This window comes from Hyperolius riggenbachi, chromosome 1 (assembly GCF_040937935.1).
Source record: "Hyperolius riggenbachi isolate aHypRig1 chromosome 1, aHypRig1.pri, whole genome shotgun sequence".
In the NCBI taxonomy this organism is placed as follows: domain Eukaryota; kingdom Metazoa; phylum Chordata; class Amphibia; order Anura; family Hyperoliidae; genus Hyperolius; species Hyperolius riggenbachi.
Genome location: NC_090646.1, coordinates 445636774 through 445763449, shown reverse-complemented (window position 1 = coordinate 445763449; position 126676 = coordinate 445636774). Strand labels below are relative to the sequence as shown.

The window sequence follows — 126676 nt, the reverse complement described above, 5'->3', positions numbered from 1 at the left end:
GGGCCAAGGTGTGGTGTTGGGGTTCATATGCTTTGGCAAGCACTTTGTATCAAAAAAAGAACTCAAGCAATGATTTCTCCATTCACATCGATCAATGTGGATGAATAAATCAGGATTGCCTGGGCATACGAGCTGGTGGGTTTGGATTTTTGGGGTGGCAGCTCCTATGTCCCTCTTTCTTTTCTTTTTGTTTCACATTTTTTGGCAGATATTTGTTCATCCACATTGATTGATGTGAATGAAGGGATGTTTGCCGTTCATTTTTCCTTTCAGCCCAGAACGCACTACCTGTATGCCCAATATAAGGAGTATAGCAGAAATACTGGCCATACATGTAATGATTGCAGAGGCCCTAAAATGCCAGGACAGACCCCACGAATGACCCCATTTTTGGAAAGAGGAAACCCCAAAGTATTCCGTGAGGTGCATGGTGAGTTCATAGAAGATTTTGTTTTTTGTCACAAGTTAGCATAAATTGTTGTTTTTTGTTTTTTTCACAAAGTATCCTTTTCTGCTAACTTGTGACAAAAAATAATTTTGTTTATAAACTCACCATGCCCCTCATGGAATACTTTGTGGTGTCTTATTTTTAAAATGGGGTCATTTGTGGGGTTTGTTAACTGTCCTGTCGTGGGGGGGGGGGGGGGGGGGGGGCTAAATTGTGAGCACCCCTGTAAAGCCCAAAAAAGATTTTATTTTTTGTCACAAGTTAGCGGAAAATGATTTTTATTGTTTTTTTTTACCAAGTGTCATTTTCCACTAACTTGTGACAAAAAATAAAATCTTCTATGAACTCACCATACTCCTAACGGAATACCTTGGGATGTCCTCTTTGTAAAATGGGGTCATTTGTGGGGTTCCTATACTGCTCTGGCATTTTAGGGGCCCTAAACCGTGAGGAGTAGTCTTGAAACCAAATTTCTCAAAATGACCTGTGAAATCATAAAGGTACTCAGTGGACTCTGGGCCCCTTAGCGCAGTTAGGCTGCAAAAAAGTGCCACACATGTGGTATTGCCGTACTCGGGAGAAGTAGTATAATGTGTTTTGGGGTGTATTTTTACACATACCCATGCTGGGTGGGAGAAATACCTCTGTAAATGACAATCTTTTGATTTTTTTTTTTACACACAATTGTCCATTTACAGAGTTATTTCTCCCACCCAGCATGGGTATGTGTAAAAATACACCCCAAAATGCATTGTACTACTTCTCCCGAGTACAACGATACCACATGTGTGGCACTTTTTTGCACCCTAACTGCGCTAAAGGGCCCAAAGTCCAATGAGTACCTTTAGGATTTCACAGGTCATTTTGAGAAATTTCGTTTCCAGACTACTCCTCACGGTTTAGGGCCCCTAAAATGCCAGGACAGTATAGGAACCCCACAAATGACCCCATTTTAGAAAGAAGACACCCCAAGGTATTCCGTTAGGAGTATGGTGAGTTCATAGAAGATTTTATTTTTTGTCACAAGTTAGCGGAAAATGACACTTGGTAAAAAAAACCCAATAAAAATCTTTTTCCGCTAACTTGTGACAAAAAGTAAAATCTTCTATGAACTCACCATACTCCTAATTGAGTACCTTGGGGTGTCTTCTTTCTAAAATGGGGTCATTTGTGGGGTTCCTATACTGCCCTGGCATTTTAGGGGCCCTAAACCGTGAGGAGTAGTCTTGAAACCAAATTTCTCAAAATGACCTGTGAAATCCTAAAGGTACTCATTGGACTTTGGGCCCCTTAGCGCAGTTAGGGTGCAAAAAAGTGCCACACATGTGGTATCGCCGTACTCAGGAGAAGTAGTACAATGTGATTTGGGTGTATTTTTATACATACCCATGCTGAGTGGGAGAAATAACTCTGTAAATGTACAATTGTGTGTAAAAAAAATCAAAAAATTGTCATTTACAGAGATATTTCTCCCACCCAGCATGGGTATGTGTAAAAATACACCCCAAAACACATTGTACTACTTCTCCCGAGTATGGCGATACCATATGTGTGACACTTTTTTGCAGCCAAACTGCGCTAAGGGGCCCACAGTGCAATGACTACCTTTAGGCTTTACAGGGGTGCTTACAATTCCGCACCCCCCAAAATGCCAGGACAGTAAACACACCCCATAAATGACCCCATTTTGAAAAATAGACACTTCAAGGTATTCATTGAGGGGCATGTTGAGTCCATGGCAGATTTCATTTTTTTTTTTGTTACAAGTTAGCAGAAATGGAAACCTTTTTTTTTTTTTTTTTTTTGTGACAAACTGTCATTTTCCGCTAACTTGTGACAAAAAATAAAATCTTCTATGAACTCACCATGCCTCTTAGTGAGTACTTTGGGATGTCTTCTTTCCAAAATGGGGTTATTTGTGGGGTATTTATACTATCCTGGAATTTTAGCACCTCATGAAACATGACCGGTAGTCAGGAAAGTCAGAGATGCTTAAAAATGGGAAAATTCACTTTTGGCACCATAGATTGTAAACGCAATAACTTTTTCCCAAACCAATAAATATACACTGAATGGGTTTTTTTTAATCAAAAACATGTTTGTCCACATTTTTCGCGCTGCATGTATACAGAAATTTTACTTTATTTGAAAAATGTCAGCACAGAAAGTTAAAAAAAATCATTTTTTTGCCAAAATTCATGTCTTTTTTGATGAATATAATAAAAACTAAAACTCGCAGCAGCAATCAAATAGCATCAAAAGCAAGCTGTATTAGTGAGAAGAAAAGGAGCCAAAATTCATTTAGGTGGTAGGTTGTATGATCGAGCAATAAACCGTTAAAGCTGCAGTGGTCTGAATAGAAAAAACAGCGCTGGTCCTTAAGGGGGGGGTAAAGGCTGAGTCCTCAAGTGGTTAACGTAGTTGAGGATAAAGAATCCTGTATGGGCTGGGGCCAGAGGATCAGTAGGAAAGCTCCCCCTCACCTCCACATTCCAGGCAGTACACACCATTACAAACCTCCCAGAGGGCTTGTTTACACTGCAGGCATTTTCAACTTTTTTTCGCCCACCTGCGGTTTTACAAAACACCCACCCCACCACCACGTGGCCAATGAATGTCTACAAAAACGCGCATTAATGCAATTACGCTCGCGGTTTTAAGAATAAATACATTGTATTTATCCTTTTCCAGGTCAGAGATCACTTCCTGACTTGCAACAGGGAGTGAATTACAAAACCGCTCGGGAAAACGCTTAGAAACCCACTAAGCAAAAAAAAAATCACCCAACCAAGCTCCGAGAATCGGGAAAAAAAAAAAGCCTAAAAAAAAACACTACGCGGATGGACACACAAACAGAACGCAATGTGAACAAGGCCTTATTGGGGGAGGGGGGGGTGTGCACACCGATCGCCGCGCCGCCCCCCATGCACTGCCGACGTCATCCCGCCTGTCGCCATAGCGACTAGGGCAGCCCTAATGGAAATCCCGTTAAGAACGGGATTTCCGGACGGGCTTGATCGCCAGAGGCGATCGAAGAGGGTGGGGGGGATGCCGCTGCACAGCGGCTATCAACATGATTTAACCTTCCTGGCGGTAAAGTTCGGGGTAAGCCGCGCAGAAGAATTTCTCAGGCCCTGCTGGGCCGATTTGCATAATTTTTTTTTTTTGCTACGCGCAGCTAGCACTTTGCTAGCTGCGTGTGCATACCGATTCGCCACTACCCGCCACGCCGCTCCCCCCCCCCCCTGACCCCTTGCGCAGCCTGGCCTATCGGTGCCAGGCAGTGCTGAGGGGTGGATCGGGACTCCCAATGACGTCATCCCGCCGGTCGTCATGGCGACGGGGGAAGCCATCCAGGAAATCCCGTTCCTTGAATAGCATTTCCTGATAGCAGATCACCGGAGGCAATCGAAGCGGGTGGGGGGATGCCGCTGCACAGCGGCTATCATGTAGCGAGCACTGGGCTCGCTACAGGATTTAAAAAACGAACAAAACAAAAAAAACCTGCTGCGCTTCCCCCTGGCGGTTTTTAATAGACCGCCAGGAGGGTTAAGGAGGAGCTAGCACACAATTGTGCATGTCCAAGATCTTTCAATGTTTTTTGAATAGGACTAGTCCATGATATGCAAATTATTCCATGGGTAATGATACAAGTAGAGTTAAAGGGAACCTAAACTGAGAGGGATATGGATGTTTCCTTTTAAACCATACCAGTTGCCTGGCAGTCCTGCTGATCTCTTTGGCTGCAGTAGTGGTTGAATCACAGACCTGAAACAAGCATGCAGCTAATCCAGTTTGACTTCAGTCAGAGCACCTGATCTGCATGCTTGTTGAGGGGCTGTGGCTAAAGGTGTTAGAGAGGTGTTCCCTTTCAAAGGAACCAGAGATGAACGTTTCACACAAAATAAACATATCAGTCGATAGCGTGTAAAGAATAAATGCTCTACCTGATAATTTCGCCGCTCTGGTGTGCCTTTTTTTTATGCATTATTGCTCCAGGAAAAATCAAATATGGCCGCCGGCTCATATCCCTTCTCCTTCCGGGTTATGAGTTGTTCTGGATGTGCTGTCTAGGCTATATGAGACTATGCTGCTATCTAGGCTAAATGCAGCCTTTCATCTGTGTGCTTTCATTTTGGTATGATGTACAGCTGCCTGTAGGAAGTGTCTCTCATAGGAATGAAACTGCAGTCATCATCAGTATCTAGTGCACAGAGATCATATTGCTGCCACACTTGTCTGTTCAGAGCTTCGCTCTCAGCAGGAGCAGCCCCTCCCATGTCATCAAAGCGCTCAGTACGCAAAGCAGGAAATTTGAGCCAGGAGGTGGCAGGCTTGGGCTTGAAAAAAACTCCACAGAAGAGTGACTCAGCTATAATGATTCCAGGTCAAACCTAGACTGAGCCAGTCGGGGATTCTTATCACAGCTGCTAATAGACTAATTAAGCTGATAACAATGAAACTACAAGCAGGGTAGGTGTTTACTGTCATGTTCCCACTGATAAATGTAATAAAATACATGAGGGTGCTTCCTCTCTGGTTCTCTTCAAAGTGGATCCGAGATGAACTTTTATTCATTGCATAATTGTGTTTCTTACATATAGTTTATAGGGCATTCCTCAAGCCAAATATTTTTTTTTTGTTTTAACCACTTGAGGACCTAGGGCTTTCTACCCCTTAAGGACCGGCCACTTTTTTTCCATTCAGACCACTGCAGCTTTCACGGTTTATTGCTCGCTCATACAACCTACCACCTAAATGAATTTTGGCTCCTTTTCTTGTCACTAATAAAGCTTTCTTTTGGTGCTATTTGATTGCTCCTGCAATTTTTACTTTTTATTATATTCATCAAAAAAGACATGAATTTTGGCAAAAAAATGATTTTTTTACTTTCTGTGCTGACATTTTTCAAATAAAGTAAAATTTCTGTATACATGCAGCGCGAAAAATGTGGACAAACATGTTTTTGATAAAAAAAAAACCCATTCAGTGTATATTTATTGGTTTGGGTAAAAGTTATAGCGTTTACAAACTATGGTGCAAAAAGTGAATTTTCCCATTTTCAAGCATCTCTGACTTTTCTGACCCCCTGTCATGTTTCATGAGGGGCTAGAATTCCAGGATAGTATAAATAACCCCCAAATGACCCCATTTTGGAAAGAAGACATCCCAAAGTATTCACTGAGAGGCATAGTGAGTTCATAGAAGATATTATTTTTTGTCACAAGTAAGCAGAAAATGACACTTTGTGAGAAAAAAAAAAGTTTCCATTTCTTCTAACTTGCGACAAAAAAAAATGAAATCTGCCACGGACTCACCATGCCCCTTTCTGAATACCTTGAAGGGTCTACTTTCCAAAATGGGGTCATTTGTGGTGTGTGTTTACTGTCCTGACATTTTGGTGGGTGCTAAATTGTAAGCACCCCTGTAAAGCCTAAAGGTGCTCATTGGACTTTGGACCCCTTAGCGCAGTTAGGCTGCAAAAAAGTGCCACACATGTGGTATTACCGTACTCAGGAGAAGTAGTATAATGTGTTTTGGGGTGTATTTTTACACATACCCATGCTGGGTGGGAGAAATATCTCTGTAAATGACAATTTGTTAATTTTTATAACACACAATTGTCCATTTACAGATTCAAAAAGGAAAAGGTATACCATGCACAGGTAGGGCTATTCCGTACTGGGAGTGCAATCTTGCCAATGAGAGAGTAATTCCAGAATTGAAGGTAGAGCGGCCATGCACATCCCATATAAAACTTGGCTTTATTCAAAAATTGTTTAAAAAGGCATACGTTACATCACATCAGACACATGGAGAGAGGTGTACAAGCAGTGCAGGGAGGTCTACAGCCGTTTCGCGCCGTCTGTGCTGTGGCGCATCATCAGGACTACCCACCCCCTCAAAAGTTACCCCTTAAATAGGTTCTTACCACAAACAGACTCGTGTAGCCAGTTCCCTCCTCCAGTCATGGCCGCATCGCCGGCAAAGTGTATGAAACGCACGCCAGCGGTGAAGTGTGGATTACTTCCTCTATGCGGAACGCATGTCCGGGAACGTCGTCTGCGTCACATCCGGTCGACGCTGCGTAAAAACATAGATGTACCACGCTGCGCTTCACTTCAAAACGTGAAAAAACATTTAGCCGCGTTGCATCCCTAAACCAAAATGTTTAAAACCATCCCTAAACCATCTTGTGGCCAAAAAGGAGTATAGCGATCTACAAGCTCACTATAGCAATGGAGCCAGCTGGAGAGAGGGTACAGAACACTTAAAAATACATTCCTTATTCAATTAGACAATAGAGCATATATATTAACCTTGCTTCGAATGGCCCAAATTTCAAGAGGAGGGGAGGAATTTATGTATATTCCGTTAGGAGTATGGTGAGTTCATAGAAGATTTTATTTTTTGTCAAAAGTTAGCGGAAAAAGACACTTTGTGAAAAAACACAATTAAAATCAATTTCCGCTAACTTGTGACAAAAAATAAAATCTTCTATGAACTCGCCATACTACTAACGGAATACCTTGGGGTGTCTTCTTTCTAAAATGGGGTCATTTGTGGGGTTCCTATACTGCCCTGGCATTTTAGGGGCCCTAAACCGTGAGGAGTACTCTTGAAACGAAATTTCTCAAAATGACCTGTGAAATCCTAAAGGTACTCATTGGACTTTGGGCCCTTTAGCGCAGTTAGGGTGCAAAAAAGTGTCACACATGTGGTATCGCCATACTCGGGAGAAGTAGTACAATGTGTTTTGGGGTGTATTTTTACACATACCCATGCTGGGTGGGAGAAATACCTCTGTAAATGGACAATTGTGTGTAAAAAAATCAAAAGATTGTCATTTACAGAGGTATTTCTCCCACCCAGCATGGGTATGTGTAAAAATACACCCCAAAACACATTATACTACTTCTCCCGAGTACGGCGATACCACATGTGTGGCACTTTTTTGCACCCTAACTGCACTAAGGGGCCCAAAGTCCAATGAGTAACTTTAGGATTTCACAGGTCATTTTTGTTTCAAGACTACTCCTCGCGGTTTAGGGCCCCTAAAATGCCAGGGCAGTATAGGAACCCCACTAATGACCCCATTTTAAAAAGAAGACACCCCAAGGTATTCCGTTAGGAGTATGGTGAGTTCATAGAAGTTTTTATTTTTTTGTCACAAGTTAGCGGACATTGATTTTAATAGTTTTTTTTCACAAAGTGTCATTTTCCGCTAACTTGTGACAAAAAATAAAATCTTCTATGAACTCACCATACTCCGTACGGAATACCTTTGGGTGTCTTCTTTCTAGAATGGGGTCATTTGTGGGGTTCCTATACTGCCCTGGCATTTTAGGGGCCCTAAACCGTGAGGAGTAGTCTTGAAACCAAATGTCGCAAAATGACCTGTGAAATCCTAAAGGTACTCATTGGACTTTGGGCCCCTTAGCGTACTTAGGGGGTAAAAAAGTGCCACACATGTGGTACCGCCGTACTCAGGAGAAGTAGTATAATGCGTTTTGGGGTGTATTTTTACACATACCCATGCTAAGTGGGAGAAATATCTCTGTAAATGACAATTGTTTGATTTTTTTACACACAATTGTCCATTTACATAGAAATTTCTCCTACCCAGCATGGGTATGTGTAAAAATACACCCCAAAACACATTATACTACTTTTCCTGAGTACGGCGGTACCACATGTGTGACACTTTTTTGCAGCCTAGGTGCGCTAAGGGGCCCAACGTCCTATTCACAGATCATTTTGAAGCATTTGTTTTCTAGACTACTCCTCGCGGTTTAGGGGCCCTAAAATGCCAGGGCAGTATAGGAACCCCACAAGTGACCCCATTTTAGAAAGAAGACACTCCAAGGTATTCTGTTAGGTGTATGGCGAGTTCATAGAAGATTTTATTTTTTGTCACAAGTTAGTGAAAAATGACACTTTGTGAAAAAAAACCAATAAAAATTAATTTCCGCTAACTTGTGACAAAAAATAAAATCTTCTATGAACTCGTCATACACCTAACAAAATACCTTGGGGTGTCTTTTTTTCTAAAATGGGGTCACTTGTGGGGTTCCTATACCGCCCTGGCATTTTACAGGCCCAAAACCGTGAGTAGTCTGGAAACCAAATGTCTCAAAATGACTGTTCAGGGGTATAAGCATCTGCAAATTTTGATGACAGGTGGTCTATGAGGGGGCGAATTTTGTGGAACCGGTCATAAGCAGGGTGGCCTTTTAGATGACAGGTTGTATTGGGCCTGATCTGATGGATAGGAGTGCTAGGGGGGTGACAGGAGGTGATTGATGGGTGTCTCAGGGGGTGGTTAGAGGGGAAAATAGATGCAATCAATGCACTGGGGAGGTGATCGGAAGGGGGTCTGAGGGGGATCTGAGGGTTTGGCCGAGTGATCAGGAGCCCACACGGGGCAAATTGGGGCCTGATCTGATGGGTAGGTGTGCTAGGGGGTGACAGGAGGTGATTGATGGGTGTCTCAAGGTGTGATTAGAGGGGGGAATAGATGCAAGCAATGCACTGGCGAGGTGATCAGGGCTGGGGTCTGAGGGTGTGGGCGGGTGATTGAGTGCCCTAGAAGCAGATAGGGGTCTAATCTGATAGGTAGCAGTGACAGGGGGTGATTGATGGGTAATTAGTGGGTGTTTAGGGTAGAGAATAGATGGAAACACTGCGCTTGGGTGGTGATCTGATGTCGGATCTGCGGGCGATCTATTGGTGTGGGTGGGTGATCAGTTTGCCCGCAAGGGGCAGGTTAGGGGCTGATTGATGGGTGGCAGTGACAGCGGGTGATTGATGGGTGGCAGTGACAGGGGGTGATTGATGGGTGGCAGTGACAGGGGGTGATTGATGGGTGATAGGTGATTGGCAGGTGATCAGTGGGTTATTACAGGGAAGGACAGATGTAAATATTGCACTGGCGTATTGATAAGGGGGGGTCTGAGGGCAATCTGAGCGTGTAGGCGGGTGATTGGGTGCCCGCAAGGGGCAGATTAGGGTCTGATCTGATGAGTAACAGTGACAGGTGGTGATAGGGGGTGATTGATGGGTAATTAGTGGGTGTTTAGAGGAGAGAATAGATGTAAACGCTGCGCTTGGGTGGTGATCTGATGTCGGATCTGCGGGCGATCTATTTGTGTGGGTGGGTGATCAGATTGCCCGCAAGGGGCAGGTTAGGGGCTGATTGTTGGGTGGCAGTGACAGGGGGTGATTGATGGGTGACAGGTGATTGGCAGGTTATTGACAGGTGATCAGTGGGTTATTACAGGGAAGGACAGATGTAATGAATGCACTGGCGAATTGATAAGGGGGGGGGGGGGTGTCTGAGGGCAATCTGAGCGTGTGGGCGGGTGATTGGGTGCCCGCAAGGGGCAGATTAGGGTCTGATCTGATAGGTAAAAGTGACAGGTGGTGATAGGGGGTGATTGATGGGTAATTAGTGGGTGTTTAGAGAAGATAACAGATGTAAACGATACATTTGGGAGGTAATCTGACGGCGGGTTTGCGGGCGATCTAATGGTGTGGGTGGGTGATCAGATTGCCCGCAAAGGGCAGGTTAGGGGCTGATTGATGGGTGGCAGTGACAGGGGGTGATTGATGGGTGATAGGTGATTGGCAGGTGATTGACAGGTGATCAGTGGGTTATTACAGGGAAGAACCGATGTAATTAATGCACTGGTGAATTGATAAGGGGGGGTCAGAGGGCAATCTGAGCGTGTGGGCGGGTGATTGGGTGCCCGCAAGGGGCAGATTAGGGTCTGATCTGATAGGTAAAAGTGACAGGTGGTGATAGGGGGTGATTGATGGGTAATTAGTGGGTGTTTAGAGGAGAGACTAGATGTAAACAATGGATTTGGGAGGTGATCTGATGTCGGATCTGCGGGCGATCTATTGGTGTGGGGGGGGGGGTGATCAGATTGCCCGCAAGGGGCAGGTTAGGGGCTGATTGATGGGTGGCAGTGACAGGGGGTGATTGACAGGTGATCAGGGGGATAGATGCATACAGTAAACAGGGGGGGGGGGGTCTGGGGAGAATCTGAGGGGTGGGGGGTGATCAGGAGGGGGCAGGGAGCAGGGGGGGGGGGATAAAAAAAATAGCGTTGACAGATAGTGACAGGGAGTGATTGATGGGTGATTAGGGGGGTGATTGGGTGCAAACAGGGGTCTGGGGGGTGGGCAGGGGGGGGGGTCTGATGGGTGCTGTGGGCGATCTGGGGCAGGGGGGGTAAAAAATCAGTGTGCTTGGTGCAGACTAGGGTGGCTGCAGCCTGCCCTGGTGGTCCCTCGGACACTGGGACCACCAGGGCAGGAGGCAGCCTGTATAATACACTTTGTAAACATTACAAAGTGTATTATACACTTTGTATGCGGCGATCGTCGGGTTAACATCCCGCCGGCGCTTCCGTATGGCCGGCGGGATGTTGCGGCGGGTGAGCGGCGCCAGGCGGAGGATCGCGTCACGGATGACGCGATCGCTCCGCCCATGCCCCTACAAGGACCGCTGCCATTTGTCAATACGGCGGTCCTTGCGGGGTGCACTTCCCGGCCGCCAATTGTACATACGGCGGTCGGGAAGTGGTTAATACTCTAATTCCCTATAAACTAAACAGGCCTCGCCCACAGCTTCTTCAAAACACCAAGGCACTCAGACCCATGTAGCAAGGGCTTATGGGAGCTCAGTCTAGGCAGGAGGAGGAGGTTACTAGCCAGAGATTTTAGAGGGAGGGGGAAGTGAATTTTTCACAGGCTGAGGGGTGGAGATACAGTTGCAGATTATTTGTGTAATGATGACAGAACATAGCCACTCTCATTGTATCACAGGAATAAATCATCCTAAACTGTTGAAGCTGTATGCAGCCAGATTTGCTGTGTAAACTATCTAAACTTTAGATAAGATATATAGACAAGTTACTTGTTATAGTTTTTCATCTTGGATCCACTTTAAGGTGGCATACATTACTGGACAGCCAGCCAATTTAGCCAAAAGCTAGATCCCCTTTCTGTTTGAAATCTGATCAGAGAGGAATCTATTATTGCCACACACTGTAAATAGAGTTTAGAAAAAAATCTATTGAAAATCTAGAGAACTGCTTCTCTCTGTTCCTTCCAGGTCCTCAGAGCCAGCGACAGAGGCGATTTGTTTTCTTTAAGTTAGGAAAACCTACACAACTACATGAAGTTTGCATTATTGCTCAGTGGGCAGTGTAAAAATAGAGCTACAGATAGCAGTGTTACCACACAAATGTACTTGGTCATACAACTACATAGGCACGCTCATATCTCTGTATCTACAGGGGTTGGACAAAATAATGGAAACACCTTGAAAATCAACAACATATATTTTAATATGGTGTAGGGCCACCTTTTGCTGCAATTACAGCCTTAATTTTCCGAGATATTGATTCATACAAATTGTGAATTGTTTCCAAAGAAATTTTAGCCCATTCTTCAGTTAAAACACCCTCCAGTTCTTTTAGGGCCCATTCTCACTAGAAGCCTCACTTTTGCCGGCGATGTCAGCAAAACGCTAGCGATTTTGAAAGCACTAGTGTAATTAAACTGTATGGGCCCATTCTTACTTGGGCGATTTGCACAAATCACGAAACGCAAACACGTTGCCTGCACAATTTTCAGGCAATTTCCCGGCGATTGCGGTGATTTTTACGCAATCGCATTTAGCGCTTCTATAGCACTGAAACGCAATGTTCCGTGATTTTTCCGCTGAAAAATCACTTAGACAAAATGCCGGCGGTGAGGGCCTGCGTTTTGCCCTTTTATGTGTGAATGGGCCTTTAGAGACGATGGCGGCGGAAATAGACTTCTTACTTGACTCTCTAATAATGACCATAAATGCTCACAAATGTTGAGGTCTGGGGATTGTGGTGGCCAGATGAGCTGCTTAACTTCATTAGAATGTTCCTCATGGCTTTCTTTAACAATTTTAGCTGTATGGATTGGGGCATTATCTTGAAAGATGGCATTCCCATCCGGAAACCGTTCTTGAACCACAGGATGAATAGTCTAAGCTGTTAATTCTTCCATGAAGAAAAATCATTGGCCAGGCAGATTTTCAAGAAATACCACCCCAGAACATCACAGAACCCCCACTATGTTTTACGGTTGGGAGAAGGCAGTCTGGATGAAATGCTTCTTTCGGCTGTCTCCAAACGTGCATGCGGCCGGAAATAAGGTAAACAATGATTCGTCAGAGGAAAATCACATTGTTCCACTGCTCAAGGGACCAATTCTGGTGGTTTCTACGCCACTCTAAACGCTTTGAAACATTTGTCTTTGAGAGTAGACGTTTTCTAATTGCAATTCTTCCGTAGAATCCAGATTTGAGCAGCTCCCAACGAACAGTTTTTGTGGAAACTGTGTTCTGTAGGCGTTGGTTCAGCTCTGCAGTGATTTTAGGAGCCGTGGTCTTGCAAGCTTTTCTAATAATTCGATTTACAGTCCGACGGTCTCTCTCAGACAACTTTAACTTTCGGCCACAACTGCACTTTGCGAAGTACGTTTTTCCTTCTCTTTCAAAGGCAGTCATTACTTTTGAGACAGTACCTCTTGAAATGCCAAGCATTCGGGCAGTTTCTGTTACAATAACTCTTGCCATACAAGCACCAACAATTTAGCCTCTCTGAAAGTCTGAGATCTGCCATTTTTATACATTATAACCAACTTTTGTTTAAATATAAAAAAAAAAACAATTATTTTAATCAATCAAATAACAAAATAAACCCAAAAATTGACATGTCGAGTTTTGATTGCTTAAAACATGTTCAAAGATTAGGATGCCAAAATGTTAGGTATTTTCATTATTTTGTCCAACCCCTGTAATCTGTATTAACGTAGTTGAGGATAAAGAATCCTGTATGGGCTGGGGCCAGAGGACCAGCAGGAAAGCTCCCCCTCACCTCCACATCCCAGGCAGTACACACCATTACAAAACTCCCAGAGGGCTTGTTTACACTGCAGGCATTTTCAACTTTTTTTTTTCGCCCACCTGCGGTTTTGCAAAACACCCACCCCACCACCACGTGGCCAATGAATGTCTACAAAAACGCGCATTAAGGCAATTACGCTCACGGTTTTAAGAATAAATACATTGTATTTATCCTTTTCCAGGTCAGAGATCACTTCCTGACTTGCAACAGGGAGTGAATTACAAAACCACTCGGGAAAAACGCTTAGAAAACCGCTAAGCAAAAAAAAACAAAAATCACCCAACCAAGCTCCAAGAATCGGGGGGAAAAAAAAGCCTAAAAAAAACCACTACGCGGATGGACACACAAACAGAACGCAATGTGAACAAGGCCTTATTTGGGGGGAGAATCCGTTTTTAAAACAGACCTGAACTCAGAACGTCCACTATGCTTTAAATGATACACAACGGCATAACTTAACAGCTTACAGACCACAGCGCAGATTGAAATCTACACTCTCCATGTGGCTGTGCGGCTCTGACAGGATGCAGATTTCAACCATCGTCACCGCCAGCTGTGGAGTCGGAGTCGTGGAATCGGGCAATTTTGGGTGCCTAGAGTCAGAGTCGGGAAAAAATGCACCGACTCCGACTCCTAATGAATTTGTAACTGTAATTAAAATAGAGAATATGATAAAGTTTCTCACATAATAGTCATTAAAAATAATGTATATATACAGTAATAGCTGTGTTCAGTCCACAAAAATGAAATAAACCAATCAAAATTAGTTACTTGTGCTGCTTCAATAAAGCAGTCCCCATATTTTTAAGGTCAGATATACATATCTGATTGTGACTGTATATATGATGTGTACACAGGAATCTCTTATATATACTAAATAACATCTATACTGTAAGAATAAAGCCTGATGTGTAGCTGTGTCACTAATAGAGATGGTCAACGAGATGGAAATAATTCTGCATTGATGCTGATTTATGCAAATGTATACACTCCCTTTGATGAAATCAAATAATTTGATATGTTAAAATTTGGTTTGGTGACTACAAATTTAAGGGTAACAGACGGATAAAAAGTAAAGTTTTATACATACCTGGGGCTTCCTCCAGCCCCCTTCAGGCTAATCAGTCCCTCGCTGTCCTCCACCACCCGGATCTTCTGCTATGAGTCCTGGTAATTCAGCCAGTCAGCGCTGTCCAGCCGCATGCCACTCCCACAGCCAGGAACATTCTGCACCTGCGCAATAGTGCTGCACAGGTGTAGTATGCTCCTGGCGGCGGAGTGTGTGCATGCGCACTACGCCCGACTGGCTCAAGTACCTGGACTCATAGCAGAAGATCCAGGTGGTGGAGGAGGACAACGAGGGACTGATTATCCTGAAGGCGGCTGGAGGAAGCCCCAGGTATGTATAAAACTTTAATTTCATCTGTCTCAGGTTTACTTTGTTACACAGTAGTACTATACTCTACATATGCACTCCCCACAGAGCTGCAGGGAATCCACTGAGAATGCTGTGCACATTGAACACAGAGGTGTTGTCTGTTTACAATCTCCTCATTTCCCTGCAGAGCACCTGCACATCATTCTTACATGTACCCACACTTACATTGCCTAGGGCCTGATAGATTTCTTTGTTCCGGTTTGTACCTTTTACAAGTACTCTTACCAAGGACTAGTTTTAGTCTAAAGGAAATAAATATAGTAGTCTACATATCCTTCTCACTTCAGTTGTCTTGTAAAATTCCTAAGCATTGGCAGTTAAGAGACGAATTTCATGTTACATACTTTTAATCAACAAAATTGTAATATGCAAATTAGAGGAGTCGGAGTCGAGGTCGGTGGAATCCTAAACTGAGGAGTCGGAGTCGAACTCCACAGCCCTGGTCACCGCGAGGTCAAGCCGATCGCACCGTTCTGTCCCCGCCATAACCCACTTGCCCTGCCATCACTGTAAGCCAATCACATCTGCTCACATTGATGGACTGGGTCAGAAACCAATGACAGCAGCTCCTGTATATGCATATTTACAGTGGCAGTTTAGAAATACTTTAATTGTACTGTATGCTTCTCTGAATAGTCACACCACACGTCTAACATGTTGTGCAACATTTTAGCACCATTGCATCAGTAATGCATGATATACAATGTGAAAGCCAACTACACAACATCAAGTGCAGCTAGTCAAAGCTGCTGGGTCATTGTTGAAACATTCTATGGCAGAGTATGCGCAAGGAAGGCCATTTTAGAAGCATTATCATACCAAACATCTCACTTCCTTCTTCAGATACCATTGATGTTTTTCTGTAATTCCTGTTGTGAAGTAATTCTAATACTGTAGTCCCTAAAGAGACCTCAGGTTTCAGGGTTGATTAACCACTTGAGGACCACACTGCTATACCCCCATAAAGACCAGGCTGTTTTTTCTGTAATTGGCCACTGCAGCTTTAAGGCCAAGCTGCTTTAGGGTTTTTTTTTTATTATTAATTTTTTTTTAAACCCTCCCACCCCACAACTGGCCAATGCTGGCGATCGGCTATCATAGGCTTCTGCCTATAAGAGCCGATCGCTCTCTTGTCCCCCAAGGGGACAGCCGTGTCACACAGCTATCCCCAGTACAGCACTGCTGCCGATCGCAGCGCTGTACATGTAAATAGACTGCGATTACGCAGTCTAACAGTCTTCCGTGCGGCGATCGCCGCTCGGAGACTGAAGAGGGGGCAGAGCTCCACCCCCCCCAAGCAGGAGATGTGCGCGATCTCCTGCAAACTGCAGCCCCAGGACTTGACGCCAATCAGCGTTAAGCAGTCCTGGGGCTGCCGCCATGGCCGTGGAGCAGTCTCAAGGTAGTTTAAAAAAAAACAAAACTACATTTGCTGTAATGCTAGGCATACACGGCTTGTTTACCCCTTATCAATCGAGCCGCTGATGGCTCAATTGATAATTTCTGGCAGGTCCGATCAGTGAGGCGCTCGATTCCCCGCTCGATACCCACGGGCAGACAATAGAAAGAAAAGGAGCGGAAGATAAGGAGCACCCGCGGGGATCGAGCCAGCGGCTCGATCCAGCGCATAAATCTAACCGTGTATGCCCAGCATAACAGTTAAAGAGAGTCTGAAGTGAAATGTTAGTCTACATTCCATGGGTAGTTGGACTGGCTTCAGCAGTCTTTAAAAGCACTTGTGCTTCGGAAGACGGCCACTCCATACGCGTGAGCACCCTCTCTCACGCATGCACGCAGTACAGAGCCGCCCATCTTTGGTAGCCGAGTGCTTCCGACGACTTAACGAAATCTACCATGGAAGATTTAACCACTTCAGGACCACAGTGCTACACCCCAAATACCAGGCTATTTTGTTCAAAATAGGTCACTGCAGCTTTAAGGCCAAGCTGCAAGGCTGCACAACACAGCACAGTAGTGATCACCCCCCCCCCCCCCCCCCCCCCCCTTTCTCTCCACCAACAGAGCTCTGTGTTGGTGGGGTCTGATTGTCCCCATAGTGTTTATTTTTTTAAAAAAAAATTGACATTTTTTTATTTTTTTTACTGTTTATTTTTTCAAACCCCTCACTCCCCACAGCCAGCCAATCCTGGCGAGCAGCTGTCATAGGCTTCTGGCCATGAGAGCCGATCTCTCTCTAGTGACACAGCTGTCCCCAGTACAGCGCTGCTGCAGATCACAGCGCTGTGCACAGTTATTAGACGGTGGTTTCACCGTCTAACAGTCTCCCGAGCGGCGATCGCCGCTGGGAGACTGAAGGTGGAGCTCCGCCTTCCAAGCAGGTGATGTGAGGGCAGCTTGCGCACGATCTCCTGCAGTAGCCAGCCCCAGGACTTGACATCAATTGGCATTAAGCGGTCCTGGGGCTGCCACTGCAGTCACGCAGTCTTAAGGTAGTTATACAAAAAAAAAAAAAAAAAAAAAAAAAAAAAAAAAAAAAAAAAAAAGCTTGCAGGGGAGCCAGGAGACTGGAAAGGCTCTCTATAGGACCCAGAGCCTTCACTCTCCTTAGGTAATTTTTTTTTTTTTTAATATATTTCCCCTTCAGATTCACTTTAAAGCAGCGTACACACGCCGGACTTTAGGCAACGACGGGTCCGTCGTTGCCTCCCGCTGGGTGGGCGTGCCAGCGACAGTCCGGCGTATGTACGCTCTGTCGTCAGACTGATACGGCTGTTTCTGAGCGATCCGCCGGGCGGATCCCGTCGTTGCCTAAAGTCCGGCGTGTGTACGGACCTTAACAGTACCTTCCTTGGCTGCTGGATGAATTTGTGCAACAGAGTTACCCACACTTTTTGGAAAAATGTAATACAGAATCATTATTATGGCCTTTAGAACCATAACACAGTATTTGGGTAGCCATTGCCACTTACCCTCTCATGTAGCAATATAAGCCTTTGTCTCCTCTCATAACAGTATTGGAGCCCCCATGCATAACAGTACTTGAGCTGCCTTTGTCTCAGTCTTTATGAATTCATGTGTTCCAATTTGATTTTATTACTGACGTTTGCCCAGGTAATTACACCTCATTGTCACAGTGAAGCATAGTACATTCTTCTTTATTGCGATAGTGTAAATATACGGTTTGTCTGCTGCTGTATCTTATATGTTTGCATGCTGGACTGCTCACATTATATGTTGGGTGGAGATTTATTGTGGATCAAGTGCTGGGCGTGCCAAAGGCTGGCACCTAATAACCTTATTCAGTTATTAAAGGTGCCACTTTAAGAATGTGTTATGCCTATGTTAAAGAAAACCTGAAATAACCTTAGTAATCAGTGTGTTACTAGAAATCCATCATTTAGAGCCTCATTTTGCCTTGCAGTGGAAAAAATAAGAAAAGGAACACTGGCTACTTGTAAGAAGGCTTGGGGCTTTACACATTTGTATGTCATGTTACATATTGATTCAGGTACCAATTATAGTCTGAATAGATCTAGAACCTCACTGAGCACATTCCTGACAACTGTACTTAATGGACAAAGACATTGCATCAGGTCTTTTATAGGTTTGCACATCCCAGGGGTACTGTCTTAGAGTTCAGGAGGTGCTTTAACTTGTCAAGTATAGTAAGCTTTAAGATTAAAAAATGATAAATTATGCATAACAAAAAGTAATATTTAGTGTTAATTAAAAATCACCAAGGAATGTTTGAAAAGCATTTATAAACAGTTATGGAGCACTCCTAACATATGTCAAGGGGTACTTGGAATAAGTTTACTCACAGCAGGAGAGACTTCTCAGACAATAGCAAAGGGGTACATGCTACTATAATGTTAAGAAATGCTGCCCTTGTTTTGGGGAATAAAAAGTGCTTTCATTCTGCACTATGATTGGACACAAATGTGAAGGGTTAAAATGGCAGATTACAAGAAGGAGTATTTTACATTCTTATACCAAAATGTAATAGTTTTGTAACTGGACATAACAGAGCCAACTCAATGGCCACTAATTTTTTTTTTTAAACAGAGCTCAATTTTTTTTATACTTTACTTAAAATGAATTTCATTTTTGTTGACATAAAAGCAAGCCCTTCTTCAGATCTGTTTGCAGGTTCGGACTTCAAAAATGTTTACAAAATCCTTCAGCAAAGTTCTATCTGCAAAGACAGATACAGCCATTCCACAGGATCACCAACAGCAAAATGCTACAAAGGTGTGTCAGTTTCCAGACTACATACACCAGATGCTTACAGTAGGAATAGTTCCTGTTCTGCGCAGCTTGTTACTCATGCAGGGAGAGGGGACTGGGCAGTCTTATCTGCTTAAGATAGCTTACAGGAAAAGAAATTGAGCTTGTAAGCAATTTGCAACAAGCTGTGAGTGTTACAATCGGTAAATGTTGCAAAGATTTAACAAAAGTAAAGATTGAAATAACATTAAATCATAAAATTACTCACATTGCACTGATGCAAAATTAAAAAAAAAATTTGTAAACAAACTAGCAGTGGAGTATTGTGTTAGCCATCAGTAAAAGCAAGCTGTTTTTAATCAGGATAATACCATTTACTGGCTCACTTAGGAAAAAGGAGTAAGCTTTCGGCTATGAACCCTACATCAGATTGAGTCCAGTTTTGTCAGTATACAGGAATTAGTCGGACGAAGGCTTCATTGCCAAAGCTTACTCCTTTTCTTCTAAGGGAGCCAGTAAATGTTACCATCTTGATTCAAAACTTCCTGCTTAAACAAAGATGCAAGTCACATTTCCATGCTGGAAAACAGAAGGAAAGAGTCATTTATGACTTGACTGTTGGCACATAGGCCACTATACAAGTTGCTCTGCTGAAAAATTACACATGTAACTCGCTGCTTATACAATTGTATGGGTATGTTCACATCTTTGCATTGTAATGATTATTTTAACTCGCTGCATGCAGTAAGGTCTTGGGCAACATGTGTGAATATGTGCACTTTGCATAGACTGACCAGAATTTGCTATAACACTTGAAGTAGGCTTTTCAGTACACAAGCATTACAACAATACTATGCAAGGTGCACAGTGCGACAACAGCCTCCTAGCGATAGGTTATGCAGACTGACAGAAATGGTGCCAACCTGAGCAGTGGACAAGCTGGCCAATATTGATCACAAGGCCGTGAACACCAGAATACAGGCAGAATGCCCACTGTTTATATGGTGAGAGGGAAGGCCCAATCTAAAGGTCCCACTAATGATACAATCTTACCACTTCCATGTAATATGTGAGAATAGCTGAAGTGCCCAATTCAAAGTATATTCACTTAGCTTACCCTTAAATATTGATTTTACAAAATCTATGTAGTATATCAGTTTACACGGAATTCTACTAATATGACCACATACTTGTTAATTACAGGGTAGATCAGGTGCCACTTGATATTAGGACTAGATTTTAGCAGAAATCCTGTCTAAAGCAGACCATACACAGATAGATATGCATGCTAGAGTCCTGACAGATTCAGGCAGGGAACACACTTGACAATTTTCGTACACGTTTTCTGCACAGAAAAACTGAGAACTCATGTTAATCAAAGGGCTAGTTCACACTTGTTTTTTTCTGCGCGTGAAAAACACATTAACTGACATTCCGCAACATGATTTTACATTAGCTGCTGTGAAAAAATGCATGCATTTTTCTACATAGAAACACTTTCTGTGCAGAAAACATATGCAGAAAAATGCACGCAGAAAACTGAAAGACAAGTGTATTCCCTGCCTCAATCGGAGTGAAACCGTACATCACACCAATCATAACTGATAAATTTCAACACATTTTTATGCAGAAATTGATCGATCGGACGGGATTAAAAATCTCTAAGGCTTGGGGAGTAGCGGTGGTAAATCAACAGCCCATAGCATTGCATTGCTGCAATTCAATCAATCTGCAATAGTTTTTATCTTTAAAATCAGTGTGCAGTTTGTGGAAGGATTAGATTCCCCCCGATCAGAGAACAATCTGTTTGCCACATCAGGAGGCAATCTATGTATGTATGGCCACCTTGAAGGAGTACTGTAAGGAGGGGGGGGGGGGGGGGGGGGGTGGGGGAGGGAGGGGGAAGTTTAACTTACCCAGGGCTTCTAACGGTCCCCCCACAAACATCCTGTGTCCGCGCCGGTACTCTATGGCTCACTCGCTGGCTCACTTTCGAAATTTGCGAATTTAATGTCACAAACCGCCGCGTCCTCACTCCCGCTGAAGTCACCAGGAGCGTACTACGCTAGCGCAGTACGGTCTGCGCAGTATGCTCCCAGCGACGTCAGCAGGAGCAAGGACCTGGCCACACAGGCGCAGTGGTTTGCGACATTAAACATTAAAGTAGCAAATTCTGGAAGTGAGCCGGTGGCAGGGTCTGGAGGATCGTTTTGTCCCAGGGCACACGATGTGTGTATGTGTGTGAGAGTGAGTGTTAAGTTCAACTTTTTTTTACCCCTCCCCACTTACAGCACTCCTTTAACTTTGATCTTATTGCTGCAGCTGCAAGCTTTGCACTGCTCTATGAAGAACACATGTGCAGAGCATCAACTGTAAGTTGCTGGCACACACTCCTGGCAGTTCCCTGCAGGATCAATACAGTAAAAAGGCAACATTTCTGATCTATATGCAATAGATACTTGGATGAAACATGCAAAAGTTTAAACAGACTTTCATAGAAGATTTGGGCATTTCCCACAGTCTATAGCCCACACAGTGTCTGCAGGAAGTGGCCAGTGTCTGGGCTCCTGCCCAGGTATTTACCAGCGAGTTCACAACAGATATTAATGGAGCTCATAGATAAAATAAAGCTCTGTGATTGATAGCCTGCACAGATCTAGGAAATATTTGTCCATAAATGGGTCATTTAGCTCATTTCGTAGGGCACATTTCCATATTTTTTTTTAACATAGTATAGTTCTATTACCCAACATATAACCAGCAAATTACTTAGATAACATGGAACTTACCAAAACTATACCCTCATCCCCTGCATTTTGTTCAGTGCAGGCACTTACGGATTATTTTAGAAGTGTCCTCTAAACTCTGCATACTCATATGTAAATCAAGAATGAGCACACCCTACTCCCAACCCCATCAGCCAGGGAGAACAAACAAACATCAAAGACAGAACCGAGAATTCCAAAATGGGTGCTGGACAAAGGTAATATGTGACCGTCATTGTGACTTACATTTCAGAGACTGCAAGGATCTCATCTGAGACATTAAAATGTTTAAAACCATTCTGGGATGCCAGAACAGCAATATACTTTTGATAACTTTCAAGACAAAATAGTAAACATTGTAAAGTGCCTCCCAATACTCCACTCGCCAAGCAAGACATAAGGAGCAGATACGCAGGTATGTTATTTGAGCAATCGTGTTTTATGAATGTCTCCATGGATAGCACCCAAGTCTTTAGCTCAGTATTACCTCTTGGTACCACTCAGTGGATGTGGTGATAGGGAAGTATTGTTACAGCATTGCTGAACTCACTGTAGCAGTTAGACTTACCATGTACAGAAGAGATTCAGAAATACGACAGACAAAAATAAAATTACTACAATACCAAAATAGAAAAAAGAAAATATGTATTTACAGGAAGGTAACATTATTATGATGGAGGGAGCGAGGAGCGCAGCAAGTTTAACATGCAAGAGTCAAAGGGAACCGCTAAAAAGGCTGCGCACCAATGAAGACCGGGAGTTTGGAACAGTTCATCTGCCCTAGGTCACTACATTGATCAGAACCAAATACAGTCACTAAACAGGCCATGAGTACATCAGACGAGCACACAATACACTGAATCTGAACCGAGGCTTCACTTTGCTGGGATGGATTAGTCATATAAAGCCAAAGATGAAAGTGCAGGACATGCGACAGAATACAGCAGGCCTGATCTGTCCTTATTCTGTGAATATTTAAACTAGTATATATATATATATATATATATATATATATATATATATATATATATATATATATATATATATATATATATATATATATATATATATATATATATATATATATATATATATATATATATATATATATATATTCCCATATCTTAGACTTGCCCTCTGCAACATGGAACAGGTGAAATGGAATTAAATACGACAGACTATGTATATATAGCGGATAACTCACACACTGGCTTAGATCTAAAAAGTCACTTCACACCACAGAAGATATTGAACTAAAAAACAAGAACAGAAGGAGAGCTGGTAAGAGGGCTGCATTGCTCCCCATGGGGTCTGGTCCCACAGGTCCCCACAAGCTGTAATAGTCTGTAGTTCATGGGCCTTTACCATCACATGCTAATGTGAGATGTAAGCAGTCCAGTCTGAAGAATTCCAGATTTTAAATGCCTTATGATCCCATTGTCACCCAGTCTCTAGCCCGCTCTTCCCATAGGAAAGGAGTCCAATGTTGAGGGCTTATTTAAGGGATTAAGGGCTCACATGGACAACTCATCAGAAGTTTTATTTTCGTTTGATATTTTACAGAAAATCCATTCAGCTGAGGTCCTTCAAATGTAGCTGTGTCTGTTAAACACCAAGTTTATCCAAGGTACAGAAAGCCAAAGTGAAGAAATCTTGCCATATTTGGCCTCTTGTCCTCTCTTCCCATCATACCTCAAGGAAGCGGGAGCTGCTGGCCTTGGTATGGAACGGCTCTGACCACATTCGCCGGAGGTCACCCTACAAAACAACACAGAATTAGACGCAGTAAAAGTATGTCCTAGCAAACAATGATTGCATTATAGAAAGGGTACAAACAGATACAAAAAAGAAAAAGGAAACCACATTCCTGGTAGGGAAAGTTATATGTATACTAGATAATACTAGAGTGTCAGATAAGTAGTAGATTTGATTATGTCAAATGTGACTAAAATAAACATTATGGCAGAAATATTGATATTTTTAAGGCCATGTTTCTATTGTGTGCAAATTCCAAGTGAACACATCCAAAATCTGCAATAGATGTGACAGCCTATTGAGAAGTATTGTTTGTACATAATGTGGGAAATCACAGGTACATGGGCGGGAGAAAAAAAAATTGCTGCCTGTAATTTTCTGAACGATCAGTCCATTCCTCCATAGAGGGGCATAATGCCCCCCCAAACAATGCAGGCGCATCTCCAAGACATATGAGTCGCCTGAAATGCCACACTACACCTTGATCTGCTGGCCCCTACTGGAAAGGAGCCATAATATACCCCCCCCCCCCCCCCTCCTACTTCCCATACCTTTACTGCACCCACATCTGCCCACCCCTTCTGGTCACAGAAAATATAAGAGAGTAGCAACTGTTAAAGACGTTCTCTTCATCTTCGATAGTAAATCTAACCAGAAGGGGCAGGACATAGTAGCCATTTAGAACATGTCTGGGGAACCTTTCTCAGTAGAACCAAGTGAGACAACTTACAATGTAAGGATCAGAAAACCCAAAGGACCAGCTGGAGCTTTCATGGCACGGTTAATGTGTTTTTGTCCCAACAGTGGCCTCAATTCACGGAGCATTATCAAACGTTTATCAAACACTTTATCAAACGTTTGATAATTTACCTCATGGGTAAAATCTTACTAAGGTGTTATATATTTGTTGAACGTTTTATCGGTAAAACATTCGATAAATATATAACACCTTAGTGAATTTAAAATGAGATTTTACCCATGAGGTAGATTATCAAACGTTTGATAAAATGTTTGATAAACGTTTGATAATGCTCCGTGAATTGAGGCCACTGGTGTAAGTTTACAGTGAGGTGACTAGAGGGTGATATGAATACATCTATTGGTTATGGAGAGAGGGTGAATGATGGCAGAAAAAAGTTATATTAAAAAAAAAAAAATGATGTATGGATGCATTTCTGTAAACTGACTTGAACAAACTCCTGTTCGTCAACCTTAAAAATATATGCCACTTCAATTCTTTGCCAGCAAGCGTGGAGAACTGGAAAATGCAGCTGCAAGATTTTCATCCATAGACTACAACTCCTGCCATGCATTGTGGTGGGAGTGCTGGGAACTACAAAATGTGGCATTGTGTGGGCTCTTCGTGGGAAACATGGCACACTTCTTTCAGATGAGAGGTCACAGGAGCAGCCCCAATAGGCAAGTAATGTCACCTGCACTCCCCCCCCCCCCCTCCCTTTCATTGGCACACTCCATTCAAAACTTCCCTCATGCAGTTTCATTTTAAAGAAAAAAAAAATTCCTCCTGGCGCTCAGTCCACTTTAAAACGCTAAACAAAGACCAGATGAAAGATTGGTTCAAAAGCAAGCAGTGCTGTGGTACATGAATGGTGGTAAATGTGATTCATACCTTTAAATAGGCCATGGTGAGAAGCGGTAATAAAGTAAATGGTACCAAATACAACAACGCAGGCTGGGCAGCTCTGTGAATCCGGGAGGCCACCGTCGCTGTTAACAGTCCTATTAAGGAAGAAGAATTGTATTAAGGCTCACTAAAAGCTAAAGTGCCAGTAATAAAGCTGCCAAATGTGATCATCATCCAGATAACATTTAAAATGTTTTACACAACTGTAGATTTTTTTGCTCGTGACCAATAAAGGGGGAAAACAGCATCTTTATGTATGTGGACAGTGACCAAGACTGACTTTGGCAGCATGATAAAGAATATACTTCGAAACAGAGGGCTGTCGCTGCTGTCACTGACTGACAGCATGGTGTTTTAAATAAACATTAAAAGCTAATTTTTACGTCAGAGTAGTGCCAATCCTCTATGTTGCAAGAATACAAATGTGCATAAGAGCACAATAGAGACTGAACAAGAGCAAAAGAGACAGAGCAATAAAGATCAAAATATTCTGAGAAAGAAATCAAGCGCAAAAGTGTCAGTTAGTGTAATTGAAAGAGAAAGTGAAATTGAGCACACTTATGCTCAATTTCTGTTGCCCTAATGATTGTTAAAGAGACTCCGTAACAAAAATTTCATCCTGTTTTATACCATTCTACAAGTTCCAAAACCTATCCTAATGTGCTCTGGCTTACTGCAGCACTTTCTACTATCACCATCTCTGTAATAAATCAGCTTATCTTTCCCCTGTCGGACTTGTCACCCTGTGTCTGGAAGGCTGGCAAGTTCTTCAGTGTTGTGGTTCTGTAAAGCATCTCCCCCCCTCCAGGCCCCTCTCTGCACACTGCCTGTGTGTTATTTAGATTAGGGCAGCTTCTCTATGCTCTCTTATCTTTTACAAGCTGGAGAAATCGTCCTCTGAGCTGGCTGGGCTTTCACATACTGAGGAATTACAGACAGGCAGAGCTGTCTGCACTCTGCAGGAAGAAACAGCCTGTCACTTCAGTGGATGAAAGCTGCAGGGGGAAAGAAACACACAAATGATCTCTTGAGATTCAAAAGGAAGGCTGTATACAGCCTGCTTGTGTATGGATGTATTTTCTATGTGTGGACATACTGTACATCAACCTACTTCCTGTTTTGGTGGCCATTTTGTTTGTTTATAAACAAACTTTTTAAAACTGTTTTTAACCACTTTACTACTGCCCGTACGAATTTCTCCGTCCCTTTTTCCATTCTTTAACCCACAGGGACGGAGAAATCCGTACTTTCCACGCTCCCGCCGCTGCCCGCGCTCCCGCTCGTAAACACGCCGCCGGCCGCTCGTAAACACGCCGCCGCCCGCTCGGAGATCAAAGAATGGGAAAATCCATTCCCGTTCGTTGATCTAAGCCCCGCAATGATCCGCTGCTCTCCGATGAGCAGCGCGATCATTGTGAAAAAAAAAACAAAAACACATTACCAGCCTCCTTATACTTCCTCCAAGCCTCCGGAAGGACGCTTGGAGGTCGCATTAAACAAAAAGTTACTGTTGCCATCTTGTGGCCAAATAGTAAAACTACACCCTAAACATTTTTCACATACAAATGAATTACTTATACACAAAAAATTAACTCATTACCTCCCACACTCCCCTTTTTTTTTTTTTTTTTTTTTTTTTGTAATTAAATTTTTTTTTTTAAATTTACAATTAAAAAAAATACATAAATAGTTACCTTAGGGACTGAATTTTTTAAATATTTATGTCAGGAGGGTACAACACCGTTACTTTATAAACTATGGGCTTGTAATTAGGGATGGACGCAAAACTGAAAAAAATGCACCTTTATTTCCAAATAAAATATTGGCGCCAAACATTGTGATAGGGACATAATTTAAACGGTTTTATAACCGAGACAAAGGGGCAAATACATTTCATGGGTTTTAATTACAGTAGCATGCATTATTTAAAAACTATAATGGCCGAAAACTGAAAAATAATTTTTTCCCACATTTTTCCTATTTTCCCATTAAAACACATTTAGAATAAAATAATTCTTGGCATAATGTCCCACCTAAAGAAAGCCTAATTGGTGGCGGAAAAAACAAGATATAGTTCATTTCATTGTGATAAGTGATGATAAAGTTATAGACGAATGAATGGAAGGAGCGCTGAAAGGTGAAAATTGCTCTGGTGCTCAGGGGGTAAAACCCCTCAGTGGTGAAGTGCTTAACCACTTTTAACCACTTCCCGACCGCCTAACTAGTGTTGGGCGAACACCTAGATGTTCGGGTTCGAGAACGTTCGCCGAACATCGCCGCGATGTTCGGGTGTTCGCGCCGAACTCCGAACATAATGGAAGTCAATGGGGACCCGAACTTTCGTGCTTTGTAAAGCTTCCTTACATGCTACATACCCCAAATTAGCAGGGTATGTGCACCTTGGGAGTGGGTACAAGAGGGAAAAAAATATTTGAAAAAGAGCTTATAGTTTTTGAGAAAATTGATTGTAAAGTTTCAAAGGAAAAACTGTCTTTTAAATGCGGAAAATGTCATGTTTCTTTGCACAGGTAACATGCTTTTTACCGCCATGCAGTCATAAATGTAATAAAGAGAAGAGGTTCCATAAACAGGGACCGGTAACGCTAACCCAGCAGCAGCAGCAGCAGCAGCACACGTGATGGAACAGGAGGAGGCGCAGGAGGAGAAGGCCACGCTTTGAGACAAAACAACCCAAGCCTTGCATGAGGACAAAAAGCGTGCGGATATAGCAATGCTTTTTGCCGCCATGCAGTCATAAGTGTAATACAGATGAGAGGTTCCATAAACAGGGACCGGCAACGCTAACCCAGCAGCAGCAGCAGCACACGTGATGGAACAGGAGCAGGCGCAGGAGGAGAAGGCCATGCTTTTTGAGACACAACAATCCAGGCCTTGCATGAGGACAAAAAGCGTGCGGATATAGCAGCAATGCTTTTTGCCGCCATGCAGTCATAAATGTAATACAGATGAGAGGTTCAATAAACAGGGCCCGGAAACGCTAAACCATCCCAGACGTTCATTGGTCATGTTACTTGGTTGGGGTCCTAGAGTGTTGCGTAGTCGTTTCCAATCCAGGATTAATTCATTTTAATTTGAGTCAGACGGTCTGCATTTTCTGTGGAGAGGCGGATACGCCGATCTGTGACGATGCCTCCGGCAGCACTGAAACAGCGTTCCGACATAACGCTGGCTGCCGGGCAAGCCAGCACCTCTATTGCGTACATTGCCAGTTCGTGCCAGGTGTCTAGCTTCGATACCCAATAGTTGAAGGGTGCAGATGGATTGTTAGACACAGCTACGCCATCTGACATGTAGTCCTTGACCATCTTCTCCAGGCGATCGGTGTTGGAGGTGGATCTGCACGCTTGCTGTTCTGTGGGCTGCTGCTGCATGGGTGTCAGAACATTTTCCCACTCCAAGGACACTGCCGATACCATTCCCTCTTGGGCACTAGCTGCGGCTTGTGTTTGCTGCCCTCCTGGTCGTCCTGGATTTGTGGAAGTCAGTCTGTCGGCGTACAACTGGCTAGAGGAGGGGGAGGATGTCAATCTCCTCTCTAAAGTCTCCACAAGGCCCTGCTGGTATTCTTCCATTTTGACCTGTCTGACTCTTTCTTCAAGCAGTTTTGGAACATTGTGTTTGTACCGTGGATCCAGAAGGGTATAAACCCAGTAATTGGGGTTGTCCAGAATGCACACAATGCGTGGGTCGCATTCAATGCAGTCTAGCATGAATTGAGCCATGTGTGCCAGAGTCCTACCAGAATCCTCATTATCCTCTTGTGAGCATTGTGATAGTTGTGATGCATCATAGTCGTCACCTTCTTCCTGGTCTGCTTCTGCTGACCATTCGCGCTGAATTGTGGAAGTCCAACGTGCACCGCTCTGGCCCTCGTCAGTGGTGGCAGGAAATTCCTGCTCCAACTCCAGCTGTTCCTCCTCCTCCTCTTCGTCATAGCTGCTGGGGCCAGCGTTTCCTGAGGCGGATGGCCTGATGTTGGTACCATCACGCTGATCGTTTTCTCCTTCAGATTCCCCCAGTTGCATCATGACAGCTGTTTCCTTGATTTTCAACATTGACTTCTTCAGTAAACACAGCAGTGGTATGGTAATGCTGACTGAAGAGTTGTCACTGCTCACAAGCAACGTGGATTGCTTAAAATTTTGGAGGAGTTGGCAGAGGTCCAACATGTTGGCCCAATCGGATCCACAGAAGCTTGGCAGCTGGCCGGATGCGCCTCGGTACTGCGCCGTCATGTACTGGACCACTGCACTCTTCTGCTCGCAAAAGCGGGCTAGCATGTGCAGCGTAGAATTCCAGCGCGTAGGGACATCACACAGCAAGCGATGGTGGGGGAGATTAAAGCGCTCCTGCATCTTGGCGAGTGCCCCCGAAGCAGTACTGGAATTTCTGCAATGTTTGGCCACTCGTCGCACCTTCAACAGAAGATCGGCCACGCCTGGGTATGTCCTCAGGAACCGCTGAACTACTAGGTTCATCACGTGCGCCAGGCAAGGGATGTGTGTCAGCTTAGCCAACCTTAAAGCGCGAATGAGATTACTCCCATTATCACACACAACCATGCCCGGTTTCAGGTCCAGCGGTGCCAGCCACAAATCCGTCTGTTCCTTTATTCCCCTCCAAATTTCCTCCCCTGTGTGCTGCTTATCCCCAAGGCAGATCAGCTTCAGCAACGCTTGCTGACGCATGCCAACAGCTGTGCTGCACTGCTTCCACGATCCTACTGCTGCTGGGTTAGCGTTTCCGGATGAGGTACAGCTTTGAGATGCGTTGGAGGAGAAGGAGTCAGAGAGGTAGGTGCTGCTGTTATCCAGTGGGAGGGACGGCGGTGCAGCTGTTTGCAGCGTGGGCAACACCCGCGCCGTAGCAGGTGAGGAATCGCTGCCAGGCTCCACAAGTTTCACCCAGTGCGCGGTAAGGGAGATGTATCGACCCTGGCCGAACGCACTCGTCCAGGTGTCAGTGGTGAGGTGAACCTTGCAGGCAACGGCATTCTTCAAGCTTCGGGTTATTTTGCTGACCACGTGCTCATGCAACTCAGGCACTGCAGAGCGCGCAAAGTGGTAGCGGCTGGGAACCACGTAACGTGGGATGGCCACTGACATCATGCCCTTGAAGCTGTTTGTCTCCACCACTCGATATGGCAGCATTTCGCAGGCCAGAAGCTTGGCTATGCTGGCTGTTACTGCCACGGCCCGGGGGTCATTTGCTGGCAATTTCCTCTTGCGCTCAAACATCTCCGAGACAGACAACTGAACCAGAGGGCTGCACACTGAAGAGCTGTTGGTTGTTGTGTTTGATGAAGACTGGGAGACCTCAAGAGCACTACTCCGGATAGTGACAGTGTCAGCGTCGTCCGATGTTTGTGAATGTTGTGAACCACGCAATGGCTGGGCTACTGCTACTGCTGCGGCGGGTCTGGTGGCGAGTCTGGTGAACCCAAGGGAGGCAGTGTTGCTGGTACCCTGTCCTGTCGAGTTTGCCCACAGAGTGGGATGTTTGGATAGCATGCGGCGGCTCATGCTGGTGGTGGAGAGGTTGTTAATACTTTTCCCCCTGCTCAGGCGGGTCTTGCACACTTTGCAAATCGCCATGGTAACATCCTCAGTGCAGTCTTCAAAGAAAGCCCAGACTTTGGAGCACCTGCCTTGCTGGCGATTTCTGTTTGCGCCTCTTTTGCCTCTCACTTGAACTTCCACGCTTGTGGTGCCTCGTGCAGCAGTGGGTTCTTGAACAGACTCATCTGTGCTGCTGCTACGACGGCGATGTTCTCGTTCACAAACAAAATCTGGGTCTCTGTCCACATTGTCCATACCCTCCTCTTCCATCTCCTCAAACTCGTCATATGTCATTGTGGGGGGCCGCCGCCGTGGAGTAGAGCTCCCCAGAACAACCTCTGCGCAGCTCACTCCAACGTCGTCTTCCAGATCTTCTCGGCCGACCTCCTGCAATTGCAACCCCTCCTGCCCAACTTGCTCTGGGATTTGGGTTTCGAAGTCCTCGGACTCGCCTTGTTGTATTTCAGTGCCCGGTGCATTTCCCACAGTTAATGGTTGTGAATCCGGGCACAACATTTCTGGCTGTTCCTCCATTGACCTTTCAAAGGTGGAAGTTTGTTGGCCTGGGAATAGCTCCTGCGAATACCCCATTGTGTCCTGAGGTAATTCATCGGACTGGTTATCTGGCAGTTGTGTGCGTGGTGTCGCTGCCGGTTGTGTCAGCTTTGTGCCCACTAGCTCCTTGTAACTGGCTGAGGACTCTGACCTCGTGCGTGATGTGCTGATCCAAGTAATTATCTGGTCTTGTTCTTTTGGATCTGTGAGGGTTGTTGTCCTGGACAACATGGGCGGTATGGAGTGGGTTTTCTTGGGTGCTCCCCTGTGGCCTGTACGTGAACCGTCAGGGGAAACACCTCTTCCCTTGCCCCTCCCTCTTTCACCGGATTTCTTCCTCATTTCACTTATCCTTAAAGTACACGCTGACTGGCAGCAGTACAGTGGCAGTACAGAAATGCTATACAGTGGTGGGTGAGCGGTGTACCACTATTGCCAGCAGCGACACAGAGCGCAATGCTATACAGTGGCGGGTGAGCGGTGTACTACTGTTCCCAGCAGACACAGAGTGGCAGTAAACACAATGCTATATAGTGTGGCTGAGCCGTGTACACACAGTGGCAGTAAACAATGCTATATAGTCTGGCTGAGCCGTGTACACAGAGTGGCAGTACACACAATGCTATATAGTCTGGCTGAGCGGTGTACACACAGTGGCAGTACACACAATGCTATATAGTCTGGCTGAGCGGTGTACACAGAGTGGCAGTACACACAATGCTATATAGTCTGGCTGAGCGGTGTACACAGAGTGGCAGTACACACAATGCTATATAGTCTGGCTGAGCCGTGTACACAGAGTGGCAGTACACACAATGCTATATAGTCTGGCTGAGCGGTGTACACAGAGTGGCAGTACACACAATGCTATATAGTCTGGCTGAGCGGTGTACACAGAGTGGCAGTAAACAATGCTATATAGTCTGGCTGAGCGGTGTACACAATGCTATATAGTCTGGCTGAGCGGTGTACACAGAGTGGCAGTACACACAATGCTATATAGTCTGGCTGAGCGGTGTACACAGAGTGGCAGTACACACAATGCTATATAGTCTGGCTGAGCGGTGTACACAGAGTGGCAGTAAACAATGCTATATAGTCTGGCTGAGCGGTGTACACAGAGTGGCAGTACACACAATGCTATATAGTCTGGCTGAGCAGTGTACACACAGTGGCAGTAAACAATGCTATATATAGCGTGGCTGAGCGAGGTACACAGTGGCAGTAAACAATGCTATATATAGTGTGGCTGAGCGAGCGGTGTACTACTGTTCCCAGCAGCGACACACAATGACTGGGGGGACCCTGGCTAGCGTGGCTGGAGCGCGAACTACCCTGCCTGCCTACCCAAAGCTAAACCCACAGACAAATGGCGGAGATATGACGTGGTTTGGGTATTTATTCACCCGAACCACGTGACCGTTCGGCCAATCAGAGCGCGTTCGGGCCGAACCACGTGACCCGTTCGGCCAATCAGAGCGCGTTCGGGGTCCGAATCACAATCACAGCGCTAGCCGAACGTTCGGCCATGCGCTCTTAGTTCGGCCATGTGGCCGAACGGTTTGGCCGAGCACCATCAGGTGTTCGGCCGAACTCGAACATCACCCGAACAGGGTGATGTTCTGCAGAACCCGAACAGTGGCGAACACTGTTCGCCCAACACTACGCCTAACGCACAGAGGCGGCCGGGAAGTGCACCCCGCAAGGACCGCCGTATAGACAAATGGCGGCGGTCCTTGTAGGGGCATGGGCGGAGCGATCGCGTCATCCGTGACGCGATCCTCCGCCGGCGCCTGTCACCGCTCGCCCGCCGCAACATCCCGCCGGCTATACGGAAGCGCCGGCGGGATGTTAACCCCGCGATCGCCGCATACAAAGTGTATAATACACTTTGTAATGTTTACAAAGTGTATTATACAGGCTGCCTCCTGCCCTGGTGGTCCCAGTGTCCGAGGGACCACCAGGGCAGGCTGCAGCCACCCTAGTCTGCACCCAAGCACACCGATTTCTCCCCCCCCCCCCCCCTGCCCCAGATCGCCCACAGCACCCCTCAGACCCCCCCCCTGCCCACCCCCCAGACCCCTGTTTGCACCCAATCACCCCCCTAATCACCCATCAATCACTCCCTGTCACTATCTGTCAACGCTATTTTTTTTTTATCTCCCCCCTGCCCACTGCCCCCTCCTGATCACCCCCCCACCCCTCAGATTCTCCCCAAACCCCCCCCCCCCCCCCGCCTGTGTACTGTATGCATCTATCCCACCTGATCACCCGTCAATCACCCGTCAATCACCCGTCAATCAGCCTCTAACCTGCCCCTTGCGGGCAATCTGATCACCCACCCACACCAATAGATCGCCCGCAGATCCGACATCAGATCACCACCCAAACGCAGTGTTTACATCTATTCTCTCCTCTAAACACCCACTAATTACCCATCAATCACCCATCAATCACCCCCTATCACCACCTGTCACTGTTACCCATCAGATCAGACCCTAATCTGCCCCTTGCGGGCACCAAATCACCCGCCTACACGCTCAGATAGCCCTCAGACCCCGCCTTATCAATTCGCCAGTGCATTAGTTACATCTGTTCTTCCCTGTAATAACCCACTGATCACCTGTCAATCACCCATCACCCCCTGTCACTGCCACCCATCAATCAGCCCCTAACCTGCCCCTTGCGGGCAATCTGATCACCCACCCACACCAATAGTTCGCCCGCAGATCCGACGTCAGATCACCTCCCAAGGGCAGTGTTTATATCTGTTCTCTACCCTAAACACCCACTAATTACCCATCAATCACCCCCTGTCACTGCTACCTATCAGATCCCTATCTGCCCCTAGGGCACTCAATCACCCGCCCACACCCTCAGAATGCCCTCAGGCCCCAGCCCTGATCACCTCGCCAGTGCATTACTTGCATCTATTCCCCCCTCTAATCACACCTTGAGACACCCATCAATCACCTCCTGTCACACCCTAGCACACCTACCCATCAGATCAGGCCCCAATTTGCCCCGTGTGGGCTCCTGATCACTCGGCCAAACCCTCAGATCCCCCTCAGACCCCCTTCCGATCACCTCCCCAGTGCATTGATTGCATCTATTTTCCCCTCTAACCACCCCCTGAGACACCCATCAATCACCTCCTGTCACCCCCCTAGCACTCCTATCCATCAGATCAGGCCCAATACAACCTGTCATCTAAAAGGCCACCCTGCTTATGACCGGTTCCACAAAATTCGCCCCCTCATAGACCACCTGTCATCAAAATTTGCAGATGCTTATACCCCTGAACAGTCATTTTGAGACATTTGGTTTCCAGACTACTCACGGTTTTGGGCCCGTAAAATGCCAGGGCGGTATAGGAACCCCAGAAACGGACCCCATTTTAGAAAAAAAGACACCCCAATGTATTCTGTTAGGTGTATGACGAGTTCATAGAAGATTTTATTTTTTGTCAAAAGTTAGCGGAAATTGATTTTTGTTTTTTTTTCACAAAGTGTCATTTTTCACTAACTTGTGACAAAAAATAAAATCTTCTATGAACTCGCCATACACCTAACGGAATACCTTGGGGTATCTTCTTTCTAAAATGGGGTCACTTGTGGGGTTCCTATACTGCCCTGGCATTTTAGGGGCCCTAAACCGTGAGGAGTAGTCTAGCAAACAAATGCCTCAAAATGACCTGTGATTAGGACGTTGGGCCCCTTAGCGCACCTAGGCTGCAAAAAAGTGTCACACACGTGGTATCGCCGTACTCAGGAGAAGTAGTATAATGTGTTTTGGGGTGTATTTTTACACATACCCATGCTGGGTGGGAGAAATACCGCTGTAAATGGACAATTGTGTGTAAAAAAATCAAAAGATTGTCATTTACAGAGGTGTTTCTCCCACCCAGCATGGGTATGTGTAAAAATACACCCCAAAACACATTGTACTACTTCTCCCGAGTACGGCGATACCACATGTGTGGCACTTTTTTGCACCCTAACTGCGCTAAAGGGCCCAAAGTCCAATGAGTACCTTTAGGATTTCACAGGTCATTTTGAGAAATTTCGTTTCAAGACTACTCCTCACGGTTTAGGGCCCCTAAAATGCCAGGGCAGTATAGGAACCCCACAAATGACCCCATTTTAGAAAGAAGACACCCCAAGGTATTCCGTTAGTAGTATGGCGAGTTCATAGAAGATTTTATTTTTTGTCACAAGTTAGCGGAAATTGATTTTAATTGTGTTTTTTTCACAAAGTGTCATTTTCCGCTAACTTGTGACAAAAAATAAAATGCCCTGGCATTTTAGGGGCCCTAAACCGTGAGGAGTAGTCTTGAAACGAAATTTCTCAAAATGACCTGTGAAATCCTAAAGGTACTTATTGGACTTTGGGCCCTTTAGCGCAGTTAGGGTGCAAAAAAGTGCCACACATGTGGTATCGCCGTACTCAGGAGAAGTAGTATAATGTGTTTTGGGGTGTATTTTTACACATACCCATGCTGAGTGGGAGAAAGATCTCTGTAAATGGACAATTGTGTGTAAAAAAAAATTAACAAATTGTCATTTACAGAGATATTTCTCCCACCCAGCATGGGTATGTGTAAAAATACACCCCAAAACACATTATACTACTTCTCCTGAGTACGGCAATACCACATGTGTGGCACTTTTTTGCAGCCTAACTGCGCTAAGGGGTCCAAAGTCCAATGAGCACTTTTAGGCTTTACAGGGGTGCTTACAATTTAGCACCCCCCAAAATGTCAGGACAGTAAACACACCCCACAAATAACCCCATTTTGGAAAGTAGACCCTTCAAGGTATTCAGAGAGGGGCATGGTGAGTCCGTGGCAGATTTCATTTTTTTTTGTCGCAAGTTAGAAGAAATGGAAACTTTTCTTTTTTTTTTTTGTCACAAAGTGTCATTTTCCGCTTACTTGTGACAAAAAATAATATCTTCTATGAACTCACTATGCCTCTCAGTGAATACTTTGGGATGTCTTCTTTCCAAAATGGGGTCATTTGGGGGGTATTTATACTATCCTGGAATTCTAGCCCCTCATGAAACATGACAGGGGGTCAGAAAAGTCATAGATGCTTGAAAATGGGAAAATTCACTTTTTGCACCATAGTTTGTAAACGCTATAACTTTTACCCAAACCAATAAATATACACTGAATGGGTTTTTTTTATCCAAAACATGTTTGTCCACATTTTTCGCGCTGCATGTATACAGAAATGTTACTTTATTTGAAAAATGTCAGCACAGAAAGTTAAAAAAATCATTTTTTTGCCAAAATTTATGTCTTTTTTGATGAATATAATAAAAAGTAAAAATCGCAGGAGCAATCAAATAGCACCAAAAGAAAGCTTTATTAGTGACAAGAAAAGGAGCCAAAATTCATTTAGGTGGTAGGTTGTATGAGCGAGCAATAAACCGTGAAAGCTGCAGTGGTCTGAATGGAAAAAAAGTGGCCGGTCCTTAAGGGGTAGAAAGCCCTAGGTCCTCAAGTGGTTAATGTGGCGGGGAGCGGCGAAATTGTGACAGAGGGGAATAGGAGATGTCCACTAACGCACTCGTATGTTTACTTTTGTGCGATTTTAACAATACAGATTCTCTTTAAAGAGAACCCGAGGTGGGTTTGAAGAATATTATCTGCATACAGAGGCTGGATCTGCCTATACAGCCCAACCTCTGTTGCTATCCCTAAACCCCCCTAAGGTCCCCCTGCACTCTGCAATCCCTCAATCACAGCCACGCTGCTGACAAACAGCTTGTCAGAGCTGGCTGTGTTTATCTCTATATAGTGTCAGTCTGCTGCTCTCCCCGCCTCCTGCAGAACTCCAGTCCCCGCCTGCATCCCTTCCCTCCCTGCTGATTGGAGGGAAGGGACAGGGGCAGGGACCGGAGCTATGCAGGAGGCGGGGGAGCAGCTGAGACTGACACTACAGATGTAAACACAGCCTCACAGCATGGCTGTGATTTATGAGGGATTGCAGAGTGCAGGGGGACCTTAGTGGGGTTTAGGATATCAACAGAGGCTGGGCTGTATAGGCAGATCCAGCCTCTGTATGCAGATAACATTCTTTAAACACACCTCGGGTTCTCTTTAAGAGCTACAGGCTTGGGAATGAGCATTGTACAGTTACACTGCTCAACTACAGCTGAACAACCGCTGTTCAATAGAGAGGGGAGGGAATACCATGGATGATGAACAAATGAGTATCATCTTGTGGCGCAAGAAACAGAACAAGGTCACTGTGGCGGATCACTAAACATTTTGTGGGATTCTCTGCTACGACAAGCCCAAATGATAATCTCAGCTGAGAATGATCTATCCTGCATTTGGGGTTTTAGGAATTTACAGGTTTCACTGCACACTTAGTATGCAATTGCTTACTTACCCACAAAATACCCAATGAGCGTGCAATGGAAGTAGGAGACTTTCTGCATTCTCCCAGAAATGTTGGCAGTGCCAGCTGCACTACAGGAGTCCGCGGTCGCCTGTTTCTTGTAATTATCATAACGCAGCACAAAGCACAGAAGTAGTCCAGGCATCACAATGTCCCCTATTCCAAGCATAGAGAAGTGACTCCCTGTGGAGCTGCAGAAAAAGGAGACATGAAACCATGAGCTTTCTTAATAAAACACAAGTAAACCTTGCTTCATTATAACCACTCTACTGACATTCAAATAATACTAAGATTGCTTATTGGTTTACACAAGGTCCAACTACAAGAACACACTTACCTAGGGAACACCAATTTTCCAGGCAGTGACAACCGAGGTACATCTCTTCCAACATTAGGACCAAGGTGAAGCTTCCTGGATAGTACATCTAGAGGATTATCAGCAGGCTGGGTTGCCACTTTCACCATCACGTTACTATTAAATATATAGGCAGAAAAGAATACCTGCATAGGAAATAGAACAATTATGACAGCAGCATGAGCATCTCAGATCAATATAATGGGATAAGGTATTCCGCTTCTCAAAATCAGTCTAAAGGCTAAGGGCTTTGTCACTGGCAAGTTTCTATACATGCATTAAAACATACAGTTAAAGTGACTCTGAAGTGTCCTAAAATACAGCTTTTTATTGCAAAAAGCTCTTAAGCATGTTTGCCCTAACTAAAACGCTGCATCCCCGCAGCTGAAATCTAACTAAATCCCCCCAAACCCCTGGGGGCACACTGCGGGGAGCACTTCCGTGAGGCAGAGCTTTCAGCTGCAGCTCTGCTTCTCCACGCTTCTTGTCAGCGTGCATCTCCGCCTCCACAGAGAGGGGCGAGGGAGAGGCAGAAATACGCGCTGATAAACGCGTGTAAATGCAGAAAGCTCTGCCTTTCACGGATGCGCACAGGGCAGCAAAGGGGAGTTTGGGGGGCATTTAGTTAGATTTCCGCCGCGGGGATGCAGCATTTTAGTTAAGGCAAACATGCTTAAGAGCTTTTTAAAATAAAAACATTTTAAGGAGGCTTCAGAGTCTCTTTAAGAACATTTTATCATTCACGACCAAGGCTACAACTACAACCAACCAGAACAATCGGATTAATTTGGATGGCAGAGATTTAAACTGGATTGAAATCCTCTATGAAGCTTACCTCTGCTGAACACACCAAGCCTAACAGCTGACCTGAAACAAGACCCTCAACCTCTCTGAAGACTTGATTGCCTGTGATTGCCCTCACTCCACCCTGTGAGTAATCCTTTATTCATTATCCAAGGCATATGCACCAAGTGACTATTTTCCACATTTATGTTATCATTTATCATCTAACTCTAAAACAAGGAACTTTACTTAAAATAAATCTATGATCCAACTCTGTGTAGGAATGAAAGGAGTTTGCACAGATCCCCTTTGATCTCAGCAGGACTCCAGAAGTACAAGCTATCTGAACAAGTCTATTGTCTCTAATGTCAACATACAAATACTCATCAAAGGACCTTCTCTCTGCCTGCCCTCCCAAGGAACAATTACAAATTAACACCTCACTAGCTCTCCTCTTAAAATCCTTTGGGATACTCAGGAAATGCAGAAGGGGGCGGAGAGGTAGTGCATCCAAAAATAAACACCAGGGAAGCAACACCAGGCAAAGGATAACAAGTTTGACAGTGAAGTCTAAAAAACATCCCCAGCAAAGCTCAATCACAGCCACACTCTGCAATGCCAGATCGATAAATAATAAGACTGCAACTATACATGACCTAATAGAGCTCTCTGATTTGACCTTTTTGACAGAGACCTGGCTTGGGAAGCATGCAGGCCCAACTCTTGAAGCAACCTTGCCGACCAATTATTCAGTCTTGCACTGTGAGAGACAAGTCCGCAAGGGTGGGGGGGTTGCCATATGCTTCAGATCCTCTTTGAACATAAGGCCCCTGCCCATAGGCCCCACTGAAACCTTTGAATGTCTTGCAGCTCAACTGTCAGCAGAAGTAAACATCAACATATTGCTCATATACCGCCCCCCAAAAAATGGTCCAGCCTTTCTTAAGGAAATATCTGAACTCTTATCCTGCGTAACAGTGGAACACCCTAGATGGATCATCCTGGGAGACTTCAATGCATGGGTGGATGATCACGACTCGCAGCTAGGAAGTGAACTACTTCTCATAATGAGTGAACTGGGTCTCTCTCAGGCTGTCAACCTCCCCACCCACACAAAAGGGCACACCCTGGATCTTATATTTCATTCCAGACTTTTAATATCACACATGGATATAATCCCAGTGGTATGGTCAGACCACCACACCATCCACTTCTCTCTGACAGCACCAGCGATAAAACACAGAGGGAAAGAACTCAAATACCGTTCACTGAAAGATGTCTCACCCCAGCACGTTCAGAATATCCTCAACTTCGACGCATTAATCAATCATTGCGCAGACCCAGACTATATGGTCCTGATATACAACCATGCCTATGACTCCCTCGCTCCAGTTCGCATCAAACGATCTACACCACTTCACCATGCACGGTGGTTTGACAGCTCACTAAAGGACATAAAGAAAGAAGTGCGCAGACTAGAAAGGAAGTGGCGAAAATCTCAGAATTCAAAAGATAAACACACCCTTGTCTCTCACCTGGAAAGCTACCAAAATGCGATCACCAAGAAAAAATCCTCCTACCTATCACAGGAGATCGCAAAGGCCGCCAACAGACCAGCCCAACTATTCCGCACAGTTGATACACTATGTAATCCATCCTGTCTAAAACCCACTATAACTCCCTCAAAGGAGCTATGTGAGAAATTTGCTTGCTACTTTGCTGACAAAGTATCTTCTATTCGGTCTCTCATTCAGTCCACAGCACCTAAGACTCATGCAACTAATGGAAATAGCTGCAAAAACAACCTAACACCCTGGACTGACTTCAAAAGTATTAGTGAGGAAGAGATCTCAGACATCCTCTGTCGTCTCCGCCAGACAACCTGCGACCTGGACCCTGGACCAACTAAACATATGCTGAAATGCCCGGACCTGCTTGGTCCAGCATTTCACAAAATAGTAAATTGCTCTCTGCAAGCAGGGAGGTTTCCTACCTCTCTAAAAGAAGGAATCATCAAGCCCCTTCTTAAAAAAACCTTCCATGGATCCAGATGCTATGGGCAGCTACAGACCTGTCTCCAACCTCCCCTTCTTAGGTAAAGTTATTGAAAAGGCTGTCTATCTGCAACTTGAAACCAGGCTGTCAGTAAACAACATCCTGGACCCTCTACAATCTGGCTTTAGGAAACACCACAGCTGTGAAACAGCCCTCACCCAAGTCTGCAACGATCTGCTCATGGCAAGGGACAGAGGGGAATACTCCATCCTAATCCTGTTGGATCTCTTAGCGGCTTTTGATACAGTTGACCATGAAATCCTGCTTAACAGACTGCAGGAGTACTGTGGCATCAGTGGATCAGTCCTCCAGTGGTTCAGATCATTCCTGACTGAGAACACAGAGAGTATCCCTAGGACCTATAATGTCCAAACCTGCACCTCTACAATTCGGAGTGCCACAAGGATCAATCCTATCCCCTCTGCTGTTTGCAATCTACATGTTGCCACTCGGTACACTTATCCAACGACATGGCCTGACGTACCACTGCTACGCCGACGACACACAGCAATACCGGTCCTTCAAACCTGGTGGAACAGACCCTACCCCAAAAATAAACTCTTGCTTAGCTGAGCTTCAGGCATGGATGAATGATAACTGGTTGAAACTGAATGCTGATAAAACTGAGGTCCTGTTTGTCCAAAGCCAGTGCTCGCCATCAAAACAGCTAAAGCAACACCAATCAGGATTGGGAATTCAGACATAAACAGCTCCAACCTTGTGCGCAGCCTTGGCGTACTAATCGATGGGGAATGGAGTTTCAGAAACCAAATTTCATCTGTAGTTAAATCTTCCTTCTTTTATCTGAAGAACATTGCAAAGATTAAACATCTGATTCCCCCAGAGGATCTTCCAACCCTAGTCCACGCCTTCATCACATCACGGCTGGACTACTGCAATGCCCTTCATGCTGGCCTCCCCAAAAAGGACCTGCGTCGCCTGCAATTAGTGCAGAATGCTGCTGCCAGATTGCTAACAAACCAGCCTCGCCACTGTCACATTACACCGATCCTTCGCTCACTGCACTGGCTACCAGTAGAATGGAGAATACTCTTCAAGATTGGACTGCTGACATTCAAATCCCTGCACAATCTGGGCCCTGGATACATGAAGGACTTGCTGAAGCTGCACCACACCTCGCACAACCTCAGATCAGCAAGTTCTATAAACTTGGTCACTCCCAGAGTGCACCTCAAAAAATCTGGAGACAGAGCCTTCTGTCATGCTGCCCCTACTCTTTGGAACTCCCTACCACACCCAGTAAAGAGAGCACCATCCCTGGAGCTATTCAAATCCAGACTGAAAAGCCACCTGTTTAGCCTGGCATTTCCAGACTTATAAAATTCTTCCTCTGTACCACGATGGTCGGAGCCATGCTTATGCGCTTTGAGTCCCACGGGAGAAAAGCGCTTTACAAATGTTATTTGTTGCTGTTGTTGTTTATCATGCGGCCCCCTACATAAATGTGAACTAGAAACAAATACATTTTGATGCTGCAAAATTCACAGAGAACAAAAGCAAGCTTGCTAAAGAGGACTGATGTGTCCAACATACACTATTGAACTGGGAGGTAAGAAAGAAGATTGTTCAAATTGTACGATAGTTAATTAGGAATAAAAATGGGCTTACCTGAGGTGGTAAACCACTAAAAGTAATTTAAGAACTCTTTAATAGCACTAAAAACAACGCGTTTCATGGGTCGCAGCACGCTTCATCAGAATAATATTGTCTCTCAAGACTAAATAGCCAGTCAGAAGTGCAGTGGGTCCTACTGACTGACTATTTCATCTTGAAAAACACAATAAATCTAATGAAGCAGGCTGAAACCTGTGAAATTATTTTTTAGTGCTATTAAAGAGTTTGATATCACTGTTGGTGGTTTACCACCTCAGGTAGGCTAATTTTTATTCCTAATTAACCATCATACAATTTGAGCCATCAATGAGGACCGGTTTTCCTCACCTGCTCGATACTGTGGTTGCTGGTCTTGCAACCCACACTTGTTAGTCATTTTCTGGTTAAATTTGCACCCATTGCCTAAAATTACTACACCATGTAGCGTTCCTTCTGCAAGGTCCTTGGAACCTTGGCTTTTCCCAGCACACATTACTGAAGTTTTCAGCAATGTTCTAGGCAAGATTTTAAAGTACAGAAAACCGCAACTGCTTGTGTGACAGCATTAAAAAAATACCCATTGTGTAATCACCACAATGCCTGGAGAGATTAATTAAAAAAAAAAAGGCACGGAATATTTGCTGGTGGAGGATATTTTGTTGGCTGTGAGGAGAAAATGAACAGACAGAATTTATGTTGTTAAAACACCAAAATTAGCTTATGTCTATTATACAGTCAAAGCAAATTTCAATTTTTCAAGTTTAAAAACTTCAGAGGAGCACACATAATAGCGGTCAAAAATTGCACCATGGAAAAGTACACAGAAGTACACAGCTTCCCCTTGTTGCTCAACAATTTAATATTCTCATAGAAACAATCACCAGGCTATAAAAAGGCAATACTGGGTACTAAAGAACTATCAGACATCAGTCAGAGTGGTCTCCAATCACCATAGCTGGTCAATCAGGGCGCTTAAAGGGAACGCGTTTACTTACTCCACTTCAGCCCGCAGGTATTTTCACCTTCAAGACGGAAGTAATTTTCCACAGTCAGCGCTCCTCCCATTAATTCACCAATAACTTTATCAAACGCAAGTGATCAATATCTTTTTTCGCCACAAATTAAGCTTTTTGTGGGCGACACTGGATAGATATAGAGATATAGAGATATATATAGATAGATAGATAGATAGATAGATAGATATATGTAAATAAAAAATAAAAAAACACACACTCCCTCTCCAATTCCATCTCCTATAGTTTAAAAAAAAAAGCAATGCTACTTAAATAAAATCCATACATTTTATATGCCCGTAAGTTCCGGCTACCACAACATTTAAATTACCGGTGTGTTCATAGTACAATGTATGGCGTCAATATATTTGAAAATAAAGGTGTATTTTTTCCTGTTTTGGGTCTTGTGTGTCCCATCAATTGTACACCCTTATGTACTGAAATAACAGTAATCTACCCTAATGACATACATACTTAAACAAAAAGCTGAGCCCATAAGGCAACTATTTATGGATCCCCCCCATCCGTCTGCTTGGTAACAGGACGGGGGGGGCAGAATCCAGCAGACTGGTGGAGGATATAAAAAAGCAAAAACACAGGCTGCTACTGATGAGGTCACAGGGGAGGTGATCTCAGCTTGTGTGAGATTCCACACAGACGACGTCCCTGTGAGGGAGGGTAGCTGATGACAAACACACCCATGATCTAAAACCTCCTACTAAGTTCAGAAGTAATGGCTGCTACCTGTATAACCCTAGTTATGAAAAAAGAAGGGTGAAAAGCATGCACTGAAATTCTCATAGGCTTGAAGGAGTGATTATCTTTGTATGTGTCAGAGTGGTGCAACTAAATATTTTGAATTAAAAAATGTTTGGTTTGGGTCCGCTTTAAGAGTTTACATTTTACAAAGGTGCAAAAACAGACAAGTATTTCCTTACCCAAAATACATCATATATAAGCAGTCCTGAAAGTAGCAGACAGGAAACCTTCAGACTAGGCAGGCGCACAAAGGCAATCATCGCCACACACAGTCCCATGGCAAGGGCTAAAAGAAATAAGACCAACAACCTTTAGTTAATGTTACATGGAATATAAATAATTGACTAATGCCGAGTGCTGGTCCTTGACCCACAATTCAAGAAACTCTGTAAACTGGAAATATCTGCATCAGTATTGTTTTCTTAAAGGAAATCTGAGATGTTTCAATCATACGTTACACTTACCTGGTGCTTCCTCCAGCCCCATGTAGGCCATGCGTTCCATCAATTTTCTCTGGTTCTTCCGCTGTCAGCCACAGTAGTCAAGGACTACTGCGCATGCATGGCCCTGGCTGTGCATTTCCTTGGCCACGTTCCCGTGGCTGTGAGCACCTGAGGCTTGTAAATGCGCAGTGGCAGAACAGTATTGGCCACGGGAGTGTGACCAGCAGTAGACCCAGAATGGCTCAGTCAGAGACTTTACCTGGGCAGAAAGCTGAGGAATGGACGGGACTGGATAGATATTGAAAAAGCCCATGGCCTACACATGGCTGGAGGAGGCTACACGTATAAATCATTGAGATTGCAACATCTCAGATACAGTTTAAACAGTATAGATGAGAGATAACACTACTCAAATCAGCAATCAGACATCGAGTGGTACTACAGAGTAAATCAGAAGCACCTACCAACCTCATACAATACCAAACTGACAAGTTAGAAAAGTATTTTGGCTGCAGACTGTTCAGAATCTGATAACTTATAATTATACTGGCTGTAGCATGATTAGATGCACTGGTAAATCTCCAATGGCTCTGCATACGTCCCACTGTGTGCATGCAGACAACACATCATTACAGAAAAAAGGGAAACTTGTATGTAATAAAAGAGCAGTTGGAGTCCGCAATTATAAGTGTGTGGTATTTTAGTGCATCTCATCATTTGATCTCAAATCAGGACTTGGGTCAGTGTGATTGATTGCTTAACCAAAGCTACTTCAATATACCAGGCCCAAGTTTCTCAAAGTATTCTATATTTTAACCAGAGTCAGAAGTTCATAAACTCACCATCCATGAGCAGCCAGTGGCCTGTGAGCACCCAAATAAGGACTAGCATTACAGAAAGTGAGAAGGAAAGCAGCTCTGCAACTGTAAATCGGCCACAGCATCCAAACGAGATTCTGAAAGAAAATGAGGAACACAAGCTGAAACAAGAAGCTACCAAACCATTTTAGTAACAAACAGCATCTGGACACCACAGGTGTAATCAATGCACCCACAGGATAAAAAAAACCTAGCTCGTCTAAAGGGGGGGGGGGGGGGGGGGGAATAGATACTAATCCCATAGCTATCCATTTCCATGCAGTGCAAACTGACAGGTGTGGTGAGGCTAGAGAGGGCATTCTCAAGTTACTTCTGCAATTCTCTCTGAGGTGACATCATAAACCTTCTACTTCTCAAACATGTATCTGAATAATTATGGAAGAATATTCACCATAATGATTGAATTTCAGTGGCATCTCATTCAGTGTAGTACGTCCCATTACAGCATTTATAAAGTTTTTGTGACTGCATTGAGGTCCTTTGGAACACAGCGTACATGCATTTTGTAAACCCGCTAAAGGCATAATGAATACATCATACAAGGATTGCTTCTGTTCTCACATTGGGCCTGATGCTATTCCAGGTGATAAGTAGCTTGCAGATGCGAGCTACTTATCACCTTGCCATCGCACGAGGATTACCGGCAAATCCTATTGCCAGTTTCACTCGTGTGATGGCCGATCGTTAGGGAGCATTACTCAGGCGAAAGCCTGAGCGATGCTCCCTATTCCCGGGCGATGGGAAGCGAGGTTTACCCTGTGGTGCGGTCCATCAGTACCATGGCCTCGCTCCCCACACATGCGCACAACCCGCCGAACATTCGCCGCCATCTTCCGCCGCTGCATCTGGGGGTCTCCTTTAATAAGGAGACCCCCAGAGCTCCCCGCCGGCCGCCGCTTGTCTCCGCAACCCACAAAGCTAAATGCTTAAATTCCTTACCGCCGCTTTACAGACGCCGGCCGCCGCATCTCGCCGCAAGTCCCCGCTGTGTAATTACAGTGTACGAGTTACTGTAATTACACTCACTAATAACAGAGTCCCGGCAAAGCATCTTTGAATCAGCCGCCGGGGCTCCCCATTGGTTCACAGGCTGAGCCATTTTCATTGGTCCAGCCTGTGAACCAATGGGGAGCCCCGGCGGCTGAATCAAAGATGCTTTGCCGGGACTCTTATCAGTAAGTGTATTTACAGTAACTCGTACACTGTAATTACACAGCGGGGACTTGCGGCGAGATGCGGCGGCCGACGGGTGTAAAGCGGCGTTAAGGAATTTAAGCATTTAGCTTTGTGGGGGGTTGCGGAGACGAGCGGCGGCCGGCGGGGAGCTCTGGGGGGTCTCCTTATTAAAGAAGACCCCCAGATGCAGCGGCGATGTCGTGCGTTAGCATGTTTAGACCTGCTTTTTGCAGGTCTAAGCTAACGCTCATGTCTGCCGGGAAGCATCGCTTCCTGGAGGCATGCAAAGTGTAATAGGATAGGGTGTAAGGAACTTGCTGGGCGATAATATCCCCCAAGCGAGTTCTTTTAGCACCCTGCCTAGGACTAAATGCAATTGGATCAGGTGACTTTATAGTCGCCTGATTATTGAACTCACCAGCGTTTAACACTGGCGAGTGACAATTGCATCAGGCCCATTTTCCCTTAGTTGTAATTGCCTTGCTTTCAAGTATAGCCCCATATACATGGGGGAATCTTCTGGGGATCTCTGTCACCCAAGGGATCATTGTACACACGCTTGTCTGACTCTCGATTCTAGGCCACAGCAGAATTCAGCCCAGCATGTGTATGTGTATGTGTATAATGCCAGTTTGCACTACCAGAAATAAGCATTTAACTTTATCAGTTAGCCATTAAAAGGTATTACTTTTACAAGACTATTTTTCTACCTACACTACCAGAAATGAAAAAAAAAGACTATCGCAACTTGTCAATTTGACCATACAGTAAAAATAAAACCCATCTGCTACTCCATCTACCACAACATTCATCGGGGAATGAGCCTTTACACTTTTTCTCTTAAAGTCTAACACCCAGCATTACAACTTTGCTTTAAAGGGAAGGTTCAGGGAGGGTGGGGAAAAAATAAAAATCAATTTCCACTTACCTGGGGCTTCCTCCAGCCCGTGGCAGGCAGGAGGTGCCCTCGCCGCCGCTCCGCAGGCTCCCGGTGGTCTCCGGTGGCCGACCCGACCTGGCCAGGCCGGCTGCCAGGTCAGGCTCTTCTGCGCTCCAAGTCCTTGTACTTCTGCGTCCCACGCCGGCGCTCTGACGTCATCGGACGTCCGCCGGGCTGTACTGCGCATGCCTCTTCCGCGTGCCCGCCGCGTCCCTGCTCGCCGCATTCGATTCCCCGCTCGTCCCCGCCGGCGCCGCTCATCTTCCGCTCGATTCCCTACCATTGTCCCCTCGCGGGGAGCGAGCAGGGAATCGGCGGAAGCAAGATCCTTCCTGTTGGATCTTATCAATCGAGCCGCACCAGCGGCTCGATTGATAAGGAGCATCGCGGCCGCATCTACGTGTGTAGAAACTGTGTCAGATTTTTTTTTAGCACAAATTCACTGAATGGATTAAACATGACATTTTAGTTTTGCATTTATCTAGAAATCCGCAGCTAATGTTTAGATACATATGTATCTTTGTTTGGAATGCAAATAGACCTCTAAAAAGCCTGTCTGGGAAGCCCTCTGAGCTCTCTCAGAGAGGTGTTTGTTTATTTACATTGTAAATAGATACATTTGTATCTAAACCTAAGCACAGAGGAGGATTTCTAGCTAAATGCAACACTAAAATGTCATGTTTAATCCATTCAGTGAATTTCTGCTAAAAAAAAAATCTGGCATAGTTTCTAAGCCGTAAGCAATCTTTTAAAGCAAAGTTGAAATGCTGGGTGTTAGACCACTTTAAGTTTGCTCCTAGGTAATATTTTCACATCTTAGCAATACAATGCCCATTAAGGCCCGGTTCACACTAGCGTTTTGTGTGAAACCGGGCCGTACGTCCAGGTCCGGGGGGGTGTACGCATCCCTCAGGATCCGGTCAGGTTGCAAACAAAAAAATATCAGTTCGGCATCCGGAAAGTAACACTTCCGGATTGCCGATACTGTACTTTAAACAGGCGCAGCAGCAGAGACAGGCATGGGGAGAGTGGGGGCCCCTATCTGTCCATGTCTGGACCCCCCATGTGGCAAAGGACGGGTGCCGTAAGCACCCGTTCCTATTGCCAGTGTGATGAGAAACTTCCGTTTCTCATCACTTCCTATGGTGCGGGGAAAATGGTCAGGTTCAGGGTCGGGTGCGGCGGCCGGAGCTGCGTTCCGGAAAAATGCTGCATGTTGGAAAAATCCTGAACGCAGCCCGGACCCGGATCCTGACAGACAGACGGGTGTGAATGGATACATTGATTAACAATGTATCCATTCACATCCGGGTCCATTTGTACAGTATACGGTGCGTTCCGGTCCGGAGAACCCGGACCTGGAACGCTAGTGTGAACCGGGCCTTAGCCACCAGCAAGCAAGAAAACACTGTAGGGTTCATTTTGACAGTACTTTTTCACTTACTCTTTGGTACTTTTTTCAACTGCAGACTGTTGAAAAAGTTATTTTTAAAAGAAAATTAAAATCCTAGAAGAAAGTGAATTGGATCGGGCCCAATATCTTATGTTACATAATCCCTTTTATTTTTGCCCTGGATAAAACACGACCTGACAAGTGTAAACCTTCCCAAACACTCTCACGGTCTCAGAGATAATTTACTGCACACATGTAAGGTACTAGCCAACGTAGAACATTTTACTTCAGTTTTCACAGATCAGACCTAAGGTTTCCACCTGAAACGTTCTCATGGAAATGTTTAATGGCATAGAAACTATTCATCTCAGTTTTGTGCATGAATAACAGATACCCACTTTACATATGCAGTTAAGTAGTGCATACTCACTTGTTCTGAGGAGAGCAGGGCCTGGTTAAATACTGGCACATTGGGAGTAACAGAAAAGCAAAGGCTATTGTTGCAAGAACTGAAAGACAGAACAAAGTATTACAATGTGAACATTGGATTACTATTAGGCAAAGTTTAATTCAAGTAAACTGCACTCACCTGCAGTGCAAATAGTGAACACCACCTGAACAGAGTCAAAGAAGAAAAACATCACCAGAAGAGACACTGAGGCTCCGATAGGAAGAAACAAAGCCTGAGTGGAGTCAATAGTCTGGATACCTACAAAAAGAAGGCAGGTTTACACTTGCACAATGCCATGTGCATAAAAAAAAGTTTGGTTACTTCCAAATCAGTGTATTTATAAGGGCATAAGTACAAATTATGAGGCATCCCAGCAAAAAATATTCATGTTTCTTCAGGCAGGGGACACACTTGTCTTAGTTTTCTGCATGCAGTTCCTGCACACCTTGTGTGTTTGCATGCAGAAAAACGTGTACATATTTTCACAGCAGCTAATGTAATGGATAGCGAAAACTGACAAAATGTGCAGAATTATCCTGCAGGGTGTCAATTTTTTTTTCTGCCTGCGAAAAATGCATGAAGCGTGAACTAGCCCATTGATTAAAATGAGTTCCCATTTTAAATCAGTTTTTCTGTGCAGAAAACGCACATAAAAACAGTGAAGTGTGTCCCCTGCCTTAGCCACACATAGTTGAATCTAAACAGTGTATGTGGAAGTTTAATTGGCATAGATTTAACTACACCAGCTCCCTCATGACAGCCAAGTTCCATGCAGTAATCAGGGGCCAGTTTCATTGGCTTCTGACCATGTGATTATTGTGACCCAATCACAGTGATCACAGATTGAAAATGAAAACTAAGTTGAGTGGGAGCCAGAGCTATGCAGTTCTGGAGAGGTAAAGATAATAAACAGAGGGCCGCTTCACATTGGGCACTTGCCCTCCACTTCCCGGCGATCAGGTCTGCAATCTTGATTCGGCGGCAAAATCTTGTAATTTGTGCTTGTGGTTCCGATCAATAGAACGAGAATCACAGCGCAATCGCCCCAAAGACGCTGCATGCAGTGCATTTGATTGATCGAAGTCGCAAATGCCGCAGTGTAAATGTATTCATAGGGATACATTAGTAGCAGCGCTTTGCTTATCGCCAGCGAACAGCAAAGCGCTGAAAAAGCACCAAGTGTGAACCAGCCCTCAGACGGCAAGTGTCTCCCTCCAGCAAATACTTCCATTGCAATCCCCCTCTACAGAAACAACAGAATGTGTATGCAAGTCCGCGCTCCTAGTTAAATGTGGTGTGGAAGCCCAAGGACTAATTGAAAAGCAAGAATTTGAAAAGAAACAAAAAATCCTGGATAACATGGGCTGCACCACCATAATGCAAATCCAAATAACATTCATACTATTAATTGATAGGAGGTATGGCACTTTGTTTATTCCCCCACATAATACTGTGTTGTGGAGTGTTTCTCTTGCTGTGCAATGCTCATCGGTTTAAATGGTTTTCTAATTGTTATTGTCTCAGTGTTTGAATAAAAGTTATATGGATTTGCATTATAGTGGTGTAGCCAATGTTTTACAGAATTTGTCTCTTTCCAAATTCTCACACTGATAAATAACGCCTTCATGATAATCCTCTTCCAAAACAAGTATTGCAATCTTGATTAATTAGGTACTTCTTGTGTTCCCATGTAAGCCAACGTCATCAACTCACCCTTCAGGTACCCAAGCTCCTAAAACATTAGAATAGCACTGTGCAATGCAGCACAACTTGACTGGCTCACAAAAGCCAGATTTCTGCTCTCAGGCAAAAACTAAACAGCAGTTGCTTTTTGCTTTATGTAGAATGGCATAGAAAAAAAAAACAAGAAAAAAAAAAAAAACACCTCTGCATACCAACACAAAGTACATAGTATTTCAGTTTTCATTACAAAATAATCAAAATTCCCTCTCACTGTGAACTACCTTCCGTAGGTATGAACTGATACTTTATGATCATGCTGTGTTAAATGCAAGAATGGTCTGATTACTTCAAATCAAGAACTGAAGAACTGTATAAAAAAAGTTATATTAGTATTAGAGTACGTGTTACACAATCTGATCACTAATTGGTTAGCAGCCTCACCACCTCAGTCCATCCACTCTCCAGTATAGCAGTGGTGAGGTCAGAGACAGATTGCTCCTTCTGTATAACTAAAAAACAAACCTTTCTGTTACTAGTTAGGGTCTTGAATTCATAGCTATTAGGACTAGTGGTGGTGACAGTTTGACTGATGATTGACAGCCTGGGGCATACAGAGCTATCCATTAGGATTATGTAACTCTGAAAATGTTAATGACCCCTGCTCTAGCTTTCATCTTACTTTTAGGTTCCACATAGGGAGATTTCCCATTACTTTTTCTCAATGATAAGGTAGCCAAGAACAAGTGAGACAAAATCTCCAAAAAGGGCACAATGACAAAAATATTAAAGGCGGCCACTAACTATCCAATTTGCCGATCGTTTACGTTTGTGACCACTAACTGACAAAAATCTCCTAACCCATCCGACCAGATTGATGGGATCAATCATAATATTAATCTGATCAGATTGGTTAGATTTTTTTTTCCATTATTGGTCACAAATGATGATGGATTTTTCAGACCATAAGACGCACCTAGTTTTAGAGGGGGGAAAAAAAAAAAAAAAAAAAACTAAACCTGGTGAGTCCATTATCCAGGAGCGTCTTATGGACCTTTTCTCCCCCCCCCCCCCCCTCCCAAGCTGACTATCTACACTGCCCAGTTACAATAACCTCTGCTTCTCCAGCAGTTACACTGCACTACATTACACTTACTCCTAATGACCCACCAATTACAATACTCTAACCCCGGTTGCCCAACTACCCTATAACTGGCACTTGTTGAGTCTGGGATCTCTTGAGGGTGGCATTTGCATCCACCAATTACATGAGGCTTTGGATCAGCAGGCAAAGTGTGGAGGAGGAATTGCTTGAGACAAATTTGGGGCAGACAGGATTAAAGCAGCTATAGCAGCTTAGCCACTTCAACTGTGTGCTGGGGCATCGAGCAAAGCAATGCAGAGCCTGTGACAAAGAGGGCACAGCAGGCACAGAGAACTGTACACAGCATAGCATGTTGTTATCGCCAGTCAGAGGTGAGAGAATAGCAATGCAGAGCCTGTGACGGAGAGGGCACAGCAGACAGAACTGTATACAGCCTGTATACAGTACCCTGCACAGCACGTTACAGCCGGTCACAGCTGAGAGATTAGCAATGCAGAGCCTGTGACAGAGGGTACAGCAGGAAGATAGGGAACTGTATACAGCCTGTATACAGTACACAGCACAGCATGTTAGAGATGGTCACAGAATCTGCATTGCTATTCTCACAGCTTTGACAGAGAAATCAGGCAGCTAGCAGGGAACTGTATACAGCCTGTATAAAGTACACAGCACAGCATGTTAGAGCCAATGTAGAGCCTGTGACAGAGAGAACACAGCCGACAGAGAACTGTATACAGACTGTATACAGTACACAGCATGTTAGAGATTGTCACAGACTTTGTGTAGCTATTCTCATAGCTCTGACAGAAAGGGCACATCAGGCAGCTAGCAGGGAACTGTATATGGACTGTATACAGTACACAGCACAATGTGTATAGAGCCAATCAAAGCTGTCAGTTTACACAGACAGCTCTTAGCAGTAACATGAGCTTTGCTGGCATTTTGAGGTCGGAAGTATCATTAACCTTACATCAAACCGCAAGATTGACAGTGACCCCAAAGGTCAGGTTACTATTTAGAGCGGTCTGTGTAAACCGGACAACTTTGACTGGCTCTAACGTGATGTGCTGTGCTCTGTGAACAGTCTGTGTGGTCTATCTGCCTGCCATCATGCTTCTGCTCTCGGCTATGAGACGGGAGTGTGGATCGGGGAGACCAAGACAGGGAAACAATGCTGTGCAGAGAAGAGTCGAAGACAGAGGGAGATAAAAATGCTGGAGGCTGCCTGGAGCTTAGGCGGGACCCGGGGAATGCCATTGACTCACCAGCAGGAGGACACGCTGCCGCTCAGCCCCAGACACCAGGAGGTAGGCGGGGCCTACAGACTGGAGCAGGAAGAGGACATTCCAGCCAAGCTAGTGGACTCAGAGCGGCTAACAGTGAGAGAGGAGCCGCGGCTGGTTCGGCTGGAATCTGATCGTAAGTTCTGAGCACTCTGAAATTACATTCTGACTATAAGATGCACAGACTTTTCCCCCCTAGTTTTGAGGGAGAAAAAGTGTGTCTTATAGTCCAAAAAATATGGTAATTTCTGATCATTCATACGAAGAATCATTCGTAAACGATCAAATTATATTGTTAGTTGCCACTTTTAATTAGGGCCCATTTCCACTACATCCAGAGTTTGCAGCGTTACCCCACATGCAAGATGTACAGGGAACCGCTGCCTATTCCTGTAATGGTTTGCTGTTCAGATCGCACTGCGATTTTTGCAGCACCCAAACCCCTATAAAAAGGATAAGCGATTTGGGCTGAAGATTTGCAGAAGTACAGGAGCCACGGTCAAATTGGAAATAAGCCAAACAAAGCCTTTGCCGCTTTTTTTTTTTTTTATATATAAGTAAGAAACTCAGTCTGGATGAAACTTTATTAAGGCCTATTGTTACCACTTGATGTTTTTAACAACACGCAGTGATGCAATCTGCAGGGACATCAGAAACGCTTAGACTGCTGTCTGAGGGCCCCCATCCATGCGTTGCATACATTGCTGCATGCATGTGCAGCAACTCCATTCATTATAAACAAATGTGATCCCAACCGCATTATGGAAAGTTGCGGAGCAATGCAGTGCTGTACATCATGATGGCCATCTGCGGTGCCCACAGGGCACACATGGAAACAAGGCCTTAACCACTTTAGCCTTCAGTGTTTCACCTTATGTATCCGAGCACCTTTCACCTCCCATTCATTCGCCAATAACTATCACAACTTATCACAATGAAACTATATCTTGTTTTTCCGCCACCATTTAGGCTTTGTTTGGGTGGTACATTTTGCTTCGAATTATTTTATTATAAATCCCATTTTATCAGGCACATTAAGAAAAAAAATGGAAGAAATTCATTATTTCTCAGTTTTTGGCCATTATAGTTTTAAAATACATGCTACCGTAATTAAAACCCACGTATCTTATTTGCCCTTTTGTCCCAGTTATCACACCATTTAAAGTATGCCCCTATCACAATGTATGGCGCCGATATTTTATTTGGAAATTAAGGTGCATTTTTCAGTTTTGCGTCCATCACTATTTACAAGCCCATAATTTAAAAAAACAGTAATTTACCTTTTTGACATACATATTCATAAAGTTCAGTCTCTAAGGTAACTATTTATGGTTTTTAATTGTATATTTTTTACATTTTTTGTAAGGGGTCAATTTTAAAAGTAAAAAACAAGTCATTTACTGGAAATTTTTATTTCCAGATGTAAATTTACTACTTGGCCACAAGATATCCTTGCAGCTCACTTCTGTATGCGTAGTATTACTATGCAATACGAAAGTAATGCATGGACGTGGGAGCATGGGCTTTGTGAAAGACGGAGCAGTCTTGTAGACTGCATCGGGAACTTAGATCAATGTATGGGAACTGTGTTCCCATTCATTGATCTCCACGCTAACGGGCGTGGGGACAAGCAGCAGCAGGGAAAGCATTTTGGACATATCAGCTACTTGCTAATGCAATGCTATGGGTGATTTTGTATAAAAATCATGTCGCTCAAGTGGGATCACACCCATTCCATTACATAAGCTAGAGCTTTACAAATCACAAGCGCTTAGAAATGGCTTAGTAATATACTGCTAGCGGGTTCCAGGCTGTAATGCTTTATAAATCAAAAAAAAGATGTGCATCTCTCAAAGTTGGTGGGATCATGTAACAAATGGGTCTGGTCAGATATGTCAGAGTTCCTCAACCCTGTCCTCAAGGACCACCAACAGTACATGTTTTGCAGGAAACAATAAACATTCACAGGTGAGGTAGTTAGTGTCTCAGCAGAGCCGATTAACTACCTGTGGGGATTTCTACAAAACATGCACTATTGCATGTTGAGGAAAGGGTTGGGGAACACTGCCATATATTTCAGTCTCAGATTTTTCCAGCCATGTCTAAAGCCTGGCCAATGTGAAGACATAAATGCCCTGGTCATATAACAAACATTAGTGAACACAATCATTTCTTACTATTATTAGTGCTGTTCCCACTAAATGTCCCTGGAGAGCTACCGTCTTTCTCCTTGTCTTGATTTTCAAAGTCCATATTAAGAGATCTGCAATGAATTCAGAGAAATAACGCTTTATGTGCTGCAATGCTAAATAAAATCCATATCAAATTCATTTTTACAGTATACAGTACAGCTGTTTTTGCGTCAGAGATTTAATCAAGTTATTACATTATCTCAGTGCAGAGATATCTGTACAAGTGGCTAGATGATAAAGGTGATCAACTAAAAATGAGACACAAGCCTATGTACATACCTCAGGTTTTTGACACCTAAAATATTAATGATATCTTTGGGTAAAAATCTAATTTGTGTACAGATGTTCCCAATGTTGATAAATTAGTAATCTATTAAAAATCGGACAATTGACCAATGTCTACTGTACATGTCATAGCATGTCTGCACAGCAATCATTGTTAAACTGATACTCAAAACCCATCATGAACGAGTTATGCAGCATATGTAGCTTAAAGGTGCTCTTTTCAAGTAATTCAATGAAATGCAATAAATACGAACGTCAAAGCACATCTCCTTGTTTCCGTTATTAAAACCATGCTTAACCTGTTCCAGATTCAGCCTACTAAAATCTACAGTCAGTTCCTTAAATATTGGGACATGGACAATTCTAATATTTTTGTCTCTACACTATATACAACCACAATGGCTCTGAAAAGAAAGTAACACGATGTGCTTTAACTGTAGACGGTCAGCTTTAATTTGAGGGTATTTACATCCAAATCAGGTGAATGGTGTAGGAATTACAAAAGTTTGCATATGTGCCTCCCACTTGTTAAAGGAGCAAAGGTAATGGGACAGAATAATAATCAAAATTTCACTTTTTAATACTTGGATGCAAATCCTTTGCAGTCAATTACTTGCCAGAAGTTGCCAAACTATTGTGGCCGCCAGCAAGACCACAGATGAAACCCAAAGGATGCTGAGGGACCTTGTGGTCTACAGGAAACTGGAGGAAGCCCCAGGTAAGAGCATATTTGCTTTTGAAGTCTCTGGACCTGAACTATTTCAAAGGACAGAAGGAAAACCTAAAGAAATGCATCCTGTATGTATTTAGAGAGTTTAGCAAATCTAATTCCCCGTCATTTGTGTCGAATCACAAGTTGTAATTTGATCTCTCCAGTGTCACCTGACTGCCACGGCAGAGATGGCAGGTAAGTTCATTTGAAAGCGCAGGATGTTAAAGAGACTCTGAAGTGAGCCTAAATTAACTTTAAAATGCAGTCATGTTAAGCAGTATAACCCCTGCTAAAACGCTGCGATCCCGCGACAAATCGAGGGGTTTATGCCACCGAAATCCCCTCTTCTACCTCCGCGGAGAACTTCCTGATGAGGCAGAGCTTATGGCTGTAGCGTGTCAATCCCCGCCTCTCCCCACCCCTCTCAATCTGCCTTCACAGAGAGAGGCGGGGGAGAGGCGGAGAGCCTCGCGGCGACTGACGCACATATAGGCAGAGCTACAGCTGAAAGCTCTGCCACCATGAGCAGCAAAATCCACGACCAAGAAAGTAGTGTATTTTGCAGGGGGATTTGGGGGGTATAAACCCCTCGTTTTGCCGCGGGATAGCAGCATTTTAACAGGGTTATACTGCTTAACATGACTGCATGTTAAAGTGAATTTAGACTCGCTTCAAAGTCTATTTAATATGTCTGCTTCCATGAATCAGGAAGTAGAAAGTGCAGATTTTTTAGGATTTGTATCAGTTGCAACAAAAAGGTTTGCGGTTTCAAGGTTATTATGCTGTTGTATATATGTAAATAGGAACTGTCACAAAAATCTTTACATTTATAACACATACAAATCAGTATTAAGTTTCTTCCTGAGTAAAATGAGCCATAAATTACTTCTCTCCCATGTTGCTGGCATTTACAGTAAGTAGTAGAAATCTGACATTACCGACAGGTTTTGGGCTAGTCCATCTCTTCATAGGGGATTCTCAGCATGACCTTTATCCTTTATATAGACACTCCCTGAAAAATATTTATACAAAGATGCTGGCCAGCCTCCCTGCTCACTTTACACTTTCTGGCAGTTAGACGGAGCAACTGCCATTCACTAAGTGCATTTTAAAAATAAAGAAATCCCTGTGAACCCCCCCATGAGGAGATGGGCTACTCCAAAACCTGGGCTCCTTCTCCCTCTCCTCATGTGACGTCTCTGTAGTAAGTCACACATTCACGCCCACAGGGGCTGGGTGAACTATCGCGCAATCCACGCCCTCTTTCGCCCGATCACTCTCGCAGTGAAATTTATAGCCGCGCCCACCTGATGACACAGGCAGGTCCTGCAGCGCCCGGCATCAGCGATGTCTAACACATTGCAACACCCTGCCTACCTATGATGTTATAGGCAGGGTACCATCAAACAGGTGGCAGGGACCCTCATACCATTGAGGGAGCGCTACATATGTGAGTATAAACCCATTTCCCAATCCCTTGATCTTTAATGATCAGCATAACACTAGATTTGTTAGTTTTAGTTACCATAGTGACAGGGTCACACATCTAATTCCGGGTCATCCCCTTCAGAATGCCATATAAACCTTTGTGTGCAGAGCAGTGACACACTTGAAGGCTTGGATACGCCGAAACGTGTCGTGTAGTCACTGCACACAGACACCTATAGGAAGGCGCCCATTGTCCACTACCAGCTGGGACATCCATCCACTGCAAGTCACAGAGGAGGAACAGGTTGCCACCCTTGGTTGTCTTGTCGGGCTCTTGCCCACTATATGCCTATCATTTATTGTCTTCTAGTAAGTGTTTTTAATAATTTGCGTGTCCGAGGAATAAATAACTTTAATGCACTACGGAGCGCCCCTTTTGCTCTTTTTCTACTCCAAAACCTGTCGGTTCTGTCAGATTTCTACTACTTACTGCAAGTGACAGCAACATAGGAGAAAAGTAATTTATGGCTCATTTTACTCCGGAAGAAACTTACTTCTTAATTGTATATGTTTCCATATATTTTAAATTTTAAGATTTTCGCGACAGAGGTCCATTAAGGGCTTGAAACTATTTCTACCTGCTGGTTTTATTTCACTAATAAAGCATCACAATTTATGAAGATTCAAGCCTGCCAAGGCCAATGCAGGAATACATAAATCTAACTGCAGAAACTATTTCTGGAATTCAATCAACACTTATTTATGTCTATAACTACCATGGTCACCCAAAAAAAACATTCGAGCTAATTCTGCACATTCAAAAATGGTAATAGGTCATGTTAATAGGATTCATGTATCATAAGAGTGCTACAAACATTTAAAAAGAATCTGTACTGTCCAATTTTTACAATAAAAAAAAAAAAACAAAAAAACAAAAAAAAAAACATACCAATCGAGTCACTGATCTCCTGGATCCCTCTTTGGGGTTCCCGCCGCGATCCTGGTTTTAATCACCAGTTTTAGGCAGGGTTTACAAACATGGCCGCTCACCAGGAAGTGGTGTGCGCGTGTGTATTCTATATCTATATCATGTTACAGTATACTACAAGTTTTTATTACACAGTTAATTATCTGCACTCCAGTCTGGGATTCGCAGTTTCTCAGCATGTGACAGGCAGCTCCTTCCCCCCTCAGCCTCACAAACAGCATCAGACAAGCTGAAACTGAGAGCAGTCTGTGAGGAGTAAACAAAGCACACAGAGCCTGCAGGGGGCGTGCATAACTTGTATTCATTACAATAGAGGCAGCCCATTCCTCCCTGGGTCCACAAAGCTTTACAAAAAAAAGATTAGATATATTACAGAGACATTGCAACTAGAAAAGGCTGCCGTAATCCAGACCACATTAGAACAGGTATAGGAACTTATAGGATAGAAGAAATAAGGCTGAAAAATTAGTTACAGAGTCTAAGTAATTCTTGTTCGTTTCAAACTTCTGCTGTAAAAAAGAAAAACCAGTGCCTCAGATGCTACAATGAGCACACACACAATAGGATTTCAAATCTCACACAAACAATTCGGCTTCAAGAGACAGAGGAGGCACCGAAGCAACTAAGTATTAAAAATCTTGTCAAACAGCAGTTAAGGTGAATGTTTTACTAGGTAGAAAATTCATAGTATGGGGAAACCGCCAAGTCCTATTGTATTCTGTAACCGCTCTTGTAGTGCAAGTACCCTCCAAGATGTGCACTTACTTAGCTTTAGGGAATTGGAGAATAAAGATCACTTTCCTAATGAGTTAGCCGAGATGTTAGAAGAATTCTGTTGAGACTAGAGATGGGGTTGGGCATCGGTTGGGAAGAGGGTTTCAGGGTAAGGGAGGGGGGTCTTAGGTTAGGCATCAGGAGCGCTTGTGTGAGAGAAAGGTTATGCTATAGTAAAATATTGGTAAAGATAACCAATATATTACTATAGGAATTGAATAGTGGACTATCGGTAATGTTACCAATATTCCAGTAGTGGTTCTCTTTGGCCAACAAATTACCGCAGCCCCCCCCCCCCCTTTTTTAAATGTAAACATACTGGAGGCTTAAAGAGTAACTCTAGTGAAAATAATGTAATAAAAAAAGTGCTTCATTTTTGCAATAAATTATGTATAAATGATTTAGTCAGTGTTTGCCCATTGTAAAAGCTTTCCTCTCCCTGATTTACACTCTGCCATTTATCACATGGTGACATTTTTACTGCTGGCATGTTAGGTCAGTGGAGGAGATGTTGCTTGCTTTTTTGGCAGTTGGAAACAGCTGTAAACAGCTGTTATTTCCCACAATGCAACAAGGCGCCCACAGTGTGATGTCAAGACCTCGGCTTTCTCCAGCCGCATCCACTCTGATCGCTCCCGTGCCCCCGTCCTCTGCTGACCGAAGCCTCGGGAACCGGGTTTCGTCACTTAAGTCAGTGGGAGCCAGTCAAACTTAAGAGAATTGCACTGTTTGTGTATCTCTCCAGCAGCCGCTGGAGAAATACGTAGAGGGCGCACTTCTCCTGCGTAGCTGGCCGCAACTGATGGAAGTGTGGGAACCTGGTTCTCGAAGCTGCAGGCAGTGGAGGATGGCGGTGTGGGAGAGATCCGAGCAGATGGGGCTCGAGGAAGCCCCAGGTATGCATAAAATCTTTTAATGTTTCAGCTCTGAGTCCCTTTAAGCTCCCATGTGACATTATCCTAGTGGATTTTGATAAACTATAGGTACGTGTAAAATGACACTTGAAAAAAAGTAGTTTGAGATTTAGAGCTTGCATTTTATTGCCTTGAAGTCTATCATGGTTTTGTGTCCTTACTGCAATGTGCAATGCAGTACAATTTAATAAAAGACAGCTTGGTTATTTAGAAAAATAAAATATTTCTGGGGCCTCCATTCGAAGTCCTGTAACTAGGAGTCCTATCTTGCAATAACACTCACCTGAAACTGCCATAGACTATAAGGAGTATAGAAATCAGGAACGTGGAGACTTGACTGGAATCCACCAGGGAATATGCCCTGCAAAAACAAAACAAAAATAAGTCACATAAAAAGCACTCAAAAAAAAAAAAAAAAAAAAAAAAAAGAGAACACTTTCGCATGTATACATGGTTATAATACTGTGCCTGCAAAACAGAAGCTTTTACTAAATCGAATATAAAAATACCAACAACCAGACATCACTTTCCTCTCATTCACATGGAAGCCTTTGCTGGAAAAATGAAAATGCGGCACTATGCAGGCTCTCCGTGGAGAAGATGGCGGTTTCCATGCTACAGGAGCCTGTAGGTAAGTAATGCCATTCAGCCCAAACCCCACAATCGCACACATTATGGGGAGGGTCATTCAAAAAAAGTTATTTTCAATTTATGCAGCTTAGCAGTAGACCAATCAAAATCATCAGGTGCCAAAGTGAATTAGTCCACTTCAAAGCTTTATGTAACAATTTTCGCATTTATTGAAAATTATTTGCATATCAAAGGACTTATTACAGCATGCTAAAGTGTAAACTGCACAATAGATTTTAACACCTTAGAATATACATATGTATGTATGCATGCATGCATGCATGAATGAGGGATGAGTAATTAAAGGATGCCTGAACTAAGAAGGATATGGAGGCTGCCATAATCTCCTTTTAAACAAGATCAGTTGCCTGGCTGTGCTGCTGATCATCTGCATTTAATACTTTTAGCCATAGACCCTGAACAAGCATACAGATCAGATATGTAGCTAAATTCAGACTTTAGTTGCAAGCTGAACACTCGTTTCAGATGTGTGATCTAGATTCTACTGCAGTTAAAGAGATCAGAAGGACTGCTGGAGAGCTGGTATGGTTTAAAGGGAAGGTCCGAGCACCATAAAAATAAAAAATCCACTTACCCCGGGCTTCCTCCAGACCCCTGCATCCATTCTATGCCCTCACTACAGAGCTCCGGTAGCTCCTGGTCCCCTCCGGTGCAGATGCCGACCTCGCCAGGTCAGCATCCGGGTCGACTATTCCTGCGTGTACTGTGCAGGCGGAGAACTACTGCACCAGTGCAATACAGTCCTTATGTCAGTGAGATTCAGAGCTGCAGTGGGCATCTCGCACCAGAGGGGACCCTGGGCCACCGGCGGTAAGCGGAGCTGTGGAGATGGCACAGGACGGCTGGCAGGGGCTGGAGGAAGCCGCAGGTAAGTGGATTTTTTTTTTTTTATTTCTAGCATGCTCGGATGTCCTTTAAAAAGGGAAATAAAACAGCACCCATATCCCTCTCAGTGCAGTGGTCCTAAACTGCTCTCCTGTTAGGCCTCTCACACAGATGGCAAACCAGCACACAACGCGCCATTTAGATGCCCAATTGCCACAAATAAGCTCTATCCAGTTGTAGAATGATGCAACGGAATGGGAGCACTTGTAACCACATACATCCGTAGTTGACACATGGTACAGTTACTATACAGTAAAATACTGTTGCACATCATGTCTGTGTATGGCAGTCATCCATTCAGGTGTGCATGCATGAGACCACCTTCAATGCTGGATGGTTGCAGACAACTGCAAGTGCCCAGCAAATACACAGAAGCGGCTGACAAGCAGTTATGTATTGAAAGAGCCCTTTCTCTTTCAAATATTTTGTCTGGCCCTTGCCTTGACTAACAGCCCCGAAAAGATAGTCAGTAATACAGTCAGATGAACTTCAGGTGTGTGATGGAACAATAAAACAATTTGTGCTCCTGCAAGTCTGTATGCGGGTCCAACACAAGCATCCACTCCCCTAAAGTGAGAGGACCTTAAATTGGATTGTACTTTCTCTTTGTGGCTGGATAGTGTAATGGTTAAGGGCTCTGCCTCTGACACAGGAGGCCAGGGTTCGAATCTTGGCTCTGCTTGTTCAGTAAGCCAGCACCTATTCAGTAGGAGACCTTGGGCAAGTCTCCCTAACACTGCTACTGCCTATAGAGCGCGCCCTAGTGGCTGCAGCTCTGGCGCTTTGAGTCCGCCAGGAGAAAAGCGCAATATAAATGTTCTGCGTTTGTTTTTGTCTTTCATGGACGCAGACCTAAAGTGTGGTTTTTGTTTTTTTTAAAGGGAGCACTCATTTTTAAGTAACCACAAAGATGTATGAGACCGCACTAGCGATGTCTGGGAATGGGCGTGCAGCGGATCCATCCCTGTACCCACAGGGTATAGCGTACAATTTTTCCAAGACGATCCAGCACAGCTCTTTTAATCAAAAGTTTATTTTATTGGATCATAAAAATACAAACATTAAAGCTGCATAGTGGCTATGGTCCACCGTTTCGGACCATCACAGTCCTTGTTCACGCCACACAGCCAAATGAACAACTGCAGACATGCTCTTTATATAGTCAAAGCTCCAACAAGGCAACCAATCAGAGGACCCTATGCAAATGACTGGACCTGATGGGGAACTACAGGGCTTGTCCACAAAGGGTATCGCCCTCCCACTCCATTGGTCAAACATTTTAAAATGCATGATGTCATTGCAGTAACATAAACCTGTAAATAGAAACAGTTCTACCTCTGATCTATAGCACCTGTTAAACATCAAAAAAGATCCTGGGAGGAATCCAGGGCATCATGATGCAGAGGGCATGGGTTTGGATGTGTCATATACAGTAAAAAAACTGTAAACGAAGGAACACCGAGCGCTGCCCGCCGTCGCCATGGCAACCACCGTCACATGACACCAATGCGGAAGGACGTACGCAATGACGCCTCTACTGGCGTCCTAATGCCACCGCGATGTGGAAAAACAGACGCATAGTACGCGTATAAAAATACGGGACAGACAGACAAAAATACCCATGCCCAATGCTATCAATAGGTGACCTGGACTCAACCCATAAAATAACACCCCTAGTTCTATAATGCATAGTAAAAAAGAGTGCATAAGAACCTATGATACAAAAGTGACAATGAGAAGGGGACCCAAAGGACACCCCCCAACCCCAAACAACAGACCCAGAGCCATGGAACATCTACCATACAAAATTTAAGTCGTATTCCTTATTTAATCCCCCACGACCAATAGTCCCCAATTCCCTAATCCAACGCGCCTCTCTTTTTAACAATTCTCTACCCCTATCACCCCTGAACCCACGGGGCACCCCATCAATAACTTGGACTCTAAGCTGACTAACATCATGTCTAAATTGAACAAAATTCTCTGAGACTGCATGATATTATAATAGATTGATAATATGGATTTGTGTTTGGAAACACGATCTCTGAGCTCCTGTGTGGTTTTTCCCACGTAGCAGCTGCCACATGGACATTTAAGCATATAAACAACAAAGCGTGAACAACAAGAAAAGCGACCTCTAATCGCATATCTCTTACCAGAAGAAGGGTGAGAAAAATCATCACCTCTAATAATGCTATGGCACATGTGGCAGCTGAGACAAGGGAAGGTACAACCCACACGGGGCACCTGTATGTTAGACCCACGATTAGGGTCGGAGTGAACAAGCCTGGATCTTAAAGAGGGGGCCCTTCTGTAGGAAAATAAAGGAGGCTGCTGGAATTCAGGAACATGTGGGAGGGAATCTTTAAGGGTGCGCCAATGTTTCGTAACAATACGTTGTACCTCATCACTGATAGTATTGAAAGTAGAAACAAATGCTATTCATTTTTAAATAGGCAGTAAATGTTTCCATGTTTTTATTATCAATAACAAATACATAAAATAAAAAGCTTAAAAGCATCAGCATATTTGTATGGCTTCAGATCTCATCCAACTGCAATCTGTACTACACTTGTGTATGCGCAGAAACAGTTTAGATTATGTATACGGCTAAACTACCGTCAAAATAGCCTCGCATGGCTTTTTTACCAAGAAACTACAAGCCTTTTCTAAAAGGCTGGAACCTGTAAAACCAGATGTCTAAACTAAAATAGCATGACCTAGCAGCTTCATCATTCAGCCATTCACAATAACATTACACCATTATGTAAAAGTTTAAAGTTAGGTAAAGCATTGTAACCCATGGCTTGTGAAAATGTGTGAAGTGGCATGGTGGCAAACATGCAATCAGAATCTAGTGAAAACTGAATCCCAGTACAGAACAGAGGGTGGAACAATCAAAGTATCTAGTTACATTTTTATTGGTGCCACACTAGTAACTATGGGTAAATACACAGTAAAGACTAACTTCAAACTGAAATGTGTAAGATTTGGTTAGAGTGGAAAGTGATTGGTATTCAGGAGTAGCAAACATACATAGTTTAAGAGTCAAATCTGTCTATGTTAGCAGGGCTGTGAAGTCGGAGCAATTTTGGGTACATGGAGTCTGAGTCTGGTTTCAATAAACGGAGTTGGATGTTTTTTGTACCAAATCCATAGCCTTGGTAAGAATTAGACTTAAGCCCCATACACAGGTTCAACCGCGGTCCTTTATGCAGCACCATTGTTGAACAGCTTTTGTTGTGAAACAAGTTCTAACCGCTAAAAAACTTATTTTGCTATTGTTCAAAAAGCTGATAAGATGCCAATCCAACAATTGGATTGACTTATCAGTCTTATCAGCTGTTTGAACAATTGAGAGACTTTTTTTAGTTGTTGCAACTTGTTTCACAACAGACGTTGTTCAACAATTGTGTTGCATAAAAGACCGCTGTTGAGCGTGTGTATGTGGCTTAAGAAGTCGAAGTCCCATCGTTGGATATGGGAAAATGGAAGTAGTGGAAGGCAAACTGAGTGAAAACTCTGTTCCGTTTGCTACTAAAACAAGTGTGAACCGGGTCTTAAATGAAAGTTAGAACTTCGTTTGTTGAAGCATTTAGAGAATTTTTTTTTTTTTTACTGTGCAACTTAACGTGGACCTGAACCCATAACTCCTCTCTGCTCTAAAAGATACACAACAGCAATACACAACCTTTAAGCAAAAAACATTCGTTACAGCGGATAGTTACTAATCCTAAAATAAACCTGCACTGTTTTTACTTCCCGATTCATGAAAGCAGACATATTGTTTACAGCCTATGCTATCAAATGGGCTTGTCTGCTTATCTGCCATAGGCAGTCATGTAACACGGGAGGATCAAATTACAAATTGTGATTAGACGCAAATGAGGGGGAATTAAACAGGCTAAACTCTCTAAGTACATATAGGGTGAATTTCTCTACGTTTTCCTTCTGTCCTGTGCAAGAGTTCAGATCCACTTTAATAAAGATGCACCAAGCCTTAAAGTGCATCCGAGATGAACTTTTATACATTGCATAATTGTGTTCCTTACATATAGGTTATAGGGCATTCCTCAAGCCAATTTTTTTTTTTGTTTTAATACTCAAATTCCTTATAAACTAAACAAGCCTCGCCCACAGCGTCTCCAAAATGCCAAGGCACTCAGACCCATGTAGCAAGGGCTTATGGGAGCTCAGTGTGGGCAGGAGGAGGTGATGGATGCTAGCGAGAGATTTCAGAGGCAAAGGGGAGGGGGGAAGTGAATTTTTCACAGGCTGAGGGGTGGAGATGCAGTTGCAGATTACCTGTGTAATGATGACAAACAGAACATAGCCGCTCTCATTGTATCACAGGAATAAATCATCTTAAACTGGTGAAGCTGTATGCAGCCAGATTTGCTGTGTAAACTATCTAAACTTTAGATAAGATATATAGACAAGTTACTTGTTATAGTTCGTTTTTAATCTCGGATCCGCTTTAAAGAGAACCCGAGGTGGGTTTGAAGAATGTTATCTGCATACAGAGGCTGGATCTGCCTATACAGCCCAGCCTCTGTTGCCATCCCAAACCCCCCTGAGGTCTCCCTGCACTCTGCAATCCCTCATAAATCACAGCCACGCTGCTGACACACAGCTTGTCAGAGCTGGCTGTGTTTATCTCTATAGTGTCAGTCTGCTGCTCTCCCCGCCTCCTGCAGAACTTCGGTCCCCGCCTGCTTCTCTTCCTTCCCCGCTGATTGGAGGGAAGGGACAGGGGGGCGGGGACCGGAGCTATGCAGGAGGCGGGGAGCAGCCGAGACTGACACTACAGATGTAAACACAGCCTCACAGCACGGCTGTGATTTATGAGGGAATGCAGAGTGCAGGGGGACCTTAGGGGGGGGGGGGGTTGGGATAGCAACAGAGGCTGGGCTGTATAGGCAGATCCAGCCTCTGTATGCAGATAACATTCTTTAAACACACCTCGGGTTCTCTTTAAAGAGCATAAGGGTCATCGCTTTCCTGCAGTGCAGCAGCATAAAAAGGTTTCCTGCAAGGATCAAGACTCAATCCTACATAGGAGCCAGTAAAAATTAGTCAAGCTTCCACACTGGTCAATGAAGTCATCCATTGCATTAAGCACCAACAGGCAAGAGGATATTCTTCAAAACTCTAGGACAGTGGTCCTCAAACTAAGGCCTGCGGGCCGAACGTGGCCCCCTGAGGCTTTATTACCGGTCCCCCACACACAAAATGTATTATAGATGCGGTCAGCTACATCTTTAAATATTGGTGGTCCGCATATAGAATGAAGCCAGAAAGCAGTAATTTGCTGGTTTCCAATCAAATTCCACATCAGGTGACACTGTTGTTCAATTGGACTGCAGGTTGTCACCTGGGTATGCTTCACTGTCTGGCCTGTAAAGACTTGTACATCATTTTATATATAGTCCGGCCCCTAACAGTATGAAGTATGTTGACCCGGCCCTAGACCCAAAACGTTTGGGGACTCCTGCTCAAGGAAATGGTTTTCTTCTTCTAAATGTAGCTTTGCAGTTTCCATGGTTTTATATGCTAAGCTTATACTATTTTTTTTTTTGCATAGGATTACCTTGATACTATTGATCTGTAATTGGGTGGCTCAGCTATTTCATTTAGCATGTTAGCAAGGTGGTTAGAACTCGCTTAGCGGTTAAAGCGGACCCAAACCAAACTTTTTCATTTCAAAATATTTAGTTGCATCACTCTGACACATACAAAGATAAATAAACACTCCTTCAAGCCTATAAGCATGCTTTTCACCCTTCTCTTTTCATAGCTAGGGTTATACAGGGGGCAGCCATTAGCAATTCCTCCTTTGCTAGACACCTGCTATTCAACCAGTTTGCCGGTTTCTGTCCCGGCAATGTGAAAGGGAGGGAGGGGTTCCTCCATTAAATGTAAAATATTTTATATTTGTCAACATGCAGCTGAAAAAAGGCTGCTATTATAATTTAGAAAATAGATTTCTGAAATCTTGTATTTTTTATTTGGGTCCACTAAGCCTGAATGGAGCTTGTACATCATTCTCATGTCTGCATGGATTTCATCATGCACCCCAAAAAACAAACAAATATTGGCCCTGAAGTATGGTTTGGTCATTAGACTAGGACATTTGGTAGGGACTTGATGGCAAGCTCCTATGATGGACGTTCTATGACTTGTATTACTCAGTATCCCTACCCCCCCCCCCCCCAAAAAAAAAGCATTAAAAAAAATGTCAGTTCTGTATGAATGTATAGAATAAAAAGAAAGTCACAAAGGAAGGTAGAATAGAAAGGTGCTGGCACTGCAGCTAGGGGTTCAGGGAGGGTTGCAGGGGTGTAGACCAGGTATCCGGTGCGATGCAGATAGACCAGCGTGCTCAGGCTCAGATAGACATCATATGCAGGCAGAGAAAAGGATGAGAGATGCCGGCACTGCTGTAAACTGCTTGTTTATTCATAAAACATGGTGCAACATCGTGGATTCAATTGTATGCATATTGAGACGTAACATACCGGTTTGCTGGTAAAGCTGTGCGGTGGGTGCTGGGGGATGAAAGCCTTACGGCCGTTTCGCGCTTCTACGGAGGCTGCCTCCGTAGAAGCGCATTTGCGCGAAACGGCCGTAAGGCTTTCATCCCCCAGCACCCACCGCACAGCTTTACCAGCAAACCGGTATGTTACGTCTCAATATGCATACAATTGAATCCACGATGTTGCACTATGTTTTATGAATAAACAAGCAGTTTACAGCAGTGCCGGCATCTCTCATCCTTTTCTCTGCCAGAATAAAAAGAAAGCAGCAGCTGGCATTCTTGCTGCAGGGTGTATTGAGGGCTTATATGGTCTGACAAAGGTGAATTGATCACTATGGCATCTATGCCATTACTCCTTAGGAACGCCACCCTACATAAATTCTTTCCTGTCAGAGCACAAGCCCAGCACTGGCAACAATGCAGTACTGTATAAAACAATTAAAAAATATATATATATATATCCCAAGGGTAGGACAGACTGATTTTGAGATCAATCAGGTAAGTTACTCCTGAGCTACAAGGGAAGGTTGTCGTTTTATTGTAGATTTCATAATTCCATAATCTTTGGGGACAAACTTAATTTCCATGGTCATAGTCTGCTTAGCAACTTTGTACAATAGAAGGTATGCAAAATGAATAAAATTTCATTGAGTGTCAAAATTTGAGATTTTCATTCTGCTCTCATTCATTTTCCTCTGTAAAAACTGTAAACCTTCACAGAATCTGCCTATGCTTCCTAAACAATTTCTGCTTGCGCAGCAGTTTGTCACTGGCTGTTGTGAATTGAGCCAACTCCTAACATTGCCTAGGAATTACTGGACAGGCAGGCTCCAAATTTCCATATAATTTGTCCACACTTGCTATAGCATGTTATTCCATAACAACATTGTTAATGGTGTTGATTGCTCAGGTATGCAAAACGTTGCAATTGATGGATTCATTCAAAAGCAGACAGCCAGTTTAATGTTACAACAAAAACAAAAAACAAAACAAAAAATCAAAACAAGCACCAAACAGCTCACCTACAACTGAACCTAACCTTATCGCCAATCATTATGCTGGGGATACACGGTACGTTTCTGTACCGTGTATCGACCAGCTGATCCGGCCAGCTGACCCCCGCCCGCTCGATTCCCGCCTGCAGACAATGGCAGGGATTCGAGCGCTAATAAGGAAGCGCCGGCGGGGGCGAGCGGTAATCTATCCGCACGCACGAGCGGGGATGCGGCTGGGGTCGATCTGGTGGCTAATCGAGCCTCAGGTCGACCCGTGTATTGCAGGCATTACACTGAACAAACCAGCTATCTGAAAGCGTACAATTCTTACCAACTATTATTTCTTGGGATAGAAGAGTTGGCATAATTAGATACCGTATTTTTCTGACTGTAAGATGCACTCCCACCCCCCCCCCCCCCAAAGTACGTGTTTGGTGTGGAGGGGGGGGGGGGGGGGAGTTGGAGCAATTTTGGGTACCTGGAGTCGGAAAAAAATGCACCGACTCCTAATTTAAACTGTAATTAAAACAGAAAATATGACAAAATGTTTATTTCAGATAATAGTCAAACAATTTATAAATCCACAGTAATAGCTGTGCTTAGTCCACGAAAGTGAAATAAACCAATCAAAATTAGTTACTTGTGCTGCTTCAATAAGCAGTCCGCGTTTTTTTAAAGTCAGATATACATATTGGATTGTGACTGTACAGTATATATGATGTGTACACAGGAATCTCAGGTATATACTAAACAACATCTATATGCTGTAAAAATAAAGCCTGATGTGTAGACGTGTCATTAATAGAGATGGTCAATGAGATGGAAATAATTCTGCAAATGTATGCACTCTTCTCATTTATTTTCTTAAATAATTTGATATGTTAAAATTTGGTTTGGTGACTACCAACTAAAAAGGTACCTGAAACGGATGAAAAGAAAAGTTTTATACATACCTGGGGCTTCTTCCAGCCCCCTTCAGGCTAATCAGTCCCTCGCTGTCCACCTCCAACACCTGGATCTTCTGCTACGAGTCCCGGGTAATTCAGCCAGTCAGCGCAGTTCGGCCACGTGCTTCTTCCACAGCCAGGAGCATTCTGCACCTGCGCAATAAGTGCTGCGCATGAGTAGTACGCTCCCGGCGGCGGAGTGTGTGCATGCACACTACGCCCAACGGGCTCAAGTACCTGGACTCATAACAGAAGAATCCAGGTGGCGGAGGAGGACAGTGAGGGTCTGATTAGCCTGAAGGGGGCTAGAGGAAGCCCCAGGTATGTATAAAACTTTAATTTCATCTGTCTCCGGTTTACTTTGTTACACAGTAGTACTATACATACGCACTCCCCACAGAGCTCAGGGAATCCACTGAGAATGTTGTGCACATTGAACACAGAGGTGTTGTCCATCACCCATAAACCTGGTTCAGCTTGTACCTGAAGAATGTGTAATAGAGGAAGAATCGACTCAGAGTACCTGCACATCACTCTTACATGTATCCACAGTTACATTGCCTAGGGCCTGATAGATGTTCTTTGTTCCGGTCTGTACCTTTTACAAGTACTCTTACCAAGGACTAGCTTTAGTCTAGAGAATAAATATGGCAGTCTACATATCCTCACTTAAGTTGTCTTTTAAAATTCCTAAGCGTTGGCAGTTAGACAAATTTCAGGTTACATACTTTCAATCAACAAGATTGTAATATGCAAATTAGAGGAGTCTGAGTCGAGGAGTCGGAGGAATCCTAAAGTGAGGAGTCGGAGTTGGTGGATTTTGGTACCGACTCCACAGCCCTGGAAGCTGGTGTGTCAGTCCGAATTCTACATTTTCTGTCTCCCTTGTCCCCTCTCCAGTGTCCGCTGTCCTTCGGCCCTCCTGTACCCTCAAGTGTCCAGTCCTCACCCTTTCTGCCCCCCCTCTCTAATGTTGGTGTCATGCTCATTTTGTCCCCTCACAATATCTGTTTCCCACCCTTCTGTCTCCTCCAGACTGCCAATCACAGCTCTTCTCTTCCTGCTCACTTCTCCCTTGCTGATAACACCCAATGGTCTCGAGGGTGGGACCAATCTCCCTCATTGGGAGAAATCACTGCACTCCCTCAGTAGCAGGCTGCTATCAGGAAGAGAAGGGAGCAAGGAAAGCTGATCTGGGGTAGCCTGATTCACTATTTTCCTAAGCTGTGCAGCTATTTCCGTAGCCACTTCAGGGTAACCACAGCCTTCATCTGTATGTAACGGATACCGGAGGGGATGGAATGGGGGACACTCGAGGGGTCTGAGGGGGTGAGGGACTGAGACACTGGAGAGGACTGAAGAAATGGGGTAGGTGACAAGAGGGGACAGGCACACCAAAAGACACAGGGACATAGGGGGACAGAACGACACAGGACGTCAAAGGACAAAGAACGACAAGTTAAAGAGGACACAGGACGTCAAAGGACACAGAACGACAAGTTAAAGAGGACACAGGACGTCAAAGGACACAGGACAAGTTAAAGAGGACACAGGACGTCAAAGGACACAGGACGTCAAAGGACACAGGACGTCAAAGGACACAGGAAACATAGGACACAGGGACAGAAGATGTACAAGAAAGGCACAAAGGGTACAATAATTGGGGAATGGAAGGTGCATAAGACACCCCTGCACCATGGACACTCCAGATAAAAAAAAAAAAATTCTCCTTAGTTTTCGTCCTCCAAACCTCTGTGCGACTTATAGCAAAGATGATGCTGAGGGGAGGAGCAGTCAGTAGGCAATCTGCTTTGGCATCCGTTTTGTGTGCAAAGTTCTCTGTGTAGAGGGAGATCAGTTTTTGTATTGCCTTTCATTGCCTCCGCAGGTATCCGGGCTCTGTGAAAATCTGCAAAATCCGGACTCTCCGTTCAGTTTTCTAAAAACACAGAGCCTACGGATCCATTTTTTGAAGTGTGTGAAGTGCAACGGCCACTATTTTTAACATTGGTATCCGTGGCTCCATTTTCGTCCAGGGCAAAAAAAAAAAAAAACAGCCACGGATACGGTTTTCAAACAAGTGTGAACCAACCCTTAGGGAGGAAGAACACGTTTTTGACATATGTTTAAAATGGACTGGAAACGTACGCTGCAAAAGCACAACATTTTGAACAACTGATACATTTTTAGAAAAACTGATCCGTTTAAAACGCATTCCGATCCGCAACCTGACAAGTGTGGACCGACCCTCAACTGCCGAGTTTTTCTAGTATCTATATTCAGTGAACAATGAGACTATACAAGAATTCTGTAATCCCTCACCATGTTCAGAATCAAATATTTACAGATTTACTTTTGTTTTGCATAAAACTGTGTTCAGTGCTGCTAAAACCCCTAACATTTATATAAAAGATTTTACATATTCGATCACTCTGCTTGAACCTGCTGGAAATCAATGCCCAATTGATTGTCACCTGAAATCAATGTAATCGTCTGATTGCACCAGGCGCATTGGTAGTGGCTTTTAACCAGTTCAGGACAGTAGGCTTACATCCCCCTAGTGACCAGGCTATCTTTTACAATTTAGTGCTCTTCAGCTTTAATAGCTCGCTGCAGAGCCACAACTACTTAGAACACAAGTAATCCCCCCCTTTTCTGCCCAACAACAGAGATTTATATTGGTAGGCTCTGATCGCTGCTGGCATGTTTTTATTTTTTGTTTGTATTTTTTTTTTTTTAAATATAAATTTCTCTATTTTTGTTTTTCCCCTCCCTCCGCCAGCCAATCAGGGCGATCCTCTCATTGGCATTAGCCTATGAGAGGGTATCACGATCTGAGCCTCTCTAGGGGGCAGCCAAGTGACACAGCTGTCCCCAGTACAGCGCTGCAGTAGATCGCAGTGTTATACAATGTAAATAGAAGACGGTTTGACCGTCTAACAGTTGCCGCTGATAGACTGATGATGGAGCAGGGCTCAGTCACTCAAGCGGGGACGTGCACGTATCGGCATGCAATCCCCTTGTAAAACCCTGCCCCAGGACTTGACGCCTTTTGGCGTTAGGCGGTCCTGGGGGTTCCACCTTCCCAATGCCTATCAGCATTAGGCGGTCGGGAAGAGGTTAATATGAAAAAGTGTTGGCAGCGAAGCTTACACTCACCTGTTCACCAGTAGGTGTCTTCTCTCTAATACTGTGCCTCTTGTGTTCAGCTTCTAGTGCTTGTCATGGGACACAGGCAATAAAGAGAACAGACAGGGAGGAGCAGCCAAGGTGGCAATGGAGAGAAGACAAACAGGTTTGTGTCAGCTCTGCTGCCAACACTGCAATGCCCAGGATGGGATGACACATAGGTAAGTGAGACTTTGGAGCAGGGCAGGCATTATGCGGCTCCTCAGAATTTTAATGCTGAAATCTATTGAAAATTTGGGCACAGTGTATGGAAGGATTCGATCCCTCTAAGGGATTGATCTGATGGTCAAATCTGGTGAACTATTAGTGTATGACTGGAAACAGTAGTAAAAGGACTGCATGCAGTGAAAGACAACAGAAGGCAAGTAAGATTGTACAGTTAAGACTATGGTGTATGGCCAGGACAACACAGGTTCACTGCTTTCTCCGACAGTAAATACATGGAGTTTGTGCAAGGTACAAACATTTATCCGCTGCACAAGTTAACCACACAATCATTGTTAATAGTAGGTGCATAAATAAACCACTGAATCCCCCTCCACCCCCCCCCCCCCCCCCCCCAAAAAAAAACCACCTTTCCTACATAGCAGAAGCAGTGGGTTTTTACTAGATGTGTACCAGATTTTAGTGCAAGTGTACTTGATAAGCATACTTTTATTTGTAAGAGAACGGTGTTCATTTTTGCATAAAAAAATAAAGACAGAAACATTAAGTCCTGTGGGTTTACAGTAACTTAAAAAATAAAAATAAATAGACGAGCAAAATATGCTATTCGAAGACAAAAGCACCACCCAATCCTGTGTCTGGATTTTCCTCTCTGAAGCAGAATGAATTTTAAAAACTGGCTTATAGTCACCGTTATTTATGTCCGTTTTACAGGCAGACATTTTTCTACCACTGAGAAGCATCTAAAGAGCCAACACAGAGAGCTCTGTCAGCTGGGACAATGACCACATTCTCTTCTGTTCCCCACAACAGTCAAAGCTCCCACTGCAGTCATTTTTACAGACAAACCAAGACCAGCCCGAGCTTGTCACCCCGAGGCATACATCGTACTTCACACATGCTCACAACTGGCAAATAAGACGTGTGTGTCCAAAGCCGAAAAAATGCATGGTAACTATACAGACAGTCAAACCCACCCAAGCGTGGCTAATAAAACATTTGCCTTCAGTGCATATTTTAGTGGACAGGGTGGTTAGTAGGAGAGCACTATGAATCAAGGTTATGACTCCTCTGTGTTTCTTGCTGGATAAGGAATAGTAAATCTCCCTATATTGGGGGTAGAAGTACTTGGGGAAAGAGGACTTAGTAAAGTGCGTTTCCTGGATGCATAGGATGTCAGGTTTTAGCTTTGTGTATTCTTTCATGGCTTTGCATCGTTTTGTGGGAGAATTGAGACCTTTTGCGTTATGGGAGTATGGTCAAGGGGGTAGCCATTGAAGACGCGAGTGTAATGCATAGGGTATAAAATGGGAAACCTTAGTTAAAGCAGACAATAGTAAGAAAAAAAGAAAACATCTTATAAACAGTATAGCAAATATAGCTGTATAGCATCACTAAGCGTGACAAAGTGGGTGAGGGAAAATCACTATGAAAGCAAGCTGCACTTAGTCTCAAACACTACCGGTAGGCAACACAGTAACGAGATCCTTAGATCCATATTGTAACAATTGTGCAAAAACCGGGAAGTGTGAGGGAAATATTAGTATAACAGATACCAGGTACAGGATTGTTATGTAATTAACATGGCCAACAGGTGGTCACAGGATCCCCAAAGAACAAAAGGCATCATGTGCATACCTACTGATGAGCGCTCTGACGCAGAGGATCCACGTGAAGGTAAAGATATAAGGATATACGAGGTGCCTGCCAGTCATAACTGGTCTGCTTCAAGATGGATAAAGCAGGGGAGCGGTACCAGGAAGCATGAAATATTTTATCACGGGCAGCACTGTGGCGTAGTGGTTAGCGCTCTCGCCTTGCAGCACTTGGTCCCCGGTTCTAATCCCAGCCAGGTCAACATCTGCAAGGAGTTTGTATGTTCTCCCCGTGACTGCGTGGGTTTCCTGCGAGCACTCCAGTTTCCTCCCATATCCCAAAAAAACATACAGATAAATTAGTTGGCTTACCAAGGGAATAGATTGTGAGCCCCTCTGAGGGACAGTTAAGTTACAAGACAATATACTCTGTACAGCGCTGCGTAATATGTTGGCGCTACATAAATACTCGAATAAATAAATCCTGGGATATACAATGACACCAGCCCACTCCCAGACCACAAATGAAAACCCCATTCCGTAAATGCATTTTGAGAGATAGTTGACATCTGGGTAGTCAGGCCTAGTAGGCAACAGGAGATGCAAGGCATATCATAAGCACAGTAGGGTGCAATTTATATAGGGAAGATGCATATAGTGAACATCCTACAGCCAGAAGCCGATAAGGAATGTCATGATACCAAAAGCTACACCAAAGCCAACATTGGTAAAGGTCCCAGGAAATAGCGAGGGGGTGCGCTGAGCATCTATACTTAAAGGAGCCGTGAACCCGTTCCTAATATAGTAGGAAATATATTTCCTTAACAATAGAACGGTATAGAAAAAGGGAAAAAACAATATAAAACAGCTCATCATTCAAAATAGTCTATATGCATATAGAAGGCAGGTCATTTAGGCAAGTATGGTTTCATATTAATATTCAGAAGTCCTGTAGCCAACAGCCAATCAGGAGAGATCAACCAAAATATAAGTGTAAAAGAACATAGTTCAAAGTTGATCCGAAGACTCCTCCCCGGTAAAGCACACCGGATTAATAAAGCATCCCAAAGAGAACTAGAACGAGCAGTCATACTGTGGTACTAGGAAATATAGGGGCTCCAGCAAACCTACGTGGCCTGGGGCGAGCGCCTGGAAGAGGGAACAGGAGCCCAGGTTTGAGTTGCCCTCGGGGGCCATTGCAGAAGGCCTTGAGATGCAGATATATCGTGGGGAATACAAGCATGGATTAGTCCTAGACAGGCATCAAATGATTTGCAGGTGTAAGAGTGCCCTGTGTGTTGGAAAGATGGAAAAAGGGAGTCCCCAACAATATTGGATAGGGGCTTGCTGTAGAGCAGCTTTAATAGGGCGAAAGGATCTTCGTGGCAGGATAGCCGGGGCAACATCCGCGTAAAGTTGGACTGTAGATGCCACCCCTGGAGCAGACTGAGGTTTCCAGACACAGTTAAGATCATGCCCCTGGCGTCCTCATGAAGAAGTTTCAATACACCCCTTGGGAGGTCTCGATTTCGCGGCCTAGCTAGGGGTTGGTGTATGCGGACAATCCGCAAGGCAGACTGATCCCCCTGAGGCAAGATGGCGCTGAAGAGGTTGCTGGCAGCAGTCTTAAAATCTGTGGTGGTCTCAGAAAGACTTCAGATGCGTAGGTTTCCCGTTCGGTTACGGTTTTCTAGGTCCTCAAGCTCATCTTCGAGGGCATGGATTTTGGTAGCATGCTCATCGACCTGCACCTTGTCGGAGTCCATGGTGGGTACTATGTTATTGGCTTGATTCTTGAGACCTGGTCACCCAGCTCATACGTTTGCCGCATGAAACCAGCCACTGCTTCACGGAGCTCAGCTCAGGAGACTTGCTGTTTAAAAAGCAAGTCTTCATTGGAAAGTTGCACTCCGGCCAGAGAGGTGCTTGCTGATGGGGAGTCTCCAAGTCTGCTGGAAGTGGAATATTTCTGGCAAAGGAGTCTCAGACCTTAAAGTTCCCACCACGTGTTTGGTGCCCAGGGTTGTGGAGTTGGTACAAAAATCACCTGAGTCAGACGAAACCACCCACCACTCCGACTCCACAGCCCTCAGCAGCCATCTTGGAAGCCTCCTGTGCTGATGCTGTAAGCAGAGTATAACTACTTGTAACATACACGAAAATAGAGCAATAATTAGTCTACAGGTGCTCACTAATATACTAAAATAATCTGAAAACCCTCCAAATGATCTATAAAAAGATGACGTTTATTAGAACACGTAGGTTACTGGAAAAACATTAAAACCACATGAGATGGCAATCCCCATACGCTAGCACTCATCACGCATACCAACAGGCATACTCCTGGCCAGGATGAAGTTGTATAGATGTTGTTAATGACGACAAAAATTGTCTAAATGGTAACCTGCGTCAAGCTTAAGTAATGAAAGCAACATGCAGTTCAATCCAGCTATGGTGATGAATATGCGTTAGAGAGCAAAGCAGCACAAGCAGGGTGCAAGGTTAGATGCAGCAGCAGTCATTAGTAACAGTTTACATCAAAAATGGGAATAGCAACCATCATATCTCACCACTCCACCGTCTTGGGAAAGGAGCTTGAGTGATCCACTTGTGGTTAAAAGTTACCCTGGAGCTGCTGCACTGCAGACTGTCACAGCTGACCAACCGGAACAGAGTCTCCAAAACACTTATAGGCTGGCTGTGTGGAACATGCCGTCCTAGGTCAGTGTAGATATGAGCTTGCTCAGAGTGATGTAAGCAGGAGCAGGCATCGGTCTGTAGCCCAGCTGGAACAAAGGCGTGTAAAAGTCCTGTGCTGGAGGCGGCGGAGAGTGCTGCGGATGGGGACGGCGTCTCATGCAAGCACGTCCTTTACATGTTTCGCCGTTCTCACGGCGTCATCAGAAGGCGTGTCTTGCCGTGCTGTGCAATCATTCATATCTACTGTGGCAGCCAATCCGAGCCTAGCGGAAGTGCGCGTCACGGTCGGAAGCCACATGTGCGGGCCAAAAAGGAGGAAGTATGGCATGCCTCTTACCGCCGCGTCTCAACCCACAATGACGCGATTCAGCAGCGCTACGGTGGCTCCACAGGGACAAACATCCAGACACCATACAGACATACCAGTCACACTCGGCAACTAGTGTCCATATTTGTTATCTACCAAAATTCAAAAACGAATCAAAAAATGCATATATATACAGATATACTTAATAAGTAACGTGAGGTCTAAATGGGCACACACATTACAATATATATATATATATATATATATATATATATATATATATATATATATATATATATATATATATATATATATATATATATATATATATATATATATATATACACACATACATTCACACATACATACATACATACATACATACATACATACATACATACATACATACATTCCCAACTCCAACCCATAAAGAGTAATGGGGCTGGATGAGAGAACCATGCCTACCTGAGGCACCATAGCCTACAGACCTGCATGTGAATAACGTAAAGGAGCCCATCATATGCCAAAGAGTGGACAACATCGCAGCTCTATGCAAAAAGCTCAAGCAGCCAACGGGGACCCATTACTGGGTTAAAGGGGAGGGGGTGAAGAACATACAGGAGGCCATCAACACAGGATCAATGAGGCAGGAAATGAGCAAAGCTAAAAGTCTCATTCAGACAGGGGGGGGGGGGTTCGGCATGCTTTTAAGTTGTAAATCCATCTGGTTTCTCTTTGAAGGAGCAGACGGTATAACTACTTGTAAGCCGCTCCTGACGAGAGGTATTGTCCGATTTCCTCTTCCTGGCAATCCTGGTCATAGCTAGGAGTAGGGCCATGTAGGATTGGACCCGGTTTAATCAGCCAGGTTGCTACAAAGTGGGGATCTTTCAGATCTCGGAGTGGAGTTCTCAACGGGACCATACAGTTACATTGGTGCCACGTATGCGCCCGGGTTCACTTTAATTTGAGTGCAAAATTTAAATTCTAAGGTTGTACTAAACTTCAATGTGAGGAGCTCACAGGGTAAAGCAAACAAGCCAGGAATCCCTTTTTATTTTTGCTGTCCAACATTGGAAGATTCAGGTAATAAATATTTGGTAATAAACATTGGAATCCAGCCCTGTCATGTAACCCCTTCCAAGGAAAAAATATTGATTCCACATATCCATGAATAGATGTGTAGTGCGTTTGACTGTTCTGCCCTGTGATCTACTCATACAAGTAATATGCTTGAGTAAACTAGCACTTCTCTCTTCTGTTTGGTGTTCCAGTTATACTCAGTGTGGTTTGGGGTCTCAGTGGGGAACTTCAGCAAAGTTCATTTAAACATGTTCATCCTTTCAGGTATGTTAATAGGTGTACCATTGTGAATGCATGTGCTTAATCAACAAACCAACAAGTGTTTTAGGCTGCATTCCCACTTTTGCGGTGCGAATCGCCGCGGTAAAAATTCGCATGCGGTTCTATGCGAATTTTCATGCGAATTTGCATGGATGACGATGTATGCGAATTTAACCATGGCAGTGCTGGTGTGCTTTTCCATTGTTTCTATGCGAATTCGCATGAAAATTCGCCTACCCAAACCTCATGTGAATTTCCTATTAAATACATTGTATGCGATTCGCATAGCGGTATGCGATATGCGAATTCTGATGGCTCTGCCATGCGAATTTTTTCTGCACAGAAAACCGCAAAGGAATCCTGACAAGTGGAAACAGTCCCATTCACTTGTATTGCTATGCGAATTTGCATGCGAAAAACGAATGCGAATTCGCGATAGTGGAAATGGGCCCTTGGTGTACGTGTAATGTGAATACATTGCATTTAGCGGTGCTGAGCCAGGGATCCTTTTCATTCTTTTAATTTTGCTGTGTGCACTTTTTGCTGTGTACATTCATTTTCCCTAGGGCATGGGGGAAAAAAATCCTTGATCCATGTCTATGCTCCAGAATTTAACCTCCCTGTTGGTAAGCTTGAGCTACGCTCGGGCTAGCCGCCAGGAGTACAATGTAGAGTATAGCGCGTGCAGCAGGCCTTTTTTACTCATGTCCCGGGGAACTGGATGTCAGTAGTCGTTCTCCTTTCTGTCCTCCGAGGCTCTGAATCACTCTGGTGAGACGCAGTCAGTAATCTCACTAGAGTTGCAAAGCCACACGGAGATCAGAAGGAAAATTGCAGCACCTGGAGGCAAGGGAGGTAAGTGCTGGGGCGGCTGCAGGCATTCTGGCGGCATGATTTTTTTTTTCCTGATTTTAGGGTCTGAAACGTGCTAAAAAAAAAAAAAAATGAAAAACGAAAATCCGGAAATAATCATAGGGCTGAAAGATGAATCGAATTTAAACCAAAATCGTGATCACCAAGATCACAATTTCGGAATCGTCAAAGCAAAAATTTCTGTGATTACACAATTTCCACATGGGGAAGTTTGAAGAAGCGGCTTCAAACTTACCCCAAGTCCGGGCGCATGCGGCCCTCAGCATCAGCAGTGTTGGACATACCTTCCGGCCCAAGTCCAACACTGTCCGTCCTCTCTTGCCGCCTGCCGTCTCTTCTACACGGCATACTACCTGGTTCCTGTGTGTCACATGACATACAGGAAGTATACCGTGCATTAGAGCCTGCCGTAGGCAAAGTGGATGGCTTCACTGGACTCGTTCTGGAAGGTATACCCAGCACTGCCGCAGTTTGGGGGCACAGAGAGACACAGAGTGGGCACAGAGGAAAAAAAGGGTGGGCACAGAGACAAAAGGGACACAAAGGGGGTAAGAGAGAGACCCAGAGGGGACACAGACATAGAGGGCACAAAGAGACACACAGGAGGGTGCATAAAGAGAGACTGGGACAGAGGCGCACCAAGTAGGGGAACAATGCTTGATTTGAAGGAAATTGTGAATCGATCGAAATCATGACTTCAGACAGAAATTGCTCAAATCAATTTTTTCTAAAATCGTTCAGGCCTACCGCCAGGGAGGTTAAAGCCCAACTAAACTTGATAAAAGGAACTTAAACTAAGAGGAATATGGATGTTTCCTTTTAAGCAACACCAGTTGCCTGGAAGTCCTGCTGATCTCTTTAGCTGCAGCAGTGGCTGAATCACTCACCTGAAACAAGCATGCAGCTTATCCAGTCTGACTTCAGTCAAAGCTTCTGATCTGCATGCTTGTTGATGGGCTGTGGCTAAAAGTATTCGAGACACAGGATCAGCAGGAGAGTCAGGCAACTAGTATTTTAAAAGGAAAAATCCATATCCTTCTCAGTTTAGGTTCCCTTTAAGGCAAATTGCTATATGGGTTTGAACCTCATAAAAGCCCAAACTTAAGGCCCGTATGTCGCCTGACGGAGATAAGGGCCCGATCACTCAGGCAACATTGCAGGGCTAAGTGGCATGGGAGTAACATTGCGTGAATAATGGGGCAAATGGAAGAGAACAATGTCCTGTCTCATCGCTGAGCCTAAGTTAACCGGCAGGAGTGATCGCTGACCGAGCAGTTGGGACCATTGGGGACTGCCATATACATGCTGGAATCTCAGCAGAGACGTAATTATCAACTGTCTCTGTCTAGTTTCATCTGGAACAATCTGAAGTGAAAATAAACTTATGAGATAATTGTATGTGTAGTACAGCTAAGAAATAGAACATAAGTATCAAAGAACAGAGTCTCGTTGTTTCCAGTACAGAATCAGTATCAGAATGTTTTATTTTCGCCAAGCATGACTGGGTCATGCCCGGAATTGGTCTTGGCACGTACAGGATACAGGTAGGATATATATACATACACATACGTCAGAAGAATCATTATATCACACATTACATACAGAGAAGCATACAAAAAAGCACAACATTTTTGCATCATTACGAAAACTCAAAAAGTTTTCGCTGGGGTTAGCGCTGCTATGTGTGTGTGCAGTGTCAAAACAGCCTGGTCACATTGTGGTGGGGAGTGCGTGGAGAGAGTTCAGTGAGTTGACAGCTGAGGGGAAGAAGCTGTTCCTGTGTCTAGTGGTCCTGGTGTAGATGGACCGATACCTCCGGCCTAAAGGCAGCTGGCTGAAAAAATGTTTTCCTGGGTGTAAGGGGTCATTTGCAATCCTCAAAGCTCTGGAGCGCAGCCTTGAGTGGTAGAGGAGGTCCAGAGCGGGTAGCGGTTTTCCGATAATTCTTTCCGCTGATCTGATGACTCTCTGCAGTTTGTATCTGTCGCTGGCGGAGGAGCCGGCATACCAGACTAGGATGGAAGAGCAGAGGACGGATTCAATTGTAGCGGAGTAGAAGCTGGTCATGAGTTCTGGGGACATGCCGAACTTCTTCAGTTGACGGAGAAAGAATAACCTCTGCTGTGCTTTCCTCTGGACGGAGGAGGTGTTGGCCTTCCACTTCCGGTCATTTGAGATGGTTGTGCCCAGAAGTCGGACACAGGGAACTCTCAACTTCTTTGTCATCAATACGGATTGGAGGGGGGGGCGTTGGCGTGCTTCCTAAAATCAACAATCACCTCAACGGTTTTTGCCGTGTTTAGGACCAGCCCGTTCTCCCTGCACCAGTGGCAGATCCTCTCAACCTGGTGGCGGTACGCTTCCTCATTTTTAGTGATGAGGCCGACAATGGTGGTGTCGTCGGCGAATTTGAACACTTTGACGGAGTCCGCTGTGGATCTGCAGGCATTCGTGTACAGGGAGAATAGGAACGGCGACAGGACGCACCCTTGTGGCGCTCCTGTATTTGTAATCCGAGGTTTAGAGGAGATGGTGCCTAACTTTACGACCTGGGATCTGTTGGTGAGGAAGTCTGTGATCCGCAGGCGTAGAGTGGGGTTGGCACTGAGTGCGGCAAGGTTCTCCTGAAGTATTTTGGGGCTGATGGCGTTGAACGCCAAGCTGAAGTCCAGAAGGAGGATCCTGGCGTATGTACCGGGTTTGTCCAGGTGATCATGGACGAGCTCCAGGCAGATATTGATGGCGTCATCGGTGGACCTGTTTGCTCTGTATGCGAACTGATGCTGATCCAGCAGGGCCTCAGTAGTAAGTTTGAGGAGGGGGAGCACCATACTTTCAAGAACTTTCATGATGACTGATGTAAGTGCCACGGGCCTGAAGTTGTTGAGGTCGGTGACTCCCTGCTTTTTGGGAACAGGGATGATGGTGGACCTCTTGAAGCAAGCAGGGACTTTGCCGCTCTGAAGGGAATTGTTGAAGATGGATGAAAGAATAGGGGCGAGCTGTCGAGCGCCGGTTTTCAGGCAGGCTGGTGACACACTGTCTGAGCCAGAGGCTTTCCTGACATTTATCCTTAACAAGTGTTGCAGAACATCTGCCTCGTTCACCAGTGTAGGGGGCGAGTCCGGTCTCGGGGCCTCAGAGGCAGGGGAAGGGGGAGATGCCCGTAGCTGTGGGGGAGACTGGTTCTCAAATCTACAGTAGAATTCACTGAGATTCTCAGCCAGCTCAGCGCTCGGTGTTGCATGCTGCGGGGGAGACTTATAGTTGGTGGCGGCCTTGAGCCCTTTCCACACAGCTCGTGAGTCGTTTGAGGAGAGAGTTAAGAAACTTCACTTGTTATCTATGCAAGAGCTTCTCTAAGCTCTCCAACCCAACTTGGGTCCTCTTTTCTGAAGCACTTATACATCAAAGAAACAGTGAAAAACAGCTGCAGATTAGGTTTTACTGCAAAGAAGTTCAAAGGGCCATTAGCTTTGCTCGGTTTCACAGTTAAAATACAGAGCGTGGTTTGTAATTGCATACATGTCAGTATGATGCTGAAAATAAAAATACTTTTTTTTTGCTACTAACTACTTATCCATACCACACATACAATTCATTATATCATAAGTTTGTTTGCTTCAGTGTCACTTCAAGGCTGGTTCCCACATGTAGCCAGACCATGAACAGCCAGCAGGGGCGGACAGTGTAGTACCTACTCCACTGGTCCGTTGTGGTCTATATATGGTAAGCACAGGGCAGCTACCTGAACAGTGCCTGCAATGCATACTATGTAAAAAGAGAAACGGGGGGGGGGGGGGGGGGGGAGACTTTCCACTAAAGGGCAAATAATTTCTCCATGCTGTATCTTGGGAAAAACTAGGGAGTCTTCTATGTAGATTACTTGTACTTATCTGCAACAAAGGGTAAGAATTTAGTAAGATCTTGCACATTAGATCGATGACACCACTTATCTGTAGCCAGGTCAACAAGCTATCACCATAATCTGCCATTTACAAAAGGTAACCATCATTACATAAAGCCAACGTTTGCAGGAAGGGAAAAAAAAAAAAACAGATCTGCTCTCCTTCCTCTTAAGAATTATTTAGAAACAGAACATTTACAAATCTACAAAGACAAGGTCTTACCACTAGCTTTTGCTAAACTGAGGAATGAGCAATAAATATACAACAATACATAATAATGTCAACAAATGAAGTCATGCTAGCAACTCATTCTTAAAAACTTTTAGACGTAAAAGGGGTTAATAATTAGGAGGAGATGTCAACAGAATAAGGTATAATAAATGGCATCTTAAAGCGGAATATAACCCTGCATTTCAACTTTGCTCTTAAACAGGGGTCTCAAAATCGCGGCCCGCGGGCCATTTGCAGCCCATGATACAATATTTTGTGGCCCTCGCTGGCAAAAGCTTCCTTATAGTTCGCTTCAGTGCTCCCAAGTAATCTGCCGCATCCCCGCCGCTAAACGAGGGGGCAATCCGCTGGCATTTCCTGGAAGGGGCAGAGCTTTCAGCTTCAGCTCTGCCCCTCCTGACGTCAATCGCCGCACGGATCGCCGCCTCTCCCCGCCCATCTCTGTGAAGGAAGAGTGAGAGGGGCGGGCAGAGGCGGCGATGCGCCGCGATTGTGAAATTCCTTATGCGGCCCAGCCTCATCCTGACTTTGCTTCCTGCGGCCCCCAGGTAAATTGAGTTTGAGACCCCTGCTCTAAAACATTATTTACAGTATATTATATGCAACCAGCATTTTTTTTTACTAGACCAGCATTGGAAGGGTTACACAGAGCTTTAAAGTTCCTGGAGAGAACTGCAGACGCATCCGAAGCTTACATAGATACATTTTGTTTACTTAAATGTATCTAAGTGTTGAATGTGACTCACTCTCTCTGACTGAGAAGGAGCTGGAGGACAGCCAAAGAGTGTGTAACATTTCTCACTTGTTACATTCTATTTAGTTAAATGTATCTATCGGAACTTCTGCATATCTCTCCACGGCAACCGACAAATACTTTCCAAACTGTCCTGATATAAAGGCAGCATGTGCTGCTCTGTGACAAGTCCCAGATAGTATTAAAGAAGTTATGACCAATGCCTTTTTCATGTTTGGCATCTGGCATAATTAATGTAAATGTACTATGATATAGATACACATGAAAATATGGGAGGCTGGACTAGGGATATAAAAGAACCCCTGTAAGTAAAACTTTTTGTATGCACCAACAGGTTCTTGAACGATAAGCTTCTTGAGAACTTTCCTTTGTCAGGTCCACGAGCATAGTGACTTAATGACAGAATGCTTTACTCAACATAGGATTGAGGGGCTAAACGCAGCAGTCCTGTCACGCACCGGTCCTCGACGATCCTCTGTTACCCCGCCGCAGTGCAGTTTCGGTTTTGCTGACTGATCAGTTGGTGGTTCATTGCACCTGTGCGGCCCCTTGCCACAAGTCTCCTTGTACGCGGTCGCTTCATTGAACACGTCCTGTCCAGGTGCAGCAAGAGAACCGGCGTCCTGCACAGGTGCAGTAAAAGAACCGGCGCAGTGGACTGTCAACTGATCAGATTAGCGGGCATCATGAGCGTGATTGCTCACTCATCCCCGCTGAGTTATGGAGCTCTGCTTCTAAACAGGAAAACACCCTGCCAGGCTTCAGTTTAACCACTTGCCGACCACCCACTACCTATAGGCGTCGGCAAAGTGGCATCCCCAGGGCCGCGTAACGCCGATCAGCGGCGGTACCTGGGGGGCTGAGTAGCCGGGAATCACGCGCATCTGCCTGCATTAGGCTTCGCCCACCTGCGATGTCAACCCGCCTGCCAATTAGCAGCGCCGGCGGGTTAAACCCCGATCTGCCCTAAAGTGTATAATACGCTTTGTTAAGCTAACAAAGTGTATTATACAGGCGGCCTCCTGCCCTGGTAGTCCCAGTGATCGAGGGACCACCAGGGCAGGAAGCAGCCCTTCTAGTAAACACAGCAGCACAATGATCCTGCCCCCCTGATCACCCACAGCACCCCTCAGACCCACCCCCCTGATCATCCCCTCAGACCACTGTTTGCACCCAATCACCCCCCTAATTACCCATCAATCACTCCCTGTCATTATTTGTCAACACTATATTTTAGACTAGGTCCTAAACTGCCCCCTGGGGGCTCCTGATCACACCCCCCCCCCCCCCACACACACCCTCAGATCCTCCCCAGACCCTCCCCCCCCCCGTGTACATCTATTCTCCCCTGTAATCACCCACAGATCACCTGTCACTTACCCATCAATCACACAGTCACTGCCACCCATCAGATCAGTCCCAAACCTGCCCCTTGCGGGCACCTGATCACCCGCCCACACACTCAGATCGCCTGCAGACCCGCCTTCAGACCAACTCCCAAATGCATGGTTTACATCTGTTCTCCCCTCTAATCACTCATCAATCACCCCGTCACCCCTTGTCACTGCTACCCACCAAATCAGACCCTAATCTGCCCTTGCGGGCACCCAAACACCCGCCCACACCCTCCGATCGCCCTCAGACAACCGATCACTTCCCCGGTGCATTATTTACATCTGTTCTCCCCTCTGATCACCTATCACCCCCTGTCACTGCTACCCATCAGATCAGACGCTAATCTGCCCCTTGCGGGCACCCAATTACCCGCCCACACCCTCAGACACCCCCCCCCCCCCGATCACCTCCCCAGTGCAATGCTTGCATCTATTCCCCCGTCTAATCACACCCGAGACACCCATCACCTCCTGTCACCCCCTAGCACTCCTATCCATCAGATCAGGCCCTAATCTGCCCCCTGCGGGTTTCTGATCACCCGGCTAAACCCTCACCCGCCACACTGCAGCGACAATTTTTTTTTTCTGATCACTGCTGGTCTCTACGACTTAATTGTGGCTGAGACCAACAGTTGAGCCACACAATACGCAGCCGCCAAGAAGCTACCATGCCCAGCCTTTTCGGTGGAAACCACTCCAAGTTTCCAAACGTAACATTTTTGGGGCCTTGACCTTAACATGGGTCTAGTCAAAAAGAATGTATTGCGGTCTTATTGGTCTACGCATCCAATACATCAAATGCCATGTTCTCTGATGCCATGTCCAGGTCACGATTTGAGAACATCCTGCGCTTCCTGCACTTCTGTGCCAATACCACCTGTCATCTAAGAGGCCACACTGCTTATGACCGGTTCCACAAAATTCGGCCCCTCAGACCACCGGTCATCAAAATTTGCAGGCGCTTATACCCTTGAACAGTCATTTTGAGGCATTTGGTTTCCAGACTACTCCTCACGGTTTTGGGTCACTAAAATGCCAGTGCAGTATAGGAACCCCAAAAGTGACCCCATTTTAGAAAGAAGACACCCCAAGGTATTCTGTTAGGTGTATGATGATTTCATAGAAGATTTTTTTTTTTTGTCACAAGTTAGTGGAAAATGACAGTGAAAAAAAAATAAATATAAAAATCTATTTCCGCTAACTTGTGACAAAAAATAAAATCTATTAACTCACCATACTCCTAACGGAATACCTTGGGGTGTCTTTCTAAATTGGGGTCACTTGTGGGGTTCCTAAACTGCTCTGGCATTTTAGGGGCCCTAAACCGTGAGGAGTAGTCTGGAAACCAAATGTCTCAAAATGACCTGTAAAATCCTAAAGGTACTCATAGGGCGTTGGGCCCCTTAGCGCACCTAGGCTGCAATAGTGTCACACGTGGTATTGCCGTACTCAGGAGAAGAAGTATAATGTGTTTTACATATACCCATGCTGGGTGGGAGAAATATCTCTGTAAATTGACAATTGTGTGTATAAAAAAAAAAATACATTAAAAAAAAATCTCATTTACTGAGATATTTCTCCCACCCAGCAAAGGTATGTGTAAAAATACACCCCAAAACACATACTATTTCTAAAGTCCTATGAGCACCTTTAGGCTTTACAGAGGTTCTTACTTGGATTTCATTTTTTTGTCGAAAGTTAGCAGAAATGGAAACTTATTTAATTTCTTGTCACAAAGTGTCATTATCCGCTAACTTGTGACAAAAATAAAATCTTCTATGAACTCACCATGCCTCTTAGTGAATATTTCAGGGCTGTGGAGTCGGTCCAAAAATCCACCGACTCCGACTACTCAGTTTAGGATTCCACCGACTCTGACTCCTCTAATTTGCATATTACAATTTTGTTGATTAAAAGTATGTAACGTGAAATTCGTCTCTTAACTGCCAACACTTAGGAATTTTACAAGACAACTGAAGTGAGAAGGATATGTAGACTACTATATTTATTCAACACACACAAGCAATAGAACACAGCAGTACATGCATCCAGCTACATTTGAAATCGGTCAGCAGGTGCTCGTCAGCCAATCAGGATGCACTGTCATACACCCTTTACCTGCCATACCACATCTAGCAGCCATTAGCATTCAGGTGGGAGGCTTCAGTTGGACGCCATCGCAAGATTGCGTCGCTAGCAGGACCACCCCGTTTTCTTTCAGCTCTAGGACATGGCAGACAGGTGAGCGGTTAGGGAGGGACCCCTGTGGGAGGGATGCCTGCACGGGGCGGTCCTGCTAGCGACGCAATCTTGCGATGGCGTCCAACTGAAGCCTCCCACCTGAATGCTAATGGCTGCTAGATGTGGTATGGCAGGTAAAGGGTGTATGACAGTGCATCCTGATTGGCTGACGAGCACCTGCTGACCGATTTCAAATGTAGCTGGATGCATGTACTGCTGTGTTCTATTGCTTGTGTGTGTTGAATTTAGCATTCAGTATGGAGGCAGTGTTGGTGGGTTTTCTGGATGTGAGAGGTCCAGAACCTGGGTGTGAGAGGTCCAGGCCCACCTGCACTCCCCTCCAGGTATCACGTGTTGGCCTTGGGGCCCCGGCCAGTGAGAAAGGTCCGGGGCCCCTGGCCATCGTGTGAACCAATTGTGTGTTTTTTTTTTTTTTTACTATATTTATTCCCTTTAGACTAAAACTAGTCCTTGGTAAGAGTACTTGTAAAAGGTACAAACCGGAACAAAGAACATCTACCAGGCCCTAGGCAATGTAAGTGTGGGAACATGTAAGAATGATGTGCAGGTACTCTGCAGGGGAATAAGGAGATTGTAAACAGACAACACCTCTGTGTTCAATGTGCACAGCATTCTCAGTGGATTCCCTGCAGCTCTGTGGGGAGTGCATATGTAGAGTATAGTACTACTGTGTAACAAAGTAAACCTGAGACTGATGAAATTAAAGTTTTATACATACTTGGGGCTTCCTCCAGCCGCCTTCAGGATAATCCGTCCCTCGTTGTCCTCCTGCACCACCTGGATCTTCTGCTATGAGTCCAGGTACTTGAGCCAGTCAGGTGTAGTGCGCATGCACACACTCCACCGCCAGGAGCATACTACACCTGTGCAGCACTATTGCGCAGGTGCAGAATGTTCCTGGCTGTGGGAGCGGCATGCGGCCGGACAGCGCTGACTGGCTGAATTACCAGGACTCATAGCAGAAGATCCGGGTGGTGGAGGACAGCGAGGGACTGATTAGCCTGAAGGGGGCTGGAGGAAGCCCCAGGTATGTATAAAACTTTACTTTTCATCCGTCTCAGGTACCCTTTAATTTGCAGTCATTAACCAAATTTTAACAACATCTCAAATTATTTGATTTCATCAGCAAAGGGAGTGCATACATTTGCATTATTCAGCATCAATGCAGAATTATTTCCATCTCATTGACCATCTCTATTAGTGACACAGCTACACATCAGGCTTTATTCTTACAGCATAGAGGTTATTTAGTATATATAAGAGATTCCTGTGTACACATCATATATACAGTCACAATCAGATATGTATATCTGACCTTAAAAATACGGGGACTGCTTTATTGAAGCAGCACAAGTAACTAATTTTGATTGGTTTATTTCATTTTTGTGGACTAAGCACAGCTATTACTGTATATATACTGTATATATACATTATTTTTAATGACTATTATCTGAGAAATAGAACATTTTATCATATTTTCTATTTTAATTACAGTTACAAATTCATTAAGAGTCGGAGTCTGTGCATTTTTTCCCCGACTCCAGGCACCCAAAATTGCCCGACTCCGACGCCACAGCCCTGGAATATTTTGGGATGTCTTCTTTCCAAAATGGGGTCATTTGGGGGGTATTTATACTATCCAGGAATTCTAACACCTCATGAAACCTGACAGGTGCTCACAAAAGTCAAAGATGCTTCAAAATGGGAAAATTTACTTTTTGCACCATAGTTTGTAAACGCTATAACTTTTACCCAAACCAATAAATACACTTATTGGATTTTTTTTAATCAAAAAGGCATGTAGCACAATACATTTAGACAAAAATGTATGCAGAAATTTTACTTTGACAAATTTTATCACAGAGTTAAAAAAAAATTATTTTTTTGATAAAATTCATGTCTTTTTTTGATGAATATAATAATAACTAAAAATCACAGCAGCAATCAAATAGCACCAAAAGAAAGCTGTATTAGTGACAAGAAAAGGAGGTAAAATTCATTTAGGTGGTAGGTTGTATGACCGAGCAATAAACCGTTAAAGCTGCAGTGGTCTGAATGGAAAAAAAAAAAAAAAAGTGTCTGGACCTTAAAGGGAAGGTTCAGGGACGATAAAAAAAAATAAAAATCCAAATCCACTTACCTGGGGCTTCCTCCAGCCCGTGGCAGGCAAAGGGTGCCCTCAGCGCCGCTCCGCAGGCTCCCGGTGGTCTCCGGGGCCGACCCGACCTGGCCAGGCTTCTTTTGCGCCCCATTCTGCGTTTCACGCCGGCGCACTGACATCATCGGACGTCCTCCGGGCTGTACTGCGCAGGCTCAGAACTACTGAGCCTGCGCAGTACAGCCCGGAGGACGTCCGATGACGTCAGCGCGCCGGCGTGAAACGCAGAATGGAACGCAGAAAAAGCCCGACCCGGCCGGGTCGGCCATCGGGAGCCTGCGGAGCGGCGCCGAGGGCACTTCCTGCCTGCCACGGGCTGGAGGAAGCCCCAGGTAAGTGGATTTGGATTTTTTTTTTATCGTCCCTTAACCTTCCCTTTAAAGTGGATCCGAGGTGAACTTTTACTCATTGCATAATTGTGTTTCTTTTCTATTGTTTATAGGGCATTCCTCAAGCCAAATACTTTTTTGTTTTAATACTCGAATTCCCTATAAACTAAATAAACCACGCCCACAGGTTTTCAGAGAGCCTTGGCAGTAGCAAGGGCTCATGGGAGCTCAGTCTGGGCAGGAGGAGGTGGTGTTACTAGCCATTGATTTCAGCGGCAGAGGGGAGGAGAGGGATTAGGTTTTTTTTCACAGGCTGAGTGCTCAAGATACAGATAAGCCTACCTCTGTGTAATGTTTACAAACAACATGGCTACTGTCATTGTAACACAGGAAGAAATAATTTTCTATTAAAGCGGTTTGCAGCTAGATTTGCTGTGTAAACTATCTTAACTTTAGATAAGATATATAGACAAGTTACTTGTTATAGTTAGTTTTTCATCTCGGATCCACTTTAAGGTTTTTAAGACTGCAGTCCTTAAGTGGTTAAAAGAATAAATAAAAAGGGCTGCAAATACTTGTACAGCGCTGCGATCTAGTGCAGCGCTGAACGAGGTACTGCTCTGTTACTGAGCTGTCCTCGGGGGAGGCTCACGAAGCGATCCCTCTCATAGGCATCGCAGGGATTGGCTCGGGGGAAGGGGGGTTAAATTATAAAGAGTATAGATTTTATTTAAAAGTAAAATACAATAAAATTTAAAATAAATACAGATTGCAGCAGCAACCAGATGCCACCAACAGAAAGCTCTGGTGGTAGCAAAAAAAAAAAAAATCGCCTGGTCACTGGGGGTTGTAAGCCTGCGGTCCTTAAGCAGTTAATAAACCTGTTGGTCTGTGAAACCTCATGTGCATACCTTACACAGGCTTGTGTCCCTGCTCAGCATGCAGACAGCCTCTCTGCTTAGGCTAGTGCTATGGCCCCACCTCTTACCATGCACTGATCCAATAGATGCATACGCTCGCCGGGAAGCAAGCGATCTCGTGCCCAGAGCACCAACTTTAAAAGTGAACCTCACAGAGACCTATGAAAAAATGTAATAGACAATGGGACTTACTAAATCGGTCCCCAAACTACAGGCTAAGAACTGTATGCAGCTCACCTAGTTTTTTCAGTGGCCCCCAAAGCTGGTTCTCGTATTTAATTGCATATTGCCCCCACAGGGATTTTTCTGCAGAGGCACGTGGAGAAATGGATTTGTATTGATGCAGAGAGTACGATATGGGATGGGCCATTTTACTTGGTCTTCTGCTAGGGCCATGCTCCTTTGTGAACTCACTGAAGACCAGGGTGATGGCTCATTTCCACTATCGCGAATTCGCATGCGTTTTTCGCATGCAAATTCGCATAGCAATACAAGTGAATGGGACTGTTTCCACTTGTCAGGATTCCTTTGCGTTTTTCTGTGCAGAAAAAATTCGCATGGCAGAGCCATCAGAATTCGCATACCGCTATGCGAATCGCATACAATGTATTTAATAGGAAATTCGCATGAGGTTTGGGTATGCGAATTTCCATGCGAATTCGCATAGAAACAATGGAAAAGCACACCAGCACTGCCATGGTTAAATTCGCATACATCGTCATCCATGCGAATTCGCATGAAAATTCGCATAGACCCGCGGCGATTCGCACCGCACAAGTGGAAATGCAGCCTAATACTGCATCACCCCGATCTTCAGTGAGTCTAGCAAAGCATGCTTGAGGATCAGTTTTCCGTCATCGAGGAACAAGTACTTTCCAGGGGAAATGCATATTTGTTTCCCATAGATATACTTTATAAAACAAAATATAATAGACAGTGTACACCTAGGGACAAAAATTGTCTTAGGAATAGTGATACATCCCTTGGTCCCCTTTGGGGACACCTGGCCAAACATGACTGATCTGGCAACGGGGCTCAGCTATTACATAGCCAACCCCAGCATTCCTGAAGGTTAACAGCCAAGCAAGTTTGCGACTAGAGAAGCATCATTTGGACACTAGCTGTTGAGTTTCTGTGATGGTATACTTTGAGGCACTGGAGAACAGTTTACAATAACTGAAAAGCTAGCTATTAAGATTTCAGGCTTGGTGCTTGGATTTAATAATGGGGTTAAGATGAGAAAAGATATTCTAAAAAATGTCAATTTGTAATTTTTATGTTTTTTGCAAATTTATGGTGCTTGGAATCAGAGCAATATTTGACGAGTTTGATTGGTCCAATACCAAGCTACATAAAATTTTAAAGGTGGCCATACACTTATAGATTTGCAGCAGATTCGACCATCAGATAGATTTATGTCAAATGCCTGTCAAGTCAAATCTGACAGGAATCTATCTGATGCATGCCGCACAGTAGGAACAGATCTCCAATAGATTTCAGAATGAAATCTATTGGAAATACCAATAGATTTCAGAATGAAATCTATTGGAAATTATCTAAATGCATTATTGGACCATTAGAACCAATGCAACTCTATGGGCCATGGATTTGCTACCAGCAGCAGACCGACCGAGATCTTCTATCCTGTCAGATAGATCAAATCTATCAAATTAGATCGAAATTGGCCACAAATCGATCTATAGATTTAAAAGAATCGATTTCTGATGGATCGATTCTATAGAATCGATCGGTCGATGGCTGAAATCGACCAGTGTATGGCCCCTTAATACATTCCATCAACCTAAGATTATTTGAAACTCACTAACCTGGTTCTGCATAGGCATTAGTTTTGGAGGTTGAAGGTTGGGGTACATAGGGTGGGAGGAGGCTAGCTTTATCGACTGAGGTCAAATTAGGGTTAGTGTGCACTAGAGTAAAAAAAAAAAAAAAAACAGATTCAGCAGGGCCGCAATTGGATGTGTAAATGGATCCTAAGTTAAAGAGAGTCTGAAGTGAGTTAAAAAAACAAAAACAAATTATATATATGCGTGCCCCTGCTAAAACGCCGCTATCCCGCGGCAGAACGAGGGGTCTTTACCCCCAAATCCCCTCCGTGGTGTCCGGGAATCGCTTCCTGCTGAGGCAGGGCTAATGGCCGCAGCCCTGTCTCAGCGCGTATATCAGCACTGATCACCGCCTCTCCCCCGCCCCTCTTCCTTTACTGAGAGGGGCGGGGAGAGGCGGAGATCCGCCGCTGATAGACGCGCATGGAGGCAGGGCTACAATTTATAGCCCTGCCTCCATGAGCAGCAAAATCTACGACCAAGTTGGTTGTAGATTTTGCAGGGGGGATTTGGGAGGTAAAGACCCCTCGTTCTGCCGCGGGATAGCGGCGTTTTAGCTGGGGCAAACATGCCCATGTGGAATATAAGCTAAAAAGATTTTTTTACTCACTTCAGAGTCTCTTTAAAGTGTAACAGATCACAAAATGTAAAAAAATGTGACACTTACCCAGGTGGTCTTCCAGCCCCATAAACACGTGCGAGTCCCGAGCAATCTTCATGCAGTCTGTGGTTCAGCGGGAACCGGTAACAGGCTCAGTCAGGTCCAGTCTGGGTCTTCTGCACATACGTGGACATCCCGCGCATGCGCAGCAGACCCAGGCTGACGCAACTGATCAAGTTACCGAAGCCGATTATGGCTGAACAGCAGGCCGCATGAGGACAGCTCGGGACTCGCATGTGTTTATGGGGCTGGAGGAAGCCCCGGGTAAGTATCAAATCTTTACATATGGCGGTCTCTCGTTTCCTTTAAGCATAGGATCCATTAACACTTTCCACTTTCTCGACTGTCACCCCCAAGGAATCTATACAACCTATGAGAACAGACAATGGCCTCAATTCACTAAGATCATGCTGGAGATAAGGCAAGAGAAAAAAAAATAATAAAAAAACTTACCACCGCACAGTGAGAGAGTTATCTCTTCATTACTCAAGTTACCGCCTCTGTAGTTATTTTCACATGCAATTAATTAAAAGCCTTTCTTTAAAGGTGCCGGGCGGATCGCTCAGAGACAGCCTTATCAGTCCACCGACAGAGCGTACACACGCGCTACTGTCGCCTGAAAGTCCGCCCAGCGGGAGGGTCTGCCGGACCCGTTGTTGGCGGCCGTAGTGCGTGTGTACGCACCTTAACTCTGGAGTTATTTTAAGGATTGAAGTGTTATGCAGGAATACACGGTGAGATAGTTGCGCCGGATTGAGCCCCTGGCTCGATCCCGGCGCATCCCCGCTGGCACCTGGATCGATCCCTGCTCGTCCCCGCGGGCGCTCCTTATCTTGCGTTCGATTCCCCGCTATTGTCTGCCTCCAGGGATCGAGCGGGGCAGAGATCCGGCGGGTCATCGGACCTGTCGGGAATTATGAAATCGAGCCATCAGCGGCTCGATTCATAAGAGGGAAACCAGCCGTGTATGCCCAGCATTAACTTAAAGGCTTCATCAGGCAAAAAAAAAAAAAAAAAGTTACTTACCTGGGCCTTCTACCAGCCCCATGCAGCCATCCTGTGCCCTCCTGGTGACTCACTGCTGGTCTGGTCCCCCTCCGTCAGCTCGTATAGTTTTTGCCGACCTCGAAGTCGGCAGGCCGCATTGCGTACATTTTTACGCATTCCCGCCGATGCAGGAACATTAACGCATACATTTTTTTACGCATTAGAGGTTTAACGCGTAAACTTTTACGTGTTAAACCTCTAACGCGTAAAAATGTATGCGTTAATGTCAGGGCTGTGGAGTCAGTCCAAAAATCCACCGACTCCGACTCCTCAGTTTAGGATTCCACCGACTCCGACTCCTCTAATTTGCATATTACAATTTTGTTGATTAAAAGTATGTAACATGAAATTCGTCTCTTAACTGCCAACGCTTAGGAATTTTACAAGGCAACTGAAGTGAGAAGGATATGTAGACTGCAATATTTATTCCCTTTGGACTAAAACTAGTCCTTGGTAAGAGTACTTGTAAAAGGTACAGACCGGAACAAAGAACATCTATCAGGCCCTAGGGAATATAAGTGTGGGTACATGTAAGAATGATGTGCAGGTACTCTGCAGGGGAATGAGGAGATTCTTCCTCTATTACACATTCTTCATGCACAATCTGAACAAGGTTTATGGGTGACAGACAACACCTCTGTGTTCAATGTGCACAGCATTCTCAGTGGATTCCCTGCAGCTCTGTGGGGAGTGCATATGTAGAGTTTAGTACTACTGTGTAACAAAGTAAACCTGAGACAGATGAAATTAAAGTTTTATACATACCTGGGGCTTCCCCCAGCCGCCTTCAGGATAATCAATCCCTCGTTGTCCACCACCTGGATCTTCAGTGTTCTCCCTAGAGCCTATTAGCTGGGCGCTCCGCCCACCAGAAATTCCTCACCGCCCGGCTGCCAATCAGCTGGCATCCGCAGCAGAACTGCTTCTGCAGGCAGCCCGCTGTTGCTCAAGGACGCTATACCAGCTCTCCTCCTCAATTCCTGTCTGTCAGTGGTAAGGAGGGAGGGACAGGGGAAGTACTGTATGACGTTGTTTCATGCAGCTCAGAAGACTCTGCCTCTCACTAGCCCGTTAGCCAGTCACATTACAGCTTAACCAGCGGGGGGCGTGCACTGTAGCGTGGGTCAGCTAATGTGCTGCTGCTATCGATGCTCCAAGCCACTGGGTCTGTGTGTTTTCCTGGCGGCTGTAAAAGCGGTGGGAGAGGGGAGAAATTGAGGATGCTTTCCCGAGGGGCTCCTAAGTGATCTTATCTGTCATTATCTACTGACATGCTGGCCTCTTGTTTTCAAAGCAAACATCGGAGAATGCCGCTATGCTAGACAGACAACGGGTGAAGGACTCTGTCCCCTCACGCTGTAAACGTCTTTCCCACGTGTCTGTCTGTCCAGAAATCAAACATAGAGAGGTGAGAAATCACGGCAGGGGGAAGTGGGCTGGGGGATACAGCTACTGCTGACCTGTGACAATCTATTTACACAGCTCATTGTGCTTTTCCCAGCCAAGCTGTCTGCCAAGCTGATTACCTATATATTCAGTACATCATACCCACCTGCATCTTAATAACAATCTGGTACTGCAGACATTGGTTATGATCTCAGTCCAAAAGGTCCATATCCACATAAAAATTAAACAGCGTGACATTACGTAACCATCATTTAATGGAGATTCGTTATACAAGTTGCAGATGGCTTACGAACCGTGATGCTCACTTTTTAAAAAAAAAAGAAAGTTCTGATAGATCAGAAATGGAAATGATCATTCAAACAAAACAATAGTTTCTACTAAAGTCAATGGACTTTAGCAAAACATGGTTTGATTTTAACGATTGCTTGCGTCCTATTGCTCACATAACTCCGCTTCCAATGTTCAAAGATAGATCTTGAAACGATTGTTCATGATGGAATTCCGTGATCTATCTTTTCAGGGGTACTCAGTTTTAGTCTTAAATTGCTATGACGCGTACAAATTTCCAGCTGTAGCTGCTAATCACAGCTTTCAACATAGGTGACTATGTTGGGACCCAAAGTAAATTTGCCGCTTCGATGTGAAACTGCCTTTCCACCCAGCATGACCTTTCTTCACCACCCGGCTACTTTTTCATGCCACCCGGCTGGAAAAAAATTCTGGGGAGAACACTGATCTTCTGCTATGAGTCCAGGTACTTGAGCCAGTCGGGCGTAGTGCGCATGCACACACTCCGCCGCCAGGAGCATACTACACCTGTGCAGCACTATTGCGCAGGTGCAGAATGTTCCTGGCTGTGGGAGCGGCATGCGGTCGGACAGCGCTGACTGGCTGAATTACCAGGACTCATAGCAGAAGATCCGGGTGGTGGAGGAGGACAGCGAGGGACTGATTAGCCTGAAGGGGGCTGGAGGAAGCCCCAGGTATGTATAAAACTTTAATTTCATCTGTCTCAGGTACCCTTTAATTTGTAGTCACCAAACCAAATTTTAACAACATATCAAATTATTTGATTTCATCAGCAAAGAGAGTGCATACATTTGCATAAATCAGCATCAGTGCAGAATTATTTCCATCTCATTGACCATGTCTATTAGTGACACGGCTACACATCAGGCTTTATACTTATAGCATAGAGGTTATTTAGTATATATAAGAGATTCCTGTGTACACATCATATATACAGTCACAATCAGATATGTATATCTGACCTTAAAAATACGGGGACTGCTTTATTGAAGCAGCACAAGTAACTAATTTTGATTGGTTTATTTCATTTTTGTGGACTAAGCACAGCTATTACTGTATATATACTGTATATATCCATTATTTTTTTAATGACTATTATCTGAGAAATAGAACATTTTATCATATTTTCTATTTGAATTACAGTTACAAATTCATTAGGAGTCGGAGCATTTTTTCCCCGACTCCAGGCACCCAAAATTGCCCGACTCCACGACTCTGACTCCACAGCCCTGGTTAATGTTCCTGCACCAGCGGGAATGCGTAAAAATGTACACAATGCGGCCTGCCGACCTCGAGGTCAGCAAAAACTAAACGAGCTGACGGAGGGGGACCAGACCAACAGTGAGTGACTACGAGGGCACAGGATGGCTGCATGGGGCTGGTAGAAGCTTGCCTGATGACTCCTTTAAAGACAGAAGAGTTAACTTTAGCTTTGCCTGAGGTAAAATGTTTCCTGAATACTACATGCCTTATCACCGTGGTGATAACTCTAGAAATGTTATTAACCCCTTAAGGACTGCAGTCATAAAACCCCTTAAGGACCAGACACTTTTTCCATTCAGACCACTGCAGCTTTAAAGAGAATCTGTATTGTTAAAATCACACAAAAGTAAACATACCAGTGTGTTAGGGGACATCTATTACCCTCTGTCACAATTTCACCGCTCCGCGCCGCATTAAAAGTAGACAAAAACAGTTTTAAAAAGTTTGTTTGTAAACAAACAAAATGGCCACCAAAACAGGAAGTAGCAGTGTCCTCCCCAGGCTCTTTTAGGCGGGTGCTCCACCCGGCTAGTTTTGGCGAGCACCCGGCTGTCATCAGCTCACCTCCTCCTTTGCTGTAAGCAGAGTTGTGCAGAGAAGCACCTGCCCTGCATTCTCATCTCGCCCCACCCGGCTACTTTCTCATGCCACCCGGCTGGAAAAAAATTCTGGGGAGAACACTGAAGTAGGTTGATGTACAGTATGTCCACACATAGAAAATATATCCATACACAATCAGGCTGTACACAGCCTTACTTTTGAATCTCAAGAGATCATTTGTGTGTTTCTTTCCCCCTTCAGCTCATTGAAGAGTTACAAGCTGATTGTTTGTTTACTCTTGCAGACAGCTCTGCCTGGTTGTCTGTAATTCTGCAGTATGTGACTCATCAGTATGTGAACAGAGGATTTATCCAGCTTGTAAAAGATAAGAGAGCAGAGAAAAGCTGGCTAATGTAAATAACACACACACACAGGGGAGTGTGCATAAAGGGGGCATGCATAGCAGATCACACTGAAGAGTTGGCAGCCTTCCAGACAGGATGACAAGTCCGACAGGGGAAAGATAAGCTGATTTATTACAGAGATGGTGATAGTATAAAGTGCTGCAGTAAGCCAGAGCACATTTTGAATATGTTTAGGAACCTGTAGGATGGTAGAAAACACAATGACATTTTTGTTACAGAGTCCTTTTAATGGTTTATTGCTCATACAACCTACCACCTAAATGAATTTTACCTCCTTTTCTTGTCCCTAATACAGCTTTCTTTTGGTGCTATTTGATTGCTGCTGTGATTTTTAGTTTTTATTATATTCATCAAAAAAAAAAAAAAAACACATGAATTTTATCCCAAAAAATTATTTTTTTTAACTCTGTGATAAAATTTGTCAAAGTAAATTTTCTGTATACATTTTTGTCCAAATTATTATTGTGCTACATGTCTTTGATTAAAAAAAAACCAGTGTATATTTATTGGTTTGGGTAAAAGTTACAGCGTTTACAAACTATGGTGCAAAAAGTGAATTTTCCCATTTTGAAGCATCTCTGACCTTTCTGAGCACCTGTCAGGTTTCATGAGGTGCTAGACCTTTCTGCAGCCTTTGATACAGTTGACCATGACATCTTGATAAACAGGCTACAGGAATACTGCGACATTGATGGCATAGTTCTTCAGTGGTTCCAATCCTTGAGTGGCAGAACCCAAAAAGTGTCTATGGGGCCCTTCCTGTCCACCTCTGTACCACTTAAGCATGGGGTGCCCCAGGGCTCAATACTCTCTCCCCTGCTGTTCACGATTTACATGTTATCGCTTGGAAAACTAATCCAAAAACATGGCCTGACATACCACTGCTATGCAGACGACACCCAACTATATCTTTCCTTCAAGCCTGGTGTGACAGACCCAACTCTAACTATAAACACCTGCTTACGTGAACTACAGCAATGGATGAATGACAACTGGCTGAAACTGAATGCAGACAAAACTGAAGTCCTTCTGATCGGAGGGCAGCGCATGACAACAAAACAACTTAACTTGCAGCCTTCACCACTGGGAATAGGAGGCACGGATCTACGCAGCTCTGATCATGTGTGTAGCCTGGGAGTTCTAATTGATGGGGATTTAAACTTCAGAACTCAAATCTCTGCTGTGGTGAAATCATCCTACTTTCACCTGAAGAACATTGCAAAAATCAAGCACCTCATCCCCCCAAAAGATCTGCCTACCTTAGTCCATGCCTTCATTACATCCCGACTGGACTACTGTAATGCTCTCTACACTGGCCTTCCAAAAAAGAGCCTTCTGTCATGCTGCCCCTACGTTTTGGAACTCCTTACCTTAACAGATCAGGACAGCTCCATCCCTGGACGTGTTTAAATCCAGACTGAAAACCCACCTGTTCTGTTTGGCATTTGCAGAAATATAACTTGTTGTGGGAATACTTCATCCTACTACCAATTACTGAATCTGAGAGAGCCTAAGCGAGTCCTATGGGAGAAGAGCGCTATAGAAATGTTATTGTATAGAATTCCAGGATAGTATAAAAAAAAACAAATTACCCCATTTTGGAAAGAAGACATCCCAAAGTATTCACTAAGAGGCATGGTGAGTTCATAGAAGATTTTATTTTTGTCACAAGTTGGCGGAAATTGATTTTTATTGTTTTTTGTATTTTCACAAAGTGTCATTTTCCGCTAACTTGTGTCAAAAATAAAATCTTCTATGAACTCACCATACTCCTAACAGAATACCTTGGGGTGTCTTCTTTCTAAAATGGGGTCATTTGTGGGGTTCCTATACTGCCCTGGCATTTTAGGGGCCCTAAACCGTGAGGAGTAGTCTTGAAAACAAAGGTCTCAAAATGACCTGTGAAATCCTAAAGGTACTCATTGGACGTTGGGCCCCTTAGCGCACCTAGGCTGCAAAAAAGTATCACACATGTGGTATCGCCGTACTCAGGAGAAGTAGTATAATGTGTTTTGGGTTGTATTTTTACACATACCCATGCTGGGTGGGAGAAATATCTCTGTAAATGGACAATTGTGTGTAAAAAAATAAAAAAGTCATTTACAGAGATATTTCTCCCACCCAGCATGGGTATGTGTAAAAATACACCCCAAAACACATTATACTACTTCTGAGTACGGCAATACCACATGTGACACTTTTTGCAGCCTAGGTGCGCTAAGGGGCCCAACGTCCTATTCACAGGTCATTTTGAGGCATTTGGTTTCAAGACTACTCCTCACGTTTAGAGCCCCTAAAATGCCAGGGCAGTATAGGAACCCCACAAATTACCCCATTTTAGAAAGAAGACACCCCAAGGTATTCCGTTAGGTATATGGTGAGTTAATAGAAGATTTTATTTTTTGTCACAAGTTAGTGGAAAATGACACTTTGTGAAAAAAAAGTGCTTACTTTTGACAAAAAATAAAATCTATGAACTCATCATACACCTAACGGAATACCTTGGGGAGTCTTCTTTCTAAAATAGGGTCATTTATGGGGTTCCTATACGGCCCTGGCATTTTAGGGGCCCAAAACAGTAAGGAGTAGTCTAGAAACCTAATGCCTCAAAATGACTGTTCAGAGGTATAAGCATCTGCAAAGTTTGATGACAGGTGGTCTATGAGGGGCCGAATTTTGTGGAACCAGTCATAAGCAGGGTGGCCTCTTAGATGACAGGTTGTATTGGCACTGAAGTGCAGGTAGCGCAGGATGTTCTCAAATCGTGACCTGGACATGGCAGCAGAGAACATGGGCATGTGATATATTGGGTGCGTAGACCAATAAGACCGCAATACATTCTTTTTGGACTAGACCCATGTTAAAGAGACTCCGTAACAAAAATTGCATCCTGTTTTTTATCATCCTACAAGTTCCAAAAGCTATTCTAATGTGTTCTGGCTTACTGCAGCACTTTGTACTATCACCATCTCTGTAATAAATCAACTTATCTCTCTCTTGTCAGACTTGTCAGCCTGTGTCTGGAAAGCTGCCAAGTTCTTCAGTGTTGTGGTTCTGTGATGCATCTCCCCCTCCAGGCCCCTCTCTGCACACTGCCTGTGTATTATTTAGATTAGAGCAGCTTCTCTCTTCTCTCTTATCTTTTACAAGCTGGATAAATCGTCCTCTGAGCTGGCTGGGCTTTCACATACTGAAGAATCACAGACAAGGGCAAAGCTGTTTGCAGGAAGAAACAAGCAGCCTGAAACTTCAGTGCATGAGGGAAAGAAACACACAAATGATCTCTTAAGATTCAAAAGGAAGGGTGTATACAGCCTGCTTGTGTATGGATGTATTTTCTATGTGTGGACATGCTGTACATCAACCTACTTCCTGTTTTGGTGGCCATTTTGTTTGTTTATAAACAAACTTTTTAAAACTGTTTTTAACCACTTTTAATGCGGCGGGGAGCGGCGAAATTGTGACAGAGGGTAATAGGAGATGTCCCCTAACGCACTGGTATGTTTACTTTTGTGCCATTTTAACAATACAGATTCTCTTCAAGGAAAAGGCCCCAAAAAATGTTACGTTTGGAAACTTGCAGTGGCTTCCACCGAAAAGGCTGGGCATAGTAGCTTCTTGGATTGGCGGTTGCGTATTGTGTGGCATAACGGTCTGTCTCAGCCACAATTAAGTCGTACCAGCAGTGATCAGAAAAAAAATTTCTGTCACTGCGGTGGGGCGGGTGAGGGTTTGGCTCGGGTAATCAGAAGCCCACAGGGGGCAGATTAGGGCCTGATCTGATGGATAGGAGTGCTAGGGGGTGACAGGAGGTGATTGAAGGGTGTCTCAGTGGGTGGTTAGAGGGGAGAATAGATGCAATCAATGCACTGGGGAGGTGATCGGAAGCGGGTCTGAGGGGGATCTGAGTGTTTGGCCGAGTGATCAGGGGCCCACACGGGTCAAATTAGGGCCCGATTTGATGGGTAGGTGTGCTAGGGGGTGACAGGAGGTGATTGATGGGTGTCTCAGGGTGTGAATAGAGGGCGGGAATAGATGCAAGCAATGCACTGGGGAGGTGATCAGGGGTATCTGAGGGCGATCTGAGGGTGTGGGCCGGTCATTGGGTGCCCGCAAGGGCAGATGAAGGTCTGATCTGATGGGTATGATGGGTAGCAGTGACAGGTGGCGATTGATGGGTGATCAGTGGGTGATTAGAGGGAGAACAGATGTAAATAATGCACTGGGGAGGTGATCAGAGGGGGTCTGGGGGGCTGAGGGTGTGGGCGGGTGATTGCGTGCCCGCAAGGGGCAGATTAGGGCCTGATCTGATGGGTAGCAGTGACAGGTGGTGACAGGGGGTGATGAGGTGATTGATGGGTGATCAGTAGGTAATTACAAGGGAGAATATATGCAAGCAATGCACCGACGAGTTGATCAGAGACGGTCTGGGGGGCTATCTGAGGGTGTGGGCAGGTGATTCGGTGCCCGCAAGGGGCAGATTAGGGTCTGATCTGATAGGTAGCAGTGACAGGTGGTGACGGGGTGATTAATAGGTAAGTACAAGGGAGAATATATGCAAGCAATGCACTGGCGAATTGATCAGAGCGGGTCTGGGGGGCGGAGGGTGTGGGCGGGTGATTGGTTGCCCGCAAGGGGCAGATTAGGGTCTGATCTGATGGGTAGCAGTGACAGGTGGTGACGGGGTGTTTGATGGGTGATCACTGGGTGATTAGAGGGGAGAGCAGATGTAAACAATGCACTTTCGGAGGTGATCTGAGGGTGGGTCTGCGGGCAATCTGAGGGTGTAGGCGGGTGATCAGGTGGCAGGTTAGGGTCTGAGCTGATGGGTGGCAGTGACAGGGGGTGATTGATTTGTGATTGACAGGGGAGAATTGATGTATACAGTACACGGGGGGAGGGGGGGGGATGTTCAGTTTAGGACCTAATCTAAAAAATAGCGTTGACAGATAGTGACAGGGAGTGATTGATGGGTGATTAGGGGGGAGATTGGGTGCAAACATGGGTCTGGGGTGGGTGGGCAGGGGGGTCTGAGGGGTGCAGACAGGGAGGGCTGCAGCCTGCCCTGGTGGTCCCTCGATCACTGGGACCACCAGGGCAGGAGGCAGCCTGTATAATACACTTTGTATCCATTACAAAGTGTATTATCCACTTTGTAGCGGCGATCGCAAGGTTAACAACCCGCCGGCGCTTCCGATCAGCCGGCGGGTTGACGTCGCGGGTGGGCGGAGCTTATTGACGGCGGATGCACGTGCGATCCCCGGCCACAACGAGTTCCAGGTCCCCACGCCCATCGGCGTTACGTGGTCCTGGGCATGCCACTTTGCCGACAGGAGATAAACTTAGTGAATTGAGGCCATTGTCCAATCTCACTAGGCTGTTTTCCTCTTCTGTTCCAGACCTACTCACCTGCCTTCTGCGTCTTCTACAGACATTAGGATCCACTACCACTGCTTCCCATTGGATTGCAATAAGACCAAGGGAAATCCTCCCTAGCACCAAGAAGAATTTTTATTTCTTCATGGTGGACCAATAAGCAAGCTCCCTTTTTCTAAGAAGAAGGATTCCCATTGGTCTTTTGCAATCCAATATGCTTCTGCTAGGGCTCAGAGCTATATACCATGCTTGTCCGAGCCCAACAGCAATGATAGCAGGGGCGAACCAGATGCACAGCGATGGAGAGTGTGAACATCTTGCTGGACACTGACAGATACACCGTCAAAGCACAGTCATGCATCCGAAGTAGTGTTAACATGATGGAACTAACATTTTGGCATCAAGAACAGGGAATACTGATCTGGATATCATTAACAAATAGCCAAAGAGAAAAGCCAAAAAATCCCCCCGAAAAGTTACAAAACTAAATGCAGCACTTGCAACCAACCTATATTCTAACATATCCCCCATTCCCTATATACACATATTAAACACCAAATTAACCCCTGCATCACTTTTTACATAGCTAGAGCAAGTGTAGAAAGCAGTCCTAACATTTTAAGAGGTTGTCTATTCTTTCTCTGCATTTAGAAAAGCTGGCTAGCATATTGCAAAGCCATAAAGTAACAATGTTTAAAGTCCTACCTTGTAAAAGGACATTGCTAGAAACTGCCCATAAAAAAGTGAGCATACCTACTTGCAATAATTGTCCCCTGCTTCTCTACACAGGCTGTTCCAACAGGCCTTTATTAAGGTCTCACATAAAGTCAGCGATATCTCTGACAGCAATATACCGGAGTCAGGTTAAAATCCATAAGATACTGCTATACACATTCTTGTTGGAAAACATTCATGTGGTTTAGGTCACCTGGACAATTCTATTTGATCAAAGTCCCCTGCCTCACTGAATCCTAGCAAGGTTTTAGATTAGATTAAAGATGCCCATACACCAATTTTCCTATTTTCCCAGCAGATTTGATTCATTTTCTGGGAATCTACTCCCCAAAATTTCAGATCGAGTGAATATTGTTTGATTTTTACCAAAAATTGATCAAAAGTATTGAATGTAAAGGACAGAAAAAAAATAAAACCGATCAGAGTGGGGCCCATCGCTTTGCACTGCATCAAACAGTGCAACGCAGCAGTTGAAACTATTTTCAATTGATTCCCTGCAGCAATCTTATAGAAGTTGATGTGTAGTGTGTGGCAGGAATGGATTCGTTCTGAATCTTTTTTTTTTTTTTTTGAGGGGGGTAGGAATTGATCATTTTGAAACACTGGGTAGAAATCTATATGTGTATGACAAACCATATATAGGTAATAGACAATGGAGAACATGCCTTTATTGTGACTGCAATGTAGCTTATACCATACATGTAGGAAGTACAGGCTCAGCATAGAGTCCATGGCTATGCATTATTGGGCAATACCAGCCTGTCCCACTTTCCACTCCAAAACAATTAACAATTCTAAAAGCTGATAAGCCATAAATGCTGGCTGAAAATCAATGCGAGGCTAAGGGAAACATGGTAATTATGCAACCAATAAAGGGTTTTTTTCACCCTCTATTTTGTTGTAACAGCATAGGATGTATTGGCCTACTATGTGCTAGCTAAGACTATAATACACAACATGCCTCCACCAGGGAAACGCAGCCCTTCCTCATCACTTGCGTTACAGTGTTTGTAAAGTTGTTTTTTTTATGAATGGTAAATAAGTCAAACATTAATCTTAGCAAAGAAAAACACAATTTGCAGCCAACCTGTTTCTAAGTTTAGCAGCTCAGCGTTACTTCAGTATACACACCATCTATAAAAAAAACTCCTGTGTCCCTGCGTGTTCCTGTCTCTGTGTCCTTGGGACCGTGCTTTTTGCTACTGCGCATGTGCGGACCCGGACAGCCGTTGAGACATGAGGACGGGCCAATGAGCCGCAACGGCGTGTGTGCGTGCATGCGCAGTAGACAGACCTAGAGCCCGTTTTTAAACGGGCTTGGGTCTACTAGTTGAAAATAAAGAAGCTATAACCACTAAGGCTACTTACACACCAAGACGTTGCGTTTTAGGGGACGTTATGGTCGCTTAACGTGCCCCTAACGCAACGCATGGTGGTGCGGGAGAGGACGGTAGAGTGAGCCGCATTAGGCGGCTCTATCCGCATAAGGTCTCAAGGTGGCGCTGATTGGCCGGCGGGACCACGTGATGCAGAGCAAGACACTCCGCATCACATGGTCCCGCCGGCCAATCAGCGGCCGCCAGTGCAGTGCATATTAAGTAGCCATGTGCGCGGCTACTGTAGCGGCATCTCCCCGCCTCCTCTCTGCCCCCCACTGAGCATGTGCAAACAGTCTAACGCGGCTAAAGCTGCTAGAACGCACAGCATGCTGCACTTTCACTACAACGTGCAGCGTTACATGTAACGCAACGTGGGCAGTGTGAACAGCCCACTTGTGTTACATTGCTGTGCGTTGGGGGAGCGTTACAGGCTGCACTAACATGCACCTGTAACTTCCCTGTTTGGAAGCAGCCTTAAAGGACACCTGAGGCAAAAAAAACTAAAAATAAACGATAGCATCTATCTTCCTTCTCCTAAAAATGACTTACGATATTCCATAGTTTTATTTTATATTTAAATCTACTTTTTAAACACTTTAAAAACTTCACTTCAATGACACATTCATTGAAATATGCCAGAGCTAAAATCTATTAGCCATTTACCCTTTTTATCGCTTTCCTGCTCTCAGAAGCCATTTTCTGCTAGGAAACTGTTTTATAGTTTGAATTTCTTATCAGTAAGGGCCACACTGCAGTTACTTCCTGTCTGAGTGAGGACTGAGTCAGTCACTTACATACCTGATATTTAACACTTTCAGGCAGAGAAAAAAAAAAGGAACACAGCATAGTTATGTGTGTGCTAGGCACTGTACATACCCATGTCTATCTCATGTCACATGTCACCTCGGGTATCCTTTAAGATTTCAGGACATAGATTCTGCGTCCTAATTAGTGCTGCTGTATGTTTCAGGACGTATAATCTAATTCCTGCATTAAAAGCCGCCGTGTGCGCACGTGCATACACGTGACCGTGCACATGCACGGTCCTGTGAATGATTGTTGCAAATAGCAACAATCATTCAACAAAGTTAGGGTAGGGGGAAAAGTCAAAAGTAAAAAAAAAAAGTGACAGCCCGGATAAAATAAAAAGTGGTTTCTTTTTTTAATCCCTAGTTAATTTTTAACCCCAGCCTAGCCTACAAACCAATTACTAACGCCTGCAATACTTATACCTGTTTAGACACTATTAATGACTGCCACCTGTAGCAATCGGATGAAATTACTAGGGCAAGAGTGTGAGGCCCCAATGCTCTACAGATGTATCGCTCTGCCATTGCCTAGCGATGCATCTGTACAGCACTATGGCCCACGAACCGTCGCCCTAACGAACGCATCCGATCACCACAAACGCGCAGGCTGGGGATAATGGTCTGCCACATGCTCAACCACTAATAAAATATGGCATATGGGGTATCGTTTTCACTGGGAAGGGACAAAATTCATTTTTATGTGTTTTAAAACTATGGGATGTGTCATGTGAAAGCTGGCCATACAATAAATATGGCCTTATATCACGCAACTTGCCACCAAAAGCATACAAGATAGACGACAACAAATTTCAGGCCGAAATTGGTCACGTCTCGATCAGACCTGCAGGGAAATCTTGGCCAACGTGCTCAATTGGGTGTGCGGCGGTAACTGCGTGCAATATCGAAACAAGCGACAAACGCTGCAGAACCCTTGTGCTGTCCCCAGATATAAATGTGCCCCCTGCTTTTAACTTTTACCTGCCCACTGTGGTGTCCATCCCATCTTCCGATTCAGTATTTGTGACCCACCCATTGCCACTTTATAGCATGTGGTTCATGTGTGACGCCACGCAAAGGCCACAATTTATACGCTGGCAGCGAGTGGGGTGCAAATATGATAGCGGAAGCTGGATGGGCACCAAGGCAGGAGACAGCAGACAGGTAAAGTATAAATACAGGGGGCACATTTACATGGGGGGGGGGGGCCAATAGAGGCAGAGGATGCAGCACCACAAGGCAGATTTCCAAGAGGTTTCAAGCTGAAATCGACTAGGTGTGTGGGCAGCCAAAAGATCTCAGATCAACTTTGACCAGAGAGAGATCCATGTCTTGGTCGATTCTGCACATACATCTCTAGATGTATATATTGATTTTGACTGACAGGGATCGGGAACTACGGGCTGCCGACGCATTCTGTTGCAATGGGAGTGGGGGGGGGGGGGGGGAGGAAACAGAGCAGCGCAGACGTTACATTACATGGGTGGACGGGGTAAGTGGTGAGTACAAAGCTATCCCCTGTCACTTGGCAGGGCTGTGGAGTTAGAGAAAGTTTTGGGTACCTGGGAGTTGGTGGTTTCCAAAGTCAGAGCCAGCAGTTCGGCCCTGAAAGTCTTCCATTTTGGGGTGTTCTGCTCATGCATGGTCCAGAAACGTGCACCCGTCAATATACTCTCCTAGAATATCCTTTAAAAAAAAAAAGGATACCAGAGGCGAAAAATATAGGTGAAACGGGGGTAGCAGTCATGTATGGTGAGCCGTCCTGAGGATCACCGCCTCCCCCCGTTCTCCTTTCTCTGACCCTCCGATGCTGCCAATTGCCCCCCGCACCCTGTTCTGGGTCACCGAAGTCAGGCATCACTGCACCTGCAATGGCCAGGCTGCATGCATCTCACAGCGCACGACTGTGTCCGGGAGCGCTCTGCATAGTAGACATCACGATTATGGCATGCGCGTGCAGAGTGCTCCTGCCCTCAGTCGCGCACAACTATGCCAGCGCAGGCACAGTAATGTCCGACTCAGGACAATTAGCAGCATGGGAGGGGCAGAAAGGTGAACAAAGAAGCGTTGGACCTCAGAACAGCTCACTATACATGCCAGCTCAGCCCCAATGTTACAAAACAATTCCTTTCTGAAAAATATTCCTATCAAACTGCGCATCAATTTTCAATAGTACTGCGCAGGTGCATAACGCTCCCAGTGACGGGCTTATGCTGCCAGACGACGCATAAGCAGAACGCCCCAAAACCAAAAAGACTTTCAGGGCTAAATTGCTGAATGACTCAGTTTATTAAACTACCAACTCCAGGTACCCAAAAATTTTTCCAACTCCACAGCCCTGGAGTCAACTCTGCCAAGTGACAGCTGATAGCTTTGTATTCACCGCTTACCCTGCCCACCCATGTAATAATAATGGTAGTTTAGTTCAGATTTTTGCTTAGTGGTGCAATGGGATAAATCGATTGGTACACCCTGATCAATTTCTAATTAGAGAGTATTACGGTACTTTTACCTCACATATGGCTAACTTTATATACCAAGTTTCCAAATGAGAACAGGGCATGTCCAGTGTTCTCCCCAGGCTCTTTTAGCCGGGTGCTCCAACCGACTAGTTCTGGTGAGCACCCTGCTGTCATCAGCTCACCTCCTTTTCTGTAAGCAGAGTTGCACACAGAAGCACTGACCCTGCATTCTCAGCTCTACTTTTTTATGCCACCCAGCTACTATTTCATTCCACCCAGCTGTAAAAAATTTCTACGGAGCACACTGATGTCATTAATACTGCCAACATAGATTATTAAACTACTTTCTTAGAAGTCTTACCTGCTAAAGCTATACTTTAATGGCTACAGCTATGCCTTTTAAATGTTATGTTCTTGCACTTTTAAAGGGGAACTGAAGAGAGGTATACGGAGGCTGCCATGTTGATTTCCTTTTAAGCAATACCAGTTGCCTGGCAGGCCTGCTGATCCTCTGCCTCTAATACTATTAGCCATAGCCCCTGAACAAGCATGCAGCAGATCAGGTGTTTCAGACTTTAAAGTCGGATCTGACAAGACTAGCTGCATGCTTGTTTCTGGTGTTATTCAGATACTACTGCAGAGAAATAGACCAGCAGAGCTGCCAGGCAACTGGTATTGATTAAAAGGAAATATGGCAGCCTCCGTAAACCTCTCTCTTCAGTTCCCCTTTAACCCTCCTGGCGGTATAAAAAAATCCGCCAGGAGGCAGCGCAGCAGTTTTTTGGTTTTTTTATCATATCATGTAGCGAGCCCAGGGCTCGCTACATGATAGCCGCTGCTCAGCGGCATCCCCCCGCCCGCTACGATCGCCTTAGGCGATCTCCGATCAGGAAATCCCGTTCAAAGAACGGGATTTCCTGGAGGGCTTCCCCCGTCGGCATGGCGACGGGGCGAGATGATGTCACCAACGTCGGGACGTCATTGGGAGCCCCGAACCACCCCTCAGCGCTGCCTGGCACTGATTGGCCAGGCAGAGCACGGGGTTGGGGGGGGGGGGGGGGGTCACGTCGCGACGGATAGCGGCGATCGAGCGCGGGGCGGCGGCAATCGGTGTGCTGACGCAGCTAGCAAAGTGCTAGCTGCGTTCAGCAAAAAAAAAAAAAAAAATTAAACAAATCGGCCGAGCAGGGCCAGGGTTACCGCCAAGGAGGTTTAAGAAAGTCTGAAAAAAAATAAAATAAATAAAAACTAACACCTAAGGAGTCCTTTAGAGCTCTTCCCCATTCCTCCTCCGCCCCCCCCCCCCCCCCCTCACTTGCTCCCCATCAGCATTCTCCCACCAATGGGTCATGTATTCTGCTCTCTGCTGCTGCTGCAGAAGGCTTCAGCAGTCTTCGGGAGCCTGCATGCTCCCCAAGACGGACTGCACTGTACTATCACGCATGTGCAAGCTCACATTCTCGTGCATTCACGCATGCGCAGTATGGAGCGGCTTGTCTTCGGGAACACTGTCAAAAGTATGATATAATGAATTGTATGTGTAGCAAAGATAATTAATAGAACATTAGTAGCAAAGAAAAAAAGTCATTATTTTCAGTTATATAGCTTTTTTTTTTAAACATTGTGTCATTCTCTAATATTTGCAATTGACAAACACCATTTTAAAAACTTTAAAGGGAAGGTTCAGGGAGGGTGGGTAAAAAATAAAAATCAAATTCCACTTACCTGGGGCTTCCTCCAGCCCGTGGCAGGCAGGAGGTGCCCTCGCCGCCGCTCCGCAGGCTCCCGGTGGTCTCCGGTGGCGCGCCCGACCTGGCCAGGCCGGCTGCCAGGTCGGGCTCTTCTGCGCTCCAAGGCCCGGAACTTCTGCGTCCCACGCCGGCGCTCTGACGTCATCGGACGTCCTCCGGGCTCTACTGCGCATGCGCAGAACTACTGCGCATGCGCAGTAGAGCCCGGAGGACGTCCGATGACGTCAGAGCGCCGGCGTGGGACGCAGAAGTTCCGGGCCTTGGAGCGCAGAAGAGCCCGACCTGGCAGCCGGCCTGGCCAGGTCGGGCGCGCCACCGGAGACCACCGGGAGCCTGCGGAGCGGCGGCGAGGGCACCTCCTGCCTGCCACGGGCTGGAGGAAGCCCCAGGTAAGTGGAGTTTGATTTTTATTTTTTGCCCACTCTCCCTGAACCTTTCCTTTAAAGCAGAGCTAATAGTTTAATGACCATTAAACTAATGACCATTTGAACTTCCCTGTAGTCAAATTGTATCTGAAGTTGTCATTCACTGTTTCTTTGATGTAGAAGTGCTTCAGAAAATAGCACCGCTCTCTGACTAAATTAGTCAGAGAGCTCAGAGAAGCTTTTTTGCATAGATAACAAGTTAAGTTTCTTAACTCTTCCTGTACTGGAAACAATAGGAGACTCATATTTGCTACTAATGTTCTATTGCTTAGCTGTACTACACATACAATGTATTATATCATAACTTCAGATTCCCTTTAATTCTCACATTTGCATTGTGTGCCACCACAAGTCTTTGGCCATTTTGCATTGCTTTATGTACACATAATACATTAACAAGCCTAAATCTTTGTAAACAATTAATTTGAGCTGGCATGTTTGACTGTTATAGGATACTGGATTGGTAGTTTCTCTAGGAACAGTTCTGTGCACTCTAAAATACTATGCAACCTTACAAATGCAGAAAATTTTCAACACGGCAAAGAAATTAAAATAAAATGTATAGAAAAAAAAAAAAAAGTGTCTCAGCTGCCTCACCCTTCCCTTCAAACTGTATCCACCTAACACTGCTTTTTGAAGACATGACTAAGAGCTTGAAATTCACCTGAACTTAAGCTAATAAGAAAGGTCCACCTACAGCTTGACATCATTATCACATCAAAACAACAACAGCTTCATCATTCACATAAAAATCTCACACCCTGTGACACACAAGGGCTGGAACAAATTTTACAAATTCTACTGTTTTTAATGGGTAAACACACAGAACGGCAATTCCATACTGTTCAGTCTAGTATCACAACTAAAGTCAATAGCCTGAAATACATTTGACACTGCTATTACAGGCATGAGCTATCAAAATAAAAATCTGGCAAAGAGGAAATTTAAACAATTACTGTGATAAAAGTATGAATATTTACACTAGAACTAAAATTGCAACACACCATTTAAAGGTAAAAATAAAATAAAAAAACACCCACGTAGAGGGAAGCCTCTGGATAATTCAAAGACTTCCCAGATCCTCTTGCGCCCCACCATTCCCACACAAGGTGCCTCAAAACACATCTGACAAGAGCTTCTTGGATACATTATTGAGCGACGTGTGTGTGTGTGGTGTGTGTGGTGTGTGTGGTGTGTGTGTGGTGTGTGTGTGGTGTGTGTGTGTGGTGTGTGTGTGTGGTGTGTGTGTGTGGTGTGTGTGTGTGGTGTGTGTGTGTGGTGTGTGTGTGTGTGGTGTGTGTGTGTGGTGTGTGTGTGTGGTGTGTGTGTGTGGTGTGTGTGTGTGTGGTGTGTGTGTGTGTGGTGTGTGTGTGTGGTGTGTGTGTGTGGTGTGTGTGTGGTGTGTGTGTGGTGTGTGTGGTGTGTGTGGTGTGTGTGTGGTGTGTGTGTGGTGTGTGTGTGGTGTGTGTGTGGTGTGTGTGTGGTGTGTGTGTGGTGTGTGTGTGGTGTGTGTGTGTGGTGTGTGTGTGTGGTGTGTGTGTGTGGTGTGTGTGTGTGGTGTGTGTGTGTGGTGTGTGTGTGTGGTGTGTGTGTGGTGTGTGTGTGGTGTGTGTGTGGTGTGTGTGTGGTGTGTGTGTGGTGTGTGTGTGGTGTGTGTGTGGTGTGTGTGTGGTGTGTGTGTGGTGTGTGTGTGGTGTGTGTGGTGTGTGTGGTGTGTGTGTGTGGTGTGTGTGTGTGGTGTGTGTGTGTGGGGTGTGTGTGTGGTGTGTGTGTGGTGTGTGTGTGGTGTGTGTGTGGTGTGTGTGTGGTGTGTGTGTGGTGTGGTGTGGTGTGTGGTGTGTGTGTGGTGTGTGGTGTGGTGTGTGTGTGGTGTGTGTGGTGTGTGTGTGGTGTGTGTGTGTGTGTGTGGTGTGTGTGTGTGTGTGGTGTGTGTGTGTGTGTGTGGTGTGTGTGTGGTGTGTGTGGTGTGTGTGTGTGTGTGTGGTGTGTGTGTGGTGTGTGTGTGGTGTGTGTGTGGTGTGTGTGTGGTGTGTGTGTGGTGTGTGTGTGGTGTGTGTGTGTGGTGTGTGTGTGGTGTGTGTGTGGTGTGTGTGTGTGGTGTGTGTGTGTGTGGTGTGTGTGTGGTGTGTGTGTGTGTGTGGTGTGTGTGTGGTGTGTGGTGTGTGGGTCAGACCCAATCATACACACAAAGAAGAGCAAGGCTGTGAACAGGAAGAGCAGTGGTGGAATCGAGACTGATCTGGCAAGCCTCTGAAACATCCAGAGGTTGGTGTTTTGATTTTTTTTTTTTTTTTTTTTTAACTAAACAAGTTACTTACAAGTATTATTTGGGGGGCCACCAAAATGCATGCAGGATATGTATTCCCTCAATGGGAGTACATCAGCTGGCCACCAAGTGCACCACCGGTTTCCAGGAGCAGCTGACAGTGAATTCACCCCCTTCAGCCTCCCATTTGAAATAGTCCTTAAGCCTCGTACATGGTAGAGAAAGCGTATCCCAGATGATCGTTCTAGGCCAGCGGTGGCAAACCTATGACACATGTGCCAGAGGTGGAACTCCAAGCCCTCTATGTGAGCGCGCACACACACCGCTTGCCACCACTGCTATATTGGGGTTTGTTTTTTCATTATTAAATTACCCCCCCCCCCCCTTAGAAAACCCATAGTCTCATACAGCGCTGAGAGGCAGGCATGTGAAAATTGAGTATACTTTCAACTGCCACCTCACTGCGCATTGATCCCTTCCTCGTACGCACCTGACAACTTATAGTTCTGTCCGGGAACCACAGCAGAGAAAGAGGCACGCTTGAGTAATTGGTAATTTCTGCATTTCATAAGTGGGGGTAATTCCTGCATTTCATATGTGGGGATAATTTCAGTATTTTAAAAAAAGTGTCACAGTTCACTTGGCCTCTAAAGGTTTTGCCATCACTGTTCTAGGCTGAACAAGCATAGGTTTATACCACTGACCAACAACATTATTTAACAATAAAAGAACAACAAAAGCATTGCGTTTGTCTCACATAGCAGGATGATGCTTGCTTGATCGACAATGATCAATCAAAAAACGTTAAAGGCAACAAGGGCTGTGGAATCGGTACAAAAATCAGGGCTGTGGAGTTGGTACAAAAATCATCCGACTCAGACTATGAAACCACCGACTGACTCCAGGTACCCAAAATTGCGCCGAACCCTCAACTCCCGAGCCCTGAAGGCAACATAAGTAGTGTGTATGAGGCTTTGGGCTTGATATACGCAGGCAGATCTGTAGACAATCTTTTACGCAATCTTTACTTGTCAACCCTTGGGTGACATTGCAGGAACAAGGCCTTATAGACACATTGCTAACCTGCAGGCTAATTATGCTTTCTGCTACTATGCAGGGGGAGGGTGGGGGTGACAAAGTAAGGTGCACAAAATGAAGTCATGTGGTGGGTGGAGAGAGTGAGGAGAACAATGCACTCACTCAGCCAGTGCTCAGCTGAGTTGATCTTCCAGGCTTATAGCAGGCCAAGGCATCAAGGGACAAAGGTATTTATCAGAGTTTCATCTAGCATGTGCACACAGCTTTAAGGCAGCCATACACTGGTCGATGTGCCATCAGATCGACCAGCTGACAGATCCCTATCTGATCAGATAGGGATCGTATGGCTGCCTTTACTGCAAACAGATTGTGAATCGATTTCAGCCTGAAACCGATCACAATCTGTTCAGCTGCTCCTGCCGCCTGTCCCCCCCCCCGTATACATTACCTGATGCGGGCTCCCGGGCGTCTTCTCTGCATCTTCTCAGCGCTGCACCCGCTCCATCCCGGTGCTTCCTGTGTCACTCCGTGACCAGGAAGTTCAAATAGAGCGCCCTCTATTTGAACTTCCTGGGTCACTGCAGTGACCCAGGAAGCACCGGGATGGAGCGGGTGCAGCGCTGAGAAGATGCAGAGAAGACGCCCGGGAGCCCGCATCAGGTAATGTATTTTTCATCGGATCGGCCGCCGCTAGCGACGCGCACTTAACCGCGGGCGATCGAGGGTAATTTCCCGCACGGCGCGATCGACGGACCGATCCGATTTCGGGAGGAAATCGGATCGGCGGCGGCGTTTACCGCGAACGATTGGCAGCAGATTCGATCCCAGGATCGAATCTGCTGTCGAAACGGCCGGGAATCGGGCCAGTGTATGGCCACCTTTACTCATGCAAAAATGCAACAGTATACAATTGTGCACACCTGAACAATGGTGTATGTCTGAGCAGGCTTCTGGCCCAGTCAATATACATTGACTGTTCACACAGGCATACATCTGTACAACTGAAGCAATATTTACCAGTATGTCCAATTAAACAACTGATTTATAGTTCAGTTATGAGGACCAGTCTAAGGACGAACTTCCAGTTCAACAATCCAAGCATTTGATCATGAATGGGAAGCAACTACTGGTCTGTGTGCATTAGACCTTATGTTCACCTTTACAGAGAAGCAGTACAAGTCTTTTTCATAGTCTACAGTAAAGTTCTGTGATCAAATACCTCTTCAGTCATCTTCAAAGACGGGCGCATCCACACTGCACATGTGCAAGGTAGGGCCGAAGAGGTAGCAGGTCTAATAACTTCACTGGGGACAATGTATGCTATACAGTCTTCCCTCTACATAGACGTATGTAACTTTTTCTTGACCCACTTAAGGTTCGCTTAAAAGTAATCCTGAAGCGGGGGTTGGGGGGAGGCATAAAAGTTAAGTACTTTCTTCATTAGTGAGAAGCCTCTGGAGAGTCATGATGCTTTTCTGCCAAACAATACAGTGTTGGGACTCGCTATACCCATTTGATCTAGCAAGTCGAATAGGTGGCTTCTGGCCGGGAGCACGGCCAGAGAATAAGCGCATCCACACTGGTCATGCGCACGTATGGCCTTCAGGTGCCAGTAGAGGATGAACTTGTGCATGAAAGAGGAAAAACCACACGCACAAGTGCTTTCTTCTAATAGGCACATTCAGACCATACCCACCTATGCCCAATGCTGATGTGCTCATTTACAAACACCATTTCCAGCCAGAAGATTAAAAACAAAACAAAAAAACACACACACCAACCGGACCCAGCACCAGATTGGTGGTCTGGAGAAGGGGCTATCCAGATTCCAGATACTTCCCTTTAATGATGCAAGTATCTAACGTTTATATTGTTTCCAAATATCAATTGTTGTTACACTTCAGGATTTCTTATCTGCTGAGAGCGCACAGAAGTTACTCCCATTTATGGCCCAAGGAGGCAGGTGAAATACCTGCAAAACACGTTGTACTGTTTTTGAAGTATACAATAAAGTTATTGCCCGATACAAGACAATTTGAGTCTTCAATTGGCATGTACCGTAAGTCCGCCGTTGCCTCCCATTTTTAAACTGTTTTTAGTACATTTTAATCTTCCTGGCAGTTTGTTCCCTTTACTTGTTCAATATCAATTAGTATCACTCCACTCTTAGGGTACGTACAGACATACGATAACGATCGTTCTGAACGACGAACGATGTTAAAGGAGGTATCGGCCGATGATCGTTTGAAAAAAGGCTACTTTGAACATCGTTCGTGTACGAACGATCTTGGAACGAGCGTTATGTGCGCAACATAATGTATAAACTGATTTCAACCACAAGTGTCAAAAAGAACTGATTGAGCATGTGCAAAGCTTTGAGAACGATCGATCAACGACCGATCGTTGTACAGACATTACTTTTTGAACGACGGTCGTTGGAAAAGATCTGGCAGAATGGATCGTTCTTTACCAACGACATATCTCGTTGGTCGGTCGTTTTAATGATCGTTCTGCACTTTTTACGAACGATCGTCGGGCAATGCCGTCGGTAACGAGTGTTTTAAACGACTATAGTCGCATGCCTATAAGCACCCTTAGAAACAAATATTAAAAAAAAAAACACTTCCGACTATTCAACACCTCCTAGGCACTAAAATAATGCGCAGGGATGCCCCCCTATTGCTACTAAATACGTAGCAAAATATTTTTGCTAAATGCTCAACTTACCACAGTTAACAGGTTAGGCATACTGAGTATATATACAAATAAGTCCTAATTTATAACAGTAATCAGCCTTTCGTGAAAGTTAATTTCTGTTCCTCACTAAACAAAGAATTGCAGTGAGAGCAGCATTGTGGCCTGTGCATCCTTGCTGCAGCAGTGAATGGATGATGTCCTCTCTGCCCATACTATGCAGGGACACAATGGTGGAGCCTGGAAGCAGGTACCCGGCCGGGAGCTGTACCGGGACATGGGCATTCCATTCATGGCCACCCTTTGTTTACAAATACAACAAGGCGTCCCTTTCTAGGAAGGAGGCATCACCCGTATGCCCCGACCCAGCTAGCAGCTACAATCACCAGCACAACCATCACTGTACGGCGACAATAATACGCCACACGGGCCCACCACATCCGCCGGGGGTCACCACACAAGCCACCCCCGGAATCCGCAGCCGACACCACAACGACCTTCTGTGCATAGCCCGACCACCCCCATCTCTCCGCCACACATTCCCCTCCCTCCCCGGGGCCCTAACAAAGCTCTGCGGCCTCTCCGCCCACCACCCCGAGCACAAATCCCCTCCAACACCGGCCTCTCTCACCACGAATAGGTCTGCTCGGCCATGGCGACGGCTCCTCTGGGGGGGTCAGGGCTTGGGCCCAGCGTTTGTCAGCGGCGGCTCTGCGGCTTCACACAAAACATGGCGGCCAGAGCTCAGGCTGCAGCGGTGCGAGGATCCCGGAGAGGCAAGCCCATGGCAGACAGAGGACACACGGACGGCGGCTACCGAAATGCACTAGCGATGAGGCCGCGGCTGCGCGCTCGGGATAGACGAGCACGGTGCGCGCTCCCGAGACGCTGTAGAGAAGGCCGCGCAAGCGCGTTGAGAAAAGAACATATCACGTGGGAAGAGTAGGCGTGTGTACTTGGTGAACTCCTTCTCCACATTATGTCACACTGGCACAATGAATAAAAAAATAATGATTTGATATTTGATATTTTAAAGAGTAATGTTGCAGGGAGCGAGGTAAATAAAGATTAGCTTTGGAAGGTGTGGAAAAATGTTAGAATTTACTTTTTGTATTTCCCTTTGCATTCCTAGTGGACCCCAAGACCTTTAAGGCTACAATTTGTGAACTTTGGTGGTCTTGTGGAAGGTAGATAATACAGAATAGCAAAAAAATGACTCACGGGAGCCTATAGGCATACATGTCTGGGCACCTTAGACTTCTCCCTCCACGAACCTACAAACCCCCAACAAACTGCACCGCAAGTGTGCTGACTGGCCCAGTTGTCACTCCCTTATTTCCATCGCGCCTCATAGGTAGCTGCAGTTGCCACTTAGTATTAAGGCCCATACACACGGGGCACAACTGTCGCCACAAACACATGGCACGCGCACGTTGCGGCGACAGGTCCCCCGTGTTTATGAGGCGCACGCCACGAACCGTCGCCAGTCAGAGCTGTCGCCAGGCGATTAACATGGCCAATCGCCAGCAACAGCTGTCGCCGCAACTGTCGCTAGTCCACCACGCGTACTGCGTGTGTATGCGGACTAGCGACAGGAGGCAAAGAAGAGTGAATGGAGTATCTGGCCGGGGGATGCTCCCTTCACAGACAGCTTCCGCCGCATCTCTGCCTTTCTGGCGAGACGTGTGTATAGCTGTCTCTGCCAGGGAGCTGTCGCTCCCTGGTCTCTTGTCTCTATGCAACGGGGGACAGTTGTCCCCCATGTGTATGTACCATTAGGTAGCCAGAAATGCCCTCAATATTAAGTAACTAGAGGTAGTCCTGATTGACGGGAGATCTTAGCCTCAATTCACTAAGCTTTATCAAACCCTTTATCGAACGTTTGATAATTTACCTCATGAATAAAATCTAATTTAGATTTCACTAAGGTGTTATAGATTTATTGAACATTTTATTGAAAAAAAACATTTGATAAATCTATAACACCTTAGTGAATTCAAAATTAGATTTTACTCATGAGGTAAATTATCAAATGTTCGATAAAGTGTTTGATAAAGCTTAGTGAATTGAGGCCCTGCCCTTGTCTGCGGAATGCCGAGAGAAGAGTGGGTAACCTCTCAATTACACTCTCATTAGGACTCTGGATAGGGAGGGAGGCACTTGGGAAGGGGAGTGTGCCGCCTTTCCATCATCAGGCGCCTGTAGGCACGTGCCTATAGTGCCTTATGGTAAGGGCACGTTTACACTTACCACGTTACTTCGCCATACTCTGTTCTACCGCAGCTTGTTGCAATGGCCATTACAGTCAATGGAACATAACACACTGCCTGCAATGCGATGGAGGTGCTCCAGGTAAAGCAGAAGCTGCAGTGCGCCACCATGAAACTTCAGTGTTAATACTGGAAGTGCACCAGAAGTGCCATGTTATTTATTTTCTTGGGTCACACCATGGCTATAACGCGCGGTGCAACTTTTCGGCTGCGGTGCATAAGTTCCATATTGCACAGCACCATGTATAAAAGGACCCTGAAGGGCCATCAACTCTCTGTAATGGTGCCCATACATGGTACAATTAAAACGTTCGATTTTCCCATTTATTCAACTAAAACGGTCGAATTAAATGAAAATTGAAAATAATCTTTTTTTTTTTCGATCAAGAAAAACAAGATTATCCTGTTTTTTTTTTTCAATAAAAATCCAATCGGACTTGTTGGAAAAATCTTTATATTCAATCTAATGGAATAATCAAACTTAATTATCTAATTGAAAAAAAATGAAGAAATGGTACCATGTATGGGCACCATTAGGATAGGAAGTAAGGCTGATTATCCCAAATGGGGCACACAGCAATAAAAAAAAAAACCTAATCTCTTTCCATACTAATCAAAATATGTATTTTCTGACTTGGCTTGCCCTTATCATTCATTTTAGTTAATGAATTTGCATTTGCATTGTCAAAATGTACAACAGTCAAGTGGCTCTAAAACTAGCCGCACAATGGGTTTGATTCACAAAGCCATGATTACTCTTATCATGGTCGCACTAGCGTTTTGCGCACTATAATGCGCATAGTGGTTTTCGCGCGCAAATGCGTTTTTTTCCCCAAATCGGCAGTGTTTGCGCATGAAAATTTGTGATTGCGCGAAAACCGTTGCACGCGTTATCGCGCACGCAAAACGCTAGCTCGACCGTGATAAGAGTTATCATGGCTTTGTGAATCAAGCCCAATAGGTGTACAGACCATCTTTTAATAGATCCCTGTTTGTAGATGGTCAAAACTGTGCTTATGCACTAAATAATGACCATATTTTAATTATGAATATGAATTCAGAGATCATTTAAAGGACATTCGAGGTGACGTGACATAATGAGATAGACATGTGTATGTACTGTGCCAAGCACACAAATAACTATGCGGCGTTCCTTTTTTTTCTTTTTTTTTGCCTGAAAGAGTTAAACATTAGGTATGAAAGTGACAGTTTCTGTCCGGGTCGGGATTGGGTCAGCATAACACTCGCTGATGAGGAATTACAGCCATAAAACTTTTTCCTGGCAGTAAATGGCTTCTGAGAGCAGGAAAGAGATAAAAAGGTTGATTAGTTCATAGATTTTAGCTCTGGCATACTTGAATGAATGTGTCACTGAGCAGAGACAATGAAACCGTAATAACTAAAAAAGTAGATTTAAATTTAAAATAAAACTGTGGGATGTCGTAAAAAAAATTATTTTTAGGAGGAGGAGAATATATACTATTGTTTATCTCATCATTTTATTTTCACCTCAGATGTCCTTTAAAAACTGGTCACTATCCAGGAGTGAATTTTTTTTTTAACTGGTTACAATTTCTCATGCTAGTTCTCATTGTAAATTGGACTGTAGAATTGCTATTGTGCTTTTCAACAATTTGTCCAGAAAGCAAATACAATTGTTTTGTTTTGTCTCTCTTTTAAAACACTAACACAACATAAAGCAAATAGACTGATGTAACAAAACAAACAAACAAAAATGACTGACATAACTGTACTGGAAGTTCCACAGAGTTCCACTTCACTGAAGCTAATTGATAACATTTCCTGTTGCAGACAAGTTATCAGATTGTCTTGTAATAAGGTATTTGAAAGAGCAAACTAAGCACATAAAGTTCTCTGCCTCCTCCTTGGATACAGGGGGAAGCTTCTCTGTTTTATTTGATCCTCCAAATACAGCTAAACGGATAACACACACGGCCGCACTCCTAATACAAGTCGATAAGCCGATCGATCCCTTGGGCAACAATGCTGGCCTCAGGCTGTACAGTCATGCCGCTAACCTCCAGGCTAGCAATGCATTCTGTTGCTATGCGGAGGAGAGGATTACTGACAGAGCAATGCACAAGGAGGGTCACAGAGTGGGCAGGGTGAGTGGGGAGAACAACAGTGGCATAGCAATAGGGGTTGCAGAGGTAGCCCCTGCATTGGGGCCCTTGGGTCAGAGGGGCCATTGCTCAAGCACAATATTAGCTCTCTATTGGCCCTGTGCTGGTAATAATCACTTTTATAGATGCTTTAAATAGTAATCATTAACAAACTGGAGCTGTCAGAGTATTGCAGTGCCTCATGGAACTTGGAGTTCCACCACAGCTGGAGTGCCAAGGTTAGCCATCACTGGACTAAAGGCTCGTACACATGTCGGATTTTTGCAAACGACCCGTCGTTTGGACGTCCAAATCGGGCGTGTGTGCAGTCTGTCGTTCAGCTGATAAGACTGGACTTGAGCGATCCGCCAAGCTAGTTCCAGCTTCTGGTAGGATAATTTTTTACTTATCACTAGAGAAGTAGACGCCTAGATATGGGTCTCATTAGCATACAAGGGAAATTAGAGGTTGAAAAAGGTAAAGGTACATAAACACGTCAGATTTTCGCAAACGACCCGTCGTTTGGACGTTTGAACGTCCGGTTGTTTGACGTCCAAACGACCGGATGTTCAAACGTCCAAACAATGGGTCATTTTGCGAAAATCCGACGTGTGTACATGTCTTAAGAAATATACAGATGGAGGTAGTTTGGAGAGATAAGAAAACAGGGCATATTACAAACAATTGGAAAGCCTGCCAATTGAAGGATAGGAAGAGGCAACAATGAACATAAATTTGAATGGCAGCTTTTTCTTTTTTTTTTTGTATTCTTAATCTCCAAGTCACATCCAATTGAATACACTATTCATTTCATTCATTTAGTAAAGTGTGATGTGCATATTGCAGGCTCTTCATATAAATAGGCTTCTAGATTATCCCTCTGGTCACACTCAGGATTCTGTCAGGATTCTGCTGTGGTATTAGCCATTTAGTAATGCTACAGCCATGTGCAAGAGTGAAAAAGGCCAGCACTTGTCACTATCATTCTGTCACAATCGTTTAGCAAATGTTACATAAAGTTTCTTGCATTTGAAGTAGAACTCTTCAGTGTTTTGGGACAGAGGTGAATATCCTCAGCCCATGCATTGACTTGATCTCCTCCTGTAAGGCTTCATTGATCATCTGATGCTGTTGTACTGTGCACTTCTGTTTGAACTCTTCAGATTCAACATGGATTTCATACATTGACCCACAGCCTCCTGAAATGTCAGCAACTTGTACAGAAGAAGCTTTGGGGAACTTGGCCTTCAGGACTTGCGCGATCATTTCTTCCCCTTCTGTTTGTGAATGAACAATCTCGTCATGTTGCACAGGACACAAGTCCGGGCAGTCCTCGCCATCAGCTGCCCAATGGCTGACATGCTGCTTTCCTCTTCAGGTACCTCGCAGCTCAATGTCAATAGTTACATCTCAATGGCAGCATAGATGGTTTCCGACATGCTCGATCCTGTTTTCGATCGTTTTTCTGATCGATTTCTCATAGAAGTGAATGGAAATTGATAAGAAAAGATAAAAATTGAGCGGAGCGGAAAATCGATCGAAAATAAGATCGGACAGTAAATCAACTGAAAAATCTCATCATGTATTCCCAACATAAGGTTTGAGGAGCAGATGTTAGCAGTGGTATGATATTAAGGAAGAAGAAACCCCAAGTAAAAAAAAAAGAAGAAACCACGAGGAAGAGAATCAAGAAGACATCTTGTAATTTGTCTCTGAGGAGGTCTACCTTTCAAGAGATCATGCGCCAAGATATGGACAGGTATGTAGTCAAAGTGAAAAAGCCATCTCACAGAGTCTGCAAAAGAGCTAGGACCTTTTTCAGTTTTAACTATCATTAATATTAAGGGCTACCAACAAACCAACAAATGCAAATGTTTTTTCACAGGATTTAATCGTAACAAGTTACCTCAAACAAAATCACATGTGAGTAATTAATGTTCGTTCTGTTTTTCTTTTTTGATTTATTTTGTGTTTTAGATTTGAAAAGCATTCTTTATTGTAAAAAACTGAGGGCAGATGAAACGAGGTAAAAGATTTTTCACCTGTACTGCCTAGGTAAAAGATGTTTTGCTCATCTCTGGAAGGAGTCATAAATATGTTTAAATAATCTTTATTTTTTATCTTTATCAAAAAAGGGTACCTCTTTCAAAGCTATGTTTTTAACTTCTAATCCCTTATGCAGACTGGTATTCTCTGAAAATGCTAAGGCCACAAGGGTAGGAATCTTCAACTTATGCAATAACAGACCACATGGATGACATTAGGGGATCTCTGCAACAGAAACCCTTACCAAAGCACTTTTATGCAGTGTCAAGAAAAAGGAGTCCATCCTTACTTTCACTGCCCACAGGGCAGTAGTAGTATGGGGAACTTATAGTGGAATCTGGATACCCTCTTAATGGAAGGTCCTAGAGTTCTGCTTCCCTTTTAGGAGAATGAGCGCAGGGGTGCATTACCCTCCCTAGCGGTATTGACGTCCATACAAAACATGCTGTGAACAGTATTGACATGCATACACATTAATACTCTCCTGCACTGGATACTAGACACTTGCTTGACACATTTTGGCAAGTTACAAGAAAAAAACGGTTATGAAAATTAATTAACTAAAATCTTAAAGCGGAATATAACCCTGCATTTCAACTTTGCTCTAAAACATTATTTACAGCATATTATATGCAAAAAGCATTTTTTTTTACTAGACCAGCATTGGAAGGGTTAAACACAGACGTTTCAAGTTCCGTGGAGAG

At 44.7% G+C, this 126676-nt stretch overlaps 1 protein-coding gene across 2 annotated transcripts; it reads right to left on the bottom strand.

Moving 5' to 3' along the window:
* Positions 1-23316: 23316 nt before the first annotated feature.
* Positions 23317-120433, bottom strand: SPPL3 (signal peptide peptidase like 3). Of its 2 annotated transcripts, none has more exons than XM_068238682.1 (11): positions 120168-120433; positions 61244-61321; positions 55845-55930; positions 49738-49857; positions 49579-49657; positions 45604-45716; positions 44498-44604; positions 38077-38240; positions 37731-37930; positions 25181-25290; positions 23317-23553 (listed from the first exon to the last, which is right to left on the bottom strand). In XM_068238682.1, exons 1-11 carry the CDS (start codon positions 120185-120187, stop codon positions 23482-23484), a joined length of 1149 nt encoding a protein of 382 aa, XP_068094783.1. In that variant the 5' UTR covers positions 120188-120433; the 3' UTR covers positions 23317-23481. The 2 variants fall into 2 exon arrangements, with proteins under 2 accessions (XP_068094783.1, XP_068094781.1); XM_068238680.1 differs by having other exon boundaries at positions 120165-120432.
* Positions 120434-126676: the final 6243 nt, after the last annotated feature.

Coding starts and splice junctions, on each gene's coding strand:
- SPPL3 (XM_068238680.1), bottom strand. CDS start 120,187: ATGGCCGAGCAGACCTATTCGTG. Junction 61,322..120,164: donor GCCGAGCAGACCTATTCGTG/GTGAGAGAGGCC, acceptor TTGTTTTTGCAG/GGCATATTCCCTGGTGGATT. Junction 44,605..45,603: donor CCACTGGCTGCTCATGGATG/GTGAGTTTATGA, acceptor TATTTCTTTTAG/CCCTTGCCATGGGACTGTGT.